General features: G+C 42.7%; 3 protein-coding genes across 4 annotated transcripts; all 3 read left to right on the forward strand.

Annotated features, from left to right (window-relative positions):
* Positions 1–2380: 2380 nt before the first annotated feature.
* DMRT1 (doublesex and mab-3 related transcription factor 1) lies at positions 2381–59684 on the forward strand. 2 transcript variants are annotated; one of them, XM_068177493.1, is made up of 5 exons: positions 2382–2715; positions 5767–5950; positions 26291–26574; positions 36040–36202; positions 58833–59684. In XM_068177493.1, the coding sequence occupies exons 1-5, from the start codon at positions 2431–2433 to the stop codon at positions 58973–58975; spliced, it is 1059 nt and encodes a 352-aa protein (XP_068033594.1). In that variant the 5' UTR covers positions 2382–2430; the 3' UTR covers positions 58976–59684. The 2 variants fall into 2 exon arrangements, with proteins under 2 accessions (XP_068033595.1, XP_068033594.1); XM_068177494.1 differs by lacking the exon at positions 36040–36202 and having other exon boundaries at positions 2381–2715.
* Positions 59685–64298: 4614 nt separating this feature from the next.
* DMRT3 (doublesex and mab-3 related transcription factor 3) lies at positions 64299–73623 on the forward strand. The gene is made up of 2 exons (XM_068177495.1): positions 64299–64829; positions 71595–73623. Exons 1-2 carry the CDS (start codon positions 64391–64393, stop codon positions 72557–72559), a joined length of 1404 nt encoding a protein of 467 aa, XP_068033596.1. The 5' UTR covers positions 64299–64390; the 3' UTR covers positions 72560–73623.
* A 21271-nt stretch (positions 73624–94894) lies between these two features.
* On the forward strand, positions 94895–99073 carry DMRT2 (doublesex and mab-3 related transcription factor 2). Its single transcript, XM_068176320.1, has 4 exons — positions 94895–95067; positions 95645–96007; positions 96082–96184; positions 97750–99073. Exons 2-4 carry the CDS (start codon positions 95663–95665, stop codon positions 98802–98804), a joined length of 1503 nt encoding a protein of 500 aa, XP_068032421.1. The 5' UTR covers positions 94895–95067; positions 95645–95662; the 3' UTR covers positions 98805–99073.
* The last annotated feature ends 45106 nt before the right edge of the window (positions 99074–144179 follow it).

Raw genomic sequence — 144179 nt, forward strand, 5'->3', positions numbered from 1 at the left:
ATTTTTAAATGATTGATCATGTAGTTGTATTCATCAGGCTTCTAGATATTTTAGTGATATTCACCCAGAACACAAAATACCAGATAAGTACTAACAACATCAATATTTTGTTCTGTATGGTACATTCTGTATTATGGATAATACAGATCTGTGCAGTTGGCCCAAAAAGCTGTAGTAGAAAATACTAATTATGTGAAGGAGTGACGAATTAATGTTCTTCTTGGAGCTGTTGCATTTTTTACATCCTGTATTTCATCTCTGAGGTTGGCTGTCCCACTTAGTTTCTAGTGAAAAGTCAGATATATAAGCACCTGGTGACTGCTATTATTTTTCTTTTGTCTGTTTTTGCCTGCTTTATGCACTGTCCTTCTCTTATCTTTTCTGCTTTTCCACCCCTGCTGTCATTTCTGATTTTCTTCTCCTACCTCTGTTGGGTTTTAGTTTATTTTGCCTTTCTTGGTCTTTTGATTTAGCCTCCTTTCATCTACTTTTTAATTTGCATTTTCAATTGGCTTAAGATAATTTGTAGGGGAGCACCTGAAAACATTCCTGTGTGTGTGCTCCACCATGCACTGAACTTCACAAACTGGATATTCAAGACTTGCTCCTAAACAAAATTTTGGAAACTGATCCATGCCCATATGACTTGAGAAGATATCAACTGGTTTCATTCAGGGAGGAGTTTTATATTTTGATATACAAAGCTAAGTATGCTTACGCTATTCACTTCCTTAAATATTAGTGATATGCACCACTACATGTAAAGGCAAATCCTAATTTTGTTCGTCTAAACATCATGTTCATCTTCTCCTGTCTTGTGGGAAAATGTGGAGATACTGACATCAGAAATGTCAATCCCAGAAAAGTGATGCAAGGGAAAAGTTTCAGTTTCTGTGAGCTGAATGATGGTCATACCAAGCCCACACAGCTTGCGCTCAACCTTCACTTGTGGACCATCTGACTGGTTGTGACTGGAGCTTAACAGGAGTGTTTGAATGAGGTATCTATCTGGAGGATGAAAAGTGCCATAAATCTCTCCGATGTTGTACCATGAAGGAACAATTTCTTCAAATGGAATTCATTAAAAGCTAATGCAAATCATCAAGCAGCAGGGATCTGGGGCTTTCTTCAGGTTAAGATAGGCACTCACTGTTTCCAGCATGGAGGCTCAGTCTGAGCAGAATTAGCTTGGAGTTAGCTGATCACAAAGAGAGAGATGCCTTTCTTGGCTTCTTCTAGCAGAAATAAATTTCTACCTACTGTAACTTACTGCCATCTGATATGCTGAGTCATGAAGCTGGGGTTATAGAAATCTTTATGCAATCTTTATAAATCAGCTTCACATAATCTCAGGTGCTTTCTGCTTCATCTCTGTTGAGTCACTCATTTGACAGCTGTCATTCATCTTAGATTGAGATGTAATTTAATAGTTTCATTTCAGCATGAAGATAGCGTCATTTAAAGTTGAGCCCAGAAAGATTTAAAGGTGTAACAGAGGAAATATTAATACTGTAAATAATATCTGTAGAGCTGCATGTGTTTATAAATCACATAGTGCCAAGTTGGAAGGGCGGCCTATGTAAAGAAGAAAAAAGCATCTTTGCTTGTCTTCTCCTGCAGAGTTCAGGCACACTGTCACCCACACCAGCTCCAGAGGTGATGGCTACCGAGTTATCACCATGCTCTCACTCGCCGTTATACTGCTGGTATCACTTGCCCACACAGATATTGATCAAGGTGTCTTTATACACACTGCACGATACGAGCACAAGGTAATGCATTCAGGGAGTCGCAGTCCAGCAAGACAGCAGCAGCCACACGACAGAGCAGCTGAGCCGCGGCAACTGGGGTGTTTTATTCGGGCGTCACACCTCTCCCTGGGCCCGGCCATGTTGATCGCCTGCCCAAACCTGACCTGGCCAACCCAGAGGACCAGTGGGCTTAAACATGGCCTCTCCGGATCGATTCCTCCTTGCTGTCGCAGACCTCGTCCATCACCACCATGGACACGGCCTGCGCTGGCCGCTGCGGGGTACGGAGGGTGGGCAGAGGCCGCAGGACGGCCGCGGAGCAGCCCCCGACCGGGGGCCTGGGTATCCTGTCGTGCGGAACCTGCGGGACCTGCCGCAGTACCTCCGGGCGTCGGGCCGCCCTGACCCCGCACCGTGCATCATACGGGCACCAGCCTGGACGGGACCCGCCTTTCCCGCCTCAGGCCGGCCTGGTGGGGGAGGGAGGAGCGCGAAGGGAAGGGTGGCCGCTCCCTCGGGGTAGCAAGGATTTCGCGGCCACGGACCCCCCGGAGCAGGAGTGGGGGAGGCGCGGCAGGAGGGGCGACGCCCGCCTGGTGCTGCCCGCCAAAACGCGCGGGGTGGCGGGACGGGGTGGAACGGCTTGGACTGTTCTCCTGGCTGTCCCCAGCCTGCCGCGATGCTCAGTGACACCGCGGCCTTCAGCAAGCCCCCGGACGTCGCGGGCTCAGGGGACGAGGCGAACAGCTTCGGGAAGGCGGCGGCCCCCATGGCCACCTCCCCGGCGGACAGGGGCGCCGCTGCAGCGGGGAAGAAGCAGCCGCGACTGCCCAAGTGTGCCCGCTGCCGCAACCACGGCTACTCCTCGCCGCTGAAGGGGCACAAGCGCTTCTGCATGTGGCGGGACTGCCAGTGCAACAAGTGCAGCCTAATCGCCGAGCGGCAGCGCGTCATGGCAGCGCAGGTGAGCTGTGCCGGAGCGGGGTGTTCTCCGCGCCCGGGGGCTCGGGCCCGTCGGGGCCAAGCAGCCGCGCCGGGATGCGGTGCGCTGCGAGACCGCAGCCGCGGGTAGCCTCGCCCCGGACAGGAGCCGGGAGTTACACCGCTGCCTTACTATGTTAGTGAAACTTCTCGCTGTATTTCTCAGAAGTTACTTAATTTTTTTTTCCATAAAAAATGGGAGATGCCTCAAAGGCGCGGAGGATTGCTGTCGGGGCGAGCGGCAGCGGTGAGCGGTCAGCTGCACCTGCCGGGCACGGCCGAGAGCCACTCCCCGGGCCAGGTACAGCCGGGCCCTGTGGACAGTTCCTGGGGGTCTGTAGAACCTGCATGGAGCGACCTAAGCTACCGTCAGTGGCCGTTTTCTTGCTTTTAATTAGAAAATTAATAATCTAGCCAACAAATTGCTTATCGAGAATATTCTGTACTGGTGGTTTCAGACTCGATGTAACTGCGTTTCCTTATGCTGGTGGCTTCAGTTGAGGCATTTCTAATTTGGGGGGGGGGGGGGGGTTTAACGGCGTTGTTCGAAATTTTGTATGTAGCAGTTCCTCACATAGCTGGGTAGGTGAGTCATCTTAAATCTCAACGAGGGCTCAGTATTCTGAGCGCTAAGAAAATAAACGGTGTCCAGGGTAGGAATAATGTTTTCGTTGGGTTGTCTCGCTGAAGTCACAATTCTGGCGGCGTAAATATAGGGCTCTGTTAACCGTTGTGATCTTTATCTTACAAACTTTACTAAGGGGGGTCCTGGGCGTGTACTGAAGCGGCTGCTGGAGTAGTTGAGCTCTGCGAGGGGCATTTTACGCCTTCATTAGTGCAAATTATCGCCTGCTAGCAAATTATTGACAAGGCTTTAGAGCTCCTGGTGCGAGTGAAGGTACATCATGATGATATGAGACCTACCCATCAGTTTGCAATTGCTGTCTGCTCAGAGCTTCGTGATCCCGGATAAAATGTGTGTCGGGCTGACAGGTTTTAAAAACCTAAGCAGCCCTAGATTAAATCCCTGCTTTTTAAAAAAATTTGTTATTCAGTGTAGGTCCTCAGAACGTCCTCAGAACTCAATGGGAGTAAGTTTTCGTTCATTTAAACAATTCCTCCTTGTTGGTAGTATGCCAGTACAGAAATTGTTGTTATGCCCAAGTTACATGTACTTTCTCTGCCTGGTGTGAACCTTGAAAAATAAATGTGAATCGCTTTGCTGTCTGCTTCGGGGAAGGGAATACAAAGTGAAGTGTTCCCCGTGCAAAGTGTCCCCATTGGCACGGATTCCTTTGCTGCTCAGCTGCTTCTGTCAGGCAGTGGGTGCGTCCTGCTAGCAGGCTCCGGTGATGGTCCTCCTGGGGGTATTCTCTTCCCTGCCTAGTATTTGAAAGTAGCTTTGAAAGCCTCCGTAGCTAAACCTTATCTGTGTAGGAGTTACACATTTAAAGTCTGTCTTTCCCCCTTTTGATATATTTCTGCAGTAAGTCCCTTGATGCTGGTGGAATTTTACAGGTCAAGGTTATTGGCTTGTGAAGTCGAAGTTACAGTGGTGTTTGCAGGTCTGTACCCTCTGTACAGGATGTTTCTTATTGCAAGGGCTAATACTAACTAACAGAATTATAAATCTGTGTTAGGAAAAAGTGTAGCTGTTGAGCATGAAAATGTAGGGAAGTCCTCTCCCAGATACCCAGGAGAATTTCCAGCAAGAAACGCCCATGATCCTAGTCTGTAAACTGGAGGAGATTTCCAAGGTTTAAGAAAAGATGCAAATCAGTCACCTCACAAGTAGCAGGGTAGGTAGCTGTAGCAGTGCCATATATACTCCCCAGACAAAAATGGCATGGGTGGACAGATGTGTTAAATTGATCTCCTAGTTCAGATGAGGCCAAAGGGGCTGTCTGCAAGCAGTGAATATGGTTTGTTTGCACCCATGTCCAGACTGTGTAAGTGCCTATTGGCTTGACCAGTGCCAGTTAGGCTTTGCAACATTGTCAGTATTGGGAATGAAATGGGAAGCTCCAGCTTCTCCAGACTTGCCCAGCTCTCTTCAATGTGTGTGATGCTGTCTGAGATGCTTGCAGGATGGTACCCTACATGTGCCATGCTTCTTCCGTAATGGTTCTCTCTGTACAGTTTACTGTGTGCTGAAGTTTCCTCGAAGGACAACATTTCCAGCAAAGAGCCAGCAAGGAACTTAGCAGTCCTGGATAGAGCAGCAGATCACAGGTACAAGCCCTCATGCAAAGCTGCTTTATATTGATAAGAGGCACAGCAGAACCTTGCAAGTAGACTAACTTCTTAACCCCAGCAGCTGTTGTATAAACAGAGAGGAAGGTAGTGACTACAGTTTCTACAGTGTGCTTGTCCCACGAGCAGCTGTGCAGGTGGAGTTTAGTCAGCTGTAACATGTGTTCATCTGGCCTCAGTGGAGGAAGATGCGTATGTCACCAGCATTTCATAGGCTTGTTCATATGTACTTGGACACAAAAAGTGGTTCGTTTTTGCTTTATATACTTCTCTGCCCATTGGCTGGATTATGTGAAGGGCCTAGAGAGTAAGCCAGAAGAGGAGTGGCTGAGAGATTTGGCTTTGTTAAGCCTGGAGAAAAGGGGGCTCAGGAGGGACCTTCTGCAGCTGCCTGAAAGGAGGTTGTGGGTCGACCTCTTCTTCCAGGCAGCCAGTAGTGACAGGGTAAGAGGAAATCGGCTTAAGCTGGGCCAGGGGACGTTCAGGTTGACATCAGAAGAGTAGAAAGAATTGTCAAGTACTGAAATTAGGAACTATCCCTGGAAGTATTCAAGAAACAACTGGATCTGACAGTTACTGTTGTAGTTTAGCTGACATTTAGTGGTGTTTGGCTGAAAACTGGTCTTGGAGGTCTTTTCCAGCCTTAGTGATTCTATGATCAGCACTACTCTCTAGTACAAACAGTGAAAAACCAGCTTTGAATCTGAGTTGTTCATTGCTGCCAGTACAGATTGTGCTCAAAATCACAGAGCATACCTTATGTCTTGTCTTTTGTTCCTAGGTTGCCCTAAGAAGACAGCAAGCTCAGGAAGAGGAACTGGGAATCAGCCACCCAGTACCCCTGCCCAGTGTCCCTGAGGTGGTTGTTAAGAAGAACAGTGGTGGCAGCTCTTGCCTCTTAGTGGAAAGTAGCAGCCCAGTGCACTCGACAAGTACAGCCGTGACAGCAGCTAGTACACCACCAGGTAAAGTGATGGGAGAGCAGTGCTCACAGCTGAGGGTGATGGCCAGCACTGCTTATGCCTGCTGTTGACACCTGTTCCGCTCTTTGCAGTGACAGGATTATGGAGAGTCCTCTCCCCAGCAACATTATACTTTCGTACAATGTAAATGTAAAGTTAGTAATTTACATTTTGTACAATGTAATGTAAAGTTAGTGGAAGGGAAGGATCCAGTATCAGTCTTTAATATTTTATTTGATTATTTCTACTTGAAAATCAAAATTTCTTTTACACAGACTTGTTTTGTAATAAAACTCGATAGGGTGTGTGATTGCAAGTAGAGAATTATGGGAAGCTTTTGTCCTTTGTCCCAAAACATGTACTCCTGCTACAGTCATAGTAAGTGGGTGTTGGCTGCCTTAGTAGCTTCTTCAAAATTCAAGTTTCCAGAACGGTACAGAAGCCAAGTACATAGGTAGTGTTATTGACCCCAGCAGCAGTGATCTGCCAGCCTTACAAAACTCAATGTAGTGGCACATTGGTTCTGTGTAGCATGGTGTGATGAGCTATGAAAGAGTGACGTAGTCCTGTTTTACTACTATTACTGTATTGCATTTAACACTTGCAAAACAAAATTAAAAAAAAAACAAGAAGAAACGGTATTTTTCTGTTTATTCAGTGAAAGCAGGGCTAAGCAAAGATGGGATTTGAATATGCTAGGCAAATGAAGACTTGAGGCAAAATGTTTTTTCCTATGCAAATTGCTTTTTCCATTTTCTAACTATACCTGACAGATACAGTGATTGAACATACCAAAGAAAGAAGAAGGGAGCTGGTATAATTGATTTCTTATGTATAGACAGAAAAAAGCAAACAAATACAGATAAAAGGAAAAGGAAGTTTCATTCATTTTTAATAATTTATGCACATGCCAGTAATACAGGTGAATATACTTGCCAGATAGAAAGGTGATTCTAAAGTGAGCAATGCCTTGCATTAATTAATAAAAGGACAATGCATTTGTGTGTCTGTCAAGTGACACTACTTTGTGTTGCAGGCCATTAAAAGTATATCAGATGGATTTGTTGGATCTAGGGCAGACAGGCAGTTTCAGACCATTGTAGAGGATTTTTGTTGGGAAGCTTTTAAAAGAACTGCTTAATAAAGCAATAAATAGCTTTTTATTGGCTTTTTTTGTTTTCATTATGTTAGTGTCACCTTTGAATTGATGCAGTTACTCCTTTCATATTTGCATTATTGCATGCTTTGCCTATAGACATGGAAAAAGCTGGCTAAAGATTAAAGTAGTATATTCAGTAATATATCGAGATTGTGTGCAACTCAGGGAAACAAGAAGATCCTTGCTTGTACAGAAAGGCTGAAGAATGAAATAATTTTACTGTTGACAAACCTGGCATAAACTTTGATCTTAATGTTTTTAAAATGACAATATTTAATTTATTAATCCCATTTTAATAACTACTAGTTAATTTCATTAAATTATGGTCATTTAATGAAAAGCATTGACCAAACAGGCTTAAGGCAATTCACATGCTTGAAAAAGTACTTCAAATCATAAAAATGCCTAGTTTTAAAGTATTTTGAACTGTTCAACTATTTTCAGTCAGAGCAGTAGTCTTTCTTACAATGGAATTTGAGCAATTTAAATACATTGTTTCTCAAGCATTTTACTAAATAACTAACTGTTATTATTTGTGTCCATATAAATAACTGTTTGTGAGTGATAACATTTGAAATACACAGCTTCATCTCCAGAAAGAAGATGTGATTCAAGTCAAGAATCAAGACAGCGTCAACCTTGTTCACCAGAAATGGAAGCATCTGTGAATGAATAGGAAATCAGGTTCATCGTTTTGCTTTTGGGCACCAGAAAAGTAACAATAGACATTTTGCTTAGCTCAGAGGTGACTACACTGTATAAATAAAGTTATGTCCCTAATAGTTTTGGTAGGTTCGTTTGCTGAAAGCAGTTTAAGTACTCATGGGATTTAACTTTATATGTCTGCTGGCTCTGAAGCTGAAGAAGGTGCTGTACATTTCTCCAGACACTGTATAAATAAAGTTATGTCCCTAATAGTTTTGGTAGGTTCGTTTGCTGAAAGCAGTTTAAGTACTCATGGGATTTAACTTTATATGTCTGCTGGCTCTGAAGCTGAAGAAGGTGCTGTACATTTCTCCAGATCTGTAGGGTAGCTTTTTCAGGTGTCTGAGTAAAGGCTTTGGTGAGGAATATAGCCAAAATAAGCCCATGCTTTTCTTTTTAGCATTTAACAATCTTTTTTTTTCAGATGAAAAATTGCCATGTGGCATAAGTTCTGGCTTTAGATATTGGGTTGTTTCAGGACCAGGTACTTGATGGATTCTTGTATTGCTGTTTTATGATTTTATTACTACCCTAAACTGCAAGCAAAATGAGAGACTCCATCGGACCAAGTGTCTTTGTCTCAGGTTAGTAGGCTGACGTGCTGATTTTTCAAGAACTTACAGTAATTACTAAAGGAAGCAGGGGAAAGTGAAACCCTTCATGTCAAGGGGAGTCAACAGTTACCTGCAAGCCCCAGGGTAAGCAGTGGCTTCTGGGAGTACAGTGTGTCCTGTATGATTCACATTAGATTGAGCAAGAGATGATTTTGAACAGTGGTAATTCTATTCCTCCTCTCAGGTTTTTGGCTTATGAGGGCAGTTCTTCTTTTGGACTCCCGTCACATGGAGTGATGTGTGAAGGAGTCACACAAATCAGACATAGTGCAAGAGAGCGAGTCATTGCTTGCTGTATCCACTTTATTAGCAGATCAGAAATAGTATGACACCTGGATACCAGAGGCAGTTTTTCAGTTCGCATTGTGACACGCTGTTTTGGAAAAGGGAAAAAATTAATTTTCATGGTCATAGCATAGGTGTTTGAACATTAACCATGTCAAGCATGTTTACTTTGGATGGAGTGTACGTTCCCACTCAAAAGCAGGCTGGGAATTTGCAGGGTAGTTGGAAGGGAGCAGACCATGGTCTCAGGGCATTAGTAGAGTGTCTTACAGACTGAATTTGTTGTTCTTGTGCAGTTCCCCTTAAAAAGTTGTAGATTGCTGAAAGAAAAGGTCATTTAATTGTACAGAGCAGCAAAAGTCATTATCCCAGGGCATTTGACATAATTGTCCTCCCTTCTGTAGGATAGGTAGATCTTGTTAGGTTAACAGATCTGCAAAATATAGGAAAGATTATGGTGAAGCATGTAGAATGTGTTTTCTCAGACATTATAATTTTATAACATCTGTGTTCTTCACCGATTTTTGTCAATTTAGGGCCTCTGCCATTTTGATATTTAGCAGTCATGAGGGTCAGAGCGAGGAGGCAGATGAGGTCACTAAACACCTTAGAGTTTACTGAAAAAAAGAAAGCTGCTCATACTGAATGAAGGAGAATGCATTTCACCTTTGCTTCATTATATTTGATCCTTGTCACAGACTAAGGGTCACGTTTGGCATTTGGCCAGTGGAGTGGCTGCAAGATACATCACCAGATGACTGGAAGGTGCTAGATAGCACCCCTTCTTTCTGCTGTTTTGCGCTCTTGTTGGCCCAGTTTAGAAGTGTCCAGTATAGATGGGACTATTGTGTGATGTAAATGCCAGCTCCTGGTCCTGTGCTCTCTTGCAGTTGTTTCCCTGTTGTATGTGCAATGACAGCAGTGTTGAGGTGCCTTTCTAGTATCAGTGGTTGACAAACCTCATTTTCAACAATTGTAAATAGTAAGCTTGTATTTGTTATTTCCCTTTGTTACATTTATTATGTTTGACAGAAACAAAATAGTAATTTTTTTTCTCTTAAGTAGCTGCTATCTTCACTCTGAAACTCTTTGACAAATAGAAAGGGTTTTATCTACTCATAAACACAAACCATAGTGGGGTCGTCAGTAATAGAATGCCTAATGTATGATGGTACTGAGATCCCTTTGAACTTGCAGTGCCTTAGCTGTCTGCAAAAACCCTACCATGCCTTCTTTACTCTTCCTTTACTTTCTTGATCACTATTGTGATTTCAAAAATTGATGCTAGATCTTGCAGCTGTTGTGCTGCATAGGTGATGAGTTTAAAAAACCTAACTGTTATAATGGAAAAATATCATAGCCTGGTTTAAAAAAGTGAAAATTTTCTTTTTGAAATAAAGCTCTTTAACAGTATTTATAGTATAGTGTCATGCGCTGTCAAAATTTCAGTTTCATCAAAGAAGCCTCATTTTAGTCAACTGATCATGTGGAAGCTGCTGTGGCCATTTCAACTGTGAGAGTGCTTGGGGTTTGAAACAGGTTAGCCAGAGAGGCTCTGGAGTCTCCATGTTTGGGCAGGCTCAGAACTTGGCTGGATGGTGTATAAGCAGCATGATCCAACTGGGAAGCTGGCTCTGGTTTGAGTAAAGTTTGAGCCAGATGATGTCCAAAGATCCTTTCCAAACTAGACTGTCGCCCTGATTTCTTAGGATTTTCTAAAGCCTTCTGAATTTACATTCTTGTAGAGAACTTTCTCAAGCAACTTTCTGTAAGCAAGCTATTGTTTTGCATTCTTTCATAGAGGCGGAGAAATTTGATAGACTGGTAGTTTGTCCAGTGTCGTTGGAGAGGTGGCACGTTCACCTTCCAATCCACTGGCACCTTTTGAGAACTATAAATGATTGGAGTCAGAAAAAATAAATTAGTCTCTTCATGGTGACCAAAACTGTGGTGCATCGTTTTTCCTTGTGTCCTCTGGTGACACTAGACTGTGTGAATCTCTGAAATTTCTACTTGCTTGCATTGACATTAGGTCAACATACTTAAATTTGAAGTTCAGTCAGCCTCAATACTGATAAGCATTTGCAAGCCTGTGAAAGAAATCTTAACTCTTTTGACCTAGTAATACTCTATGGTAGATTTTTTTTTAAACAAAGAATTAGCATTCTGGGGATTGACAGGTGGTGGAGGGGTTCAGGTGGCAGCAGCTTCAACAAGGCTGTCAGTAAGAAGGCAGCAATAGCTGCTTTGCCTGCCTGTGCCAGGACTAACATAATGGCTGCATGCCCTCGGAGATCTTGGTGGGTCTGCAGTGGTTATCGGTCCATCCTCCTGCTCTTTGCTTTTCTCTTGGTCTCCTAACTATTTTCTAAGGATGTTTTTCTCCTGCATGGCTGCTTCCTAACCAGTTTTAGTTGCTGGCTGCCTTCTGGTCCTGCCAACCTCCTTCCATTGCTTCCTGGTGCTTTCCCCTGGCTTTTCCCAGAGTCAACAAATCTCTCTTAAAAAGTAAGGAGTACAGTTAAACATGACCTGTCTTTGACCTGGATTGTAACAGCAAGCAAAGAGAGAAGTTTTGTGTCTTTCCCCAGTGAATAACTAATCCATCATCATGATGATGAATCATCTAGTTTTCTCCTGTTCATTGCAGTTAAGATGAGAGAAAAAGAATCACATATGCATGTGTCTCTTGTAAGAATTTGTGGATTTCTTACTCCTCTTGGATTGACGTGATTTCCACAGCACAAGTTAGATACTGTTTTGGGAAGTAGTTGCTGGAAGTGGTCTTCTGCCTGTATAGTAGTTTTCTTAGTTACTAAATCTCTTTCAAGCTGGACTAAGTAAATATTACAGGAGCTTTGAACAATCTTCCCTTGATTTAGGATAAAATTTATCCTGAATAGTCTTTTTTAATCCTGGACTGATACATGTATGCGATGAACAAAGCACTTCACAGTGTAGTGGCCATGGTTTTGTAATTTTCAATTCCTATCAAAATAATGTGTTTCGCTCAGACTTAAGTAAGAAGGAGTTGGTTGTGAAACAAGACAGGGTGGACATTTCAGCTTCTCTCTGCTGCTTTGGATTCACTGTACTTCAGAAAATGGTAGAGGCGTTCTGAGCATCTCATTATAAAAGGACATAGATAAATCTGAAAGGATAGAGGGAAGGCTGACAAAAATGATGTATTGCTTGTAGAAAAGGAGACTAAGGGTGGATATAAACAGTCTATAAATATTTGAGAGGTAATAATATGGAGGAGGAGGAGGGATTATTTACAGTGCTTGAGACAGCATAACAAGGAGCAACGGCTTGAAACTAAAAAAGGCAAAATTAAATTGGACACTAGACACTTTTTTCCTAACGAGTAGTGCAATTAGCAATGGAGTGACCTGCATAAGGACAAGGGGGTAAGTGAAGCGTAATCAGGAGAGGTGTTTAAGAGTGTGTTAGATTATGATCTTAAGTGATTAATATGGGGGTAAACTCTGATCAATGTGCAGGTTAAAGCAGATGACGGAAATCTCCTACAGCTATGTCATCTCTTATACAATTCATTGCCTCTAGCCATTGTTTGACTCTTTTAAATAAATCATAATGTTACAGGGTTCTGCATCCCTGATTAGATGTTTCCAGTCAATTCTCCAGTTCTCTTGCAAAGCTTGCAGTTTTCCTGCTCCTCTTTTCAAGCAATATTCATCACTGTAGCTTTGCATGCACGCATGTGTATAGGTGCCTGTGTTTTAACTGAGCTAATGTTTGAGGTGCTGTACATATCCATTCACTGGCCCTGACTCTTGTCAAAAGACTGGTATTTCTGTTGCATTGGTGAAACCAAAGTAGAACTAACAGCAGTTCTCTAAGTGTCTGAATTAAGAAGTTTTTATTTTTCCTGTCAGACCTTCAGTCCTGTGTGATGCTTCACCGGAAGTGTAAAAACAAATAGAATTATAAACAGATTTGGAAAATCCTCAGAGAAGATTGCTTTTCTTTTTCTGTGCAAGTGGTATTCCGAACGTTGTCTAGGGCTGTCTTCACCAGAGGCAGGGGTTGGGGAGAAGTTTCTGCAGTGCGCCGAGGAAGCAAGGGTGCCAGGGACCCGTCATGACCTACCCCAAATCCCTTACTTTGAGAGAGAAAGGCTGCTCAACCCTGAGATGAAGGTAAAGCACAGGAAGCTCAGCAGTTACTTCTATCCTTCTTTCACATTTCGGAAGAGATTTTTTTTTTCTCCCAAAAGGATTTGGGGATTTAGAATTTTTTTGGGGTTTGGTTTTGGTTTTTTTTTTTTTTTTTCATTTTCAAAATACTTCAACATAGGGCTTTTTGTGTTTTCAGCATCTTGCTGTCAAAATTTTTTCACACCACACCACATGAGGTTTCCAGACATAAATCTATGGTTAAAGCAAGATAGCTGCCGAATGGAGTTTTGGATGTGTTGGACAGACTTTGCTGTGTACAGTGTCCCAGCACCAGATTTTCTTCCCACCTAAGGTAACAGGGCTGGTCAGCACATCTGATTGTTCTTTTTGCCTTGGAAGCTCTTCCTCTGTAACACTGCCATTTGCATATGTGCATTCAGATTTAGAGAGTTATCTGTGCCAGATTGGCTTTCCATTTGTTACTATGAACACTGAGATAAGGAATGGAGCAGAAGCAGAAAATGTACTAGGAATTTCTAAGAATTTACTGTCCGTGGGCACATTATTCACTATCTGCAGCTAACCTCTTGTTCCTTTCTGTGTCCTTGAAGCAGTTATTATAACTTCTCTGAATGTGTGGGGCTCTTTGTTCTAAAGAAGAGATATAAGTGAGGAGTGAAGGAGTACTGCACGCTTCCCTAACTGAGCACTGATTTGATTTCTTGCTTCTCCTTTTGTTTCACATGCTTTATTATACCTCGAAGACTGCTTTCATTTGCTTAATTTATCAAATAACTTCCTATTTCAGCCTGTTCCAGCATTTTCCATTTAGAGTAGATTTGTCACTAAATAACATGAGAACTAAAATGTAGTTTTGAAGGTTTCTTTTGTAGGGATGCTTTTTCATATGCTTCTTCTCATTCTTCTGTTTTATTGAACTTTACTAAACTTTCTTCTGAGTTTGAGTACCTACTAGTCTTAATCAGGGTTGTGAACAGCTCCTTTACTTAAATAACAAAACACTGTTCATGCACATGTCCTGTATTTTCCTGAAGAGTTTGCAGAGAGTTAGTTAAATACTGACTGTTAGTTAAATACTGACTTCCTTTGCAGTAAGAGTGGATGTCTGATTTTTTTGTTTTTTAATTTCTGTCTCCAGTCTTTATTCATACTATTTTATTGCTTACAGGATAAGCCACTGTTTGGTCATTTGGATGTCAATAGTAATGGACAAAATTAAACCTCAGCAGATGCTAAGACACTGTAGTTCCAATCACTCTGCATTTGTCAGTTATGCATGAAAACCATTCATTAGTGATCAATTTACATTTGCATTGAAGCCAGTTTTGTGAGTGCAAATGTTGTTGCACCCATGCAACACTGGCAGTCATGCACAGAAGTTATGCATGTCTGTGATTCTTGTTCTCTTGCTCAGGTCTGCAGGATGTCTGCAGTGTTTTTTCACTACTCCTGCTTTTAGTTTTTGCATCACATATTAGGTAGAGTTAAAAAGCCCTCCTGTTATTTCCAGTTGGTCTGTTGTAGAAACTTTTGGGTTTCTGTCATGATAATAGCTTATAACCAAGCATGGGCTCCAGCTAATTCCAACCATCGTCCTACTCCCTTTATTATTTTTAGTGTGAGTCATAGTGATTTTAACGTAGTCATATTTCCTCCAAGGTCTCTTATCTCAGACACTTGCGAATCTTCCCCTCCCTTCTAATGTTTTCTTTGATCTCTCATTAATGACTTAAATCCCTTTAGATTTTATCCACACGGAGTTTCTTTCTCCTCCTCTGAATTTGCTTCTTTGCCCCTGCAGGTGTCTGGGCTGTTTTCCATTGCTGTTCAGAAACCTGTTTTTCTTTCCTAATTTCCTATAATTTTTAATCCTCTGTTTTTTTTTTTTTAATTGTGGTTTTACTTTTGTCTCCATTACTCACTTTAGTATTATGTTGGATTTGGTAGCATGAACACAAAGAGTTAACTATTTTTAAATTTCCTTCTCAAATCAGATATCTCAAGATATCTCTGAATAATAGCATGTATACATAGATATGCACACACAGTAGTCATACTCCCAGCTTTTATAATGAGGATTGAAAATGCTCCTTGTTTCTCGTGCCCTTAATTTTCTGAAGCACCGATTCTATTGGTCCTTATCCCATTAGTTGTCACACATGCTGATTACTTCAGATTCGTAAATAATCCTGTTGTTCCAATTCAGTGTGAACAAACATATGCTGGAGCATTAAAATAGTGCCTACCACCTTCACGGAGCCAAAGCCATATTCAAAGATTCTGAATATATTTTCTTTACCAAAGCCATTCATATTTTTATCCACTTAGGATTTTAATATGATCACTATAGCTGTGTTATAATGACCAAAAGTGCAAGAAAAGAAAGAACAAGCATTACCCCCCAGCTCCCAAAAAAGATCGACTACTCTGCTATAGTCAGTGACAGAGACATTGAAAGTTGAATTTGCTGCCATAGATATCATATTGAAGGCCTGGAGCTTAAATTAATTGTGGAAATAAAATACTATTTTCTGTAGGTTTTATTTCTACTGCTGTATTAGGAGGATTGTTAAGTGGCATGCTAAATGTTTGCAGCAGATCATTTTTATTAAGTGTACACTAAATGTGAACAAAATGGTTCTTCGCTAGTTCTACTGAAATCAGGCATATTTCAGCTTCTGTCAGCTGGATCTGGACTGGGGCTCTGTGTGGGACTGAGAAACTTACTATGCTAGGCTGCAGTCTTCTGGATGAAATTGCTCTCTCCTTGGTTATTTTTTTTAATTTGCATAAATCGCATTTTCTTTTAAAAAAATACAGGTTTGTGTGAAGATTAAAATTAACCAAAAATCTTGAAATCTAAAGGGTTTTTGAATTGTATTTGAAACACACATGCAGAGTTAGCAAAAACTTCACCCATTATGGAATAATAACTCTACATATGGAAGATGGGAAGAAATGCTCAGTAATTTTTTTCTGATCCTTGCTTTGCAAAAAGACTTGTAGTATTATAGCTGTATATGGAGATGGTGACATTCCAGTTCCAACAGGAACTGAAATCAGCAGGACTGACTACTCATATGCAATATTAGGAAAAAAAAACAACAACTTGGCTGAGGATATAGGAACTCTGCCTTACTGGAAATACTTCAGAACTGTCTGGACAGAGTCCTGTGCAATGTCTTGTAGGATGACCCTGCTTGAGCAGGGTGGGTGGGCCATCCCTGCCATCCCTTCCAACCTGACCCACTCTGTGATTTCCAGTAAATCTTTTAACACTGAGGAAGTTCCTAAATCTTGAAAGAAAGATGATGTCATACCAGTGTTTCAAGAAAAGTGAGTGTGGTAGGGTCCGTGGCTGCAAATCTATCAGCTTGACATCACTTTTTTGAAAATAGTGGAACAATCCACAGCAAAATGAAATATGTAAGAAGGGGAGAAATTATGCACACAACATGAATTAACAGAAGTTTATGGGTAAAGATTCTGTCGAGTTGGTAATCTTATATCATTACAAAATTGTTTGGTGAAGTGACATACTTATGCAATCCAAATCCTGCAAGGCATTTGATTTTTGTATTCCCTAGCATCTTGATTAGAAACCTGAACTGACAGAAAATCAGTATTGTATGTGTTACGTGGTTTTAAGGAAAATGATCCTATTTGTTTGTAGGTCTGAGTGGGGAATTTTAACACTGTAGTGTTTCTGGAGGCGTCTCACAGGGACGTGCTCTTCGCTGTAATCATCCCACTGGTATCTTGGAAGGAAATCTGGCATCATCACAGGTTGTGCTGGTATGTGATGGAAAGGTACATGTACTGGCAAGCACTGCAGAAGACAAAAGTGCACTGCAGGGAGGCTTGGTTAGATGATAGTCACATGCAAGCAAAAGCTGTTTTAACCCATACCAGAAATGAAAAATGAAGAAGTCCATCCCAAAGAAACACTGTTGCTGCAGTGATCCTGGGGGATACTGTGGTGAATGTTAGTGGTTCCTGGAAAGAGGATGAACTGGCACAGTCCTAGGCATGTAAGTGGTTGGGGAGGCTGGTGAGGTGGCCATGGAACTAGTGCTAGTGGGACTCCTGCCCTAGGAGCATGGTGCATACCAGAAAGTGGGCTCAAAATGAATATTGGAAGGGAGGGCATCACTGAACCAAAACCAGTGGAAGGTTAGGAAAGGGGACAAGGGAAGTAGATCTGTTTCCTGTTCATACTGTTCCCTAGGTTTCTCTTTGTAGCTAGTGGTGGGGATATAGCAATGGTCTGGACCCACACACCTGGACTTTAACTTGGAAGAGCTCAGGCAAGAGACAAAGGAATGACTAAAAGATAGAGAACATGTACTGGAGTGAAAGTCAGCAGTTATTTTACACTTTAGTGATCTCCCTAGATAACCTTTATTTGATGTCCAGCATGATTATTCTGGTTGCTTATGCATTTGCCAGACTATGCCAGCTCCAGTTAAAGTTTGGTGGTGTGAACAGCAACAGCATTGAGGATACAAAATCCTGTGAATTCACCATAAGGCTCAAGAAGGCTTATAGCAAATAACATTAGTTCTGAGGTCTCACAGCTTTCCCTGAAATGTGTGTCTCCTTTGCCTAATGTCTATCCTAGAGTGCTTTTTCTGGCAAGTTTTGTTCTTGTTACAGTCTGTTGTCCCACTTAGAACTGGTTTAGCCCTTCAGAAGTAGAACTAGGTAAATGCCATTTTGCTCAAAGACCACTCTGGAGTTATTCCTGAAGGGGAGAAAAAAATAATACTGATTCCTTCCACGTTAAATTGAGTTCTTGCAGTCAAGTAGCCCTTAAGAAGCATGCCCTGTACCCATACACATTGCTGCCATTATGCCAGCTTCTCACTAATACTGCCGGCTGAACTCAACAGTCCAGCAGCTGCACCTAGAAAGGAATTTTACATGACACCCATAGTTTTCAGACCCACTGCAGGAAAGCTGCAATGACTGGTTGTTTTGTCTTGCTGTGGTGGGAGGAGGTGGAAAGCAAATGGTAGGAGTTGGCAGGTGATAAGGCATAGTTGTGATAAAGAGGTGGAATAGATTGGTCCTTGTACACTTCAGTTCCAGGGAAGAGGCCAGAAGCCTACAAGAGGCTCAGAATTGGTACACCACACACTTTGGGATTTGTTTATTTGTTTGTTTTAAATGTGCATTCCTGCTTTGAGGAGAATTATGTATATTTCTGGTTAGGGATGGAGAGGTACTGTGGTGTCAGTAAGATGTTTTGGCTATGCTATATATTCCTAACCTGGAGACACAACTGCTTTTAGCCCTCATGTCTGATATGGCTGGTACTTGATATTTTTTTGTCTCTAACAGGTATTAGAGCACAGCTCTATACCCAGGGCAGTCTGGGAAGATAATCTGAACAAAAAGGAAAAAGAACCACCAGATTTCATTTTTGAGCTCAACATAGGGCCATAACATTGGCAATTGATGGAGGGAGGAAGAGGCAGAGTTTTCTGAAAAGCTTTCCAGTCAAAATAATTGGGAGTGCTTACAGATACAGCTTTCAATAGGAGAATGAGAGTAAAAGAGTCCGTACATCTCGGAAACCAGGTTCCAGGACAGGAATACAAGCACGATCTCCCCTCCTGCTCTGCCGACCCTGCTTGTTGCCTGTGTTTGCTGGCTCCTATTGGTTGCAGAGTGGTCTCCACCTTCCCACTGCCTGAGAGGCAGCACAGAGTGAATGCCCAGAGATCTGTAAACTGTGTAGAAACACAGAGATGGGTTTTATCTTCACAGCAGTGGCTTGAATTCAGGGATACTTTGACTTCTTTTACTCCAGGAGTCCAGGGTCTCCTGGTTCAGTCTTCTTTCTTTTAAAGGGAGAAGGCTTTCACTAACAGATTTGAAAGGCATGGTTCTGCGTACCTTGTGCTACAGCAATTCATACTGTTCACTTTTAGTCCAAAGTAATTACCTGATCCTTGATGTTTCCTTCTATTTGTCAGGATGTTAGAAAAGGGTCTCAGATTTTCTGATTCCTGGGAAGTTTGTTTATTTAACTACACAGTTCAAAAGCACCAAAACCTCTTTTTTGTACTACAATTTCCTAAGTCATAATTTCATCAATATGTCTTTGCAGATAGGGATATGAGTTGAGAGTTTTGTACATACATGCACCTAAAAGAGAGGTTTTAAGATAAAGCACTCTCTGGAGTATATTGATAAACAGGGAACTAAGGGGAAGACAAAAGTCAAGATAACAGAGCATTATCTCTCCTGTTTTCTTGAGTGCCCCACTTCTCTGTCACCTCCAGTTCTAGTGCCCTTAGGAAGAAGAGGGGTGTAGTACATGGACTTGTAGCGCAGTGAAGCTCTTAGCTGAAGCAGGTAGTGCTAGGTTGCTGATCACTGCCTGGTCCTTTTCTGGGAGCTTTGAGAGTAATGAAGACAAAATCTTGGTTCTTTGCACCTTCACATTAGTATCCATAAAGAACAATCCATGTGAAAGTCATACTGTACCAAATCTGTCTGTCAGGAACCTGTACTGCATTAAACCAAAGCTGTGAATGGTGGGGGGGGTGAGGTGGTTTGTATTCTGCATAGTGAAGGAGCAGTAAATGGACTTCTGTGAAAGAGCGGGGATCAGCAGGTTACAAAGCTGTGAAAACAAGATGAAATAGATTCTGCTAAGATTGAGGAGAAAGACAAAAGGTGGCACTGGAGAAGAGAACAGCTGGGATCATCTTCAGAGCTTGATGTTCCAGTTTAGCTGCTTGTTGCTGTCATGATTCCTAAATTCCCACTGAGAGACTCTAGCCTTTTCCCATTCCCTTCCTTCTGTTGCTGGAGGGGTTTCCTTTCCTTTTCTTTCTTGATCTAAAGCAGGGAGTGGGAATGGGGAAGGTGTTCTTGTGTAATAATTTTGTATGGTATCACTATTCAAGGTACAAAAAATAAATTACACGGTACATGCTTAGACAATTTACTGCTGGCTTTTGTATATGCTGTGACAAGTGCTCAAAAGGTCAAAAAAGCTTCCTTAACAAATTTGATAAGATAATGCAGTGAGCTGTAACATCATGAAGTCCTGGGGGCCATAGACCAGAATAGAAGAAATAATTATGCATGGTAATGGGTAATTACAGATAATGGCCTTTTTTGGGGGTGACAGAAAATTACACAGCCCCACAGCCTTGCCTGAAATGAACATTGTCTAGCACATTAACTTTATATCAAGCTAAAAATTCAATGCTGGAACCAAAGATAATCCACAACTTCTAATGGGAAGACAACAGAAATATTCCTATCAAAGACAGAGCATGCGTGTGGGTTTTGTTTCTTGGGAGGCAGCGTTTCTCAGCAGAAAGTAATAGTGCCAGCTTTCTTTGACATCTGAAATAGCTCTGTCATGATTGTCTGGTGGGAGAAACACATTGTACCAGAGTTTCTGATTATGGTGCTAGGGAGTGATTTCACACTGGCCTTGTTCAAGGCTACTGTCCAGCCTCAAGATACGAATTGAACTAAACTAATGCATTGCAAGACTTAATATTGCTAAACCAGCTAATAGGAGTGTGTCAGTGCTTTATGTACTGAGCAAAGGGAAATTAACAGATACAAGATTCTTTTGAGGTTTGAAGGCAGGTGTTTCCTGACTGAATAATTTTTTGTGTGTGTTCTAATGGTGTAGCTGTCCCTGCTATAGAGGCTGGGTTGCAGGAAGAATTTAAACTTGTGAAAACAGTCACTCTAAATTGAAAACTGCAGGAAATGTAAACTTACCAGTAGTTGAGCTTGGTTACTGGGCAGTGCTTACCTGCTCATTGAGCCACTGTGTTACTTGAGTAGTCACAGTTCAGTATTTCAAACAGCAGAGCTATGTATGTGCAGAGTGTCTGTAGGCATAGCAGAAATAAAAACCATGAACCACTGGTTTATATAAGAACACATTCCAGTAAATGGGGGCAGTGAAACTCTCATAATTGCCACAATGCATGTACAAATCCCTTTTCTGAAATGCCCAATCAGAAGGAGACTGATCCGGTCTAACACCACACAACTAAATTGAACCATACTATGGCATGCTCCCAGACATGGAAACGTGGCTCTGCTATCCTGATTCATAAAACAGTTACTGGTGTGCATCTGTTACAAATAAGATGACTAATAATCTCCCCCAGATTTCTGTGTGGTCCAGTAACCATTCCCAGTAGACACTTTGGTGCTACCACCCTCTTTTACATGCTAAGAAAGTCTAATAGTATGGACTCCATGTCATTTGACCTCATATCAAAGGCTTACCCACACATACTTAAATTACCGTTGCCAGCACATAATAAGATAAAAAACTGGCCCTTAACAATACCAGTAGGAATAGAAAATACTCCATGCTTTTATGCAGCCTTCAAATTTCAGTGGTTCTGCTTCTCAGTATATAACCTTAAAAACACATTTGCATCTGTAAAAAAGAGATGATGATGGAAATTCCTGTAAATTACCTGGCCTTTCTCCTTTCTTCTCCCAAATGATCTATAGACTGGCCTTTGCGTTGATTTTGCCATGCATATCCGTAATTTGTGTAAATCACCATAGCTTTATTGAAGTAAATGGTCTGAGACTGGTTTACATTACCTAAGGACCAGACCAGTGTTTTTTACTGTGCTCTGCTAAGCAAAGGCAGGGGCCCATCATAGGTTACTGAATGTAAAAGACATATATATGTAACTGACCCCTAGTACTCACCTTCTTTAAAAGAAAATACCAGACACCCTGAAATGAATTACTGGTTAACTACTATTAATATGCCATAGAGTCAGAGAGTCGTCTACAATACTGAAAGATCAATACCAGTATTTATTGTGCATCATATTGATCTTCTATGAAAGAGTGGGCCATATTTCATACTGTGTACATAGTGCAAAAAAAGTAGCATCAGTTCTCTTTGGGACTTGGTGAAGACATAGAAAAGAACTTAGAGATCCAAGCTGCACGAAGAGGTACTGTTGTCTTTGCTGCAAAAGTTTTGCTCATGGATGGAGAGCCTGTGATGGCCCTACATAGTAGACTTGGTGTTCCAAAATCTGAATGAGAATTTAAACCGCTTTCTTTTATCGTTACTGTTATTCTAATTTCTGTACCTCTTTGTACAGGCTCATTTTTGATCATGTTGTATTTGCAACTTCCAAAATATTAAATTTTTGTGTAATAGAGCTTAATTCCTCTCAAAAATTATACCCTGATATTCAGGTGTTGTAATGCTGCAAATTCTAAGGCAGGGGAGGACCCTGTTCTTGCTGGGAGTGACATTCACCTGTATTGAACTTGGAAGAAAGAAAGAAATCAGCTGAAAGCTGCTTTCTTAACCTTGGTGTTCTCTACTTGCTGGCAGAAAACAGTCACAGGCTGACAGCCTCCCTTGAGGAGAACACTTACCAGGTTGAGTTGCTGGAGGCATGGCTGTAGGAGGGTTCAGCCAGTAGGTAGGAGTCCACCCCTACAGGTGTGGGCCAAGGACCAACCAGAGGAACCCCAGCTAGATAGTTACAGATGTTGATTCCTGAAAATCTGTCCTTCCACATTTAGAAGCATGGTGTCTTGTGGGATTTAGGGAAAAGTAACTCTTCTGGCTGTATTTCCTGTGGTGTCACAGGAGTCCTAGTTCTTCAAGCAGCTGGATGTGTCTTTCCCTTCATTTGAGCTTTTGCCTCTCCCATTGCTCCTATTTTTGTTGTTAATCTGCTAGGGCACATCTCTGTGGTGTGGCCCTGCAGCTCTGAATGGTTGTGTGCTGGAGATGTTACAAGGACCATGAATTTCATAACTCTGGGTTTTTAAGGGAAAAATGCCCCAGGTTGCTGGTTCTTGGGGTTTTATGCATATGGGTGCCTGAGTGGCTGAATGAGCCAGCTCTGCAGACCAGCTTTGGAGATAGTAGCTGATGGTAGTGTAAAGACTTGGAGCATGGAGCAACAGCCGAAAGAAAGCAGAGAGCACTTCTGGTGGGTTTGTAACAGCCCTGAACTCTGAACTACTGGTGGGTGTTGTGCAGCTACATAAAGGAAAATGTGGGAAAAGTCAAACCTTTTGCACTGCTGGTGCCAAATGATGGTACCCCAAACCACAGATAGAAGATAGAAAGAGAAAAGAAGGATCAAAAAGCTTTTTTTTTTTTCTCCTTCTTAATGCTGCAGAATACTGCCAGTGCTGCTCTTCAGGAGGGAGCTGTAGCACTAACAGCTGCTGGAATGTCACAGAAGCATCAGGAATATCAGGAATGGTTGTGATTTGGTGGATGGCTATAGGTAGGTTTCTGTTCTAGCCTAGCCTATCTTGTCCCATGTTAGGAAGTGTGGTGCATAAGACCTTTCCAAAAGTTAAAACAAAACATGTTACTTTCTCCCCCTCTTACTTTTAGCTGCTGGCACCCAGTGTGACTGATCTCTCCTGTGTATTAGAGAGTAAGAATCACAGAATCATACAGATTGGAAAAGACTTGTTAAGATCATTGAGTCCAGCCTTCAACCCATCACCACCTTGTCAGCTTGACCATAGCACTTAGTGCCACATCCAGTCATTCCTTGACACCCTTCAGGAATGGTGATTCTACCACCTCTCTGGGCAGCCTATCTCAATGCTTAACAACCCTTTCCATAAAGTTCTTTCTGTTGTCCAGCCTGAACCTTCATTGGCACAGCTTGAGGCTGTCTCCTGTCATTCTGCCACTTTGTACCTGGGAGAAGAGTACAAACCCCACCTGGCTACAACCTACTTTCAGACAGTTGCAGAGAGCAGTGTGGTCCCCTGAGCTGAGCCTCCTTTACTCCAGCCTAAACAACTCCAGTTACTCCTCATAGGACAGGTGTTCCAGAACCTTCCCCTGCTCCATTGCCCTTCTCTGGACATGCTCCAGCACCTCAGTGTCTTTCTTGGAGTGAGGGGGCCCAGCTGAATACAGTACTCAAGGTGTGGCCTCACCAGTGCTGAGTACAGGGGGCAATCCATGCCCTGCTCCTGCTGGCCACACTGTTGCTGGTACAGGCCAGGATGCCATTGGCCTTCTTGGCCACCTGGGCACTGCTGGCTCATGTTCAGCTGCTGTCACCAGCACCCCCAGGGCCTTGTCCTGTGGGCAGCTTTGCAGCCACTCTGCCCCAGCCTGTGGCACTGCCTGGGGTTGTTGTGACCCAAGGGCAGGACCCGGCACTGGGCCTTGTTGAACCTCACACCATTGGCCTCAGCCCATGATCCAGCCTGTCCAGATCCCTCTGCAGAGCCTTCCTGCCCTCCAGCAGATCAGCACTCCTGCCTGACTCTGTGTTGTCTGTGAATTGACTGAGGATAATCTTGATCCCCTCATCCAGATCATGTAGGTGTAGAGAGACCTCATCTTCCTGGTGCTAGTATTTTTAATGGGGAGTAGTTGCCCTTCTAATGATGCACTGTAAATTGAAAGACTCTGCAGAGATTTCAGAAAAAAATTGGGCATTTGTGCAGGATAATATAGCCTTGTGAGAAGTTCAGCAGGTGACTGCCTTGCATGGCTCTGTCATGTGAAATCTGTATCCCAGCAAGGAATGTGTTGGAGGATTTTACTTTTGGCTTCTATTTTGCAACATTTAAAGCAGAGCAATTGGAATGCAGATTTATTTGAGAGGTAAATATAGGGAGGGGAGTCAAGCTTGTGCTGTGTCTGTGGTCTAAGTTCTGATTTTATCAGATGCAGGCAAAAGGATGGATCTAAGAGTCTTGTCCAGAAGCAGAATAATAATTTAAAAAATTATAAAAATGAAAGTGCAGAAACTCTGAAAAGTCTTCTGTGGCATTACAGGCACTTCTGTTTTGTGTGCAAATTTGAGAAATATTCCAGATAAACAAGGCCAGCTCACATGGTTCTGCAGAAAAATCAGGTGCAGGAGGCATAAAACAGTCTTTGCTAATAAATAGTTCACTGATGTCAGCGGAATGGCAGCAAGAAGTGAATGGGGCACTGTGTAATTTAGTGACCTGGATGGAGATGATCCATGATTGCAGAAAGCTTTCATTATAGCTGAAGAAGTGAAACACAATTGCATAGTAAATAGCAGTAATGGGTAAAACTGATTATTTGATCTAATATGCAGCTAGTGCACAGGACTGTGGATGTTGTTACCGTGACTCTGAGAGGCTGGTATGCCACCATATTCCTTCCACAGGTAAGTAACCAAGATGCAGGTACACCAAGAGCAAGATCCAGAACAAACTAGGCCTGTCCAAAATGTCTCTTAGGGCTGTTATTTCCTATGTGCTTGTTGCCCATGATGCTTCATGTCCATACCAGTAGCTCTTGGGAGCTCATGCATAGGCTTTAAACCACATTGTTTTCTTCTCTACAAAATAGTTGGACAGCCTCATGGGGAGAAGAGTTCCTTACAGAGAACTGGTACAAGGCAGGGTCACAGACATACAAACTAGAGCCAGAGCTACAGTTATGGAGAGATGTGGATGTTTGATTTTTTTTTCCATTGTAAATGTATATATAAGATTGTGGCAGCTTTTTGTTCTGTCTGGCTTGGCAATGTAACCGATGCCACGTATGAGAGAGAGCTTGAGTGTGCAACAGTACCAACAAGCACCTTCTATTTTTCATGCTTGCAAATATTGCAAGGCCCTGGTTGACAGTGGAGTGGAAAATAATGGCTTCTCGTTGTCTGAGAAGCATCACCATCTTAGGGAATGACAGGGAGGCAGACCTTGCCTGTGGGGAGTGCAGCCAGCTAACCTGTTATCTGGAGGCAGTCCAGAGTGGATGCAGCAAGTCACAAGCAGTACCTTTCTCCTTCTCCTCTTTTGCTAGTGGTGGGGGAGCTTGTTCTGCTCTGCAATTCTCTAGGTATGGGAGCTAAATTTGGATAAGAAGGCTCAGCAAGGATTGAGGACCATAGGTAGTGTATGGGTTTCTGGGACACCTTGGCTGTTCCTGTGGTATTTTGCCCACTGCAGCTTCTCTTGCCTTGTGGCTGTTTGCCCTTTCTAGAGGCATGTTCAGAAGGTGTCCTCTCATCTTCAAGACACTGGCTGGGAGGAATCATTCTGTAGCTGGAGCCTTTCTGGTTCTAGAGAGTTACAAGAGATTTGGCACACTGTTACAGGTTAAAAAGTAGTAGGAGACTGCAAAGTTAGGCAATGTAAATCATTATCTCCATCAGCTGATACTGACTGAGGATTCAGAGCATTGTCTTAACCTGCAGTTGGTTTTGTCTGCTGTTTTGCAGTCTGTGGTGTGTGTAGGTGGCACTCTTGGACTGTGAGTAGTTATTAGTCCATTTGAGTTTCCACTGAACTCTCAGCCATGTTTAGCTTTCAGCTCCTACTCCTTCTTATTTACCACTCTCTGTCCAGCCTTTGGTAGGAGTAGTAGCTCATTAGAAGGTGAAAGATAATGGTCTTTTTTTCTCTTTTCCAGAGGGACGGATGCTCATTCAGGACATCCCTTCCATCCCCAGCAGAGGGCACTTGGAGAGCACGTCTGAGTTGGTTGTGGACTCTGCCTACTACAGCAGTTTTTACCAGCCGTCTCTGTATCCTTGTTATAACAACCTGTACAACTACTCCCAGTACCAGATGGCAGTGGCCAGTGAGCCTTCCTCAAGTGAGACAGGGGGTACAGTTGTAGGGTCGGCCATGAAGAACAGCCTTCGAAGTCTCCCAGCGACATACATGCCAAGCCAGTCAGGAAAACAGTGGCAGGTATGATCTCCTCTTTGCTGGTTTCATGCAAATGCCAGGACCCATTTTAAGAAAGTTAGACAAAATGGGTGGTTGCAGTGCAGCGTAACAAAAGTAATTACATAGTTGGACAGTGATAATGGTATAGATAAATTGCCACAAGCGCAAAGGGCACTGACTCGATTTTATCTGCTGTATTATGTGGCAGTAAATTATGAATTGTTTTCCAGAAAAAAGAGTCCAACTCAATTGCCCAACATAACATCCCGAGAGCCTAAGGTATAATTTCTGGGAGGCATTGTTCTTCAGAAGCATGGGTTTTTTTCCATGTTTCACATCCAAGGTGCCGAGGTGACCTGGGAGACCATGCTGTTGTGCAGCGGTTTGGTTGCAGTCAGTTGAATGTGACGTGGCATATTCCTAGCTGTGTGTTCTAGCAATTGCAGCTCCAGAGCTTGTGATTTTTACTCATGTAGTTCAGTTTACAGGCAGTACCTGAGAGGTTCAGACCAGAGCTTTGTGTATTTCGTTAGGATATAAAGCAAATCAAGCCCTCTCACTCTAGGACTTGATAATTGTAGCCTCCAACTCAGTATCAGTCAGAAACTGGAAAAAGGGAAAATCTGCCAAGATGGGGAATTCTTGGCAAAGTGGAAACATTTCAGTGACTCTAGGACTGTTTGGTTCTGGACTGCAGAGATGCTTTTTCTGTCTGAGACTGAACTGGTAAAGCTGTACCCTCTGTGTCGGTATATGCCTGTGTTCTTTGTGTAAGGACAGGAGAGGGCAGACTTCTTCTGCAGAGCATCATGACAGGGCAGGCTGCTTCTGCAAAGGCTGTGTTGTGAAACCACTCAACAATGATATGTCCACCAAAACCTCTTTGTGTAAGTGAACAGATAGGTCATCCTGTTTGCTGACAGGGAGTTTCTCTAGCCAGGTCTCTGGCACAGGGACCAGCTCTGAAAGGGTGTTTTAGTTTCTGATACCAAGGAGCAGAAACTAATGCCAGGGTGCTTACAGTTACTGTGGGATTTATCACTATTCCACACCCCTTTTTCTGCCATGAGTACTGCTCTATGGGATAAAAAGCTATCTCACTTCCTTCTGCTGTGCAAGCTCATGCTGTGAGAGCTTTCTTCTCTCAATGTGTTGATACATGAAGGTATACCTTTCCAGTTGATGGCATCCTGTCCAGCTGATGAATTCAATCACCAGGCCAAGGGGAAAATTAGTCAAGATGAGGTACAGGATTTTGTGCATGGTAATGGGGTGAGGTGCCAGGTGCTTTTTCAGCCCTTTCCTTTTGGTTGATTGGGTTAGCCTGGTATAGCAGAATACTTCAGATAGAAGGTTACTTCTCAAGCATCTGGAGCATTTAGCTTGCTGATGCATGGAGACACCATTACAACACAAACAAAGGGTTGGCAACACTGGGCTTGTGAAAATAATGCTCTAGCAGGCTGCTAGTCCCACACTTCACCTAGCACATAGTGTGTTTAAACATGTTAAATCTTGGAATGAAGATGTGGTGTCCTCATGGCCTGTTGTCATGTACTGTAATTTATATAGAAAGACTTGGTTTCAAGAGTCTGTGTCTCACTTGTGAGATCTCCTGTTGCTTGTGGAATCTTTGACACCTCTTAAAGAAATAAAAACAACTCTGTTGTTTCTGTAATTCTTTTCTTCAGGCCCTGCAGAAGCTAACTTCTGCTTAAGTGCCATTCAAATTAGTGAGATCTTGAAGAGGTAAGTAAGGAAAAAACATCATGATTGTTGTCCAAAATGAGAGTTTTACTTCCACCAGCAGGCTCAAAGCTGTGGATGTCTCTTGTGGGATATACCACATTATTCCATTCCCCTTTATGGGAATTTAATTATCTACCACATCTAAGATTTTAATTTCTCCAGTGTTGTCGCTGGTGTTTTGATTGGATGTCCAAGCAGAGAGAATAAATGTGCTGCTTTTTGCCTGCAGAATTTGCCCAGCTTCTAAATGTCCTGAAACCAGGTCAACTTCTCCTCTTCAGCAGGGCAGGGTGTAGTTCAAAGTCAATGATTCGTAACTTAGAAGCTGTTTCTCAGACTGATCTGCAAGAAGGATAGTTATTGCTGGAAGAGTTCTGAGTCATAGGGTTTGCATACTCTTATAACAGCGTAAGATTGCACAAATAATCATAAAAAGTTTTTGTGAGAGGCTAGAAAACATTTGATGGCAGTGGGTGCAGTAATCCTGAAGTTGTAAAACCTTGTGTGGCACTGAAGATGGTTTATTGTAAGGGGAATTAGGTCTCAGTTGCTGCACATGGTTATACCTTGATTCTGCACACATGGGTTACCAGCAAGGGAAGATCACAGAAACAGCGATAAATGGAAGATGAATAACTAATGAGCTCTTCTGTCAAGCACAGTAAAGAATTACAGGAGAGTTTCATTCAAAGCATGACCCTCAAAGAGGAATCAAACCTTGCTTACACTCAGGAGGTTTTGCTGGCAAACCTGTGCATGCTTATCCCCCTCAGAGGAAACACGTAGCTGTTACCTACACACTGACTTCTGCTGGGCTGCTTGTACTGACTGAATTTATTTTTTACATGTATAGGCTTTCTTAAACCAGAGTCCAGTAGAAGTGCATCTTCTTTTCTAACTTGTATAGCTGTTAACTGTTTTGATCAAAGTTTTTGATCTTTGTTTCTTTGCCAGAATCATAGCTGGGCAGTGCCTGCTGTAGCCAAATTAGGGCAGCTTGCTAAGGTGTGAGCTCACAGGAGGGTTTATTTTATGGTAGAAGTCACTACTGTGCTCACTGAAAGGTATTCTAGTTTAAGCTGGGTAGACAAGACACCTGGCTTTTCCAGGCTCACTTGGTGAAGGCTCACAGATCCTAGATAAACTTCAACCACACAGAGAGAATTGCATATTTAACTTCTGGACACAGACAAGGCCTTGAGCAGCCCAGCTGTCTGCTGTTTCAGAATTTAGGGAGCAAGAGAGAACAGCCAGGGAGGAAACATGTGAGTGTGTGTGGGATGAGATGAGGATTAATGCATCATTGAGCATTGGCAAATAAACTGAATCACTGAATCTTTAATGTAGATTAATGTCAGATTTCATTAGTCTTTGTTCTTTGCAAAGGCTGGCATGCTCGAGTGGATTCATAAAGGTGCAAATATTTTATGTATTTCTCTGTAGGTTTTCCACATCTCTGTACAGTCACACCAGAAGTTGTATCCATCATGATTTGATAAGCATAATGAAGATTATTGTTTTGGTTGAGGCTCCTTTGGTCAACCTGCTGCTCCTTCCAGCTCTAAGGCAACTAATCATATATGTGTGATGTTTCACCTGAGGAAGAGACAAGCTTAGGTTGGTAGGAAATGTAGCAGATTTGATGGTTACTGTACCTCTCCTTTCCCTCCAGTCTGGTGTGGGCATTTGGAGTCTCCCTAGAAGCTCTTGTAATTGCTTATTACAATGGGAATTTGTGTGCATTCCATCCAATTAATAGTAAAATCAGTTTGCCAACATACTGCATGTCAGAGTGGGTTGGTGTACTTGGAAGTTGGTGCTTCTAAAACTGGTTTCACTGCAGTGGGAGAATATGGGGTGATTGCAGCCTTTTCTATCACAGCAAAAGTAAAGCCTTGTTGGACATGTCTGAATCTAATCAGACCTGATTTTCAAAGCTGACAAACCGCTGGCATGTGATCCACAGCACAAGTCTAATCTGGACTCATTGTGAGTCAGCATCATCCCCCCAAAATGTTAAAACTTCTGGTTCATTCAGCTAAACCATTAAAATTGGCAAGATGCAGAATGTGCCCCCACACCTCTGGACCAGTGGCTGCTGTTTCTTTGGTATTCTGGTAACTCCAGGGATCCTGCTCCTGGGAGAGGTTAAGTCTGGTTTGGACATTTTGGACACATTTCAGAACTTCATCTTCCCTTCCCTTCCCTTCCCTTCCCTTCCCTTCCCTTCCCTTCCCTTCCCTTCCCTTCCCTTCCCTTCCCTTCCCTTCCCTTCCCTTCCCTTCCCTTCCCTTCCCTTCCCTTCCCTTCCCTTCCCTTCCCTTCACTTCCCTTCCCTTCACTTCCCTTTCCCCTCCCCCATCCCCGTCCTGTTTGGTTCCATTCTCTTCCATTCTTGGCAAACTAGTATTCTCACTTTCAGAACCTCAACTTCTTTGTTCTTCCCTTACACCAGTTTAAAGCAAAAATAACTTGTAAGAAACCAAGAAATTTTTACTTACTTTGTAATGTGGGATTTACATTTACCATCTGTAAAGTATTTAGTATTGCTCGTGTAGGAAACTGTTTTTTAAGGATTTCTTAGAAGTACCAAACTTGGAAAAATTCTCTTTTACTAAATCCAGAAGAATATGGCTGTGACAGGACAGCTAGGAGGTTGAAGAATAGCCACTTGCTGGTAAAAAAAAGATATCTCTTTTCAACTTCTTCCACCTGCTTCTGTTTCTGGCCCAGTTTTTCCTCCAAAAAGCCTGTCTCTCTTTTAAAAGTTGCAGTCTTCCTCTCCAGAAATCAGTGTAAAATGTGTGCATGTGTTTGTAAATATATACACACTGTGCAAGTCACCCAAGACAGTCCCAGTTTTATGTGTAAGCAGTGAATTATATACTGTATTCATACCATACCCTTCACACTACAGATTTATGCTAAAAGTATCCTAATGTTTCTGACAGCTCATGTGTGACATGAATGCAATCCATATTTCTTGGAGGAGCTAATCTAAGTGGTTTATTTTCCAATACTGCTGATAGGGCTATATCTCTAGGTGTCACTGCAGTTGAGATTCTGATGGTAACATATTATTTATGGGTCACTGCCCTTGTCTAAAAGAATAGGTTGGAACAGAATAGCAAAGGTTAATTAAGTTTGTCTATCAAGAAGGGACAGATATAGATGTGTCTTGTATTTTCTATGTTAGAATCAAAGTAAGTCAAGGCAGGGTATCATAGACTAATTTTTTCTTTTTTTCTGAAAAACATGCTTAGCTGGTTTTAGGAATGAAACACCTTGGGCAGTATGAGTGCAACAGTAGTTGTGAGGGGTCAGCACATGAGCAGTAATATTGCAAGGTGGGAGAGTAGCAGCAAACCTGGTTTATAACTGCAGAAACTGAGGCAGGTACATGTTAAATAACTTGCCACAGTCACACAGATGACAGAGGGGAGATTACTGATGCCTGAATTTCCATTTCATTGCCCAGTGGCTGACTTCTTGCCCATGCCAAAAGCCAACCTGTGAATTCTGTTGTTTGCAAGCAATGACACAAATGCAATTTTATGCCCACTAAAATTGACTTTAAGATCAAGACAGAAGGAGGAGTCTGTGTTAAGCTTTCAAGTTTCTCTGGTGTTTCCATAATTACTGAGTTTGGTAAGTTTGTTGCTGAGACTTGGGTGAAATAAAAGGATGGAATCCTGGGTAAAGTGAGTTGGCCAAGGTCATGTGGAACACCAGTGGCAGAGCTGAAGGATTGCACTTTGATCTCCTGCTTATAAATTTTTGCAGCTCTTGTCATCCATGACCTCCTCCTGTTTGTCTTTCTTGGAAACAAACCCCATAGTTGAGATCAGCTGCAAAGTGTGAAGATAACACTGGCAGGCTCACAAAGAGATTGTGTCTGGCAGCTTCTGCAAATAAAAGAATTACACAGGTGATGTTTTGGGTAAACAAATATCTTGGAAGGGCGGAATCATTCTCTAACCTCTGAGGCTAAAGAGGTGAGTAACCACTTGGTGCTTGCTTTGACACCTTCCTGTTTCTGGTTTGGGCACCTTCTCTTCTCAGCTCTTTTTCCATGAAGAAGATATGTAGAGGTTATGCAGATGCTGCCAGAAGCTTGGGAAGAGGCACTGGGCTTTATGTGCTCTTCCACCAGCTGTTGAGAAAGGCTTTTTACAGGAATGGTCTGATGCAAGGTCATTTTCCTCATATTTTCCCTGGATTTTGGTATGTATGCTGTCACTGTTGGACATAGCTGGAGGGCTGCACTGACAATTTTGCTCAGTGATGAACAAGTCCTGTTTCTGACTTAACTGTGCAAGGGCAAACTGTAGCTGCTTCTCAGTTCCTCACAGTGGCTTTTCGATGTACAGGGAAAAAAATTCCAATGCACTCGTGGCCTTCCAATCAGGCCATATTTATTTGTTCATGAATTGTAAGCATCTCAATATTGCATCTTTTAAAACACTACTGAGTGTGTGCTGTGTTGTACAATTTAGGGGAACCTGTAAATGTTGCATAGGCCAACTGCTGCTCTGATGATATGTGTCTCCCACTAAAGTCTGTGAGGTACTTGGTAAATCCTGCAGCTGGAGCAGAGCACAAGCACTGTGTGGCTGGAAGGGAAGCAACTTAGGAGTTCAGAATGCCCTCTGCAAAGACTAATGTATGCCTTTGCCTTCTATAGCTCTTGCTCACCTATGCCTTGTTCTTTTGGCAAGTAGCCTGCAGTGATACAAACCAGAGTGGTTTGTGGGACTGTTCCAGCTCATGCCTGTCTCAGCTTTGTTGTAGGGGTGGAAGGGGCAAGGGAGGCAGGAGACACCAGAAGGCCAGGCATTACCTTTGTGTGATCCATGCATGACCCCAGCATTCCTTCTGGACAGACCTAGCACAGGATCCCAAACCTGGTACCTGACTGTAGCATTTGGAAAGATGAACTGCCCAAGGTTGAAAATAATCTGAATATTCCAGGGCCTCCCCAAGGCTGTCTTGATCTCCCTTTTTGGCACCCAAAAAGCTGCAAGGGTTCCACAGAACTGCAGGAGTTAATACAGACCAAATGTCCCTTCTCATGAGGTAGTGGTCTCCTAAGCCCCCTTTCTAATGCAGTGCTAAGGTCAAAAATTATTACAACTGGTTGGTTTTTTATTGTTACTGTAAAATAGGATTGCTAAGCACTATAAATAGGAAACATTATGGTTCAGATTTACTGTGGTGTAGATTCTAAATAGTTTAATGAAAGAAAACCAAAAGCTTTTGGATTTTCTTCAGTGGTTAATACACAGCATATTCTTTGCAGAGCCAAGCCTCTGGCTGTCGGTCGAACTGTGGTTCATAGACTTGGTGTGGGTAATAAGATTATAAAACATGTCTCTTGCTAGCCAGCTACCACACACTTATAATAATAGTAGTAATAATTCATTGCATCTAGGGATTTTAGGTGAATTGTTTTTTAAGAAATGGAGAAAACTCCATTTTAAACCTAAACCTAAACCCTGTTCCAACCTATTCTAAAAATATCCTTGAAAAGAGGTGGGTCACTGCATCCACTCTACAGGGAGGGGAAATGTGCGCATGATTGAGTTAGTGCCCGGGAGTGATCCCTCCATTTTGCTACAGCTGAAATAATTTGTCTCCTGCAGGCAGCCTTTTCTTGGTTGTACGTGTGCACACATGGCCTTGCACAAGGGAGAAGTGGAGATGTGAGGTCTCTGGATCCTGCCCTGCTCCACCAAGGGAAGGAAATCTATGTGCAACACAGCAGGCAGAGAGCAACAGTTGGCTATCTTTTTTTTTTTCCGGTACTTCCAGAGCTGTTGAGCTTTGCAGATGTGCAGATTCAAAATGTCCTTTGGACTGTGATTTTGGGCAGTTTGTATTGCACAGAGGCAACGTTTTGTTGGGGGAGTCTTGTTTCCAAAAAGGAGGGTGCCCTTTGTCGGAAGAGGAGAAACAATGTCAGCGGTTGAGTTCAGACTTCCACAGGATGACTCATTAAATTTTTGAAGAGCAATTTACTATTTACTCTGGATGAAACTTCAGTGTGCATTGAACTTTTTCTGCATGTGAAGGTAGAAAAACAAAAAAAGTATTGCTTTAATTTATAGGAGAGAAACTCTTAACTTTCACAGGCTAAAAGCAAGTCCCTATATAGATGTGCAAGTATACACAACTATGTTGCTGTCAGAAATCAGGCAGAAGTGCACTTTGCTTCCTCTGAACAGCCACCATTCTCTCTCTGTGCACCTAATCTCACTGAAAACATGCCTCAGAGAGCACCAACAGGATTTTATGTGGCTTGGGCCACATTATATGCAGCTAGGCATATGAAAATGAATATGGAATTCTTAAAGGGAATTCCCCTTGGAAAACAAGGGGTGACTGCATTGTGGAGTGATTCTGGGAGGTGCTGGTGGCTCCTACTGCCAGGACCAGACCCTGTAGGTGTACTGGCGTGGACCAGCCATGTGGGACAGCAGGTGCATGCCCAGCCTCCCCTGCTCCCTGGCTCTGATGAGCTTTGCAGCCTGGGAAGAGGTGAGGGGTGCGGCTCCAGGGACCCAAGGGAGCCACAATGGAGCGGGCAGAGCGGAGGTGAGACCTAGCTGAAAAGGTTGTCAGGCATGTCTGCTTGCAGACATTGTGTAATGGCATAGCTGGATGTGAATTATTGTTGGCACTGCTACTATCATAACTGGTACAGAACTGACAGTTTGTCTCTGCCCAGAAGCTTTCCATCTTTCAGTCATTCACTTCCCAGCATACTTAGAGAAACCAGTGAGTCTTATCTTTCCTGTTGAGATGGTTTAATCTTGTTTTGGCAGCATTTTTTGGAGCACAGAGGCCATGTTGCATTGTAGGGCTTTGTAACAAATAATAGTAAGTTGTTAGTTCTTTCATAAAACACAAATTTAAGAAAGCATTACCACTCCTTTGAGGAGATAAGTTTGGATGATATCAGGGCATTGGAGTAGAATAAACTTTGATTTGTGAGTGTTGCCACCTTGTTGCAATCCGTGGAAGGGAAAAGGGATATCCGATTGATGTGCTGACATAGCAGACCTGCTGGCTGGTGTCCAGTTGTGGCTTCACTACCAGCTTCTTGTGTAGTCTAAACACAACTTGCTTTTTTTCAGTAACTCAGGAAAATATTTTTCCTATCTTATGGTATTGTAAGAAAAACAGTGTGCTTGTGTTTCGGTGTGTCACTGCTCAACACCATGGAGCATATCCTGTGAGAGTCAGTCGATAGGACTGTCCTCCTTAGTCACCCAGTAGGTCCCTGGCAGAGCAGTTACCAGCAGTCTGACATGGGTTAGTCTTTGGGGAGGTGTAGAAGCTGGATGGACACTTCACCCTGACACTGGCCAGGTGTATACACTTGAATGTGCCACAAGCTGGGGACTTGGCAGGAAGCTGCTTGCAGTGAAGGATACTTGTTTGTGTGCCAGATGCATCTCCATCCTCAGTAAGGTAAAACAGCCATAGGTGTGCTGCTGCTGCTGCTGCTGCTGCTGCTGCTGGGTCACATCTCACATCATACCACCTGTAGCTGGTCTATGTGGGCAGACTGTGAAACCACCAACTCAAAAACCCAAGGCCAGAATTTTACTTCCCATGCACCCACTGTGACCTCCTTCAAAGTCATGGAGGGGTGGGGGGGAGGGTAGCAGGGTGCCCCCATGACACTGGGGCTTTGCTTTCACAAGCTGCTGTTGCATTTCTCTCTCCTGACAGGTGAAGGGCATGGAGAGACACCACGCCGTCAGCTCCCAGTACCGCATGTGTTCCTACTACCCACCAGCTTCCTACCTGGGACAGGGGGTTGGCACTCCCGTGTGCCTCCCCCACATCCTGACCTCTGAGGACAGCCCCTCCTCCTCAGAGTCAAAAGCAAGAGGTGAGTGCACCCACTGGGGTGTGTGGCACCAGCTGGCCTTGGACCTGCACACAGGAGGTGTGTGTTGCTGCTGGGAAGGAAGCTAAGCAGCATCAGGCAGCTGTTCTAAAGATAGTGGCTGACTTCTGGAATGCTTGTAATGTGGTGGCAAAGTAAAGCTGATGATGTACAGTCATGCAGTCTTGCACTTTAGAAGCCTCATTGTTCAGGAGTCCAATCAGTTGTATTTTCTGCACTTACGTATGTCTCTTAAGTTGTACAGCACTTGAGGTGCTGTCTTTGGTGCTTATCACCTGGCTCCCTCACAGGAGAAAATAACAATCTTTGCTCCAACCTCAGAATTACCTTTCTTCTCAGAAATGCTGTGATATTTTTCACAGGCCTCCCACTGAGCCTTTGCCATCCTTTCTGAGCCACATGTGGGAACTACTTCTAGATCCCAACCATATAATGAAGCCCTTTGCAGACTTGCTTCTTCTTTTTTTTTTTTTTCAAACTCATCATACCATGTTACTTAATTTAAAACTACTGCATATAAATCTTTCTTTTCAGATTGTGTTTCAGGCTCTCCTAAGGATTACTGTAATCTGCAGTAATTTCCAGCACTGGTGAATTTACCCTGTGCTTTTGACAGTGTTTCTCGTGCTTCCTTGTTCCCTTTCTCCTGTAGCAGACAGTTGCTAACACAGATGTTAACATGGCTCTGCTGGAGTAATCCAACTCCACTGAACTGCCTCTCCATCACTGAATCAGGTCAGTAACTGATGCTGGAGAAATAAGAGAAACAGAGAACAAAATCTTGACACTCTCCAGCATTCAAAGGTATCCTGAGCCAAGATAATAACCTTTACATGCATTTTATTTCTCTCTATCACCTAGTGAACTTGGCAACTTAATTTTGTATGGTCTGCGGGAAGTATTTTTTTTCATTCACTTTACACCTGCCAAGTTTTAGTCGGTTGTTTTTGTTTCATTTTTTTATTTCACTGAGTCATAGCACTGATAACAGCATCCATCCTTATTTGCTTCTCTTACCTTCTACATTGAAATTAGTCTTCTCTTTCTGTCTGGTGGAGGATGTATGTTGTGTAAGTTCCATAATTGTTCTCAGTCATCTCTTTCTGTGGCTGAAGTTCTGGTGTCTGTTTCAGTTGTGTCCAGTAGTTCTGTCATGACAGAACCTTAAGGATTCAAGTGATGTTTTGGAAGGTGAAGAGTGTATAAAGTCATACCTGTAGCTTGTATAAGTCAGCAGTGAGCCCTTGTATTCACTAACTTCAGAATCATTTCTGTTGAGGAGGTAGCTGTTCTTTCATAGTGGCTGTTTCTCAAAGTCTTCCAACTAATTGTGGCATGTTAGATAGATGAAGAAACAACATATGGTGTGATGAAACCGTAGACTTTTCCTCCTTCTCCAGTAGTTTTAAATGGCTTAGCGAAATCAGTGATCCTTGGTTCATTTTCCTTCTCTTTTCTTCAACTATATTTTATTCCCTCTTTTTTAACCACCACTGAACAGTGACGTATTCCTTTCTGCCCATTGGTTGGAGAAGCAGTTGGTTTTATGCTCAACTGCAGTTGACACTTTTTCTTGCATCCATCACTACTAACTCACTAAGAGGTCTTACCAGCCAAGTCTTTTTAAAAATAGACAAAACACCTTATACCCTTTGTTCCCAAATGCACTTCAGTAATTTTTCATCACTCTAGAAAAAATTATACATAATGTTCTACTGATTTTTAAACTGCATAAATACTGTATTTTCAATAATCCCTGACTGCTTCTCCAGACACTATTCCACACAGATATTGTTCCCTAAGTTGCACCATCAATCAGAAACAGACAAGCAGTGAGATGTAATTTACTCAGATCAAACAGCATTTTCCAGACTTTGAAGAAGTGTTTTTCCATAGCAGGGAGCTAGTGGGTGAAAGAGGCACCAATGTTTTTGGAAGAAATTTGAACCCGTGAGGAGGATCATAGCCAACAGGCTTCTTAGAAGCATCTTCTTTTTTCTTAGGCATATTCTTGGAGGAGATGTTTTTACTTTTTCTGTCCACAGACAAAAGAATATCCTCAGGAAATACATGATTTACTCTTCCGTGACATGTTTCTTCTGGTGCTTTTCACAGACCTGAGAGGGTTAGAAGTTTGTTGCCTCTTTATTGTCACCTGTGTGAGTGCTGGGTGGATCCTGTGTATTTAAGAGTGTGTGTCATTTCCTCAAAGTATTGACTGTACATGTTGCAGTTACTGTCTCCTACAGAAGATACATTCTTAATTATTTCTCTGTTAATTGTTGGGCTGAGCTTTCTATCCACTGCCTGACCCCTTTGTTATGAAGCCTAAGTGACATGTTTCTGAGGGTTAGTGGTTGCTACTTTCTGAAGACAACTCTAGTGCATTTTCAAAAAAAAACAAATCATACTTTATTCATTCCTTTTGTACATTTGAAGTGGCAATCATGCTCAGAGTCTTCCTTTCTTTTTTAAAAATATGTTTTGATGGATTTTAGATCCAGAAGCGAACATTAGGATAATTTAATTTAATTTGTTATATAATGTAGTCTGTAAAACTTCAACTAAACTCCTGCAGCAAATCAGTGACTATATTTTTAAGACCAGTGTGAAGACTTAAGTATTGCTAACCCAGAAATTCTACAGAAGGGTAACAGTGTGCTTAGAAGAGCTGTAGGTCAAAATAAAAAACTGATGTTTAAGCCACATTTTCAAAACATCCAAAATGTGCATCTTTAGCAAAAATGACTGTTAAATTCCCAGGCAAGAATATGCAGTGGTCTTACTACACACACATACAGTCTACTACCTGCACTTCAGCTGCAGCTTCAGCATTATAGAGGCTTTGCCAGTTCTTGTGTTGTCGTGGTATTTGAGTAAGACCATTAAGTAATTTTGTTCTGGTAAGTTAACTGCCTGCATAGACCAGTTACAGTAAAAGGGATGAGAAATTAACTAGCTACACTGTCTTTCTTTCAATGAAGTGAAGATCTCTGGAAGCTTCTAGCATTTGTACAGGACTATTGTGGCATGTTACGGTGTCTTGCATATAGTAATGAGCTGATGTTTTCTGAGTGGTAAAATACCATCACTCAACCTCCTTGCAATCTGAAGTGTGTCCAAGTAAAATGTTTTGCTTCCAGCTAAGCACAGCTGCTGCCGTTTCAGCAGAAACTGGGAAAAATGAGAGAAGTTGGTAAACCAGTGACAAACAGCAAAAGGATATTTTTACAGGGCTTTCTTTGGTCATCAAGTTTTAAGTTTCAGGCAGTAATTTCTAGGTGGGAGGGAAATTTTATACTCAGTACTGCAAAGTATTTCCTTCTCCTTTTTTTTGCAAAAGCAGTGGGAGGAAAGTACATATGAAAAGATTGTCAAATCTTGTGCATACAAAAAGTATAGTTTTGGAAGGCAAGTTGAGAAGTGGGGAACTGAGAGTGGAACGCAACAAGGTATTTCATCTCCAAAAGCCAAATATTTTGTTCCCATTATTCCTGTGGGACAGCTGCATGTTTTTTGTTTTGTTTTGGTTTGGGTTTTTTTGTTTGGTTTTTTTGGTTGTTTTGTTTTGTTTTTTAAATGAAGTTTCTTAGGTTTGGCACACAACCCAAAATAGTCTAACTCCTTACATTGATTTTCAGTAAGCCTCTCCAGGATTTGTGAAATAACCTGCACAAAACCTTGGTTTGAGAGATCAAGAAAGCACGTGCAAGGCATGTGCCTCACTCTGGGTCCTGTTTACAGTGCATGAAAATGCAGCATTTGTGTATCTGTATGAAAGAGTTTACCAGATTTGAGAAAGTGGCAGAAAAATTTAACATTCAAATAGAATGATGCAAAGGAAAAACATCCCTGTATCTGCAGACACTTCAGATTTTAGAGTAGTTACCTGGTCTTAAAGTTGGCATGGAGTGAAACCTCCTCTATGTCGTCATTGTGTGAAATGTTGAGATAATTACACCATATGTCTGGCTATGATGAAAAAAATGTCTTGCATTTAAATTTTTTTTCTGGCTGCTGGACAGTTTTGAATTTTTTATTTTCCTGTCTTAAGTGTCATGAGTGTTGGAAATACAAGGAATGAATCACTGGAGCAGTGCTGTGTTTGCAGCTTAAACATTAAGCAGGAGTCTGAAAATTCTCCTAAAGGCATGTAAGAAAAGGTTATATTTTGATGCAAAAAACTCAGCAATTTTGTGTAAATAAGCAAACATCATTTTATGAAGAAGAACATTTCTGGTGTCAGGTTTTCTGTGTCAGCATAACTGGTTCCAGCACTAAAACTTTTTCACAGTCCTTTCTAGATTTCATGTAGCAGGTATGCCCAGTTTTACAGCTGTGGAAATGAAAGTGACACAGACTTTTCCAGAATCTCCATTTAGAGACTCAGCCTTGCTTCTGTGCTTGGATGCTGTATCAACAACAGTACTGAGCCATGGGAGAAGCCCAGCCATGGGAGAAACTGGAGCAGCTCTGTAAAGAGCCTCTTTCAGTAGTTCCGCAAGGAAGGGCATGTTGGAAGCCATCTCCCTGCTTAAGATAAAAAGTTTCACTTCGACAAAAGCATTTCTGGAATGCAAGGAATGCTATGTGCCCCAGAAACATGCTTGAGAGATGGAAAGATTGGGTGTTTTCTTCCCATCTGGGTTTTTGTGTGCCAAAACTTTTTGCGGTTTCCTATATATCTTAATTTTGCATGAATATATGTAACACTTCAGAGCCACAGGTGGCACCTGGCTGTAAGTTCAGAGAGGTCAAGAAGTCCTGGTAAGCAAAAGGTCCCTGAGACCATTTCCCTGAATCTGAACTGCTTTCTGCAAGCATTGAATGTACAAAGATGGAACTGCAAACATAGCAGGCTGGTTTGCTATGGCTGAGAAATTACCCCAAAGAACAGCAAAAAACCCTTGCCTCTGTCTGCTCTTAATTTGCAGCCAGCTGAGGAGATGCACTGACAAAGCTATACTAATAAAGTGCTAAAGTGCTTAGGAACTGGGAAACAACTACAGCAAATAGCCCAAATTATCTTTTGTCAGTCAGCTAGCCACAGTCTGTGTAAGCTGAAGAGTAGCTATTCAGGCCCAGGCAGTCCAGGTGTTGTCAGGTGTGAAACATACTTCTTCTTCTCCTTTTCTGTGCACCTCTTTGGAGAGCATCACCAGAAATCATCTCGAGTTTGGAAGAGTTTCAGCAGCAGAGTGTTGGGGGAGGATAAAATTTTGCACCCAGAAATTCATCAAGATTTAGCTTGTGTGTTATGTATGTGTGTCTATCTGTGCATCTTTTGCTTAAAAAGTGACCTCTACTCAAGAATATCTGTCCTTAATGATGAAGGAGCAAGCAGTGTTTGCTGAAAATTCAAGACTCTAGTTTCCACTATCATTTTACATCAAACTCTTAGCAATAGATTTTGAGATAACAACAAAGAAGAGGAAGGGGGTAAGGATCTAAATCTGTAGATTTTCAACAGTTTGTTCGAGTGGGTCACTTGAATTTGGGGCAGCTGTTTATTTTTTTGTGCATTCTCATTTCTGCTTCTTATACTCCTCAATGGCTATGCTGCATGCAGCTTCCCCTTGGTACTGATTACATTGACAGTGAGCAGATTTTGTATTATATTTCTGCATGCTTTAGTTATGTTGCATGCATATTGCAATATTTATTAGATCTCTTCAGGCAAATGACTTTTTAGCATATCATTTTCATTAAAAATGGGAATTTTGTGTGTAGCTGAACAGACAGTTGTTGAGCATGGCCTTTTTTATCTTTTAAAGTAAATGGGTTGCTAACCCTTATTCATGGTGGTATTAATCATACTTGATAATTTCAATAGTTGTAATGGCAGCTGTCAAAATATATTTGATAATGTGAGGCATATTCAGTATTAAGCTCATTTTTCTGTGTATGGAAGTATTTTTGTAAATTACTAGTCTGTGTTATAAATGAGGTTGCATTAGTGAAGATTTGAGCAACATTAAAATAGGTTTATAAGGTCTGGCGGGAATTCCTAGAAATAAAGTAATACAAGCATTTTTTTTTCATTCTTCTTTAATTTGGTCCTGATTAAAAGACTCAATTTAGTAGTTTCTTCTCTAAATGCAGCATTTATATTATGCTCACTCAAAAGCACACAGCAGCTTTGCATTGGATGACTGCAGAATTACATGCTTGTTTCATGACTTTCTCTGATTCACAGGTTTTGCTGATTCATGTCAGAGCAACTGACAAACCTTTGCTGTTTGATCTGGGAGCAGCCACTGGTCCTGCCTCCAGAGTAGTAGAAAAAACCTGTATTTTTGAAGGCTTTTTAACCTGTTTTTGTGGAAACATAGGTATTTGTGGACTGAGGCCTTAGCATCCCCTAGCAGGAATTTTAAGCTCTTGTGGAAACTGTGTGGGAGTGCCTTCGTTTTTCATCACCCTAACAAGAGAGAGTGGGACAGCCTGAACCCTCAGCAGTTGCCAGTGGCACCCCATCCCCCCACACCTGCAAAACCACATGCACATGCATAGTTGTCAGAGAAACTGAGTTGGTCTTCATTGGATATATTTGTCCATTGTTTAGTATTTTGTGTGGGTCAGAGAATGCAGTGTTTTTGAAATTGAAGCCTGCATTTGTTATGAGTTTCAGGCTCTGAGTTGGTAAAACAAGGGTTTGAAGAAAGTCCTTATATTCTGAAGAAACTTCAATCAGTGGTACACTTGGCCCAGGCATGTGCCAGATCCAGAGCATTACATTTATGTGTACTGCCAAAATCTCTACTTTTTCAGTTTCCTTCTATGAAAAAGAAGTGTCCAGTCAATCCCGGTTGGGTTAGCCTGCTGAGCAGGCGGCAGTGAGCCAGCAGTGAGAGTGGTGCCGTCCTGGTAGCCCTGGATCCTGCACAGTGTGTCAGCATCTCTCTGTGCACCTGCCAGGGTGCTGTCATGGAATACATAATGGCTCTGTTAGCTTTCCTTGGGACACCTTCCCTCTTCTGCTTCACATTCTCTTAGGAGAGGCAGGTTTCTCAGTGCCTTCCGCAGTTACGATCATTTTAGAGCCATGTGTTGAGAGACCGGTGGCTTATACCCACTGCACCCCTGGACTTAACTTTCTGCATGTATAAGCTGCTCTTTATGTCAGATGGTGGATGTTACTATAGCTGATGAGGCTGTGTGGGATTTTTCTTCATGCTTTAAAGGATGTTGGGTCCGTCACTGAAAAAAATCAACAGTCAGTTGAGCTGCTTTCTTTTACAGCTAGTATGGCTTTGATGCTCTAAATTTATTACCTCTGGATGCAGAATTTTTCCTACTGCCACAGAAATTGGTAGTAATCAACTGTCATACTTTTCCATAAAGTGATAGAACAAATGAAAACCTCTTGTCAGGACAGTAGTGATTATCTAGGCATGATTTGTAATTATAACAGTGATACTGCTCCCCTCTTCACTTTGCTTTAATGTGCAGTTGCATCCCTGTAACCTTGCATCCTTGGTTAAGAGAAGAGAGAACTCCGTATTTAGCTATAATCTTTTCAGTGTGGGAGAGCCTCTCTAGTCCACCTTGCAGTTCATGCCAGTTTTGCAGCTCAGGTTAGAATCTCCATCTGAGCTAGTTCTTCTGCAGCTTCTTCTGCTTCTAAAGTAACCCTGTGCAGATCATGAGAGACTCTATCAGAAGAAATGTTTGTTACTGAGCTCTAAAGGAAAAGGGAAAAAAAATTACTAAGGCTCTGTAGTGCCGACTGGCCTTGCATCTTGCAGGGAGCTGAACTGTGACTCTTTGCAAGTGGTTGTTGCAATCCACGGTGCTGCTTCCTGAATGATCTCAGGGAAAACGAAAGGTTGCATTTGTTCCCGTTGCCATGCTTGCATGCTATGAGTAGTTTTCTGTCTTTTCCTTTCCCCGTCATTTCCGACAGAGGAGAAGTAGCTTTCCTACAAGCAGTGGGCAAAGTTGCTGGGGGATGTTGGAGCACTATGTGTGACTGTACAGGATAACAGGGAATCATCACATGGGAGCAGGACCAGACAGCCTGTTTATAAATATACATATATATATTGCATGTGTAAATAATACTGATGAATGTTCCCTGCACTTGATGCATGTAATCCTGTGGGGCAGGGTAGGGGACAGATACCAAGGCTACTTAACGGGCTTTCTTAATTTGGCAACCATCAGTGTGCCTACTCATCAGACGTTTTTAATTCTATGATTCAGTGTAGCCAATGAGTTTATTTCCAGTGCTCCTCACAGGCATAGCTCAGGCCAAGTACAAGTTGAATAACCTTCAGGAAAGCTGTGCTGTCCTTCTGTCGGCCGCTGTCTTTGAAAATTGCCTGCAGAGTTAGTGAGCAGGAACAGTTAAGATTTACAAACAATGATGAAGCTTGTCATGCATCTTTCACCATTCATCATCTGGGTGCCGTGGCTGGGCGGTGAAGTGTTCTTCATAAAAACCAGCTCAGTGTGAAATACACCTCGCAGCAATGTTTACTGCTCTGAAACTCGTCAGCAGCCCTTTATAGTAAATCCAGATTGCGATGTGACATTACAGTATATCATTGCAGAGCGCACTGGGGTTTACACTAGGAATGAGTGCAGTTCACACCAGATGAGATGTCGAAATTGAGTTATGTAGGAATTTGGCTGTTATATGGGGATAGCTTTTGTTTTCTGAGGACTGAAAGTTAGCTTTATATATATAATATATATAATCTACACATACCTGCACTTGTGTGTGGGTGCCTAGATCGATATACATGAATATGTAGATACACATACGCTATGCACACATTCCTTATACAAAAACTGCATGCACTCACAGATTTCTCTGACAAGACCCTGTCTTATGTTTATGCTGTTTCTTGCTAAGTATTTCAGTATTTAGTTAAAGTGCTGCATTTTAGTGTTACCTCTCCAGTGAAGTAGCCATTTCTTTTCAAAAAATTTTTTTTCAGAGTTTTCTCTTTACAGTAGAGAAGATGCAGTTGGCTGGTAACCACTGAACAGAGCTGAAGAAGTTTGGGTTTCATGGGATTTTTATTTGCGAATGTCTCCTAGAGCTTGGAAGGTGAAGCTTTGGGCAGAAGATTTGGGGAAAACTTGGGCAAAAGCTTTAAAATACAAAAACTAGAGAAGTTACTGTACACCTGGCTGTGTGCTGGGATTGGTCATGTTCTCCTTGCTTGTGTTAGTCCTTTCAATTGCAGTGTGGACATAAGGTCATTGAGAATAGGGTAAAATAGTAGGTGCCTTTGTCTAATTATGTAAGTGGGAAGTCAGTGCAAAATACAACCAAGACACTTTATGTATCAGTAAATTGAGACTGAGTCTTTGGAGATAAATGTGCTGTCTTGGGCAGCTGGTGGTCTGAGAAACACCTCTGGAGTTAAGCAGTAATAGCTGTATAGAGTGGAAAGCATGCTGTGCTGGTTGGCCTACAGACAAGAATAATAACTCGCTTCAGTAAAAGTTAGGTGCTTTGATGGTAGTTAACTGATTAAAAAGAAAGAAAATACTTGAGACAGACAGTGAAGTTTTTAAATGCTTCCTGTTATTTTGTGTGGTTTTATTTCAGTGCTGTTCTGCAAAGCCTGTGAATTAAGTTACATATCACTGTCTTCAGTGGTGTGACTGCTTTATCTTCTGAGGTTGAAACGAAGATGTCATTTTCTGGAATCTTAACTGAAGTCTTATTGTTTTATTATTGCCTGACTTTTCAACCAGAGGGGGAGATATATTTGAAATACTGTTGTATTTAATTTTAGATTTCTGCGACCTGTGCTCAGGTATTAAATATAGTTCAGAAGTGGAAAAAGAAGTGGAACTGCAGTTGTTACTACCAGACAGGAGAGATAACTGCACTTAATTTTTCCTCCTCACCTGCTTTCCTACACTTGTTCCTACACTTCTCACAAGTTCCTACACTTGTTTTTGTTTTAAGCGCTAATACTGCAGTGAATCTGTACTTCTGTAGCTCAGAACAGTTTTCACAAATGTGTTTGTTAGTTCTAATTTTATTTTGTTGATTTGTTACATTTATCTGAAAAAGCCTGTGAAATTGATTTTCTGGTCTGCTACAGCCAAAATAAAGGTAAACCGTCAGATTCACCAATCATGTAAGTATGAAGGCTTCCAGGTTTACCAGTAGCATTCTAGTCTTATTTGTATTCATAATTAGCTTAATGATACAGTATTAATCCCACCTACTTCTTTACCAGAGGCTTTAACAAATCTGGTGAGCTTTGTTAGGGAGGAGGGAGTGTAGAGGATGGGCAGGAGGTGACAGCAGTGGTGGTAAAAGTGTTAAGTATTATTTATGAAGGTTTTTTTTTTACTCCTTTTATTTTGAGAGGGGAAAGTTTGGACACCATTACTTTTGTGGCTTGAATTAGTGGGATAGATAGTAAAGCTGTCACTTATATCAGAGTGGTTTCAGGCAGCACAGTGTTGAATATAAAATCAAAGGGATGTATTTCTTCACAACCTTGACTGCTTTCTGTATCCACTCAATTTCTAGTAACTTTTACTAAGCTGCAGCCTTCAGATATTAGTAAGTGGTGTCTTGTCATAGGGATACTGTAATGGCCTCGAGAAGCTTGAGGTCTGTATGGATATGTACTCAGAACACTTCTGTAGAACTTGTAATTTAATTTCCCATTCTGCCAGGTGATTCCTTGCTCTTGCACTGTCCATTTACATAGACCAAAGAGATCTCCATGACTTAGGGTAGGAATTAGGAAAAATATTCTAGGTGCCACATCATCAGTATTTACTGCTGTGTTAGCATCCAGTTGTTGCTGTCCAGACATCTCCAAATTCCAGTTAAATGGGTATGTGTGGGCCAGGACTAGGAGAAAAAAAATGCTATTTTGTAGACCAGGTCAAGTCACTTAATTGTATATTATTTTCTCACACAAAGGTCTCGTGGTGGCAATGACCTTTTATTATGGTGACCCTGCAAAAAGCCAAAGCAGATGTTATCTGTAGAGCACTGTAAAAATAGTCCAAGAGAAATGGCTCAGAATAGGGGAAAAAAAACTGCGCCACAAATTAGCTAACAGTACATTGGATGATTATAATGACTACCTTATAGCATCCAAGAATTGTCAATCATACCTTAATGTTTATAGAAGTGAGAAGTCAATGTGTAGTTGTTTAATTTGACATGACTCTCAGTCTGAGAAAGTGTAATCGCTGGAGGGGACAGTTAAGTAGCTGTGCTCTGTGTCAGCCTGTCTCGCTCCGACTACTGCACTAAACGCTTTCCTGATGAGCGATAGATTTGTTTAAATACCAGGATAATTGCTAGTTACAGCATCCAACACTCTTAATGCCTTGTACTACATCTGTATTGGCTCTTGCCTGAGGCTGTTTGAGGTTTCTTCAGGGAACAAGGCATGTACCTTCAATTAGATTTTTCTCCTTTGGGTTTTGAAGGGTAATTGTTGCAGACATAAATAGGCTATAATATATTACATTTCATTTCTTCCAAACTTGTTGAAGTAGATCAGACATGCCAGTGTTACAGCTGCTTTCTGCTTGTGACATTTTTGTAGTCTGCAGTACTGAAAACACACAAAGAACAAGACAAAATGTTTCTTCACCGGAAAAATGGAAAAATACCAGACTTGTAATACTATACTGGTGCAAAGCCAGTGAACTTGTTTCGCTTGCAAAAAAGTATTTGCTTCCCTTCGCTGCTTCCACACGTGTAAATTATGATCATATATAAATATTAATGCTGATTGTGAATAATCAGAATAGGAGAGACTCAGCTCAACTCTCTGTAATTAAAAGAGTGTCTGCATTTTACCTTTTTAGTGGCTGTTGGTGTTCTGAGGAGAAGACTGAAGTGACCTGGTGGTTTCTGCTAGGGTGGTTGTCCACTGATTGCCTTTTGCTGAACACATTCCTGTTTTGTCACAGCACACACACAGTGGAGCAGCAGCAGCAAATGCCAGCAGCTCCCTACCCTTCCCTACAGTGTGCCCTCACCTCTGCTACTAAAGGTTCTGCACTTGGTACCCACAGGCTGATGGAAGAAAAGCTGAAGGCCTCTGTGTGTGGAGGGATTGGGGGGAACATTTATTTTTGAAATACACTTTTCTTTAAAGTCTTACAAAATCTTGATATTGGTTTTGAATTATGTTGGGAATTGAAGATTTAATTTGTGGGGATTCACTTTACTAAGCGATGAGGAAAAAATGGGAGCCGGGTTATACAGAATATTCACTGTAGTTCATAGTGAAATAAACCAAACCATTTTAATTTAGTTTCTTCTTTAACATTGGCAATTACATATTTGCATTTATTCCATGCTTTCTCATAATTTTACAGTGCCAGTTTCAAAGCTCTGTGCTTAATGTTTATGTCACAGTATTTGTTAAATCAATTAGATTTCTCAAGCTGAAGATTTGTCGGAGGTCTAAATCTATGCTGTGTGTAGGTTAGTTATTTATTACAAGCATAGCATTAATCATGTATTAGACTGCTGAAAATAAAAGAATGTTCCTAGTCCAGTTGGCCAGTAGTTTTGTTTCCTTTCTGGGCATAAAAGGAAAAGAAAAATCAATGAGAGCTCACGCCCATTTGTTTATAAATAATTTTGCCTTTCGAGCTCTGTTTCCGAGCAATTGCAATAACTGCAAGGAGGGTTCTTTTTTCCCACCCTGGAACAACTGTTTACACTGCTTTAGTGACTGTTTTTTATTGGCTATTGAGTTTATGAAACACATTTTGATAAATTTCAGTTTTAAGGCAGATTTGAGATATCTGTGTATCCATAACTATATTATAAATTTTTCTGATTACTTTCAATCAAGACTTCACTCATGTTAGTTGCTGTTTCCTCCCTTGGATAAATATGAACTTGTAGTTCATAAAGCTGTCTCTACCAGCACATCTTACCTCAGTGCTTCCCTGAATCACAAGTGTTTTCAGGATCTTTAATTTTGTAGATTGAGTCTCTTAATTCTTCCAAAGGCATAAACACTGCACACAGATTTGTGCAAACAGAGTCTACATTGGAGTGAAATAACACTGGCTTGTTAAGCGGTGTCTGGTGTATTCCTGTTAGTTCCCTGGGACTACCTGAAATGAATATGCAACTGCCTAATTGTAGTGAAAAAGGCTTACAAGAGGGTTGGTCTGTAATTGGAAAATAACTGCCCCTTCTCAGCTGTGGAGCTGACCTCTGTAACTGTGACTCTAAACTTTCCAACTTGGACCATTTCATCTCTTTTACTTTCTGCCTTCAGCTGCTGTGTGTGTATGGACTAGAACTGCCTTCCCTATCTTTCAAGAGAGGGAAAAACCCCTGCTTTGACCCTGAACAGCACCAAGTACAGAGATACTGTGTCATGCAAGATCCTTGCAGCCTATGCTCTTGACTCCCTTCACCACCCTATGTCCGTGGTTGGTTGCAGCAGGGCTGTATGATGCAGGAGAGGATGAGCTCCAGTTTTCACTTACCTTCATCCTGCCTTGCCATCAGAGTGTCGAACCACCTTCTTACTGACCAGAGTTGCATTCTGCACTATTGAAATTAACAGAGATGGAGTGTTGGAGTGATTTCCTTGGAGGTGGGCAGTCTTTGACACAGCCACCAGGGTCTGGATTGGGTCCAGAGACCTGTCTTAAAATTTTCTCTACAACAGATGACAACAATAAAATTCTGAATTTCTGTTTATCTGTTTAACTATTTTAGAACTTTCCTGCCGCTATCACTATCTGGACTTCAGAGAGTGCTAGGCAAGGGCAGGGAAGTGCAAGTTGAAACTTGTTGGGTAGACTTGCTGCCATTCCAAAGTTAGTAAGGAAAGATGGCACAAGAGGACCTAATACCCTTGAAGGAAGGTAACACAACCAAGGCTTTTGGGCCCTACTGGCAGGCTCTACAGCATGTAGACTGTAACCAGTGTGATCTCAGAGGAGTTTCAGTCCTTCCTAGCAAGGCTGCTGCTGTCAGGATCTGGAAGAAGATGCTGGCTACTGGTGGGTTGACCTTCCCACTAGATGGGCATCACCAGGTGGGCTGTAGGCCATCACTGGGCCTGGGGAGGTAAACAGATGCTGCAACAGCAGCATCATTAGACACAGCCCATGCTCTCTAGCTGATGGCACACACTCAGCATTACTTGTATTGTGTTCATGGAAATGAATATAAATACAACACAGCGGATCTGTCTTAAGCCTAATGTTGTGTGAAACTTCATTTAACTTACTTGACTACCTCAAAATGTTTTGTGTTCTGTTGTTGTCCCTAGTTACTCAAGTATTGTGACTTACTGCAGCAAGGTTCCTAAACTTTGGGGGAAATAAATCTCACTTTAAAACAAGTAGCAACATTTTTACTCCACATATACCCATCTTGTGCTGTTTATTTCATCAGTACTCGTTGAACCATTTTACTGTAGATCTGCTGAACTTGCATCCAGATTAAAGTTAATATGAAAAATGGTAATGCCATGGTAATACTAAGTCACTTTAAAGCCTTCTGGGCTTTTAAAATTGCAGATTCACTTAAATAGTAAGATGTAAGTGGTAAGGCTTTTTCTTTGTTTCCTCTTACTCAATTTCGGGCACAGTCAAAGTTGAATATAGTGTTGCTCATGCTGAAGTCCATGACAAACCTCCTATTCCTTTTGCAGCTGTGGTACAAGTTGCAGATCTTTGTCTTCTCCCTTTGCAGCAGAGACAGTTGAATTATAAGAGAATTTTAAAAGTAAATGAACCTATTTACAAGTTGAAAATATATTGTATTTACCATAACAGATCACTTGCATTGGACCTAATATTTTTGACAGATTGTTTAGTAACCTCTTGACTTCCAAAAGCTTGCAAGTTATGTCCAAAAACATTTTAAACTGTATAATACATCACTGTTGTACTGAGACAGTGCTCCACACAGGAGAGGCATATGGGATGCTAAGTCCTGCCTTGCTACTATACCCAGTAGTGGGACAGTCTAGGGATTTGCAAGACTTTGGCCCCCACAGCACAGCAATTTTGTGCAAAACCAGTCCTGGCAGGGTAAAATGCGCAAAATAGAAACTTAGGCCTGCGCACCAGCAGCTGGTAAGATAGTTATATATTTCTCATGAGAAATGATTGATATGTTTATATTTTAATCTTGTTGTTAGAATTTGATTACTATAGGAGTAAGAAAAACAATCCAAAGAGTGGATTTGAAGTTCGTTTTTTTCTCAGTGCTGCCTGTCTTTTGTCAGTCTTCTAACACACCAGGGAAATGTTTTTTTGATGGGGAATCAGTCTCCAGTGTTGTGTGTGGAATAGAGAGGTAGTATCTGACTTCCAGGAATAGAGAAATTGAAGGTCCCAGTTTTGTCACAGTCTTGTTACATGATGAAGCAAATTACTTCATTCCTCTGAGATTCCCTGCTGCTCCTCAGTTAGTGACAGATGTCCAAATACCCCCTATATTTCACAGCCCCTTTTTAAATCTTCCTTTGCTGGAAATCAGTGCCACCTCCTATGTTTCTGTGTCTGTTCTCTAATCTTGAATCTTTGAATGGTTTGTTGGTGGTCTGGTTTCTGTTTTTCAAAAATTCCTGTTTGACTCTGATGCAAAGTACAGCAGTGCAAATCATTGGGTTCTCTGGTGGACCATGAATATCTGAGAGAAGTAAGGATCTCCAAAAGTAGGTCTGCTGGTCAAGAGTTACAGCCTGAAGGGGAAGCATGTGCATCTCTGCAGTGCTGGCAATTCAACACCTATTCTTCATTATTATTCCCCATGTAGCTGTGCAACTGTGTGCCCAGTACAACACAGGGGATTAAAAAAAGGACTGGAAAAGGCTAGGGAGGGAAAAGGGAGATAACTTTTTGCATTAAATCATGACACCTTTCTTTGTAGTGCTACTACCAGGTTGAAAATCAGTCAAGTTTGTGACTTCATCCCAGCTCTTTTGTGGCTGAGGTTCTCATGCTTTATGTGTAATCATACAGAATGTTTTCACTTATAGATGACTCAAAAACAATCTACAGAAATGCCTGTTTTACATTGTTACACAGCAGTGGGAGGTGCCTGCTTTATGTTGAGATGCTGGAGAACATATTGCTTCATGTCTTACAGCACAAAATCTTTCTGAAATTATTAAAATAATGCTTTCTTTTTGAGAGGACTAGCCATTAGGGTTCCTGGCAGTGGAATATAAACTGGGGAGGTTTCTGTCGAGGTGCACCTCGCTGGGACCTGACTCAGTAGAGTGAGTACTTGGGGTGAGTACATCCACAAGAGGCAAGTAACCATTCATGTCTGCCAAACAGAGAGAGTTTCTATCAGCTGAATTCTGCATGTTGCCTTTCAGTCATTCAAAGCAAGGGTAGTCACCTTGCTTTGAATGACTGAAAAAATAACAAACTTCAGCACACCTGAAGTTTTCCTGAGGTTCTTCATCCTATGCCTTTCCTGGCCTGCTGCAGTGGCTTAATGACGTCAAGTTAGCCACAGAATGTAAAGCTGGTGATAAGAGAGAGCGTTGGTCCATCCATACTGCTCTGCTCCAGTTGGTTTTGCATGCAAGCATGAAGGGCAGTTGCTTTATAGAAGATTGGTATAGTTTGAAGCTATGTTTTGGAGTCTGAGTAAAAAGCCTAAGCTTCCCAAGTACCACTTTAGCATCCTGTTTGTCTAGCTGGTAGTGGGTGAGAAGTGGAAAGCTTTATTTGATTGTTTCACATACTACTGTAAGAGAATTTGAAACCAGAGGTGAGGGAGTCAACAGGAGAATATTTTCTCTGGCTTCTGGTTTCTAATTACATGAGTTATAGCCCTACCTTCTTAGTTGCTAAAACTGCAAGCATGAACTGGAAAAGAATTGAGATAATCCATGATAAAGCATACTGAATAAAGATCTCTATTCAGACATTTACCTTTTATGCTGAGTTCCTAATGCAAAAATTAATGCTATTTGAAAATACACAATAAATGTGTCCTACTGTGGACATCCAAGATAATCCTAATTATCTTAAATGTTAGTGACAAGAGTAGGTGTTTAAGAAGGGGAGAAGGGCAGTGCAGTGAAATACTACACCCATATTAAGAGAAATAGATGGATTGTACATTTGTTTCAAGATCCTTAGGCTTATTTTTATTTTTGCATCAAAAAGCAGCTCTGTTTGTTGCTCTTGTAACTTCTTTTCAGCAGGAAAATATCTACAGACATATATTTCTAGAACTGGACAAGTTTCCATTGTGTTAATAGTTTGCAAAGCAGAAAAGGATCATCACTCCTGTGTTCTTGCAAGTCAATTCGCTTTGTGGTCAGCACAGAAAAGTCCATTACAGATTGATCACAGGAACAGTCACAAGGACATTTCAGCAGGTCAAAGTAATATGTGGAGTTTATTTTTAAGGCAGACCCATAGATGAATTTTCTTTTTCCCCATGTAAACTGCTTGGTATCAGCCTCCTCATCTTATGCACTGGTGCACCTCATACTACTGCGAAGAAGTCTGCATTCACAGTATGTTGTTGTGACCAGCTGCAGCAAGCAGAAACCCTTGGCTTCAAGTGGGCTTCCAGGATTTATCCCCTGGTCTAGATCTGTGGTGAGGCCCAGTGGACGGAGGAGAAGGACAGTCAATACAGAAATGCATAGCACATTTATGCACTTGTGGATCTTGGCAGGAATTTTCAGTAGGAACCATTTCATCCTGGCAGTAGTCCTGAGCAAGAGAGATGTAATGAAGAAGATAGCAGTTTGGAGTTCTTTTTACTTTAGTTCATACAGAATAGAAACAAAAGAAATAAAATATATTGGGGATTCACAAAGTGCAAGTGTCCTTCAAGAACTTGCATTGCTGAAGCTTTACAAAATCAGAATCTTTGTGTTCAAAGAAAATTTTCAAAACATAGGTGATTCAAGTTCATCTCTTCTTGAAGTTTCTCTGTGGCCTAAGAGGAACCCATGGACCCATTGGCTCTTGACTGTTGGTGTCCTTGACTGTTGGTGCCCCTGCACAGGGCCAAATACCGGAACATGAGACTGAACACATTGCATGGCTGACTTATGATCAGTTTTTTCACCCTGGTGTAAGTCAATAGTCCTCCATCTTTTTAAATAGAGCGTTCATACAGGAATGGATCACATGAGTGGTATCACAGAGGCAGGTTTTCTTTTTGACTATTTGTTAGTTAACTCTGCTTAAGGAGTTGAACTTTTGTTCAAGAACATAGGGTTAAGTACTCCCAAAGGTGAGAGGCAGCTGTTACGAGAATGAACTTGACCTTCCTGCATGTGTTTACTTGGAGGCTGCATCTTACCCATCTTATTATCTGCAGCAAAGTCAGGACAGACCCTGACACTCTTGCTGCCATTCTGTTTTCTCTATAACAGGAAAATTGTGCTTTCTTCCATTCTCTTTTTTTTTTTTGTATATCTTCTCAGTTGCTGAGACAGCAGCTGAGGATTCTGATAGTTCTCTGGTTCCTAGTGGCTGATTTTGCAGCACTAATTGTTTTGGGGGTTTGTTTGGTTGATTTGGGGTTTTTGATCTAATGCTTTGTCAGGCAGTTACCATAGTGTTACCGTAGTTGCTGTAGCCTGGCAGTTCCTGTCCACCCTCATGCCAAAAACTTAGGCATTCTTTAGTGATGTTCCCATGCCATCAAACTGGCAATGGCATCTAGTTCTCTATCCTACATGTGTGGTGGCTGTGCTGACCCACAAGAGTGCACACCAGGAAGAAGTGAATGGCTCTTAGCAGTGTGTGGGCCTGACATGCTTGCTTACTCTCCTTTCCCTAAGAAAGGTGAAAGAGTTTTAAAATAGTAATAGTACCACAAATTAATTCTTATTTAGCGTTTGATCATTTTTTAAATGTATACTCAAGAAAATACATACTTTCCAAGCATGAATGTCCTTCTGATTTCTTGCATCACTGAAAGTGTATTAGTCTTTTCAGTCCACTGAATTTTTGGGATCACTCAAGTTAAAAGTCACTGCAGTTACCCGTGTCAGAAGACATAAGGTTATGTGTCTGTGGTTGGGATCCCTTCTCACTAGTTTTCCTGTGTGTTATTAGCTGAATTTTTTTCAGATTCATATGGCTCAAAAGTATTCAGGTGCTTTCCGAAGGGTAAAAGTTAATTAGATTAGGGAATAGTCTCTAAAAACTGTCATAGACCCAATTCTGGTACTGTTATTTACACAGATAAGGGCTGTGTAACAACTGTGGGAGGATCAGCCACAAGCCCCAAACAGATGAAACTCATATACTTAAGTCAAAAAGAACATGGGTTTTGTTTCTTTGAACTTGGAATTTCTACATTTTATTGCTATATGATTAAAACACTGGAACAGAATGGCTTATTTCCTTTTTGCTGCCTTTTTATAGCTACGAGTTCCAATCTGAGTATCTTGTACTTTTTATCAGCATTGCATCTACTCCACCTTGCTTGACTTCAGTGACTGTTGACTGCAGTGGAGTTCTGCTCAATAAAGCAGTCCAGGTCTGAATACAGAAGTAACAGTCTTACCTGGTCGAGGTAGATCTTGGTAGGGCCAGATTGTTTTTAAAACTTTTGTGACTCTTACTACATACACTTAGCATATTCAGAGAGCAGGGTATATAGCCCAGATTGTCTAATAGGCAAAACTTTGATTAATTTGGAAGTCAGTGGGAAAACTAGTGGAGTTTCACTTATCCAGGAGACAAAGGAGCCACCACTTGAGATGCTAAGAAACAGATTTGGTTGTCTGTCTACCAAAAAAAGTTGTCTTCTGTGTCATTCCACAGGTCTATAACTAAATTAACATAGAGTTGCTCAAAAAGTAGACCACAAAAACAAAGTGGCACTTTTGCTGTGGTAGGGTTTTAACTCGGTACTGTAGCATGTTGAATCTACTGGATTCTTAGTGTTTGGAAAATTAAAAAAAAAAAAAAAAAAAAAAAAAAAACAAAAAAAAAAAAAAACACACAACTCCAAAAGCACCAAAAGAAATCCAACACTTTCTGAAACTTTGTTGCAGAGATTTATAGATCTCAGTATTTAAAAGTGGGCCTTTACATCACTTCAGGCACTTGCATGCTTAGAAGTATTAACAAATCATTTAAAATAAATAAAACTTTTGTCCATTGGCTACTTTGGATTAAACACAAACTTATCCCCTTTTAACCTCAGTCACTTCCCTCATACTTTTGTCCTAGAGTCTAGGAACACACAAAATCCTTATAGCATGTCCTAATCCTTCACACACCTTGGGCTTTGCTAAATCAGAGCAGAATGAGGTTCTGAGATTTGGAGAGCTGAACCCTTGAGCCAGCCAGCCCTGTTGAAGTGATGCCAGCTGCAGTACAATATAATGCAAGGCACCTTATGGAGAAGGAGATGATTCCTGGTGCTAGACCTGGCCATATCCTACCAAAGCTGCAATTGTTGATAGGCACAACCTAAAGCTGTGAATTACCATTGAGCAGCTAGTCTGTAGGACACATCAGAAGAGGTGATAATTCTGCATTTTCTGTTGGTTATTTCCCCTTAAACATTGGCATGTGGACCTACAGAGCATCTCTGCTCTGTCATTACATAATAGTCAAAGCATGAACCACCCTAACAACATACTCACCTGAAATAGTGTACGGTGTGTGTTTCAGATCATGAGAGTGTGGTGCAGATGGGGCCATACAAGTGAGTATGTTTGTGCAGCAGAACAGAGTTTCGCTCTTGGAAACCATAAGGATCATTTCTGATTCTCCAACACTCTGGTTTCAGGATTGGTGGGCTGGAAAAAGTAAAAATCTAAACAGTTGTTCCCAGCTGCAGGTTACGTAAGTGCAGTTCCAGCCATCTCTAAGTGCAAAGCAGTGCACTGGTTATTTTACTCCAGGAGACGTTGGAGACCTCCTGTTCGGCAGTTCTGTGCATTTGACCACATAGCAAAGGAATACATGATGCTGCAGACAAGACTCTTCTTTCTGTGTCATTAAAACAATTAGCTGCATTTGCAGAATATATAAAAACTGCTGGAAGTTGCCTTGACTACCTTGTCACTCCCTCATGTCTAAGCACTGTATTCTTTTCTTTATATTTTAGCTGGGAAAAAATGTAATACAGGGTTAATATCCCATTCCCTGGAGTTAAAAAATTTATGTCAGCTCTAAAAGGCAATAATAGGCTCTGCTTTGGCAGAGTGATGTTAGAGCCTTAGTCATCCCTTATATGCATCAAAGGAGACACTTGCATTAAATCAAGGAGTCAGGTTCTGCAATATCAAAAATGGTAAAAACTCCCTAAAATGAATGGAAATAGCTATTTTGTCTGCTCATGGGTTAAGTAGGTGAAAATGGTGTGTGTGATGCCAACTTCTTACTGTCTTTTTCATCTCTTGGTAACCAATGTTGTGTTAAAAACAGGACAAATTTGGAAGCTGAGCTGCAAATGGGAGTTACAGTAGAAACACAGGATACTGCAGAAATGGAATTATGGTGTTTTTTTAAGAGCATATTTCTAATTTTTCCATGCGTAGTGGGCTAAACCCAGTTGGTGCAGTTTACTTTCCTTGAATCCTGTTGAATTTGACAGGCTATCAAAGTCAAGCTTGACTTCATCTTTTTCATTGAACTTCAGGACTACTGTAAGTCCCCAGTCTGAAAGCACCCAGGGCTCACGTGTGGAGGAGCAGCTCACTTAGGCACAGCAGTGTGATTTCAGGACAGAGTTTAAGCCTCAACTGCATATTCCTTGTTTTTGTGCAGTTGTACTAGACTCATCATGCTTCTAAGAAACAAGCAATGGCTATAAACAATATTCTCTTTTAAAAGACCACAGACTGGTAATACTTTCCACTGAGCAGTAAAATCCAGAATGTAGAATTGATGATAAAGGTGTTAGGGGCTCATGAAGCTCCTGCTTCGATTTAGTTTCCCTCCAACTGCCTCAACTACCGATGCATTTTGCTAATTACATCATAGATTTTCCTATTGATGAACAGAATCTGAATTAACACGGGAAGCACTAATGTTACCCTTTCACTATTATTGTTGTACAAGAAGCCGTGGCAGATGCTGGCAGTTAGCTACACAAACATTAGTATTAACGATTGGCCATTTGGAACTGGTGACAAACTGCCGGCTGCTGGAATCCTGAGCCTGAAACCAATCAGGAAGTTAATGAGGAGAGAAATTACCACTGCAGCTTCCCCTTAATTATATTCATGGTAGGCAGGAAGGGAGTTTTGGGGGTGGATCTCAACTCGTATAAGGTTAAGAAGGTCAGAGACCCTTTTACTTGGTTTTTGTATCTACTGCAAATTGCAATGTTGCAACCGTTCCTAGCACTGCATTAGTTTTAAATTTCATAATATTTGGCCTCAGCCTTGGGCTGCTCAAGGCAGGGCCTTAGGTCTGTAGGCAGGTAGCTTCCTTGTGGGTGGAGGGATACAGCCCTGAGACCTGAAGTTGTTTTCTTCCCATCGTTTCTCCCGCTGTTGACCTTGGCGGGAGGAGGGAGACCAGCACCTCAGCATGCCCGAGCGAACAAGTTACCCCTCTTCCCGGAGAGGGGAGATCTGTGTGAGTCTTCTCTGGTCAGGGCCAGGGGGTGTCTCAGGCACGGTGTTTTTTTTTTTTTTTTTCCCTCTGTTCCCCTCACTCGCAGTGTTTTCGCCGCCCAGCAGCCAGGACTCCGGCCTGGGGTGCCTGTCGAGCAGCAGCGAGAGCACCAAGGGGGACCTGGAGTGCGAGACCCCCGCGCAGCCCGGCAACTTCGCGATGAGCCCCGTCCAGGAGGGCGGCGAGTAGCCGCGGCGCGGCAGCCCTCGCCCGGGGCAGGGTGGTACAGCAGCAGCGTTCTCGGTTTGCTTGTTCTGTTTGGGGGTTGCGGGGGACGGGCGGGGGGTGTTTGGTTTCTTCTTCCCAGGTGCGGGGCAGGACGCCAGCTTCCCCGGGGGCCGCCGTGGGGCCTCCCCGCCGCCGCCGCCAGGGTTGGCTGACGCATCCTGCCGCCGAGAAGGCAGCGCGATGCCTCCGCCGCCTGTCTCAGGGGCGGGGGTGCCGCCGTCGGGGCAGAGGCGGAGAAAGCGTCGCCGAAATGCGGGCAGGGGCTCCGAGTAGCGGGAGCCAAGATAACCGGGAGTCCTGTGCCGGTCCCTCCCCGTGCAGGGGCCCGTAACTCATCTGTGGGAAACATCATCGTGTTATGTCTTCCTGACGGTTCCTTTACAGGCTAACGCTGCTGCTTGGTCTGGGAGTTTTCTTCTCTTGTCGACAAATTAACATATTTTGCATATTACAGTTGAGTGCCTTGCTTTAGATTGCAGTCTAAACTGCAAGTAAGTAAGTCCCTTACGAGTTGCCATGAGTTTTGGCGTTTGTTATTTTATTAAAAATGAGCTACGGTGTTCTTTCCTCGTGCTACCAAAGCCAATCTGAAATGAAACTAGTCTAGAAAAATTCATAGTTCTCTGTAGTTGCAGCTGTACCTGAAATAAAAATGTTATTGATGACTGAATTTTCTTGTGTGTATATTTGGTGAGCTGTATTAAAACAGAAAAAAAAAAAAGAAATTACTTGTATTTTCTTCGCTCTCTGCTTTGAAAACATCTATTTGATTTCACCCCCATCTGTTGTAATCAATAACCTGACCATCTTGTTTTTTATTAAATGCACTTACTCTTAATTTCATCCACCAGTGGTTTTAGAGAGAATAATGTGGAGTTACCTATATAGGTTTGACATTATAAATCACTTCTTGAGGCTGAATCGTATAGCGGTATCGATTGATCCTGATATATCACAGAAATTTACTGTCACTTCTGTTTTCAATTAAAGATACAATCAGTCAGATAATGACTTAATTGGATTTTACAGAAGATTGAGTTTTATTGCCCAGTGCTTTACGAGTTTAGTTAAGGAAGATCATTTTATCACACTTGTCAGCCTGGTCCCGCGGCTCCGTGCCCTTCTGCCGCTGCCACAACCGTGTCGGCGGCGCGGCTCCCCGGAGGGCACGGCAAGGCGGGGCCCGGACGGAGGCGGATGCTCGATTCCACCCCTGCTCTCTCAGTCCTCAGGCCTTGCTGAAATACAGCTTCTTAATTCCGGGAGAACGTTTCACGGCTCCCTTCCCCTCTCCCCTTCCCCGGGCGCAAAGCATCCTGAGGGGTGTATCGCCGGGCGGGGACATGCCTGCCCCGGGCGGTGCTTCCGGCCCGTTCTTGGTGCGGAGAGGCTCAGTTCCCGTGCCCGGCGCGCCCTCCGGGAGCGAGGGGCCGCCTCGCTGTCCCGGGGGAGCTGGCCGCGGCAGGCAGGATGGCCTGGCCCGGGCGGCGCTGGGGTTGCAATGCCCCTCGGAGAAACTTGTGCTGCTGGCGACCTGGGCCTGTTTCTGGTTGCCCGGCTGAGGGGGGAGCCGCCCTGGGGACAAACGAAGTGGGATTTGCCCCACTGTGGCGCACGGGGGACGGGGAGTGGGAAGGGAAAAAAGCCGTGCTCTTTATATAGACCAGTGTGGGACCTGGTTGGTGACAAGGGCGTTGAGAGTAAGTTATGGGGGGAACAAACAGTATCCTTCAGAAGACTGGGGCAATCCTGCCTGGAGCACCAAGTTTTGGGGAGTAATTCACATTCAGCACTGAGTGAACTTCGGTGGAAAAGATCGCCGATGAAGGACGGCCGAGGAGCTCACGCCCCACCCCACCAAGAGTGGGAAGATGCGGGATGATATGGGAAAGCCTGGGCCCCCTCCTGTGGGAAGGCAGTGGCTGTAGCTGAGAGCGCCGGCCCTAGGTGGATGCTGGGCCTGGTCGCTGCCCTGTGGCAGGACGTGGCCTCGCGGGGAGCGGCTGCGCGCCGCTGGCATTTCTCCCTGGCCTGTCCGTGGGTGCTCTCTATTTGCACGGCCTGGGACGTTCTGCCCTTTGATCTCTGGGACTCCTCCGAGCAGAGCTGACGGGGTTGCTGCATGGAGCACGGAGACTTTTCACGGGCTTTTTGGAGTTAGGGGCGGTTTGGGGTTTGGTTGGATTTTGTTTGTTTTATCTGTGGCTGTAGTTGGTTTCTTTGTTGCTACTGTTTTGTTCATGTTCCCTTTTTTGTTTGGGGGTTTTGTGGTTGGGGGTGTTGTTTTGTTTTTTATTTTGCTTTTCCACTGCACCGCAAGTCGCCCTCTTCCCAAGTATCTCTAGCTGGTTGGTGAGCAGTGACCTTTATTAATGCTACTCCTCTCAAAAAGCGCGTTCCTTGCCCCTCGCCAGGCAGCTTTGACTGCTAGTTTGCGTGACCCTGTGCGGAATTCGCATTTTCCTCGAAGTCTTCCATGAAAGTTTCGCCCCGCTCTAGCGTGGCGCCCCACCATGCAGCCCAGCAGAGCTGGCATTTTGCTCCTCTACTTCTTAACTGTGTGCCCTCACAGACGGTCAGAGACACTCAGAGTCACTCTCAGAGCGGGAAATCATGCCTAATTTATTCCTGTCTTCTCCCTGTAACGTCGGTAATGCCTTAAAGCAGTTCGGGCGAGGCGAACTAATCCTGTCGTTCGCACTCGCTCAAGTGGTCACCAGCATCCCGGGAACGCCCCCTCCCCAAAAGCTTACTTTAGAGCAGTGCAAGCACTAGCGAACACTCCCTTCGGCCCGATCCCCTCCTCCGCCCGTAGTACGCGGGGAACGGCGGGGCACCCCGGCGCAGCAGATACTGCGGCTGCCCGTGTCCGCCCGGCAGAGATGCGGCTCACGGGGAGTTCCAGCGCCTGAGCGGTAGCGCCGAGTCCTCCGGGTGGCTCTACATCGAAAAGTCGCGAAATGCCAGCGGATTCGGGCCGGTTTCCAGCCTGTTCCCCGCCCTGCCTGGTCGGCAGGGGTTCTTTAGCCCTTTGGCTGAGCCGGTCTTTTCCGCTAAATGTTATTTGCAGCATACGTTTCGCACATTCATTCTCTTTCGGTCTATTATTCTGGGCGCTAACTGCTAACACCTCATTGTCACCTTGAAATTTCCTCTGCTATTTTGCAATTAAAAGCTTAATAGCCCTGGAAACGGAGTTCAAGTCGCGCAGTTTACCATCGCCACTTCGTCTGAAAAGCTTTCTGCTGGGATCTCATTATGTGCTTGAATAAACCTTTTCGACGAGCAGAAATGGGAACCGGGGTTGTCAGGTGTTGGGTTACAATGGACTTTCAGCCAGGGGACGTTTTGCTAACATAAATACGAATCTGGCCCAATGGGTAGATGTTCTCAAATACTAGGACATGGAAACCATTCTCATCAAATAGGAGAAAAGGATTACAGTATTATATCAAACGGGTATTTCAGCCTAAACGCCCGATGTGCAGCCAAGCGAGAGAGGTGTCCCCGGTCCTCCGCCAACCTACCGCCGCGCTGGGCACCTCGGCTCGGGATCTGGCAGCTGCCCGGCCGGCTGCGGTGGCGGAGGCGCCCCGCAGGACCCTCTCCAGCTAGTGGGGAAATAGGGTTTTCCACCATCATCACCGCCCTCCCAGGCAGTTGCACCCCGTTTCTTCGTTTAGGGGGAACGGATTTCCAAGGGTGGATGCGCATCATCTTACATAGTTTTGTGATAATTGAAAGGGTGGTCCACTTCTTTCTTTTTCTCCCCTCGATGAGGACTCCCGAGTGCGCAAGAGACCCCGCAGGGGAGGCCAGTTGCGAGCTGCAGGGTTCAGTGCATGCACTCTGGCAGCAAAAAAAATTATGTTCTATTAGCACTGACAGAAAATGCACTGTTCCCTGCATCTGATCCGACTCACCTCCCTGGCTCGGTGCGATATACAGATGGAGTGCTCATCCTCTCCACACCCCGCGCACAGCCTGGGGGAGAGAGATCACGCTGAATCACTCTTCCTCTAGAAGTAGAAAAGTAACAAGGAAAGAGCCTAGTAATGACATACCACGCAAATAACTTCGTAGCGTACACTGTGCCTTTTACTCTCTCCGGCGAAATACTTCCCGAGTTTTAAACCTGCTTTCGTTACTACGTAGCCTCACTAAAACCTTTATTTCGTGTAGCGGAATAGGTGGAGAGATGTCTGGGAAGAGCAGGGGAGATCTTGAGGCAAAGAAATGGGTTCAGATCCAAGCAGCAGCCCCTGCCCACCCGCGGACGCTATGCCGGCGGCAGACGGACGCTTGCAGTACATTTGTTTCCCCCCAGCCAAAATGCATACAACTTTTTTTGGTTTTTCCACATTTGGATTCAAGGTTCTCGCTGCCACACGGGAAATACCCGTGTTTCAGCAAGAAACCCCTCTGCGTACGGAAACGCAGAACATTACAAGTCCTCCGCATGAGACATTATCATTTCACGTTCCTTTCTATAGCCACCGTTTGCATTTGGGTAGCTGTCTTGCCACGGGATGCAGGAAAGGCAGTGGATCCCATGGGGGCAGGTGCCTACCGCGGCTCTCCATCTCTGCAGAGCGATCCCGCGGGGACGCGGCCGCAGCCAGATTCCGCCCAGCTGTCGTGGGCAGCTCCTGCTTTCTGACAGCTCCTGCTCCGAGCATCTCTTTGCAACTGCAAAATTTGGGCAAAACTTTGACAAAACTTTGACCTCGACTCCTTGCCACTACCTCGCGAGCTGGGCCACAGGCGGTAGCAGCCATACACCGTGCCGCCAAACCCAGTGGGCTTTCGAGGCGAGGCCGACGCAGAGCCCGGAGAAACCTCCTAGACCTCCTAAACCTCATCTCTCAGCCCTGGGTGCCTTCGGGGCGTGAGTCGTGAGGAGGCAGGGCGTGGGTGGCAACAGCCGGGGTCCCGCTCAGGGACGAACCCGTTCGGCACGACACGGGCATCGCCGCCGCCCCGACGGCGGGGCAGAGACCCCCCCGCCGCCGCTTCCCTCCCTTCTTCCCTCCTTCCCTCTCCTCCTCTGTCTTTCTCTCCCTCCATTCCCCTGTCGGCGCCGGGGAAGGAGGGTGGCGGTGGGGGCGGGCGTGGTGCGGGGGCGGTCTAAGGGGCTCTGGGCTCAGCGGGGCGGCGCGGGCAGCGGCAGTTGTCGCTCCGGCCGGCGGCAGCGCTCTGGCCGCCGGTGCCACTGCGGCGGGCGGTGCCTCTCCCCGCCGGCCTGGGGTTGGAGTCGCGCCCCCGTTAGAGCCCGCGGGCAGAGCCGCCCGCCTCCTCTCCTCCGTCGCCCCGGCCTCCGCCCGCCCTCGCTGAGGCCTTCTCCACCCCGGAGCTGACCGGGCTCCTCCCGCGGGCATGAACGGCTATGGCTCCCCGTACCTCTACATGGGCGGCCCGGTGTCGCAGCCACCGCGGGCTCCGCTGCAGCGGACACCGAAGTGCGCCCGGTGCCGCAACCACGGCGTGCTGTCCTGGCTGAAGGGCCACAAGCGCTATTGCCGCTTCAAGGACTGCACCTGCGAGAAGTGCATCCTCATCATCGAGAGGCAGCGGGTGATGGCCGCGCAGGTGGCGCTCCGCCGGCAGCAGGCCAACGAAAGCCTGGAGAGCCTCCTCCCGGACTCCCTGCGCTCCCTCCCCGGGCCGCCCGGCAACACGGAGCCCCCCACGCCGCCGGCGGGGCCGTCGCCCTGCGCCGCGCCGCCGCGGACCCCCGCCGAGCTGGCCGCCGCCGCCGCACTTCGCTGGGCCGCCGAGCCGCCTCCCGCGCTCCCGGGGCCGCTCCCCAAGGCAGGTGAGGCCGGGCCGGGCATCGCGGCACCGGGGCAGGAGGGAGAGGGAGGGCTGGGATCCCGGCTGTCCGTTCTGGGGGATGGGGCCGGAACGAGTAAAGGCGAAGGTTTTCCCTTTCACCCGACGGGCTCCGTGGGAAGGGAATGGAGAGGAATTCCGTCGGGTACACTTTATCGCTCTTAAAACGCATGGAGCTGCAAAGTGACCGGCCCGCTTCCCAGCCAGAATCGCGTCCACCGAGACAAGCAGAGGAGACCCGCGAACGTCGCGGCTGCCAATTGTCTGCCCGACGTGCCGCTTCCGGGCCCGTCCCTCAGGTCGGCCGGGAACGGGCCGCATCCCGCGTGGATCACAGCGGCATGTCTCTCTGCTTCTCCCGGTCCCGCTCCGGGCTTCTCGCACGCCGGGCATCGGGACCTCGTCCAGGACAAGACCTGCCACAGAGAGCCTCGGACCAAAAGCGGCGCCAGGAGCAGGGAGGCTTCTGCGAAGCTATGACGACCGGGGAAAGCGGAGTGGTGGCAGGGGATGAGCGGGGCAATCCAGTCCTCCTGCGCAGGCCTGTCCCTTCGGGTCGCGTCCGGGGCGGCTTATGAGAGGTCGGGGGTGCCGAAACCACCGCCTGCAATGGGCACCTTTTGAGCGCGACCTGTCGGTAATACACATTTCTGGAGGCAAAACTAACACTCCGAACCGCAGTCGCGTTCCGTCCACTGTCTGAGCGGGAGCTGACAGTCTTTCACAATAGGGATGTTCGGCAGGCAGGCCGCTGCCAGCCCAGCGCGCTTCGCTGACAAGTTGTGACAAAATTTTACGCGGTGCCCCGGGACGAGAGTGGCGACCCCTTTGCTGCCGCCGCGCGGGCCCATGTGCACCATGGAGCCAGTCCGGTCACGGAGGCGTCCACCAGGGCCCCAGCATGGGGCCCTGCTCCTCCAGCACCCGAGCGGACACACACTGGGCCCGAGGCGGCGGCACGGATGAGTCTGACACTCTGGCGAGGATGTCGGTGGTTTGGGACCCGCTTCCTATTTTCCGGCACCTTGGCACCACCTGCCTGCCCTCCGGCAGCCCCCTCCTCCACATCTCGGCCCAGTTCCGCCGGCCTCTCCCCAGGGCCGGGCATGGGGGGTCTTTCCCCAAATTTCCCACTGGTCGTAGCTTTCCGCTGGCGCGGACGCCCTCCGCTCTCCACACACACGGCGGCGCCTTGGCCGGGGCCTCCTCCCTGCGTGGAGGTAGCGGGGCATAAGGCCGAGGACATGGGGAGAGAAGGGGAAAAACCCGCCTTGCTTCTTCGAGAAAATGAAAGTTCCCATCCGCCAGCATGATATAAATTTGTTGGATAGGAACAATATTAACTTGCACGCTTAACTTTCCTTCACCCTGATGTATGAACTTCCTGGTTTAAAAGATTACAGTAATCACGGGAGGAGAGTGTAAATCGAATCTGATAGCAATAACTTTTGGGGAAGGTCAGGCTCAAGTGAAATGTTACCAAGCAACAGGCATTTTGTTTGCAAAATACAATCAAAGTGTATTGATGAGAAATTTTTCCTTGCCAACCAGTCAGCACTTTCTGATAATAGCTTTACGGAGTGAAAAAACAACCAACCAACCAACAAAACATAATGTAGATCTCCATAAATCAAGGCCATCGGCGCTGTGCCTGTGCCTGTCTCCGTCCCCGCCTGCGGTGAGGCCGAGCCCAGGGGACCGGGATACCCCAGGACAACCGGGGAGCCTTTCTGATCACACAGACCTCACCCACATGGTCCCGGTCCCTGATTGTCACAGACGGTTTTTTTCCCCCCATATTTTATGAACATGAGAATGCATGAGAGCAAAGTGGAAAATGGTGTCCTTAGAGGTTCCTGCTGTCACCTTTCACCAGACACTGTTTATTTCACCACATGACTTATTTCGAATTATCCTGCATGCTCTGAGCGGCAGGGTTTTCTCTTTCCTCTCCTTCCATTAACTGTATTAAAATCGCCGTAAAAACGGAGGATAAACCTCTTGTCCACCCGGTTTCTAAAACACACACATAACCCCTTCCTCCTCGAGGACGTTATTCTCGTGAAAAGTTTTTTCACTGCCGAAGGGATATTTCCTAATATATGGTAAAATCAGATCCGTTTGCTTTTATTCCACTACAATCAACCATTTTGGTGGGACAGTTGCGAAGTTCTGAAAGTACCCTTTTTGCATCTGCCTCTGCTAACCTGTAATGATTCCACCTCCTGTTATTGTGCTCATGAACTTTACTTGCCCACAGGAGTGTGTGTTACATTTGTCTTAGTAGTCGTTATCAAGACTTGTAAACAATATAATGCTATATTCGTCATTTGATATTTTCAGAGCCAGCTTCTTAATGCAGTGCAGCTGTCTCTGTGTTAGTTTGAGAATAGTGATTACTCTCCTACAGAGTATTTTGATCTTCGAATATAGGGAAGAAAGTCTGAAGTGAAAGTAATTAAAACCAAAACCTAAACAAAGCCTCAACAACCAAAATCAAGCTAAGAAACACCCCATTCTTCGAAACAGACAGCAAAAGTAAAATCAAACCCAAAGCAAACAAAAAAGATCCCACTGAAAACATAGCCTTAGCTTTATGTGCAGTTATGCTAGTTTTGGTATCAGCCTTTCCTAATAATACGACTAAGGAAAACAGCAGGTACTTTTGAGATACAAGAAAATCTGTGTTGAGAAAAGAGCTGTTCTAGCAATCAAAGAACAAGATTTTTTAACAGAGACTCAGCAGTGGGAATATCGAAGAAACAAATTTGGTTCCAAAATATTAGACCAAGTTTTCCAGACAAGTTATTAACTTGAGAACAGCTTTTTCCTCTCATCTGTTTTACTTTTTTTTGGCCTCTTTACAACATTTGACTCATGATTATTAAGGTATAGATAGTCAAGAAGAATTGGGGTACATATTGTGCTGAATTCATATTGTATTTTACTGTAAATGCATGTACGGTTCTCCCACTGTTCTGTTTCATGTGTATCTGTATTTGCACTGCATACCGGATCTGGGTCGGTATGTCTCCCTGCATGCATAGGAAAATAGTTTCCTTAGTTTTCCCAGGAATCACAAACAGGATACTTAAATGCAGGCAATTTGAAATAGAAGGTGTTGGGGAGAAAAAAACCCCAACACACACACACACACACACACACGTAACAAAACAACCTCCCCCTAAAAACCAAAACATAAAAATCCAACCCCAGAGCCACACAAAGAAACAACCCTCCCAAAACCAAAAACCAAACACCCTCCACCACCCAAAAAAAAAAAAAAAAAAAAAAAAAAAAGGCAAACCAACCAAACACCACCACCACCAGAAATACAGCAAAAAAAAAAAAAAAAAAAACCCTCAGAGCTCACACAGGACAAAATATAACACCCAAACCTCCACAAAGGAAAAAAAAAATCTGAGGACGAGCTTACGAGCTTTCTTTCTTGAAGCTGAGAATATAGTCATGTAAAACTTACGAATTATGAAAAGAAAAAACGCTTTGGTGAATAGCAGTAAGTTGTACGTTCTAAATACAAAATTATTTTTGTACCTGAAAATACAAACATTTGTAATTAACACATGCATATAATATTCCTACAATTCAGTGTCCACATAGTGACATTTACAATATATCTTTACAATTTTTTTATTGGATAATGGCTATTTTGCATCTTCAAAAATTTTTGTTTATTTGACGATTACTATTTTTGGGGCAATTTTAAACGAACGAGAATCCCAGTCGCGGTGGTTCCCATGAAGAGCTGGGGACAGTCCCCGGAGCACATCTGAGCCTTCCCGAGCCCTCGGCTTAGCAGTAAAGGGGTGTTTAAAGCAGTTAAAACACAGCCTAACAGAGAGGGAAGCCCCGAGGGCTGGTAGGTGAGCGGCCAGCTGCCTTGCGACAGGCGGGCCCCGGGGTGTGACACCCACGCAGCACCGCCGCAGCACCGCCCCAGCCCGGGCATGGAGCTGCCTGACACCGGCAGACAGAAATGCTCTCAAAAAGACAGAGGGAAAAATACAGCAGCCGCCATGCTCAGTGGTAGCCAGCAGAGGGTAATTCTCTGTGTGTTAATAGCACCACTTCGATTTAAAATCAACGAAATCTCGTTTTACGGGTCTGTCCCTGCGAGTATAGTGAGATGCGTTGCTATGACTTGTGCTGTATGAGGAGACTACCCCTGCACAGAAGCTAAGAGCCAGCATCTGTGTGGTCTCCTGATAATAAAGAGGCAAAATTCAGTGCGACAAGTTTTCAGAATTTGATGAAAATTTTTTAGGCAAGCCTCATAAGGATATTTTTAAGGGTACAGAAAATGAAGCAAATCTGAAATATCTTGAAAACAACATTTTATAAGGATAAGGGAATATATTTGAGATACCTTACCTGATTTGAGTGCGTTTGTTTGCTTGCTGTTTTTTTTTTTTTAAATAAACACATATTTTCTCCACAGTGGTACTTGCTCTCATCCCATAAAGATACACTGTAAACATGAGCATGAGGTAATTCTGAAATATGTTCTTCTTGCTTTCACTCCATTTGGTAATATTAGTCACCGAAGCACAATTTATATGAAAATTAGGGCTATCATCTTCCTTAAACAGCCTCTCTAACTCTGTTAAGATAGGGACAAGGTAGTTGGATGTTCTTAGACTGCCCACTAAGCCTTGAATGTCCATTCACCAAGATTTGTAATAAATGCATAGTGAAGGGATTAAAAGGGAAAGGTAGTGTGAATCTCATGTTTTCTCAATAATGGATGAGCTATGCCAATATCTTAGCACCTCCTCAAAAGGATGCACGTGCCAGTTTGCTATCAGCAAGCAATTCCTGCATTCTGCTTTGGCTGCTAAAGCAAGATTGATGCACTGAATTTGTGAGAAAGAGGAAATTGTACATGGCCTTCTCACTAATGCAGAGTTACTGCTTCTGTGTTTGCACTCTATAGGCAGCATAACCAGTGTAAAAACCAGTTCTGAAAATGGGTTATCCTGCTGAAAGGAGTGAGGTCTTTGCAAGAGCATCTGTATTCCTCAGCTACACACTTATCTTCCACAGCCCAAATTAGCAGCATCCCATATCTCAGTGGAATAGCCCATCGTTTCTGCCAGGTACAGCTACCCTCATGACAACAACCTGCCTTTGCCATGCTCACACTGTCAGGCTGTGCTCTGCCAGGATCTCTTCTTTATTTGTAGCTCCCACTGTGCTGAGCATAGTGGCTTCTCACTCAGCCCAGGCTTGCTCAGACCCTGACTTCTTTCTCTTTAGTGGATAAATTCCATTAATAGTCTTTTTTTCATGCTGATCTGTTAAATGTTAAACTTAGCCCACTAACTGATGAGAAGATGCCCTGCCTGTTCCTGCAGTGAGAGGAAGGTAGAAGATGGTGAGCAATGAGGCTCAGGTGCTTGCACACCTCTAAATGGTTCCATCTCAGTTGGGCAGGTGGCATCATCAGCACATTTTAGGAGCCTTTGCTTGCTTCTTACAGTTACTTTATTTCGTTTGATTGTTTGACAGGGTCTTGGAAAATGAGGCAAACAGTTGTATTGGTTTTTGCAGATAGTCCTTCCCATTTGTGCCTTCAAAAGCTCTACCCTGTGTGGTTAAAGCAGACTGTCAGCTGCAGCTTGGACAGCAATCCTCTCTACATGCATTGATGCTTCCCAAGAATGTAAACATTGTGCTTAATAAGGAAAGCCAGCAGACCTGTGTTCTTGGGAAATAACAATGAACAATCTCAAGCAAGTATATTGATCCTCTTTTGCATAAGCAAGCATCCTTCCTTTCTTCTTGCCAACAAGCAGTCTTATTTCAAAAGGTTCCTTAGTCTGGTCAGGCATTACCAAAGAGTTTTGAGCGTCCATCTGGAGACAGCATGACCAGTGGACCTGTTTTCAGCTCTCATCCTTAGTTTGGTACACAGAAAGCAAGTTACCTGGAACAATTGCTAAGAGAGGTTGTGACGTCCTCATCCTTGGAATTATTTAAAACTCAGCTAAGCAGGGACATGAGCAACCTGCTCTTTGTTTAAGGCTGCTCACATTTTGAAGAGGATTTTGGACCAAATGCCTTCCAGATGTCTTTTCTAAACCAGACTTTTCTAGAACACATGTTTGGATGGGACAAGGCATCAGACATATTTAAGGGTTTAGAGGAAAAGCTGCAATTCTTGCTGTGGGAGAAGCTGATTTCTGTGGGAGGAACCAGTTTCTTCAGAACTGGAATGCATTTATTTATTTGAAGACTTTTTAAACCTTCAACCCGTAGTCATAATGGAGTGGTTCCACTAATGCTGTTGGAGCTGCAGAGGAATTTTCATCTCCTAAATGCCCTCTTCAGCTCACAGACAATGAAATGGTGCTAGTGAGGAATTATGATGTGAAAGTTCTGAAGTTCCTCTGAGAAATCTTGCAGTTGGGTGGTGTGTTGCTGCCTTGTAACCAGCGAGAAAGGATAGATACAGCACTTTTGATGCAGCAGAAAAATGATCAAGCTTCTTTGCTTGCACATGAGAGAATGAGACAGAGTATGGCTAGATCAGGTCACATTATCCTTTTGCAGTTTTATTCTCCTGGCATGTTGCAAAGATACCTTAATTTTTGCAGGATCTCTGAGAAAAAGCACTTTTCCCCCGTTAGAGTCCTGGTCTGTTCACTTTAATAAGAAAGCATCCTCAAATCCCTGTAAAAGCTTTTGGCCTCAGTTTTCTGTTAATTTCTCTGACTTCTCTTTGCAGACATGAATGAGGAGCGGTTGGGTGATGCAAGTGGAGCAGACAGTGCCGACACCTACAGTGACAAAGACACAGACCAAAGGAGTTCCCCGGACATGACTAAAGCCAAAAGTTGTTTCAACCCTGAAAGCCCTGAAATTGTTTCAGTGGATGAGGTCGGTTTTGCAGTTCAGAAAAATGGTGGGGGCACAGAGAACCGTCCAGACAGCCCCAAGTACCACCCAGAGCAGAACCATCTCCTGATAGAAGGTCCGTCTGGGACAGTTTCTTTACCATTCAGTTTGAAAGCAAACAGACCCCCACTTGAAGTCTTGAAAAAGATTTTTCCTAACCAAAAGCCAGCTGTGCTAGAGTTGATCCTGAAGGGGTGTGGCGGTGACCTGGTGAGTGCTGTAGAGGTTCTTCTGTCCAGTCGGTCTTCAGTGGCTAGTGGAGAGAGAAGTCCTGCAGAATCGGATGGTCTTGTTTTGCCTTCCAATGGGCATATTTTTGAACACACACTGAGTTCCTACCCTATTTCATCTTCCAAGTGGTCTGTGGGCTCGGCATTTAGGGTTCCCGACACTCTGAGGTTCTCTGCTGATTCCAGTAATGTTGTGCCAAATCCTCTAGCTGTACCTTTGCAGCACCCTTTCCCTCAGCCACCACGCTACCCACTGATGCTGAGGAACACTTTGGCAAGAAACCAGTCCAGCCCGTTCCTGCCCAACGACGTCACTCTGTGGAACACCATGACATTGCAGCAGCAGTACCAGCTACGGTCCCAGTACGTCAGTCCTTTCTCTAGCAACTCAGCCACTGTTTTCCGAAGCTCACCTGTCCTTCCTTCCCGCTCGTCAGAAGATCCTAGGATTTCAATTCCCGATGATGGATGTCCAATTGTGTCTAAGCAACCAATTTACACAGAAGATGAATATGAGGACAGGTCTGATTCTTCAGACTCAAGAATACTCAACACATCTTCTTAGACTGACATTTGACATGTGACAGCTAAGCGATACTCACAGTGCAGCTGAACAACTGGCCCCTAAGAGGAGGGACATGTACTCTACAAAACTCTTGCAATTGTATTAAAAAGTTGCTTGGTATTGTACTATAGCAATAAAGACATAACTTATTTAATTTCTTGCACTTCACTGGATAATGCCAAATAGCAATACTCTGGCTTTAGTGCTGAGTGTGTGTTGCAAAGGAAGACTTTATGGCTACCAGTTATGGGACTCTAGAAGACTCATAATGGAAACAGAAGCCCAAGGTCTACTTTGTTCCTTAACTCAGAAAAATGGGGATGTTAAACTAGAATACTTGAATGCTGTTTTATAATTGAGAACTCCTCAGGACATAAGAAATCAAGCAAACATAGTTCAAATGCAAATAGACTAAAACAAGGACCTTATAATCTTATGCCAGTGATCATCCTTGCAGTGAAAGAAAAGGCAGAAGAAAGAAATACACACATGCAACTAACATGAGCTGCTTCTGTGCCGGTTGAGCTTGGACACTTTTCAGAGAAATATTATTAAGAGTTATTCTTTTCCCATGGCTAGGTCGAAATGTGTAATGTCAGTGTAAAACCAATTACAGCTGTGAATTGCATGAAGTGTATTGTGAAATGAACACCAGATTAAGCATTGTCAGGTTAATGTAGCATGCTAAGGACTCTAGAAAAATAAACTAAGATGATGATCTTGGTTTATGTCATTTATACTGGGCAAATAACATTCTGAAGATAGAGAGCTGATTAGTTCTCAGCTGGGGTTAAAATGTCCAGCTCCAGCAGCTGCAGTCAGGGGAAACCTCTTTTTCCAAGTCTGGGTTTTGCTTCCCTGACTTGTAACTTGCAACTGAGATTAGGCAAAAGCTGTCATCAGGGAAGCTGATGTCTCTTGTATTTGTACTGCAGATATTTCCAAGCTCAGCTGAGTAAAGCAGAGCTTGCTACAATCACAGAAAGCAGAAAACAAAAGGCTCTCCCAATGCTTCAGAAGCATCTTTTTTCCTATTCTGTAGAAGTAGAAAAAAAAAAAGGAAATAGGATGCAATTGTGGGCATTTCTTTAAAATAGATTTTAGGCAAATGGCAACTCCCCTTTTCCCCTAGGAAAGTAATGGTTTGAACAGTTTATTGCATGATTGCATGCATTGATTACACTGCATATCTTATGTGTGTCTGAGTAACATTAGGAATTGCTTCTGACGAGGAATGCCTCTAAGTTTAATGTCCACTTAGAAGTTTGTTAAGCTCTTAGTGTCATTTTTTCAACTGTTCACAAGTGACTATGTATGCTTGACAATTGACTTTTACAAAACACACTTCTGAATGCAGATGAAATGACTATTCGGTCTTTCAGGTCTGGGGATTAGTCCCACACCTCAAAAAAATGGTGAGGCCACCCTGAAGTTGGACTCTGAAGCAGATGGGCTTTAAAACTGTTATATAACTGCATCAGGCATGTTATCTGGTGTCATTGTAGATATGAATGCCTGTGTTCTCTTTTGGCATTTCATGTTCTGTGAGTCTTGTGCACATGATGAATCTTTCATTTTATAAAGGTACTGAATACGCACAAAAAGGAGAATAAAATAATGACTTTATTTTCCTTCGGGGATAAATTGACTGAAAGATACTTTATCTTGCATAAATTTCCAGCCTGTTCAGAAAAGCATTTTATTGGTTATGCTACAAAGACATAAAAGCAGGGGAAGGGAGGAAAAAAAAAATTCCCTTATGGAAATGTAAATGTGCAAGCATTTTGAGTTTTCCTAAATGCAGGATTTCAGTTGTGTACTGACAGATTTGCCTGCATTCACATGGCATGTGGAAACAAATTCATCTTACAGCCACCCCAGAGAGAAAAGTAATATGTAAAATAGATCTTGCAAACAGAAAGGCAGGTGGCAGTGAAATGCTGTGCTCTGACACATTTCTGAGAAATTGTCAAAGGCTAGATAAGAGCGGATAGGCCCTGGAGCTCCAGTTTTGAGCAGATTTCCTTCCTGCAGAAATTTTAGGCATCTCCTGTACTTAAATGAAATCTCAGTGGAGGGTTTTTGTTTGTTTTACTTGTTTGTGTGCTTGTTTTGCTACAGATGTTGAATCATCTTCAGCAGAAAGACAGAACTGTGATATGTGCAAAAGCTCATACCCTCTATGGTCTGTGGGTTTTCAAAGAACTGAATCCTGGCATCTTGGCACTGGGACATCTTTCAAAGAAAGATGACCCTTGGCTAACATGGAATGAACTCCTATCACACTTGTGGTGAAAAATGTAAATTTGGTGGTATGATTTTTAAAATTCTATCTCTTTTGACAAGCTGTTTTCTGAAAAAAGAAACAAGTTAAAATAATCCTGGTTTCTCATGTTATAAAATACTCTTGACTCCATTGACAAATACATTTTCTTTTCTTAAATAAAGCAAATATATCTTTGTTCAAAATAAGAAATGCAAATTTTCATGCTGAACAGTAATTTTTGTTTGACCACACAACATTTTAGTTATCCAGAAGATTTTTTTTTTTAAATACATATTTACCTGCAATGATACCTTTGAGAAATAGCTTTGTTCATCCAGTTGTATTGTCCAGGCTGGCACTACAAGCAGATAAATTTTTTAAGGATCCCTTGGCATATTGGCAGGAATCTTTTTCTGGCCAGAAAATGCTGGGACCTGTTCCTCAGACCTTTGCTGTGCTGGTGGGGGTTGCCCACGCAATCCCAGCCTCCCAGCAAGGGCAACCGCGGGGAGAAGGAGCCTCGTTTCTGCTGGAGCCCCATTTGCCGCATCTAGTCCGGGCCCGCAGTGGCCTCCCCAGAGTTGGCGGTCCCCAGCCTGGCTCCGGCGGTGCTTTCCCCGAGGGCGGTGACAGCCGTGCCACCGCAGCTGACGGCAGCGGTACTGGTCCTGAGCCTGCGGAGCGCCCGCGTCGGAGCAGCATCCTGGGATTCTCACCGCTCCGCGGCCCGTCAGCGCCTAAAACTTCCATTTTCCCTGCTCCATCTTGTGGCAAACAAGGGCATCTCCTCGTCGGAGCAAGTACTTCATGCTGAGGAGAAGACATCGGGATGAGGAGGGTTGAAGCTGGAAGCATTGATGCCCAGAAACACCCTGAGGGAGAAAAAAAAATAAAAAATTCAAGCACCAAGAAGGATGCCTTGAGCCTGGTGAGGTCTCTATAGGATCTCAGAGTCCAACGGGTTGTTGGAGGTTTTTTTTTTAGGGTTTTTTTGAAGTCTTTTTTTTTTGGGTACTAGTGCAGCTGTGGCTTTCTTGGAGCAAGAGACATTCAGCACCGAACTACAGCTCCTGCTCCTGTCTGAGCAGCCCCTCAGGAGCCTCTTATGGGTGCGCCAGGACTTCTTTTTCTCTGGTCAGAGAGGTGATTTCACTGTCAGCTCTATGGGAAATACCACAGAAAGCTCCCTCTGCTCACAGCTCTCTGCTTGTCCAGGTCTGAGGCCCACCAGACACCAGTGCAGTGGGCTCTGCAGAGGTGGCAGCTACCCCAGAGGCACATAACCAAATCCCCACTAGCTGACCTCTAGCTGTGACAAGGTGGTTAAGGCCAACGATGATGTAAACAATAACAATAACAATTTCTCCCTCAAAGGATTGCCATGGAGAGCCCTAGTGTGATGCTCACATTCTCCAGTATCTCTCATACCTGTAGGTAAGGGAATAGTCAGAGGGACAGCAGGGGTAAACACAGCACAATGGGGATGTCCTACACCAAACTATCCCTTGCCTTGTCCTTGCTGTTGTTGTGCTGCTTTCCTGGGGGTCCCTGACTTGTCCCTCTTGTGGGTCTGAAGGGCCACCTCTGCAATATTTGTTGTATGCTTGGTGAACAGGCTCACCTCACATTTGTGCTGACATCTTTGAAAAATGACTCTGATTCTCTCAGTATACTGTTTCAGTGATTCATTCTTTATGTGCATTTACTCAGCAGACACGAGTGGGGAAATAAGATTTATGCTAAATTTATATGTTAATTTTAATATTGAAGCTATTCTGTATTTGAAGAATAAGATCAATTCTTCAATTTCATTTCTTACGTGATATTGCATATTGTCATTACTGGAAAATAAAATTATTTCTGAATGCATACTATCTAAACTTCAATTTTAGTAGACATTTAAATTTGACTCATCATTCTTCTCCCTTCCCTATAAAAACTAACTAAATACAATATCTACCATTCTCACACTAGTCTGCCACTGGAAGATAACAAAGACAAGACTTTTTACTCTAAATGATGTTTCGTTAATGTGCTCCCTGCAACATTTCTGCACTGTCACAGATTTCATGCATGACTCAGTGTTGCATGCATGCTACAAGAGGAATCTTGGTTAACGGTTGTGCTCCTCACCAAAGATTAATTTCATTAATTTCCACATTAGCAGACGTGCTTGAGAGCCATGGCCACAGCTATTCACTAAACATGCCTGTACAGAGGCCAAATCCTAACCTTAAGTGGAGAATCCAACCCTTAAATCACTACCAGATCATGTCGAGGATGGATACAGAGAATCATATGTACAGAAAGATATGGCCTCTACAGAGGGAGATATACTTTAAAGAGGTCTCCTGCCAGAGACAATGCTCTCCTGAAGCTGCAACAGAAAGAAAGAAAGTATTTCCAACGCTTTAGGAGCATGGTTTGCTACTTTATCTCTTTGCAAGCTGTGCAGGAGATTAAGCTGAGAGACAGGAGAAACCTTTGCAAGGTTACATCCTTGCTCTGCCCTACACCCCGAGGAAGAATTTTCCCACCCTGTGAGAAAAGATTACTCTACAAGGATTTAATTGTTTTTATATGAAAATTTGCAAAGAGTTTAAGTGTTCTGTAAGTAAGAGAATAGAACATAGGTGTTTACCAGATCATGCATGGTAAAATTCACTTTCTGATTTTTTCTCTGTGAGAGAGAGTCTATAACTTTTCAATGGCTGACTGGTGACTGCCTTCAGCAAGAATTCTCCTGAAAACCTCAGGATTATTCTTAGATATTCCTGAGCAAACTGTCACAAAATGGCTGAAAGTTGTGAGACCTAAGGTAAACACTGTTTGGGTTCTTTTTTCCTCCCTCTCCTGAGTTTACGGACTTTATACATTCCATCTTTCTCCTCTGTAACACCTAGATAAAACCAGAAATCTTGTGACAAAATTGTGCTAATTGCCTTCACCCCCCCCAACCCTCAAGAGTCAGAGAATACATGAATCAGCAAAAGGCTGAGGAAAAGTGAGAAAGCAGAATTCAAGACACAACAAAAGCTATTAATTCTTCCAGGATTTGTGTGGCTCAGGGAGGTGCTCAGGCTCAAAAGAAGCTGGTCTCCCCCTCTCTCTGGGAAGGGTGAGCATACCCTGGCACTTAGGCCATCAGTATGATCTCATCTTGGGGGCTGCAGCCCCTCAGGAGTGGGCACGCATCAAGTGGAAGGAGGAAGGCAGTGAGTAGTGTGGCAGCAGTATGACCATGAAGGTGCTTGTGGTAACTGATAGAACCTTTCCTGCTTTGTTGCATGCGAAGCAGGAAAAGCTCAAACCCAGTTTTGGAAACATCTTTCTTTGCACCCTAGTCCCTCAGCACATTGCTGACATTCCTTCTTGCCATGGTGAGTATAAACTGGGAAGAGAGAGAGAGATAAATTCACCATACACAGAAAAACATAAAGGAGACATTGAAATACTCAGAAATATTTCTGTGCTATTTGTCAAATCTAGATTTTTTATCACTTTATCACTTATAAAAGCCAAATGACTCATGTGACAAGGGATGCAGAAGCAATCCTCACAGGCCATTGTACCTGAGGGAGAGCTGTGGTAAAAATTTAAGTTTCTCTGTCTCTGCATATTAATATCTCTACTCACTAGGAACAGGTTCCTGAAGGGTGCTTGCAGCTGTTCACATTGCACAGCTAACGACTTTCCTGGGAACCAAAATCAGTTGGTTCTCACCTTGAACAAGCCTTTTTCTCTAGTAAAGTAAGGATGGTATGGCTACATATTCTATGTGTGAAAAAACAACACGTTCTCAAGAGAAACATTCCTAAATTACAGAAAATTATTCTACATGGCTCCATCCTTACTCCAAACCCTCTTCAGGATTTAACTCAACTCACAGCTCAGTTATTACATTTTAGACCATTTGACTTAGTCACTAGTAGAGCTATGGTCAGCTATGTGTAAGTTATGAATTTTCTACCTTGCTCTTTCTCCTGTATTTTCTTTATTTCTAATGATCTGCAGAGATATAAACAAAAGGAACATTTGGCCACGTGTATTTTTCCTTTTTTTTATCTCCATTACCAAATAATCGATTTTCAGGAAAAGGATGGAATGAGGGAGAAGTTAATTTATTTTCAAAATTTTTTCAAAAATTTTACAAAGCGGTAACTTTTCTAAGGCTCTAAAGGGAAGAGACCATTAGTTTAACATCCCCACACATATCTCCTTTGGCAATTCTCAGCTATGCTGGTGAGAGCACAGTACAGGCAACAATCACTACAGCCCTTGCACACAAGTGGGAATTGGGCTGGGTTTGGGGTTGATTTGCAGAACTTTGAAACACATGAGGAGGGAGGGAGGGTGAGGGGAGGGAAGGAAAGGATAATTTCTGATCTTCAATAGCATCTGGGGAGTGGGTTTTTCCCAGGCCCAAGCCTCAGCCATCTGAGTTTATGCTCACATTGCTGTTGCCTTGAAAAGGGAACAGAGTGATCTATACCAGAGCTAGGGGATAAAAGGAGCTGGTCTCCCTGTGCTGTGCTCAAGCCTCCCTCTTCTCCCAGAAAGTTCACTGCATGAGGTTTTATCAGACTTGCATATAAAAAGCTATGACCAATTCCCAGGTGAATGGCTTATTTTCTGACTTAGAAAAACTCAAGCAAACACCCTGCTTGTTGAATTTTTTTTGCATTCATATATTTCCTGATTTGGTCATCACTGCTCTCTGTTGTTTTAATAGTTTACAATTTTTTTCTTCTATTCTCTTGTTCTGGCAGTAGGAGAAGTAACTGTGGTAGTGGATGTGGTGAGATGCAGTACAATCAACACCATCCTGCTTGTAGTGGCTATTCTTTGACCTCTCAGCTTCTTTGCAGCACCATTCCTCCAGTGTTTTTGCACACTTTCCGAGGCCTGAAAATTCAGGTGGGCTAGTTACTGTGACCTGGTTTTATTTACCTGCAGAGGATTAAAATTGCTGCCTGAAAGAACTCAAATTGCTTTTTTTTTATTTCACCAATACCCTAAATAATCACTGGTGGTGAAGAACTGGTGACTGCAGTCATTCAGCCCACAGTTATCTTCTCGTCCTTTCCACTGGGAAGGTACAAGTTCAGGCAAAAATGTGAACTGCGTGTACAAGATATTTGAGAGCTCCTCGGGAAATAGGTTGTATTTTTCCCTTCCAAATGTCTAGAATTTCAACTGTGTTTGAATTCATCCCTGAGCTGAGATTAGAGGTGGAAAAAGTCAGTTGCAAATGTCTGTAACATACACTACTCAGACCACATAACATATATTATTAAAACAAATACCTAAAGTAAATGCAGTCGAGCACTACGTGACCGGGACATCAAAAGCATGGCCTTGTCTTCACATAAAATAGGGCGGTCTGGCTGCATTTCAGCCAAATAGTGGGTGGATTTGTAAGGGCTGCGGCGCGGTTATCAGTTTGGGACGAGAAGAGAAGAGGGCCCGGCTGAGCCCCAGCCCTCCTGCCCTAGCCGATGGCCCCACCTAGTGACAGCGCGGGCACAGCGCCGACCCCGCCGGCAGCCCCCGCGGGCGCGCCGGCCGCAGCGGCGCCGCGGCGTGTCACCTTGTGGCCGCGTGGCTTTGTAGCCGCATGACGTTGTGGCTGGGCGAGGCTATGGCCGGATGATGTTACAGTGGGGACGGACGGGTCTGTCTCTCCCTAATTCTGCGTGGCTCTGGCAGCTTGGCCAGGGCTCGGTTTGCCGTCTGCTTTGAGGTCGGCTCAGTTCCCATATGCCTATCATGCGTATGCATGCACACAGCTTCTCTCTGAAGTCCTCTCTCCCAAAAAGTCAGCAGTGTCAAAGGTATCATCCTATTATTCTATTTGGCTGTGGAAGTGAGCCCAACAAATAAAGAAGGAATGCTTCAGGAAGCCTGTTGTGGTTCAACCCCACAGTCAATTAAGAGCATGTAGACACTTGCTCAGTTGCTAGACCCCAGATAGGAGGGAGAATGGGATAAAAAAGGGAACCTTAAACATTGAGATAAGAACAGTTCAAAATTCAAACTAAACTAAACTAAACTAAACTACTATCACTGCTAACAATGACGATAAAAACAATAATAACGCTTGTAATGGAAAGTGCAGAGGGAGAGAGAAATAAAACCAAAGAGAAAAAGTAATGCAGGGTACAGTTGCTCACCACCCACTAACCAATACCCAACCTGTCCCCCAGCAGCAATCAGCTCCTCTTGGATCACTACCCCCCATTTATATACCGAACGTGAAATTGTTCTGTAGTACAGAGTATCCCCTTGGACAGTTTTGGTCACCTGCCCTAGCTATGCTCCCTCCCATATTCTTGTGTCCCTGCTCACTGGCAGAGCATATGAATCTGAAAAGTCCCTCACTTAACACTAAGCACTTCTGAGCAATGACGAAAACATCAGTATGTTATCATTATTCTCCTACTAAGTCCAAACCAGAGCACTGTACCAGCTCCTGAGTAGAAAATTAACCCTATCCCAGCTGAAACTAAAACAAAGCCATATGACAAACCTTTGGTTCATGTAGTGTATCAGCATTTCTAGGTATTTAATATTTCCTTTTTCTTTTATCATTCTAGAGACTTATTCTTTTCCTCACTATGTAACTAAAATGTTACATTTTTCTCGCTACTAGGCAGTTAAAACATGTCAGTGGGATAAAGTTAGTGTCTGGTCAGCCCAGAGATGTCTGGCAATGTCAATATATATGTGGATGATGTGTATGCCCTTTCAACCAAGGTTGTCGGTGCTGGACCATTAGCTGCTAGCTGCATTTTGATATGAAGATGTAAACCAGTTAACTTTGTCTTGGGCATCTCAAACCTCTTTTTTGCTACTTATTATCTTGATCTTTCTTGGTTATAGTTCATACTAGATTATTTCAGTGTGCTGTATCAGAATATGAACTGTAAGTCTGCCTGGAAAGTAGGACTAATGCCAGATGCAGAAGTTTATTTCACGTTCTCAAATGAAAAACATTTTATAGTCAAAACAAAGTGCCTGTGGTAATGCCTTGTGTATCTACTGTAAGCAAGATTTACCTAGGCTATCTTTCTTTTCATGCCAAACAGTCCCTATTATGCCCTTTCTGTGAAGTAGTCCTCCTGATAGGCTTGAATTTCATCACCTTTACCTTAAAAAAATCCTAACTGCCTTAGTATTTGACAATACTAAGGTCTCAATTCTGAATGAGGGATAGGTCGTGTGGGTTTGATTTGCTGTATTTTCACTGTCTCTGTGTCTGGAATAAATGTAGGGATTGGCCTGTCAGGAGGCAGGGAGCTGCAGGTCACCAATATTTCTTCTACATCTATCTCCAGCTAAGCTCTCCATCTCAACAGCATAGGAATTTTCCATTGCCACTACTTTTCTGCTAATTCTTATTGTAACTTCAGGTGCTGGGAAAAAAAAAAAGATCCTGCCAGTTCAGTAGTATTCCTACAGTACGAGAAGAATATGCATTGGGATATTTTCCTTGTATTGACACAATTACTATCATGTAATTTAACAAATCTTTAGTGTTGGGAGAGATGACAATAATGTTAAGTAGTTTTCACCTTATTTGCTCTGGGTCTTGTGCTTTATGCTTAGGAAACAAGCAGTACACAGACACAGTGCCTCACTGCCTTTGTAAATTTCTTTTTGTGTGGATGCTCAGGCCATAAGTGTTTTGTGAGACAGTTTCTTTGGAAAAGCTGGTTAACTGTCTCCAATATGCAAGATTTTAAGATTTTGCAAAGTAGCTAGTTGTGTAAATAAATTTATTTTCTAAACTCATGTTTGGCTCCTTCTCAGTAGAGTCAGCTAGTGCGCTTTTTTTTTTTTTTTTTTTTTTTTTTTTTTTTTTTTTTTTTTTTTTTTTTGCATAGCAATATCTTGGTCTGGTTTGCTTTGAATTTGACTAGGATGTTCATTTTACTTGATGACTGCTTTGCTTTATGTTTGCATCATTCTGACATCTTTGGCTGACCCAGAGACCCATCAAAGGAATATTTAATGAAAAAACATTTCATTACAGTGAAGTGAGTTCACTATGTAGCACTTTTCAATGGTGCACAAAAAATGAAGACTAAACCAAGAATAGTAATACCTTGGATGTGGCCTCAAGTGAATTTCCTTATGGACTTCACTGCTGAGTGTGGTGCTTTCTGATTTTCCCATTAACAATAGCATTTTTGGAGCACATCATGTTTCTAGTTCAGTAGTGATATTGAGCTAATGTACAACACAGAGTAAAGTTTATATTACCAAAATTCATTCCTTGAGATGAGTGTCAGTAGGTTAATATCATTGTAGGGATTTTGTGGAGAACTCCAGTGTAAATTGTTTTACCATAAGAATATTTTCTCTAAATTCTCCTTCATGCTGCCTAAAGTATCTGTGTTCACATAAAACAAATCCCCTTACCTGTGAGTAAAGTACTTTCCTCATAAAATGTGGCCTGTTCTCAGACTGTCTTTCCTGTGCCCTGATTTCTGACTCTCTGTGACTTCCCTATAATAAAGCTGTTGCTTTATAGCGCTCAAGGTATACCCCAAAAGGATAGTGCTGTGTTTATGACTGAGCGTGGTTTGCACTGGTAAAAGTCCTGATTCTTTGTCATGGGCAACTGAAAATAAAACACTGGAAAACATAATAAACAGATGTTCTTCTTGCCACAGCCATTCTGAAGTGCTGCAGTATTTATACCCCAGAACTGTCCCTTTCTTCATATGATCAAGGCTCTTGTTTTATTAGAGATGTGCCAAGCCATAAAGCCCATTTCAGCCTCTTCAGCTGTGTCTGTTGCCTTTACATGTGAGAAGCAGGAAATTACTACAGAGCACAACATCCTGCAAAGGATTATAATTGGATTTGCCTGCTTGTGTTTTCACATTGCTCAGAGGCTGCTGTAAAGTTTTAGGATTGCAGTGTGCAAGGTTTGATGCAGAATGCAACTTACTAAGTTTGCACTCCTATTATTACAGAGCTGAAGGATCAACTGTAAGAACAGCTTTGCCTGAGAGCATGCTGAGAGAGGTGATCGTCATACTCCTGATTTTGATCATTCTTATGCACTACAAGGTGGCAAAGTTATCTCAGTGCTCACGTGCCTTGCCACATGGTGATCTGGCTTCTCTGTAACAATAACAAATTGGTCATTTATACCAGCACATCTGGCTTGTCCTGGGTGTGTTATTTATTGCTCAGATGCTGACACGGTCTGACAGCTGAGTGGCAGACAAGCTGTGATGACATACTGTATACTGTAGGATGTGACACAGATCTGAAAAATACCTCTTTAGATGCTGTTGGTTTTTGATTATTTGAATTGCCTCTTAGCTTTGTAGTTGTTGACACTGCTAGCACTCATTTTATTCACCAAAAAAAAAAAAAAATCACAGGAGTCCTTAGAGTATGGTTGCACCAAAAACTGGTTAAAAAATATATTGAATATGGTTTTGCATCCACCATGATACAGGGTGGCTAACTTTAGCTTTCAAGTTTAAGTAACTTTCCTTTTTGACTGCCAGTATGGCAAGATCACCAAGGCCATGCCAATTTCACATGATAATTGTAAGTGTGCTGGCCTCACTAGGCCACGTATTCAAACCTATAGACAACTGAACATAGGATAAAGTGGCTTTGTCTATAGATAAAAATATATGTCTGGGAAGATGCAAACAAATCCATTTCATGGGTGTGAATATTTAACTTTGTCACATTACACAGACATAACTCACTATAAAATCATGGTCTGTAGAGTGAAAATAGTTCAATGACAATCTGGAAGTGATTTTGACACTCCTTTTCTGATTGCAATCAACCACACTTCTGAGTTTGCAACACATGCTTTAACATACAAAGCTAACTCAGCTCATAACAACTACAATTACTACTGTTTGAAGGCTTGGCTGCACAAGTTATTGGTTTCTAGCTACTGTCAGCCATGCTGAAAGACCAACGAGAAATAGCAGGTCAGCTTCAGTTCCATTACTCTACCATAGCCCACTCTGCTAATTATTAAATGCTATCCACTCTAACTGGGATGATGAAGGATAATCCCATGCATATATTCAGAGCACAAAGTTGTTTTAGGACATTTGCCAAAATCAGCACTACAGAATGGCTACAGAATTGGTGGCTACTGACTGATTTGCTAAAAGGTAAAGATGTCTTTTTTTTTTTTTTTTGGTTTATGTTGTCATACTTGCAGATTTCTGTGGTGGAATTTTTAATATTAATGGTAAGAAAACAAGTATTAGCCTGCCAGTCCTGGTTTGAGGTGAGAGAGATTGGGATGGGGAATAGAGCCACGTGCAAGGAAGACAGCTGTTCCTGATACTCCAGAGGTTGACAGGTAAGGAGAAAGAAAGACTGCACAACAAGAGGAGATAGAATGGCTGTTGTCTTTTAGAGGTACCAATGCTTCTTTGGAAGAATTAAGTCGGACAAGTGACCTTCTCCCATACTACTGAAGGATAGGAAACTTCACAGAATTTTTCCAGTGAGGCACATCATCATGGACCAGAGCTGAGAGTTTTATGTTATTTGGTGCATGGAAGGGTCATTTTGCTGGATTTGGATACGGAAAAATTGTATTCAGCATCTCTTGCTACTATTTCTCCTTGACTCCTTAGGAAGGTCTGAAGCTCTTTTGGAATTTTGTTCCCTCCATGCTGATTTGCACCTCCAGATTACAGAGAGGAAATTTCTCCCGCTGGCTGGTATATTGGTATGGTAGCATTTCTTGGGGAGAGAGGGCTGTTGTGGCCAGAGGAAGGTAACAACCCTGTCTATTCATCTGATTTCTCTTCTGCTGAGCAATTGCACTGAGAGATGTGTCTTACACACCTCTCACCATCTCCCAGCTCTTTTCTCCATGGCTTTTCTTCTCTATCAGATAAGCAGTGGAGAAAAAAACCTCTGCTTGTCCAGGCTGGTGTTTCTCCATCTGTCACTTCCTTGGGAGATGTTTCAGAGAAAGTTTTGATGTGGGATTCCCAGGGTGACCCCGGACAGGGCTGGTGTACTGTCCTGCAGAACCTGAATCTTGGGTGGGTGTTCCCCACAGCCCCTATCAGGAATGAATTAGAGTGTTTCATTCTTGTAAGTGATACTTTTTTGAGTAAACATCCCTGGGTTCCTGTGATGTGTAACTAACGGAGTGCTAAACTCTCAGGGCTGGTTTAAGACTCAGAAAGTACATGTGTTGCCAATCCATCATGTTCCTAATACTAATTAACATAGCAGGGACACAATAAAGCCCCAGAACCTGCACACATTACCCAGCTCACATTACCACTCTATAACAGTCCCTCTATTGACCTAACAAAAGTACACATTGGAAAAATGAGATGTGGTCTCTTCTGACTCAGCTAGACTTATTAAGCCAAAGAAGAGAGCTCTCAACAGAGTTCTCAAATAGTGTACAATGAGTTTGCTACCTTTGCTAGTATCTGTGTGTGTTACCTGTTGCTAGGCAGGCAGCCCTAACAGAGGCAGAACAGCTACTGACTTGTAGAGTGATGTCTGTGTGTTGGGGGGCACATTCTGCTCCTGCACAAATGATCTTATTTGTTGATTTGCATACTTTTTTTTTTTTTTTTTTTTTTTTTTTTTTTTTTGCGGTTAAGTTGAAATGAAAAGCTTATTGTAAACCTTTACTAATATGATTGTCCCAGGCTTAAAGTAGTTCCTCAGAAGAAAAGGCTGGAAAAAGAATGATAGAAATTTAATTATAATTCATTCTTGAGTATATGAACATTTATTTTTAGGTCCTAGGAATTTTTTTTCTTGTACTGAAAGACAGTGGCATCTCTGCAATTCCCTGCAATATGCTCCTTTTAAAGTATGGTAATTCCACTGATTTTAAAGATGCATGATGTATAGCCAAAGATAATCTGGAAAGAATCTGGACAACAAGAGATTATCACATTTATGTTGCAGTTGGCCCTAAGTGGATGTAGTATGGCTTTGTGGAAGCCATGGTCGAGCTGCTGTTTACTTCCACAATTTCATGGATTTTATGGTGCTTCTCTCTGAACTCTACTGAGTTCACTCCTAGCACTTGAAGCTTAGGTGTTATGTCCTGCTGTTGCACATCATTTGGTGTGCTGATTATAAATAGCATTAGTTTGATCATTTTGGCATGAAAATCTGGTATGGTGTTGGAGTGATGCCAAGTTTTGCAGGTAAGTACACTGCAACAAATGACTCGGGCCTTGGGTACCTCCTCCTGTGTTCTTCTTGGTAAAAATTTTAGATGATTAATTTTTTCCCTGAACTAGTTATTTCTGAGTATCTTGCTATCATAAATGTATTTAAAAGGGTTTTCTCATCACTATTTAGAAGAGGGAGCTAGTAACTTATAGCTATATATCCTCTCCCAGTTGTGTGTCATCCAAGTCTCTAGTACGTGGTTAAACCAGATGGGTTCAACTGAATGGACATTCTGTCTGACATGCTAGTGTTTCTGTGCTGCAGACTGCTACAGGATGGAAATTGTTCCCTACAGACTAGGAAAGTGTCCCTAAGGGAAAATATCCCTTGTGTGGAAGTCACAGAGGAGATGGAGATGTGCAGAACAAAGACAGCAAGGCAGTTCAGCCCCAGCTCTGTGGTACAGCAGCTCCTCCCACCTCCTTTATGAGCTGAATAGTCAAAGAAGACCCAGAAATAAATTCTTGAAGCCCAGAGTTTTGTGGATCATACTGCCAGTGAACTGCAGTGCAGGCAGAATCTCTGATCAGCACGTTGTCTTCTCTTTTAAGGAAAAATTAATTGAATATGGACCTTACCCAATTTCCTTGGCAGCTGGCACAGAAGGTTTTCTACTGACATCAGCAGAGCTGGTTGAAGACCTTTACTCCTAGAACTGGTTAATTTTATGCACTGAATGATGTGACACTTTGCATAATTGATATGATCTTGGATGTCCAGAGACCATTAATTACCTAAGTGTCACAGATATTAAATCATGAAGTAGATGACATTGTCCTCTCTATGTCATATGATCTTAGTGCACTTTGTGGGATAGTCTCTTTTATTATTGCCAGTAATCATAAGTGCTGAAAAATACCATAAGTAAAATAGCATTTTAAAGTACAATGCATCCAATGTTCTTAATATATATATACACATCTGCAATATGTTAGACTCATGACCATTTAATCTCAAGGATTTCAATGGGGTGTCTGTATGGAAAGAAGGGAAAAGTTTGATCCTAGAATACACTATGGCCGCACCTTTCGGGAACACTTTATGCCTTGGATTTTCACCTAGATTTGTGTTTATTATCATAAACACATCATTTATTAAATATATTTTTATAATAAATTCCATGCTATCAATGGTCTGTCTATTGTATGAATAATTTCATCACTACTTGCTTTCTCTTTGATGATTTCAGAAAAACTGGGCATCCACATAATTCTGACATGTGGGCATGTTTTGAGCCACAGTGATAAATGCCTGGTAAGGTGCTCTCTGCCTAGGGACATGATCAGGATCTATTCCAATAATCAAATTAAAGCCTGTCAACGAGCAGGTTCCGTTATGAGAATAAATAGGTTGAAGAAGTTACAGGTCCTGTATTCCTCTTCCTGTATATAAATCAGAACAAGAATGGATACTTCAGTTCATCTCGCTTCTGCCACGGGACAAATGCACAAGATCAGGAAGATGTACCTCTGCCTGGTAAGAGTGTGTGTAAAACCACTTCTTAGCCACTGCAACCAAGAGGGCACCAATAGCAGGGCAAGAGGAGCAGCAAATGAGATTGCCCTAAATGTCCCTTAGCAGATAGGTGTTGTGTCCAGCTAGGGCACCAGGTTCTCCTGTCATGGTGATACTACCCCTTCAGAAGCTGATGTTGGTGTCAGGCCTCCATTTGTATTGCTTCTGGGAAGAGCCAGAGTGTTGCAGACAGGTAAAACTTTACAAAAGGATAGCTTTGTAAAATCACGGCTCACTCCTGTTACTTTGGCTAAGTAGAAAAGGCTGCTGGGAGTGACTCAGCTGTCTTAGAGATAGAAAAACAAGTTATATAACCATTGTGTGTTCACATCATTGTGTGTGGTGGTTGGTTGGATGATGTTTGTTGTATTTTAGAAGTATGTAACTGATAAAAACCTAACTGCTTAAAAAGGCCTGGTTTTGCAATAAAGTGCTCTCTTTTGCACCCGCCTGGGGACTCTGTGTCTCTCTGCTTCCTCGCACCAGAGGTCCCAATGATGGCAGCTGAGATAAAGGATGGAATGAGTCATATTCATCCCCTCTCTAAAATACTTAGTATGAATGTTGTAGAGACCAAGTGTGGCATACTGAAAATTTGTGCCAGTCTGTTTGGGGTACTTAAAACACCTCCAGTGAAAGGGTTCTATTTACAGAGTCCTAAAGATGCACATTTCTATTGCTGTCCTCTGTATGCTTACTGATTCTCTCAGATTCTCCCCTTGCTTTTGCCTCAAATAGCTAAACAGATGTGCAGAAGTACTAGCCAAAGAATTAGAAAATAAAAAAAATAATTTTTAAAGGGCTCTGATTTTATTTGTAAAGTAGCAGAAATCTCTTCTACCTCAAACATCACCTTAAATCTTGTGGGAGGGGACTCGGCATCCAAAAATACTTTCTTTTAATTATGAGAGGAATTTGAGACACATCAGCATCATGTTTGCTGTACTGACAGTACATCTCTTGCTGTTTTCCCAACTGATGTCCAAGAATCACGGAAGTGAGAGTTCTCAGTACCTCCCTGTATCCATGTGCCAGATAGACTCAGCTCCTTGATTGTGGAGTTACAGCACAAGCTTGTTTGATTTTCAGGGTTTGTTCTTATAAAGATAGATTGTAAAATAATTCTGAGAGCTTTGGTGGAAATGTCACAGGTGATGGTGTAGCCCATTGTGTTTTCTGTCAATTTTCAGAGAGCCCAATTGTCTTGCATTCACTCTGCCATGCTGTGAATGCTGAGATTCACATCCTCTCCGTCTACCACCTCGGGCATTTGTATATTCCATAGTGGATCCACACTGAGACAGACTCTGATACTTGTATTAGCATGGTACAATAGCCCAATCTAGAAATGGTTCTACAAGCTTTCTTGCTAATTGGAGTGTAATAGGCGTGGCCTGGATACCCAGATGGATCATTTGGCCTGAGTCTGGCTGGCTGGCTGGCTTGTTTTAACTGATATATTGCCAGATTTTGATGCTGTTTTTCATGCTGACCGCTACCTCAGGTCATCCTAATAATTTCAGTAAGGCTGCTCAGAGACTCCAATGCTACAATCTGGCTAGATGGAGTTATATGATGGAATATTTACTGCTAAGCACAGCATAGCCTACCTAACTTCTTTGATTTAGCAGGTGTCTTATTGGCATTTAAAATATTTTGCATACAATTATATTGCATCCTGAAGAAAGAAAAACAAAACAAAACACCACAAACCAGTTTATTAGTAAAACTTTTTGCTGTTCTGCTAAAATATGGCAATCAAAAATACAGTTTATGTTACAGAGACTTGACATTTAGTTTCCAGGACTGTAAAATAAAACCCCAACCTCTACACTTTCTGCATCTGGTTGACATTTGAATAAAACTGCCAGAGTGCAAACAAATTTTGAGAAAACATCTCCAGCAAACTTTGCATTGACTCTAAAAATATTCTTGGCTAAGTTACTTTTTAAGGCCATGTGTTGAAAAAAGAAGAAACCCTGAAACTTCACTAGGATTTATTGCAACAAGAGATTTGCCAAACTGCTTAAGACATTTGGGAAGATTGTAGTGAAGTATATTAGTTGCTGACTTGACAATTTGCTGTGCTCACCGCTTGCATAGTGGATTCTTGATATTCATGCTGAGAGCTGATCCAACTTTGTAGTACATTTTAGCAAGAGACCTGCCAAATGTCTACTAGCCTGTTAAATGCTGGCAAACCAAAGGTCAACCTTGTTTATGAGCCACAGCAAAGCTGCTATGAATGGCACACAAACACTCCTCATGCCTTTTTTTTCTTTTTTAAATTCAAAATTTTAGCACAGAATTGGATGGGGATGTGTTTGAACTAGTTTTGACTTGAAGTCTATCTAGGTCTGCCCTCATATCCCCTGGCCACGAATCTGGAGGCTGCAGAAAAGACAGTTCTATTTTACTGAAATGTGTTTCTTCTTGCATCAACAAATGACAGCCAGGACTGTGTGGTCCTGTTTTCAGAGGCTAAATTGTGCCCCCTTGGTACATCCCCAATGAGCAGGCAGAGTCTCCAACCATTGAGGGCTAAATTGCTCTTCTCTTATAGTTTATTCCTCTCCCTTCATGGGAGCTCATCCCTTCAGCTGCCAGGGTGAGAAGGATTGTAAATGGAAAACTCTGTGGTACCCCATGCTGAATCCAAAGCTGTCTATGTCCATGTGAATCCTTCCGTTGAAGACTCTGGACTGACTGCCAGACTTTCACTAGCTGTGTCAGAAGTGGCAGTTCTGCTCTGTTCACCTGAACTGCTTTTTATATCATTCCAGTTTAGTAGGACAGAAGATTATCCTGGTACGATAAGCAAGTCTTCCTATAAAGAGGCTAACCCTTGCCCTCCTTGCCAAAGCAAACAAAGGCAAACAAACAGTGGTATTACTGTCATGTTCAATAAAATTTTCTTCCATATCATGCTATAGAGAATACATTACCTCAACATTTCTTACCTTCTTATAATATGTATTTATTATATTTATTTGAATGGCATATAAGAATAACAGAGAATCCATCCTCTGACTCTGTACCTACACATCTGTTAGGCAGAAATTAAATGGTAGTTTAAAACAAAACAAAAAACCCACGAAGCCCCAGAGAACCCATATCCAAACTGAAAAGCGTGCTTATTTAAAAAGTTCAATCAGTTAAACTTATTTAAAACATACAATCAGTTTAGAAAGGTCTATGTCATTAATAAAAATCTTACCCAGGTTTATTTTAGTGCTAGGGTTTACTTAAGTGCTATTTACAAGAGACAGATGGAGTCTTATATACATATATATAAAATCCGCATTTTAATGAAAAAAGAAACCTGTAAAAGAAATGGTGGCTTGTACCGATTAGATAACACGGGAAAATGTGATATCTTCGTGGTTTTTTTTTTTTTTTTTTTAATCTTTTCCCCTATCCCCTATTCCCCTATGTACTCCCCTACTACAGTTGAGATCACCCGCGAAGTGTCAGCATCTTCGCTGTAGCAAATACATGGTAACGCGCGAGAAGAACCGCTTCTGTCCGGGCCCGATCCTGGTCTGGACCAGGGAGCGGCCTGCACAGGCACGGCGGGAGCCCCGCCCTAGCACCGGGACCTGGAGAGGCCAGAGAAGGGGCCGAGGGGCGGAGCGCGGGCAAGGGCAATTTGTTTCAGATTAAACGGTAACATCTCTGACCTAACAAGCGGCTGCGATCGCCTGCGTTTGTCATTGCAACTGCCCTCGACGGCGCGGAGAGAGGGTAGGATCAAAGCATTCCTCCGGAGAAACTGCGCCCGGAGTTGCCGTTTGGTTAGCCTGCCCTAACCTCGCTAATAAATCTCCCCGGGGGAAGGGAGGGCTGGGGAGGCCAGGCGCGGGGGACTGCGGCACTTGCCCCTGCACCTGCCCGCAGAGACATGATGCAAAGCAGGACGGAGCGCTGGGCGCTCCGGGGCCGATTGCCTTCGGGAGAGGCGAGCGTGCTCCTCAGGAAGGGCGCTGCCGCAAGAAGTATAGCCCCCGCCGCCGCCTGCGAGGCTTGCGGACCCATCCCCGGCCCTCGTTAGGGTCTGGCACAGCCCCACCTCGCCTTGGGCAGCGCAGCTCCGGGGGGAACCCCGACGGCAACGCACGGGGAGCGGATAGGCAAGGGCGAGGGTGCGCGGCGGAGGCTCTGGTGGAGTCCCGGAGCACCTCAGCACCCTGGCCGCGGGTCTCGACCCCGGACCCCGCAGGCACCAGGGCTGACGCAACGGCGGGGAGTTGTGCTGGAAAGGCTGTGCGGGGCAGGTATATGCACAGCTGCACATCGCGGGCTTCAAAGGCTCCCCTGCGTGGAAATCGGCACCTTTCCCAGCACGGCACGGCGCCGCATCTGCCCATGTCAGCTCACAGCGGGCATGGCTGACACCATGAACCAAAGAGGAGGACTGAGTAGGAGAGGCAGTGCCTTAGATCACTTTCCGCCTTCTCCCGCGGGTACGTCCCGCCGGAGGACGGCACTGACACCTCTTCTTCCAGACGGGAGAGAGAGGAGTGGCTGGAGGGGAGCTCAAAAGCGCTGCGGAGCCGAGCGCAAACAACAGGAGCAGAAGAAAGTTATACAAACACGCTTTAAAATCGTGGCTGGGTTTCACAGCTCCCCGTGGATAAAGTAAACAGGAGGCGAACTGTTTTGTAATTTACTCCAGCGGACCGCAGAATCGTACTTTGTAATTTGGTATCGGTTTACAGACAAAGAAGACTTCTGTTTCCTAACCTAGCAGGTCCTTTGTCATGCTTGTGCCTTTTAAGAAGGACCCCAAGGGGGAAAGTGGAATTCCTTGGGTATTTGCCTTTTAGTCATGCCTGCAAGTCAAACAGTAGCCGGGCTTTCTTTTGAGATGAATAATACCTGCCGTCGGGGGATGCGCTTCCTTCTCCCCGCTCTCCCGACGATGCCGCCCGGGGAGGACAAACCTCCCCGGGAACAAACCCTCCCTCCTTCCTCGCGGGTGCCCGCAGCCCACGGGGCGAAGCGGAGGGTTGGTGCCCTGTCTGTGCTGCAGCGGAGCTCGGAGCCTCGGGCGCCGGGCCCCCGCCGGCTCCCACAGCTGCCCGCCTGAGCTGCCCGCCTGCGCCACTCGCCCGGTGGCCTTTGTCCCGAAGGCCTGTAAGGGCAGGGTTTTTCCGTGCCGAACCAGTGGTCGGCAGCTGGTCCGTGTGCTTACCGTGAGTAGATGCCCGTGTTTATTATATACACGAATACTCTCAGTATTTATTACAAACACGCTCTTCTTAGGGAAAAAGCAAAATATCTCCCCTTTTTAGGAAACTAGTTTCGGCCATAGGTTCTGCATATAGTTAGATTTCGATCAGAACACATTAGTGGGAAACTAATGTTCTCCCACATGCCTTTAATATTTTTCTTTCTTGGCAAAATCAGGTTAAATTCACCAGTATTTCCCCTGCTCGGTGCTGAACGCGGCCGAGGTGTATTCTGTCCATTTCTGCCTCTTGGGGAAATCCTATTTTCACTGGCGCAAGCACGGAGCTCTAGCCTCTCCGTTTCTCGACTGAAATTTTGTGGGTCACAATTTCGATCGCTCTGTGACTGGGGAGACAAAGGACATTACCCAGCTCCCAAAGAGCAGCCTCTGTCAGGGAAGGGCAGGAATAAAGTTACTTAGGGGAAATAAAGTTACTTAGGGGAAAAACCTCCGTGGTCGGTGGAAAACGTTCCCTCTGAAGGAAGGGAATACTAGAAAATAGAGACATTGCCTAAATTCCCGAAGGGAAAGGATCCCGCCGCATTTTCAGACTCGGAAAAAAAGTCCATTACTACGCGTACTTTCCACTAGCGGGTCAAGCAACGGGAACGACCGCAAACGAAAAACGCGGTGGCTGAGGCTTTTAAACCCTCGGCCCCGGCCCGCTCCTCGGGTAGAGGGACGCCGCTCGCCTGCGGAGCGGGTTTCTTAGCTGTCACCATCACGAGCACTACCGTCTTTTCTCCCTCCCTTTCCTCTCCCACTCCTTTTGTCGCCCCGCAATGAAAGCTCACCAGCTCATCGCCCACTCCCGTTTCGCTCCGCGCCCGCCCGCACCCACGAGCGGCCGGCGGGCACCGGCGTCGGGGGCGGGGCTTCGGCCGCGCGGGCCAATCGGAGCGGCGGCTGCGGGGCGAGCGCCCAATGGGCGGCGCGGGCGGCGGCGGCGGGCGCTGATATCGCGGCGGGCGGCGGGGCAGGCTCAGCTCGGTGCCCTCCCTGGCGCCGGTGCGGCCAGCGCGCACCCACAGACCCGCACCGCACCGCACCGCACCGCACCGCACCGCACCGCACCGCACCGCACCGCACCGCACCGCACCGCACCGCACCGCCGCGCAGCCATCCCCCCGACGGCGCAGCGTCCCGGCTGTCGGGGAGCCTTAAGCCCCAGGTGCGGGGATCGGGAGTTTCTTGTCTCCTGCCTGTCTGGGGTACCGGCCCTTGCGAACTGCGAGGAGCTGAGGGGCTGCGTGCTTCCTGAACCACCTGCCTTTGGTAAGTGCAGTGTGCAGAAGCAAGGACAGAGAGATCCTGTGGGAGCTGGTGGGGGTCGGAAGATGTAACTTCCGCAGAGAGCTCTAGGAGCTCATACTACCTTTGGTTGCTGGAGCGGACAGCGGCGATGTGTGAAGTTTAGCTGGCCTCTGCCTGTATCCCAAGTTTGAACGCAGCTAGCAGGAGGGTTCTCAGGATCCTGTAATAAGCAGGACCCTGTTAAGACCGGACAGAGCCGCAGCGCTGCAGCGCGAGGCATTTCCCTGGGACGGGTCCTCCCGCATCCTTCGCTGCAGGAGACGCGCTCCTGCCTGCGGCGGGCTCTCAAGAGTTCCCCGCAAGCCGCGCTGGGAGGGAAGGAGGGGGAAGAGGGAGATGTCTGTCGTGGGCCTCGCGCGGGTCGTGCGCAAGAGACCCGAGTGGACGTTAAGGGGAGAAATGATATCCCAGGCGGGCTCTGCCGTGATTTCCCGACTGGGACGCATCTCGGCCGGGTGCAGGCGGGCACCTCGGAAGCCGGGCGTGCTCCGGCTGCCGTTCCGCCGCGAGGGCTGGAGGCCTGACCCCTCTCTTGCAGCTGTGCTACTGAGGAGCTATGGCTGAGGAACGCGCTGGCGCCGACTGGGAGATCGACGTGGAGAGCCTGGAAGGGGAGCCGGACGAGGCACCCGGCGCTCCGCGCGGCAGCACCGGCCCAGAGGAGGAAGAGGAGGAGGAAGGCGAGGAGGCGGCGGCGGCCCCGCGACGGGGCGAACCACGGAAGCTGAGCCGCACGCCCAAGTGCGCCCGGTGCCGCAACCACGGCGTGGTGTCGTGCCTGAAGGGACACAAGCGGTTCTGCCGCTGGCGCGACTGCCAGTGCGCCAACTGCCTGCTGGTGGTGGAGCGGCAACGCGTCATGGCCGCCCAGGTGGCGCTCCGACGGCAACAGGCCACCGAGGTGAGGGGGCACGGGACGGGACGGGACGGGACGGGCGGCCCTGGTCTGACGGCGCCATCCGATCGCTCTCTTAGGACAAGAAGGGGCTGACGGGGAAGCAGGCAAGTCTGGAGCGCAAAGTCGTCTACCAGAGGCACGTCCGAACGCCCAGCCTCTTGGCGAAGAGCATCCTGGAAGGTAAGAGCATCCCCTGCCTCTCCACGGCTTCCTTCAGCCCTGCAGCACGGCTGGCAGGGTGGAAACCCCGCTGTGCCCCAGAAAGACCCGCACCTCCCGTTCGAGGCGTGAAATGCAGCATTCTCTCCCAAAATAGGCGTTAAAGCGCACCCCGCTACCAGGGCCGGGCGACGGGGGCTACTGCCGTTAGAGGTTGGAATCGATGTAGCAGAATTACAGTTCCTTGCCCCCTCTGCCCAAAATAATGCCTGAAATGCTAGCAACGGTAGTTTGAAATTTGAGAGTTACTGTTACAAGCTGGCAGTCTTTTTACATGACTACCCAGCAGCGTTTTGCAGTGCAGGGTAATTTATTCACAGGGTACTTTATTATCTGGTATTTTAATCAGCAAAAGAGTAAACATTATTTTTTTCCTTTTATCTGAATGCCTAACACAGCAGTACCGTTTGCGACATTATCAATAATAAGATCTGCAAAATAAGGTGCTTAATTTTTTTCACTGTCGAAAATATTAACCGTAGAAGAATTATCTTTTAAAGATTGCTATTTTAGTGAAAGGGTGTATTTCTTCCCCCACACCCGTTTGGGACTGTGCACGTATTTATTCCTATGTTTGGTTTAATTACTTTCCAAACCATATCCCTATAAATCATTGTACTTCTCAATTCAATTTTTTTTCTGAAATAGAAAGCTCTTTTCTTTGTCTGTTCAAGCTCAATTAATATTTAGACCTTTTAGAAACCTCTAATTTACATCAACAGTTAATTTTTTTGAAAACTCTTCTGTATTCTTTCCTCTAATTTATCATAACTGTCGTTTTCTTTTCTCCTAGTTCTCCTTGGGATTTTCTACCATCTCTAGCAATGTGTACATAGTGATTCATCTTTAGAAAATAGAAAAGACACCAGCTGTAGATATAGGTATCTTCCTTGGAAAAGGGGAAACGTGTATGAGGGGAATGGGGGTGAAAATAGGTAAAATCCTGTTCTCCTGACTCATGTAAATACTTCCAATAATTCAATGGAATTACTTGTCTGGGTAGAGCAAACAGGATTGGATCCTGTTATATTAAATTAAGCCAGGTAGCTTGGTAATTGAATGCACTGGACACTGAATTTCTATGGTTTATTGAAGTTCTAGTTCATAAGAAATAAAATATTTGAACGCTTTCCATATGTGTTAAAAGTGAATGGTTATCTCTCTCCTTAAGCCTCATGATGGAATACCAATCATAATACACAGTAGGGCTTTGCTTTTTTTTTTTTTTTTTTTTTTTTTTCCTTCTCCCTCCTCAATCTGTTTGTCTGGAATTGCTTTTTTAAAAGCTACTAATCAGCTAGCTTTGATGGATACTAAGCATGTCAAAAAAGAAGGGCTTGCTCATCTGCACTGAGGAACTGAATGTGCCTGATCACTAAGCCTCTGTGTCATGGTGACTTCTGTAGGAGCTGATGGTGACCAGGGTCTGTGGCAACAGCACAGTGCTTGGTGGGACTGGCTCATGAAGCTGTTTTACAAACACAACTTTAAGTGGCTTAATTCCTAATGCTGCTTTGTTGTTTTAGGTTACCGTCCTATTCCAACAGACTCTTACCTGGGAGGCAACTCACCCTTGCCACCTCCTGTAAGTGACAGGATGAGAAAGAGACGGGCTTTTGCTGATAAGGAGTTGGAGAACATTATGCTAGAGAGAGAGTATAAAGAGAGAGATATGATGGAAGCTACACAAGCAGCTGCCCTTTTTCTCCCTAACCGTATGGCGCGTGGAGCTGAATACAATTCGTATAAAACCACCTTCAACACTACTCAAGCTGATAATCCAAACAAGGAATTTTCCAATTTTTTACCAACCTGCCTTGACCTAACGATGCAGTATTCAGGACCTAGCAACATGGAACTAATTTCTTCAAATGTCAGTGTAGCTACTACCTACAGGCAGTATCCCCTGTCTTCTAGGTTTTTAGTGTGGCCAAAATGTGGCTCCATTAGTGATGCTCTCCTCTACCAGCAATGCCTGTTAAATGCTACTGCTGTCCAAGCTCTCAAATCTGGGACAGGTTGCGATGCCAGGGTCTCACAAAGTCAGGACTGTCCAAACACTGAGCACATTATGCCTCCAAAACTGGAAAATTCATTTGTTCTGACTCAAACACGAGACATTCATCAGTCACGTAATGAAATACTGTGTCTTCATCAGGAAGCTCGTGAGAAGTCAGCTTTCTCTCCTCCAAAAAGGACTTTCTCCCAATTTTCTGATAAGGGTTCTCTGTCTCCTCAGGAACAGGCATTAAGCAGGATCAGCAAAAACAGCACCAAGCCCCCTCCACCGCTCAAGTACAGTGCTTTTCAGTCACTGTTCCATCAGACATTTCCTGACACTCCAACAGCAGAATTAAGAATGTCATTTGTGAAGGAGACTTTTGAAGATGCTTCTAAGAAATACAGGGAGTGTGCTCTTAAAGAGAATCAAAAATACAAATTTACTGTAGACAAATCTGCAAAAGACTCCTTTGGGGCCAAACAAGCCACAACAAAACTTTCAACAACTGAGCCACTGTCATTTTCAGTTGAATCCATCCTTAAACGACCTTCTTCTACTGTTACTAATGTGTCTGAATGAATGAACTTTACCTTTAGAGTAGAGAAGTTTTCTAAGCTTTGCTTTCTGCAGAATTGCTCCTGCCTGCAATTTTAAAAGATTTTTAAAGAGGAATTTCTGCAGTAAATGGTAATGCTTTCTTTTATTTCAAAATGATGTACATAAATATGCATGTTTTCTGAAAAAAAAATTTAATTTTTTAAAATTGAAACTGCATGTACAGACTGTAAAGTGTTTTTATTTTAAGCAACCCTTCAAACCATTCAATAAAATGAGTTTACTTACAAGCATAGACTGATCTCTGTCGTGTCTCTAGCATCTTGCAGGCAAGTATGCCCTACTTTCAAAATACACTTTTTCTTTTATCTGCCATTATAAATGTACTTACTACTTAAGTTGCTGGGGTAAGCAGTCATTTCTCCTTTGAACCTCCAGCAACTATGAGAAGAGGTAACAACAGTTCATGTAGGCTAGTGTGAATTCACAAGACCTCTTATTTATGTAAGTGAGGTTTGGATCAGATTCTGTATGCCTTTCTTATTCTGAAGGAGGAGTGCAGGCTAGCACAAAAGACTAGTCTATTCCACACCTCTCTATAAAACTTCAGTTACTAAAGTGGGAGAGTTACTAGATTTTTGGGGTTTTGAGGGGAATGGCTTCAGGGAGCTTTTGATAAAAAGTCAGCATTTTTTGTAGTTCAGTTTCTGAATAAAGGTCTGCTTCTTAGAATCAGTTTTTATATTTTTTAATGTTCAATTCACTTCAACTTTCTACCCCCTTGAATACTTCCCTTCTGAGAACAGTTCACTTTTGATCAGCAAAAGCCTGAGATTCTTGTTTTTTGTAGTTAAAATGTAATTGTAATTTGTAATTGAAATTACCCTCAGGCTGTAAAAATGATGCACAGAATCATTACTGCTAACGAGAAATCAAATAATGGCCTCTCAGTTTTTTAATCCTGTGTCTGTGTGTAGGGGTAGAAAAAAAAGATAGAAATAAAGGAGAATATCCAACAGATATTATCTGAGAACTGAAATTGCCTCAGGGTTGTGGGAAAAGGCTTTGCTAGATCTCATTTTGACAGAGGTTGAATCCTTCTAAATTGGTGACTTTGTAAGTTTTTTCCCTATATGTTGCTGCCAGCACATCTAGCTAGTGTTAACAGGCAATCAGTTAGTTACTTCCCCTCCTTAGCGTTTTAATCCTGCACACAGTCCTCATCCAATTGAAAGGAGTTGATGTTTGTTCTTAATTTTCATGGTTTTCTAGGGACAATTTCTGCTTGGTATTTGTGAGCAGAATGTAATTTTTTCTAATTTTATTACACTCTCTGCACAGGTTAAATGCTTGTTTTGCCTGTGAATTCCAGATTCTGTAACTGAGTAATCTCTCTAAGTGTTTAGTGTTACTGTTGGGAGTGGCATTGCAGAACACCAGGACCCTTTTTGTGTGCTGGAGGAATCATCTGTCCGGAGTGCTTTTCTAAGCCAGTTTGTTAAAGCAACAGACAGGTTAGAGAAAACACATTTTACATAATGTGTAAATTTTTACATAGCACATCTTACAAAGCTCATAAAAACTTTGTCAGGAATGTAAAAGAAGTTGTAATTTAAAAGAATCTTGGGCACTGGATAAAGTTTCATTTTTCAAATAATTCATACCAACATTTTCTTAGTGAAAAATAGGTTTAAAATACAGTGAGATGCTTTTAATTTTTTCAAAGCCTGTCCTTTATCCAGTTGCCATTAGAGGGAGTTTTAACTTGCTTGAGCTGAATCTGCTCGTGAATCTGTTTAGCAGTCAGACCAAGTTAAGCAGCTTTTACCTGCAATAAATGGAGAGATATTCCTCATAATTCATATTTGTTTGCTTTCACCACTGTTTCCTTCTTTGGCTTTGTTGAACATTAAATGTTAGAAAGGAGTTTTACTTAAGTAAGACTTCCTTTGTTTTGAAAAATATGATTAGTTTTGGTTTTTGAGCTGCTGGTATAAACTAGGATCACAGATGAAAGAAAGTTCAACAATCTATATACTGAACCAATATCAGATACTGGAATTAGTCCCATGTAAATATTTTTTCTGCATGGCAGTATGTGCATCTAACATTGTTCAGTTTTACATCTCAAATATTTTTCCAGGCAATCACTTGTCTTTATTCATCTCCTAATAAAAAAGGCAAGAAAACCAAAGCCCTCTGACAGACTGGTACCTCTTGACCCTTTTAAGAAAAAATTGAACTGAAAAAATTCAAACCCTGAACATATATCAAGAATTTGTATTTATAAGTATATATTAGTACTTGTGTATACACATACATCATGGTTTAACCCCAGCTGGCAAGTATGCACCATGCAGCTGCTCACTCTCTCCCCCACTCTCTCCACAGTGGAGAGAAGAATCAGAAAAAAAAACTTTAAAACTTGGGTTGAGATAAGAACAGTTTAATAGTTGAAACAAAATAAAATGTAATAACAGTAACAACACCATCTACTATTCTGTAATAGCTGTAATGTCATAGCAATGAAAAGGAGAGAGACAGAAGAATAAAACTGAAGAGGGACAAGTGATGCAGAATACAATTGCTTACCACCCACTGACTGATACCCAGTCCATCCCCCAGCAAAAATCAGCCACTGGGCATGACACTCTGTGATGTGGAATGGCCCTTTGGCAGTTTGGGTCAATTGCCCAGGCCATGAGCCCTCACAGGTTCTGGTGTGACTGCTCAGTGCCAGAGCATAAGACACTGAAAAGTCCTTGACTTTGGGGAAGAACTACTGGGCAAAAACTCAAACATTTGTGTGTTATCAACATTATTCTCATACTAAAATCAAAACAGAGCACTGTACGAGCTACTGAAAAGAAAATTAACTCTATCCTCCACACCAACCCGGGACAACATGCTGTTTTATATATATATATATATATATATATATATATATATATATATATATATATATATATATATGTTCCAGACTTTTTACTCAAATCCCAGTCATCAGGAGATGAGTGACATTTCTACTACTTTTTGAAAAAATTGAGATAAGACTTGGACAAATTGCTTTGATAACAAACAAGTGTCACTGGAACCAGCATTTCTTACAGTCACTTGTTCATGTCTTGCTACAGTTCCATTACATCACCCTGTACTTAGTTTCCTTTTCTTTCTTAGACCCTGAGCCCTACTTCTCATTCATCTTCAAAGCTTGTTGCATCCCTAAGTTTTTTTCCCTTTCCTTTATTAAAAGTGTGTATAAAGTCTATTACTCATGGGGAGGACGATTAGAAGCTTGAGCAAGATAGCATATACTTAGCATGTGATTTTCCTCACACAGTTTTACAGTGGTTGTATAGCACTCTTTAAGCCATAAGCTTCTCTAGAGCAGAAGCAGCCAAGTGTCTACATTGCTGATGCATCTGTGCAAATTCATGGAAAAGAGGAGAAGGCATTGCTCTGAAATTATCTAGCATTTACTGCAAGCCACTGTCTTGCTGGCAGTTAAGTCAGCTGGTAAAATATCTTACGGTCCCCTATACTCTCTGCTTCTTCAATACAATTTCTGTGACATTTTTGGGTGTGTGGATGCCTGTATCTCCTGTACAGTGCAACTGGTTTGAGTACATGATTCACATTTGAGCTGTAGTTATGGATGTCAGGTTGCATTTTTCTTCTTATGCCCTTCTGGCTTCTACTTCACATCTTTTTTCATGTGATGGTAGAACATACCTCTTGGGAAGTTCCATTTTTGGGGTTTGGACAGGAGGCCAAGAACCTCTGCTGGCTGTGGAGCACAAAAGAGCTGTGGAAAGTACAATTATTCACTAGGTCTGCAAAATAGCATGCCTGGGTGATGGCATAATCAGACAACCAACTACTTGTTGGAAGTATGGGCACTCTATATGCATTCTGAGACAAAAATTTTTATATGTGCGTAGAGGTGTATAAATGAAGACAACTAGAGGAATTCAGATTTCATAGCACCCCAGGCAGTACCTGACTTATTGCTTGGCCTTACTCCCCCAGCCCAGGGGAAAGCTGCCTTTTTCTGCCCTGGCATCTTTTGTATAAGAGTAATCATTGAACACTCAGTTCTGGAGCTTGACTCCAAATTTTTGAAGTGGACTCCTGAAAGTGGATGGCAGTACCTTTCCTTGGCAAGGAAAGTACTTAGCCTCAGTGTTGGTGGTGCAGATGTTAGGCTGCCCTGGGGAGGTAAAGGCAAAGCAACAACTTTCTGTAGTGCTTGGGCAGGAGTGGGTTCACTGGGAGAAGTAGATTATTGAGAGCTGCTGCACTGACAGTGCTTGTCCCTCATGAAAACTGAGCACAGGAAAATTGCAATAGGGGCTGTGGAAGGTGGGGGGAGAGTCCCTGCTCAATAGATTGGGTTGCCAGCTTTGTCTCAGGTATTGGCTTTACAGAGGTGACTGCACAAGCACTAATATCTTAACAAAGTCTGTCTTAAAATTGTCCATTGTTCTGGATGTCTTTGAAGCTGCAAGATGAGATGCTGGGCTTGAGAAAGATACAGTCAAGATAACTGGATAACCAGAAACAAGTCACTCAGCTGGTGTCAAAATTCAAAAACTTGTGAAATCACCAGATGGAATGTCTTTGCATTCTGGCCTGAGAATAAAATAGCCCTGTGCTGTCTGCTTGTCCTTCTACTATGACAAAGACCTCTCCAAATTTTGCAGTCTGAGCTCCTCATCTCTTTGTGGTCATAAAAGCAAGTCACTTTTTGGCCAACTGTGAAGGAACAAGTCCTAGTATAGTTAACAGTTCTGGAGCTTGAACATTAAACAGATGCCAGCTGTTATTGTTCTGGAATTTGATGCTGCCTCAATTTCTTTATTTTTTGTGTAAAACAGGGAGGTATGTTCTCATTTTAATTTGACAGCTTGTTTGCATGACCAAGGCTTTCAGTTTCTGTAACAAACACTTTTTATTCAGCTGACCTTGATGTGAAAGCTGGCACCAGGAGCCATTGCCCATGAGGTATGAGATTCCCACTATGTCACTGAGTTTCTTCTCTGAATTTCTGCTAGTTTAACAGAATAAAGTACACATAATGCCTCCTTTAACTCAGATAGTAGTGATCAGCTATTTTCTGTTTGCTTGCATTGAAACCTGGACAAACCACATCATATGCAAGAAGGGCTGCTGGGGAAGCATGTGGAAACCAGTGTCAGGAATGTCACTGTGACTGGAGAGACAGGAACTAGTTGGTGTTTTATGGGAGGAAGCATCTTGCTTTATTGGGATCCATCCCCATATGGGCCACCAATTGTTGGCATCAGTGCTTGGCACCAATCGACAGTCGATGGGAACTGTCACTGTCAGTTTATCATCCTCCTGTAAGACTTTCATACCTTCTCTCCATGAGTTCTCATGGGCAGCTCTTCACAACGCTGACTCCTTTTCTCTCTCTTCCGCACAGCCAGCTGACTTCTACCTGTCCCTGTCACGACCGCCTGACCCTTTCTGTCCCTAGCAGCACATACAAACCCCTACTGTCCCTAACATGAATGCCTGACCCTTTCTTTCCCTAGCAGCACATACTAACCCTTACTGTCCCTGTTACAAACACCTGACCCTTTCTGTCCCTAGCAGCACATACTAACCCTTACTGTCCCTGTTACAAACACCTGACCCTTTCTGTCCCTAGCAGCACATACTAACCCTTACTGTCCCTGTTACAAACACCTGACCCTTTCTGTCCCTAGCATGACCACCTGACCCTTGCTCCTGGCAGCACCACAGCTAACTGACTCCAACTCTTCTCTCAATTAGCTAATCCACTCTTTTGTAACACCCATCCTTATTGGACACAGCTGTGACCTATTAAAGGTAAAGCTCTTCCTACTCTTTGGTAATTACAGCTGCAACTCCTCAGGGGTGAGATTGCCTTCAGCACTATCTCTAATCTCCTACAGTCCATCCTCCCAGATTTCTTAAACAGAACTTCCACAGTAACCAATAGGGGAAAAAAAAAAAAAAAAGAGTTGTTCCTCATTTTCAGTTATGTTGAGATATGATGTTGGAAGAATTGGAATAATGAAAAATTACATTGGAAAAGGGCAATGGCCCTTCTCCCATTTTTATAAATAATAATTTCCACCCCAAAAAAAGCAAAAAACTGCCTAGGCAAGCCTACAGATATATCTACCAACAGGAGCCCAGCAAAGTATGCACTTATCCATGAAAGATGGACTCTAGAAATAATTTCAGAAGATATGCAAAGGTTTTAGGAATGCTACATTTTACGGTCACAGTGTCTGGCTGACAGCCTTTGCATCTATACCCTACTGCATTTAGTCAAATCTGGGCTTAAACTAGTTACTAGATTTTTCACTCATTCTTTGCCTGTTCAGTTGAACAGGAAACAGGTATGTTGAGCTACTACCATCTGTGATATATTCTCTGTACTAATGTCTCAAGAGCTAATAGCAGCACCAATTACACCCTTCCTGATTTTCATCTATCTGTAGAACCTCCTCCATGAGGTGGCCATTGCCAGTCTTCACTTTTTAATGTCAGACTGAAGACGTGGGTGAACTGTTCACCTTCAGAGATGGTTCGCTACTGGATTGTGAAAATCACACTGGAGTTCATCTTCTGTGGGAAGATGCTGTAAGTAGTCAGAGAAGCATTGGAATATAGATTCAGAAAGACCAAAAGTATGTATACAGAGAGAAAAACCCAAATCTTAGTGTAATCTATGTATTGGTAGATCCAACTCCTTTCAGGAAATTTTACAACCTGCAGCAAAATATATTAGTGGAGGGCAGAAAAAAAATCTTCAGAAGATCTTAGTGTCTTGGAGATGACAAATGTACAAGAAACAGTCTTACACTTCAACCCATGTGCAAAAACATGTTTTATTTAATCTTTCATTTAATTTAGAAGTTTTATTTACACTTATTATAATTTCAACTGTCCTTATCCTGTAAAGGAGTGTTACTTCCTCTAGTATATCCGCAATCACATTTAGTAGCTAGAACTTAGTGCTGTGTGATAGAACTGCAGTGTAGAATTGTGGTGGCACTGAGTCTGGATGGCAGCTCTGGAGGCCAGTGCCACTCCTGCCCTCAGCAGGTTGCTCAGTGCTCCATTCATATTGGGTTAAAGCCACCTTTAAGGATGGAGGCTCCAAAACTTCCCTAGGCTGCCTGTTCCAGTGTTTGAGCACCTGCACAGGAAAAAAAGATATTTTTGTTTAGGTGGAATTTCCAGTATTCCCGTGCGTGCCTGTTGTCTTTATTTCTGTCCTGGATACCACTATGAGATCCGTCTTCTTTTCTCCCACTAGATATATACACAGTGATAAGGTCCCCTGAGTCTTCTCTTCTTCAGGTTAGAAAGGCCCAGTTCTCTCATCCTTTCCTGATATCAGAGATACCCCAGTGCCTTAAAAATCTTCAAGGCACCTTTGCTGAACTCACTCCAATATGTTCTTTTGTACTGATGAATCCAGCACTGGACACAGTAATCCAGATGTGTCTCACAGGGCTGAGTAGAGAGGAGGGATCAGTTCCTTTCATGAGCTGGCAACACTGCCAAATACAGACCATGATGCTCTTGGACATGCTTGCCAAACAGCACACTGCTGCCCTCTGGTCAACTCAGCGTCCACCAGGACACCATGACTCACGGCATGACATGAAGAACTTGCATTTCCCAGTACTTGTGTAATTTTCACTGGAATTAAATTAATTCCTCTTAAATGAATGCATACTATACTATATTCATGATGTGCACTGATTCTTGCAAGAGCAAGAAGAAATTACTTCCTGTGACTTTAATACTTCAAGGTCTGAAAAGAAAGTAAGAAAAGGAATAGTTGTGAAATTCTGAAAACATATAATCAATCATACTGCACACCTAAGCAAACCTGAGTGGTTTAAAGGGATGCTAAAACTTCATCTCAGGCTCAAGATGAGGGTAGTTGTGTTAGAGCACAACTAAAAAGCTTTATGCTAGGGAGTTTCTTCAGCTTCAAACACAAGGTCCATACCATCTCTTACTGCACCTTTCTGTAGTACTCTTTTATAAATGGATGGAGAAAACAGGAGTCATAATTTAAAGTAATTTCCATTCTCACTCTGGCATACTGGTCTAGGATTTGAATTTGGGAAGGCAGTGCTTCATATTGAAATTGCTTAGCCGTCTGTCTACCTCTAGGATGTGCACAGAGAGATATGATAGCTTGGTCTCTTTGGAAACTGTCTCTGTGTGGTATGAAGGTACAGGGGAAAAGAAGATCAAGACTGACAAGAGGGGCTGATGGGTGTGTCCTGCCAGACTTCTTCCTGGCCTTTGAGAAAGTGGGAAACGGCAATAGGATCCTGCTGGTGGTCCACCATCCACACACTTCCCATAGTTCATGCCCCAGCTGGGCAGGGAGAGAACAGACACAACCTGAGCGCCAGCCTGGCTGCAGGGGAATGGCCAGCTGCTGCCACAGCCAGTGGCAGCCAGTTTTGGAGCCTGCTGATGGAGATTTTTCTGTCAGAAAGCTTTAGTTTTTTCAGACATCCCTCCATGCAAAACCACTTGCTTACAAAGCTTCTGTGTCCTGCATGAGCAGCAAATTTGAACTAACAACTTGCAGATGTAGCAGTGAGGGAGCCTGCTCTGCTGGGTATGAAGGCTTTAGTCAGAGGTTCTGCAACACAAAGAAGTGGGAGGAAAAAGGTTTTTGTGATAAAACTCTTCTTCAGTTAAATTAAATTACCTGGTCAGGATTAGAGGCGAGTGGCTCAGGGATTTTGAACTAATAACAAGAGAGTAAAGCCATGGAGCAGTGAGCACTACTATTGGTAATGATTTAATCTCAAAGCCATAATGGTGTAGCTAACCATAAAGGGGTTTGTATCTAACAGAGGGTATGAGCCAGAGGTTATGCTGAGTGCATGATCTTCTGTAATTTATGGCAACTGGTAACAAATCCAGGCTTACAGAAAGGAAAGCATACATAGGTTAACAACTGGATCCTTGTAGCAGTGTCTTAATTTGGCTTCTGATGTTACTCCCAAGCAGCGGGACAGAGCAACTCCGAGCTGTCTCCTTTGTGGGAGCACAATGGGAAGGGGAAGGGAGTACCTCTGCAGTGAAGTAATAACAGACAGCTAATCTTCGCACTCCATCATTTTTCACTGCTCACTGCACAACAACTCACACTTCAGCACTAAAGCACACAATTGGTTGATATGTCTTAATACCATTCCAGCAGACATGAAAGAAGTGGAACATTGGCATGTGTTTTCTCAGCTGTGTTGCTTCAAGTTTTCCTCAGCACTTACTTTGACATCTGCAAATGCAAATCAAGCCTTTCTGCAAGACATACCTTGAATCTAAGGTCCCAACAGAAGGTTGGGAGCTGGATTCTCCTTTCTTTGAGCTGAATTATTTGAGCTGGATTATCCGTAAAACCACTAAAAAAGTAGGGCTTCCTCCCACCATTTTTCCTCCTGGCATGGAGACATCTGTGTGGTGTATCTTCTTTACCCAACATACTATATCAGTGAAACTTGTTGAATTTGCTGTCCTTGAGAATGCTGCTGTCTGCAAATGAACTGACATAGTTTCCAGAGCAAAATAAAGTAGATGTGAAAAATTTCGGGAAACTGTGTTAAAATCACATTTGTTCTCATGTGCTTTCCTGTCATCCTCTCCCATGCAGTTAATCTTAGCTACTTTCCTAAACTCCTTCCCTTCATGCCACACATGATATTTCCTTCTGTCTAGGACATTTGAGTGACTCCTCCAACAAAAATGTTTGGTTCCTTACTTCCCTTTACAAGTGGCAGCAGTTGAGTATCAGCATTACTTGCTCTTAGGAGTGGGCTCTTGTGCTACAAAACAGCCTTCTCCAGAGTGACTTGTAAAGGCTTTCTACAAAGCAACCAGACCAGCATGCTTGTGTGGAAGCTGCACAACAAACAAGGAATAATAACATATCTACTTCAGCTGCAAAATACCACGTGTGGATGAAGATAATCCCTTCATTAGTTTCTGAACACAGTCTCACTTGAGAGTATCATAAAACCATATGATGTCCCTGAATGCTGGATTTTTCATTTGGGAATATGAAGAAACTGAAAAATGTGTAAAATGAAAATCACATGCAGTGCAAAGCAGGCCCATAATGCTGGAAGTTGGTAACATCTGAAAGTGAGTAGTAAAACTGACACATAAAGATGTGCTCTGAGCCAATTTACAGCAAAGGGTAAAAGATCATACTGCATTTGAGTCAGAACAGGGTAGGTACTACTCCCTAGTGACTCTACATCCAAAGAGTCTCTTGTGTACTGATTATACCAGAAAATGTATGGAATACATTACAATTTTACATGTTCCTCTGACATGCTATTTCAGAAAACACCATGAGAGTGGGGTAAAATGTAGAGCTCAGTCTTTCAATCTGTGGTCATAACCATCCCAATTTCCATTGCTGAAAAAGACGAGGCAGAGATGTTCATTTCCACACAACCACTTGTTAGGAGACATAGTATTCTGACAGAATGAAGGTTTTCAACAGAAGCATTTTTAAGCTTTTCTGAAACATTCTGCTTTTTGGTGCTTGTTTGGACCTAACAGCTGAGTCCAGAAGGCAGGTCTCCAAAATGCTTGGTGCATTCTGCATGGGGCATTCTGCAGTTGCTTATCATGCTTGCTTAATTTGAAGTGGTTATCTTGAAACTGTTGTGTCCTTGGTTTGCTCAGGAGCTTCCAAATGTGGTTTAACTCTTCAAAGCAAAACAACCAAAAAAACCAAAAATCCCAAAAACACAAACAATCAAAAAACCCAAAAAACCTCAGTCATATATCTGATATTTTATTAAGCAACTGATCTGATTAATTCCTCCCTACAGTTATTCTACACCATTCTCTCCTTGCTGTTGTTTTATATGGAGGAAATGTGTGCTTGTGTTAAGCAAATACAACTGCAGTGTGTGGGAGATTAAAACCACGAGGCAAAAAGCTGAGGCACATGCAGAAGCTTGGATTTGAAGTTCAGAGAAAATGAAGTCCATCTGCTGTGCCATCCACAGCATCTTACTGCTAAAAATGTCTATGAAAACAAGGTACAGTGAATAAAGAGACTGATGGTTTGACTAAAAGAAAGGCTGAAAATCCTATGTTCAGCAAATCCAGGTGACAGTACCTGCATGTAAAACAAAGTCATCTTGACTTCTACCAAGTCATTGCTACAGAATATTGATATTGGAAATATCCATTTGTTAAATTCTTCTAGATTTTAAATTGCTGAACAAGATGTATCACTGATATGGAAACTATCATAATTTCCAGCTCTGTTTGGCAGCTTCTCACTTTGACAGGGAGTCTGTGACTAGTTAGACTTACTGAGAAGTAAATACAGGCCATCTGCTCCTAAGAAAAGGGCAGAGCTGGCAATGCCTTCCTTTGGTCTCTGCCAGCTGAAGAGTTCCATTTCATGGACCTGAAAGGATCTAGTATGATAATGCATGACACCATCAAGGTGTGCTGAATTTTCTTAAGAAAAACTTTTCTCAAGAGAAAGGTTGCATCCTAGAGAGACACCCAGGGTCAACATCTTGTGATCTATTGCTAGTCATTCCAAATCTGTGTAGATTGTGTAAAACCTGGCTTAGACAACAAGGAGATGGCTTCCATATTTCAGCCTGGTTTTCACAGACTGCAGGACAACATCCCATACAAGCAGGATTCCTGTCTATACTTCAGACAACTCCATGGTGAGTTTGTGGCTGGTCCTTTGGCTTTTTGCTATGGGGAGTTTGGAATAAAAGGCAAGAGTTTCCAGAGGGTCTGAAGTGACCTGAGCGCTCAGTTCAGTTCCCACCAAAGCTGCTGGTGAAATTTTTCTTTCCAACCCTCACCTGAAAGGTGGCAGAAGAACACTCCATAAACAAGGACAATTTGATGGTGTAATGCTCTGGTGTCAGGAGCCTCGGTGTCAGGATCCTTGGCTTTATCCAAGGCCTAGTAAATGCACTGACTTCTGTGTGTGGAGAGGAAAGGATGAGTCAGCGTCTGCTTGCCAGACATCAGCCTGATGGCTACTTCTTCCTGCTGGGAAGAAGCACATGCAGACTAATATATTCTTAAAAATGAGCATCCTCACCTCTACCTACAGATCACTGTACTGACAAAGTGATGCAAGACCCTCACAGTTCCCCCAGGACATATAGAGATTTCCAGAGCACTGATATTTGCCCCAGGCAGAGGCAGCGTGGTGCACTGTGTCCTGCCTAACAGGAGACACTTCCCTGTGGGATGTGCTTTGGGAAAGCTTGTTCACCTCTTTGGTCTCTCCTCTACAGTGTCTTGCCGAGGGTAGAGACACCATGTTAAGATTGATGGACTTCACTGAAAAACACTGTATGTCCTTTTTTGCTCTGATAACTCAAAGAACTTCATAAGGACAGTAGGAACTTCCATCCCATGAGGAGACTCTTTAGCAGTTTGAGGAGATATCAGGGACTTTGGGTGGCTGGCTGGGACAGGATAAAGCAAACTGTAGTACAGTCTGGAACAGATCCCTTATGGTTGTTCTCAACTGGCATCAGGAACACCTACCCAGAGGCTTCAGTGAGGTGTGGAGGTGGGTCTCACAGTCTGCACAGCACCACACCTGGGGGCAGAGCCACATCCAGACCCCCAACATTTCAACTCTCTCATTTCACTGCTAATCCACACACTCTGTGGCAAATTAACCTTAACTAAATGCAATAAAAGCAAGTTTCCACATGCTGTAATCACTAGACTTGTTTCCTCTCAAAAGGGACATGTACATAAAAAAAGTGAAGGACAAACCAGGGATAAGAAATGAGCCATGTAAAATTAAAAGAGCATGTGGCTGCTAACACCAAAATCCTCACCATTTATTGCATGATGCTTCGTGCCTTCAAATGCTTTGCAGAGTTAGCAGAGTCCAGCCATGCCCCGATAAGAAGCGTGGCTTGGAGCTGACTGGAATGTGTGCAGTGCTCAGTGAAATTTCTTCAGGACTCACCTTGAAAGCAATAAACTGAATAGTGAACCCTGAATGAACTTTGACTGAAGTGTTTACTTCAGTGCAATCAAGTGACTGGAATAATAATAATGATAATAATAATCTTTAGTGTTGCAATATAATTGCAATGAAAGCTAACTAGATACTCTCAAAGCTTCTTGGAAGGACTTCCTTATAATTTACACCCCATATCTGAAATATAGATCCTGATACACTTGTACCATACATCTGTTCTCCTGACTTTTTAACCATAGAGTGCTAGTTTATTACTGAGCTTAAGGATAAAAGAAGCAAAAAATGAAAGTAAAAAAAGGTTTCCTCTCCACTAAGTACATTCAGATGTCAGCCTCCAAGAGCCCTATACAATGTTTCATTCCCAGATTGTTTTACCTTCCCACTTTTGAGGCAATGTTGTTATCAAATAGGTTTAATCACAAAAGGTTTGGGTTTTAAAATGAAGAAATATTATTTGAAGATATTATCAATAAAGTAAATTAAAATTAGCTGCAGTGTATCAGCATGTCATAACTTCCAAAAGGACAGATTTGTGAAATAACTGTTATGAGTCTTCCATCAATCCTTGCTTTGGTGAAAGTTTTCAAGAATGTCCAGGTTGGAGCAGGGAAGTCCAGCAGCAATTCATGATACACATGAACATACACCTGCTCCAAAGAAATATTGCTACGGTCAGTCGTTGTCTAGAGGGAAGTGTAGCTGACCACTGGACAGCATTTAGAATTTGTGCCATCTCACAGGCTGAAAGAGAATAAACTTTTCAAGAGCTCCCAAGAAAACAATTTACATTTCCATATCTAGCTTTGGCAAGGATCATTGCTAGCCACATGCAGGGGCTTCCCACTTTTACATTCTTACTCTAGAAAGTGTTCAAATATACCATTTGCCTGTACCCACAAAAGATACACACTACACAAGAGCACATGAGTATGTATGTCTTTTCAAGCAATTCTTCAGTGGAAGTGGTAATGTTAACCTTCCTCTGATGGCTTAGTTTAGCCAAAAGAGCATTTCGGCTAAATCCAACCTCCTTCTACCAGTTTCGGACACAGGCAGGATTTTAATGACTTTTGCATTTTTACACCACCTTGCAATTCCTTCTGATTCTGTAGGCAGTCTGGAACCACAGCATTTGACTTCTGTGGAGAACTTGAACATCTCAGCAGAAGTCTTACGGTCTCATGGAAGACTTAGTGTGATAACAGGAAGGATGTATAGATGCTTAAGTTTAAAACTAATTTGAAAAGCCTAGATATTGATTTGTGAACTCCTTTTTAGTATACAGAGCATGATCTTTTTGCTCTCAGCTCCCTACTCACTTTCCTGAATGTCTTTTCTCCTAGGATACAGAAATTTGCTGAAGCCACTTTCTTTTCTACAGCCTCCTACATTTCTTGGAAGAGTCTGACAAGACAAATCCCTCTTCCATGCTCCACTTTGTGTAGCTGGAGTAGCCTTAACAAAAAAAGATAAACTTTGAAGGCTCTTTATTACAGAGCTACATTCAGAAATAGGTTGGTTGCTCAAAACATGGTAACAACCAAAGTATAGTGATGGGCCTACAGACTGCTAAACTGTCTTGTGCCCAGAAATATTTTAGAGAGTGCAACAGATTGCCTTCTGGGTGAAAGACTTGGAGGTGTTTAAAAGCACTTCTAGGAAAGCTGTATGCACACATGCTCTATCAAGGCATGAAGGGTACCCTCATTCTTCCCTGTTTGAGCTGGCCAGCGGTAAAAGAGTAGCAAAAAATCAGTCTAAAAAGATTAGAGAGTCACAAATGAAGTGTCTGTGCTAGGAATTTAACTTCTTGATGCCTGTTAACACAAGTATCAGGCTGTGGGCTATGATTGCTTGCTTCATTTCTCCCACGGTACATGCAAACTGTGCTTTAAGGGTGCCACAGCATGTGACTAGATAGCTATAGGGAGACAAAATTAAAAAGGTCTGAAGTGTGGCAAAACCTTAAGTTAAGCTGAAGGAATAACATAGCTAGGAGAGCACCCCTGCTGTTTGTACCCTTTTACTGCCTAGATAAGGAGTTATATGTAAACTCCTCATGGCCTCTCCTTTGACATGTTCCTGATCCTGAAAGGATCTTCTGTATGTTGTCAGAGACTATCTAAGCCTGCTGCTTCCCTCTCCAACCTGAAATATTCACAGGTTCCTTGCCAGGGGCACACACCTTTGCATGTTCCTCTACTTGAAGCAAAAAATTTAGTGGTTCTCTTTAGGGTGATCACAACAAACTAGACAAAAGAACTGACATATAGATTGTAGTAATTTGGGCTTGTAGTTGCCACCTGTGGACATGGCCCTGGGAGCTAATAAATGCGGCTGGGCTGATGAGTCTCTGGCTCTTCTATGTTCTGCAGGAAGTCAGCAGCAGAGCAGGATCTGTCTCTCAGGTACTCCCCCTGCATGTGTATACCCTCCCCCTGCCCAGTGCTCACATTGCCTTGGCTGACAGAACAGGGAAATACTAAGCTGCCCAAGATGCAAAGTGCAACTCTGACCTCTCAGGCAAACTTGAAACCTGTGTGTTCTGCACAACACAAGGCTAATGCTTCTGGTCAGTGGAAAAGAGGAAGGAGCACAACCACCTTCCCAAGAGCTGTCTTTCCTGACAGCTTAGATGTGCTTGAGGAATTGCTATGACAGCAGTTGATGAGCAAGAATTTCTTGCTGATGAGCACTTTCTTTGCTAGAGCATGGTTGAGGCACCAAATATTCATTGCTACTACCCTAAAATTTCTATCCCCTTTCTAGTTCTGCAGCTACTCATTCCTCAGATGTGCCCACCCTCCAACACTGCCTTCCAGTTATCCTCGGGCACATTTGGTCGCATCCATATATTTCATGCATCAAGTGCCTTCATCACAGACATCTTAAAACCATCTTTTATGAGGGTTCCTAGTGATGCCTTTTCCTAGCCTTAAAAAATTGCGAGCCAGACATGGTTAAGGGATAAAGGGGTTTTACCTCAGTTTTTAATAAGGATCCTTATGGTGGAATGCACCACAATGCACCCCCACGATAGATGGCGTATACAATCTATAGACCTCACAAATTAGCATATCTAACAGGGGTGCCCCAATGGGAGGCCTGGATGAATGGCATGATATTCCCCCATCCATGCAATTCCCCCCTGGATGGGCTGAATCTCTAGTCTACAGGATATGTTCTAGAGAGGACCTTGGTTTCCCAAGACAACATAGAGTTTTCCAGCCTCCTACCACGAGGCCTTTAGGATGTTTGGTCTCCTGGCCTAACAGAATACTATGCTAAGTTATCAGACTTAAGGAATTACAAGCATGCATGCTAAGAATACTGAGGATATAGAGAAGTTAGATAAAAGATATATTTTTAAAAAAAATGCAAAAAATCATCTTGGCATCACTAGTGCTTCTATGCTGGACCAAAAGATGCCCCTCTACATCCACCTGTATGCTGTCTATAGGCTGCTTGACTAATACTTTCCCTAGCAAGGGTATTATTTTTATTTCCCTCTGTGATGTATGCACTTGGCATCCTTTAGATGCAAACCCTTTTTGAAGTCTGAGACTAAGAATGGACCTAGTAATACCTATGTTCCATCAGCAGTTTAGAATGTAAGGGGTCCACTCTGAATTTCATGACTCAGTGGAAGGGTCTCCATAACCCTTTTGTGTCTCTGGTGTAAATAATTCTAAATTTATTCTAGTTCAATGTGCCCTTCTATCTTTCATCCATGTAGTGAGTAATAGAATGGATCTTGCCATCAAACTTTGGGAAGCCACATTTTAAAAAAATTATATTAAAACCATTTTTGCTAATACCTCTGACAATGATTCTAAAAGTGACCTAACCTACTCCTTTGCAACACTCTAGGTGATGTATTTACCTACTCAAAGGCTGATTCTACCTCTTCTCAACTCTGCAAGTTGTGCTCAGCTGAGCTGCAACTGAGCCTTTAGCCCACTAAAAAGCCTGTCTTATTTCCCTGACATACACTTCCTTCTATTTGGCAGTATTACTCTAGTTCAAGTTTGATAATGTATATCTTTTATAACTAAGGCTGTAGGACTTAAGTTGATTCTACTATCATACTACTGTGAGCTTTTCATGCTAGGTGTGAGTGAACCTCCTATATATCACAAGTAATCTGACTTTAGCAAACAGAGTGCTTTCATGCAAATGGGCACGGGTTGTGCGAATACATGAAGGCATGACTTGCAGGCTGGCACTGCTAGCTCTGCATCTGTTTCTTGTGTTCTTGCCCAGAGAATTTGCCCTTACCCTTTACAGCTGCTTTTGTGAACCAGGAGGTCCCATGCTGAACAGACTGTCCTGTACGAGCACTGCAGACACATTCCCAGTCTGATGGCATCCACACGGCTGCTTAAAACTCATGTTTTATGCAGAGGCACAGTAATTACATATAAAGCCAGCTTACAGCCCACATCCCCTTCTCTATAGAGGCATATTCTCATGGTGATTAAGACCACAATCAGCTTTGCTTGTTGCTATAATAAAGCTCAGATTTGGGAACAGAAGGGCTGCTTCCCTCTGCCTATAACTGAGAGCCGAAAGCACAGCTGTCTGAATCCTATGATGATCTTTGGCCAGTTTTTTTCTTCTTTTGCCATCCAATATAACTGCATTATGAATAATGATGCCGTGATGCTTGAGGGGACACAGATAGGAAAGACAATATGTAACTGCAAATGAAGTCACTGTTTACTGTGCACAAATACAAACACTGAAAAAATGGATGACTTTTCTTTCAAGTTTAAGTAGTTTGTTTAGGTGATGATTCACCCTGAGGATCACTGCTTTCTCTCCATCCGCTCACCATTTGTGCGTTCATAAAACAGCAAACCACTAATTCTCAGCAACCGTGGAGAGGCAGAATAGTGGTTTCCTCTCTTACATTATTTTTGAAGACACCATTCAAATCTGGATTTTTTTTTTTCCCTAAGTTCATGTATTCTCAGTCTTACATCAGTTGTGAATTAGGGCTGACTCCTTACTACCCTTGCAATTCAAATCAGAGAATCGGGTCAGTTTTGCGGCAGCTCCCGGGTGTTTGGGATGGATGTGACCAGGCTGCAGTGCAGCTCCCGGAGCCTCTGTCCTCGCTGCCCTCCTCCGCTGGCCGCAGAGAGATACTGCCTGCATCCATTCTCTGACCCCCTGCTTACGCCTTCCTGAAGCAACCACCAGCCGCCTGCCGCATCCCTGCTTTTCCCAATGCCCACTAGATGACGCCTCTGATTTTAACAGGACCTCGTTAACCATAGGAGTGGAAGATTTCATAGCTTCACTCTTAATATTCCACATTCTACGTCTGTCCGTGTGTACATGTGTGTGTGTGTGCATGTGTGAGTGACCGAGTGTGTGTGTGATGCAAAGAAGACTCGGTCTGTGTTTTCAAGGACTCTGAGGGGACAGAGACATATTTTGCATTTCACAACCTGTCGCTTCCTGCCTTGTGGAATAGCAGTGGCAAAGAGATACTGTTAAATAACCGGCTACAAGTATAATACGGTGGACACATGCAACCTGAGACCAAACTCAAAAAGAACATTAAAAAGACAGCAACAACATCAGTAAACAGGTACATTACAGGCACTCTGTCTTGTAGTGTATAGCTTGTCTACATATACAGGAATAAAGGAAATGAACAATGGAGGTCTCAGTCTCCAAAGTCCTTTAACTGCTGATATGCCTCAGAAATGCCTGCAGCAAAGCTAAGTCAGTGCCCTAGTTAAAGAATAGCAAGGGACACTCCTTTTCACTTACCTGCCTTTTAGCATAAATGTAGTTGAGTCTATAAAATCAAGACAGAATTTTATTTTAAAGTTACACAAAGCAGTTAAGACTAATGTTAAATACAGGCCACAAAATAGATTGACTAGTCATTGTTACTAGTTACAACAAGTTTATTTATTTAAATTATCTTGATTGGTTTATAACAGGCAATTACAACTTCTTCCTCTAGGAGCAGGTGCTCCTGCTTCCTTTCGCTGTTTCTATTCTGCAAGTGACATTGTAAATGTGGGTGGGGAAAATTAAAAGTTTTATACAGCAACATGTTCCTGTGCTTGGACAATACAGCCTTCAGATTACCAGGGGCTGAGGGTGAAACCCTGTCATTAGAAACTCAAAGTGTGTGCTGGTTATGGGAGGACTCTGCAGTGAGAAGCACAGCAGAAATGGAGTGCAGCTGTTTTCTCTGACAGACCTGGGCCTGTCCCTGCAGCGCTTCAAAAAGGACAGACAGAGAGGAAAGGTAGGTTCTAATCAGGAGGGAGTAAGTGATCATGAAGCTAGAAATAACAAACAGTCACATATACCATCATGTCAAAGACATTTTCTGAAAGCTATTTCTTTCCAATATATTAGGAGAAACAGAAACTGTTTACAGGTTGACTTCCATGGCTTTTCTTTTTTAACTCTGGGATTCTTGAGACTGCCAAGTGATTCCTGCCCTGTTTTCATTGTCAATCCTCCTGAGAACTTCAGAAATGTCAGTTAGCACCACTGTTATCCAGTAGTTGAAGGAGCAACAGTGCCCATTTTTCATTACCTAGATGTCTTTTCTTTTTCATATGTGTGAACCATACTAAAAATGCCTAGAAAGTTTTATATTAACCCAATTTCACCCTCTGTGCCACAAGCAGGCAAATTGCCCCACATCTCTTCAAATGGCAAAAGTGTTCAGGACTTCCTTATGCAATAGGAAGAAGTAAGAATGGGCATATGTCCAATATTTTTTCCCATCCAAAAAATGCAACCAAGCAGCTCAGGTCACCACATCACTTCTTACCTTCTGAGTATTGTAAAACATCACAATACCCTTACATTCACACTGTAGGCAGGCTCTGACTTGTGAGTCCTCAGATCTGTCTGAAAAACTTCACTTCTAAACAGTGCTATATACCTTTCTCTGCAAAAAGGCCTCAGTGATTCCAGGGATTCATAAAGGGAGGGAGATGTCTAGACTGTGGCCCAAATTGCTTTTCTTTCCCTTCAGTTGGGTAGAAAATGGCCAGAAATGAATGTGATGTATTAACATCCACTCCTTTTGCTCACTGTCCTGGAGCATGACATGGGCAAAGTAACATTCCAGTCTGCCATTGTTAAAACATGCTGTCTAGTATATTGCTTGACACAGCTTGCTTTCTTTGGTTAAACAAGACCTACAAGCAAGATCCCTAGACATGGTTTTCCCCATAATTAATTTTTTTACATTCTTCTGCAATAGCATTTGAAGTATTTTTGCCTCTGGCCAAAGAGACAAGTTGAATTTCTTGCTCTCAAGGTGGTATCTAAAATATAGCTGGATAGTAATAGACCTGTTTTAAAAGCTTGAATTCAGTCCTGCAACAGAGGAAGCAAGTTGCACAGACTTTCTTTAGCTTCCAGTTCAGGGCCTAACCACCCTGTGGCCTTGTGCAGCCCACGGGTGATGTGGAGAAGCATTCCTTTGCTTGCCAGGCATGAGATATTTGGGTGCTGAGTTGGGTTTGAGGTGAATCAGGAGATGAATAGCACCTCTGCTTTGGGCCAGTTATTTGTCTTCTCATTAACAAGCATGAGCAAGCCTGAGCACAAAAACCTGGTAAGGTTGCTGCACATAGGCCCAAGGTAGTGCATAAATTCTCTTACAGAAAGCTCTTTGTGAGGCTGTGGTGTGACTCCAGAGTTGTTTTGCTGCAGAAAATGTTTTTTTGTTAAACCAGACTTCTCTGAAAGAATAATCAGATCCAAGATGAAAGGACAATGAGTTATCATCATCATTTCTGTGGCAAGTTAGAAAAAACTTGGAAAAAATTTCTGCTGTGGAGTGGCATGAAAGTGACTTATTCTTTGTCTTCCTCCTTTCTGGGGCAGTCACACTTTTACTGACATGCTTGGTGGTTTAAATTTCCACAAATAACATGCTGTTGCTCTTCAGCAGGCCTGTTCACAGCACACAAGGCTGGTAAATCCCAAATGTCTAACACTAATCAGTAAATTTGAGAGCCCATCATGGAAGCACTGATTAGGAGACCTTGTACTTGGATGTTCCTCAGACCATCTTCCAGATCATATCCATGAAACCTCTCCCAGAAGCTTGATGCTCTTTTACCAATTTCACTGCATTAATGTCCATTCTCTCATCGAACTTAGAGAGAAAAATAGGAGGAATGCTCTTCAATCTTGTTGAGTATGTTCTTACATGCTTAAGCTCTTTGAAATCAACAGAAGCAGTCATATGAAAAAGTTGCTCAGCACAGGTAAGGAACACAGGATAAGGGAAATGAGTTGTATATCTGCTGCCTTTTGTAGTGCCATTCAATCAGAAGGCATTTAAAGAGGCTCTAAAAACATTAGTTTGGTCAGAAATGTCAAACATGCCCTCTACAATACTTTTAAACAAATGCTATTTGTAAGAGAAGTGTAAAAGCTACCCTCTAATGCACAGCAACCTGGATGGGGCAGAACCCTCCCACATTTGTTGCAAAGAACTTCTCTGTCTCTTTTTTTGCTCATTATCAAGCCGCAAGACTCTACCTGTGCTTCACAAAGAGGAACTTTTGTAGTGTTTACACAGGTGGGCTAGGCAAGGGGGTGTGAAGGCTTTTGGCAGCTGTGCAAAAGGCTGATGTGAAACTATGAGAACATGAACATTTCTAGGGTTGAATTATTTAAAACACACCTTTTTGAAAGTGCAGTAAATGGAATTCCATGCTTGCAGAAGATAAATATAATGCTAACACAACAGATCAGAGACTGCAGTCTGGTATTCATTGCCTGAACACAAGTCAGAGTGGCTCTTTAAACCTTCCCACAGCATCTGCAGCCACCGAACCTCCACCATCGTCTGGAAGGATTACTTGTGGAGGGTGAGAGCTTAGCTCATTTCCTCTGCCCTTGCAGGCCTTGGTCTTTCTGAGGCTGCTGCTTATGTGATAGCCTGAACAGCTGGTGTGTAATGGGAATATTCTTGAGGAATTCAAATTGGGAACTTAGATACGAAGGGGCTTCCTCCCCTGCAGGAATTATTAGAGTTGCAGTGGTAAGAACAGAATTTTGGGGGTCCTCTCTGAAAAGAGAAAGGAGAAGTGCAACATGGAGGGAGGGAGGGAGGGAAGTGTGGCACCTTATGGCCACCTTGAGTCTCCCGGGCTGCAGTGCTGGTGGGCCAAGGTGAGCAGCAGCAGAGGCCCTGTTATGGTGGCTCAGTGGAGCAAAAGTGAAGGCAAGCTGCATGCAAAGCTGGGCAAGAGGCTGTGCTTGGTGAGCCTTCCTATCTTCCAGGATCAGGGGTGAGCACAGAAAGATTATAATCACCATCACTCCTATTCAAGGCATTTTCGAGTTTATTGAGTAATTCATGCATAAAGGAAAAACACAGGGAAGGAGGCAGATAGAGAAAACATTGACCAGGGAAGAATTGGCTGAAATGGAGATTTGTTTCTCAGAATGCAGAGCTAAATTCATGGACTGTATTCCTAGAGTTGCAGGTCCACAGCAGCATTTCATGGTTGTTCTACTTATATCCTTCTTTGGCACAGATAGACACTCAGTGAGCAGTAGCTATCCTGGTGAGACCCAGCAATGATGCTGTCTGTGCTTTGTACAGTAAGAGTTTCTCTGAGGTAACTCAGGATGTTTATAATGAAAAAATTGGCATCTAATGGAATACAGATAACTGTTCAGAACTACATACAGCCTGGGGGCAGCTCCACCAAAGCTTGCAAGGGCTCTGGAGAGAGATGCTTTTCTTGTCTGCCATAGTTTTGGGTCCCTGTTATTTCAGTGCCTGAGGATCAGTCCCAGGGATTGAGGGAACAGCATCCCTTCTCCCTGTTCTGTGGTGAGCCATAATGCCATTTGTCAGCCTCAGCTGCCCATCCATGGGTTGGACATGTTCTTTTCTCTACAAGATGTGATCATCACTGAGCTCCCTGGTTGAAGCAAACATGCTGAGAAAGGAAGTCTAATTGAGCCAGCCAAAGCCAGCCAGTCTAATTGAGCCAACCTGAGAATGATCAATCTCAGGGTCCCAACGCAGGACTGTGTATTTCCTGGCCCTCAATTCTGTGTTCCAGCTACAGAGATGCATTTCTGACATGGTTAGTCATTGAGTATCATTAACATCACTTCAAGAAGAAAATGTTGAATGGCAGCAACTAGACTTCATCACACCTTCCCCCACACCCCTTACCTTTGTTTCTCCTTTCCTGTACATGTTTAAGCTCAGATTCACAAAAAACTTCCAAATCTCCTCTTCCTGAATTCCCCCAAGCTGTTGTAGTGCAGCACATACTTCTGAGGAAGGATGCTGAAGTGTTTTAGCTCATGACTAGCATGAAAAAATTTACTATCCATGCAGAGCTTCCTGAGACAATAACCTAGTTTTTGGCCAGTCCCTCCCAGCATTGTTCAGCCTCTGAGATGGGTGGGCAAGGGAGTGGGAATCTCCTGTTGTACCCTGGTGCCTGCACCCCTGCCAGCAGGGAAGCTCACAGCTGGGGACCAGGGCCAGGCTCGCCTCGGCTGTCCCCTCTGTGGTGTTTGCCATAGGCACTTGTTAACCATGTTTGGGCTGCTTAGCGTCAGGGCCTTTATTGTGCCAGTTCTGCTTTCTTTACAGGCTGTGCTACTTAAGCTAACAAAAAGTTTGTAAAGGAATAGGATATGAAACACATAAATAAAAGTATCAGGTATCCTTAAAACATGTGTGGATTAAGCTGGTGAAAAGGTGAAATTTCTCTTCCCTGTGAGTTAATGTCTGTTTTTCTTGGAAACTGTACTTTGAGGGCTGCCCCCCCCTTTGCTAAAGTGATAAAAGATACGTTTTCTTATCTGACTGCAATGACATTTTAAAAGGCTCCCTTTGTTGTTTCTAAACCTCCATGTCAACAGTTATACCTCTTATACAATTTTCTTAATATTTACTTAATAAAACTCTACATTGTGTTGATATAAAACTAGACAGCATACTTTTAACTTCTCAGTACTTTTGTTGGATGAAAATCTTTACAATGCCAGACTAATCTTTCAGAACTGACAGCATATTGGCGTGGCATAACAATTTAAATCCATGTTGGAATATGTTTATCCGTCACCTGGCATTATGATACTTTTTTTTTTACTTCTGATTTCTAGATGCTGTAACTTTTGTTTCAAGCTGAGTGTTCTTAAAGGTCAGGTGTCTCACTTCTGACTCTTTGTTACAAAAAGGTTTTGAAACTGTTTATTCAGGGATATCAGGAAAGCGTTTCTCAAAAGGAATAAGAAAAACCCTTTGGACATAACTTTTATTTTTCTAGCCTTTGTTAGGTAATTCCTCTGTTAATAATTTACTTGTAAATTTGAACAGAAAAAGTTTATTCTATGACCATAAGGATGAAAAATTCAATTGTTACTTACTAGTAAATACAAAAGGAACCCCTTTTTCAGGAAAAGAATCAATAGGATTAAGTGTATTTTTGGGTGAAAGGGAGGGAGACATCCTAATATGGGAAGAGAAACTAAATTAAAATTCCTCCAAAACCCTTTTTTTGTTAGCAGTAACTATCAGCAGAAATAGTCTGCAATTCTGCAAAACTATACCTGAGAATCTCCACCCTGATAGTGAGACACACTTCCTGCATTTATTAGAAGACAACAAACACATGACCTGCTTTGTTTCATTTAAAACTTGTTTAGAAAATGCCACACTTCCTGCTCTTCTGAGGCCATGTGAATATGCAGTTTGCTAATTGGATATACCCATCAGTTTAAAGCTCTTTGTTAGAATGGTAACAATGACCCACTGCCTGGCACCCCTTGTAATGAGCAGTAGAGCGAATAAGCTGTGGTCAAAAAGGACGAGAGGTTTGGCCTGTGTCTAAATGGAACAGAAGGAGCAATCATGAGTGATAATGAATGTTATATAGAAGATGCAGAAGGAAAAAACTGTGGGTTCCAGATTTCATTGCGGAGTTTAGCTCACTTTTGTGCTCTACTTCTCCTGTATTCTTACTCAGCTCCTGGAAAAAGAGCAGACATACTGAGATTCTGTTACTTTAGCTTATGACAGAGCAAAGGATTTTCCTTTTTCCTCTTTCTTCCCTATAAAGATTCAAGGTGCTGGGAAATAACTTGGGTACTAGTTTTAAAGAAGCAACCCAGCTAAAAATCATCACCAAGCAGAATTTTCCTCAGAAACTACAGATTCATGATCACACAGAGAAGAAAATGGGCTGAAATGTCTTAAAATAGAAAATATTATGTAGCTATCAACAAGGGTGAATACTGAAAGAAAAATTAAATGGAGAATACCATTATTCCTTTCCAATAGTATAAAGGAAAAAAGGGGGGAAACATAGCTATCCAGGAAAGAATTTCTTAGGTAAATTACCATGCTATGAGCTGCCTAAAGATGAAGTCAGTGTTATTAGGATTTGTTTTGACAATAGACAGTATGAACTTTACTCATCAATATAATAACAGAAAATCTGTGTGTGTCACTTTTGCTCACACATTTTCAGGGATAAATTCCTGCTGGAGCACTCTGCAGTATGAGTTCTGCTATCACTGTTGACTGAAAACAAACCAAAGAAAAGCTAAAATCCTGCTATTTGCAACCAGTCTGGAAAAACACTATAGGTTTGTGTGTTCAGTTAAAACCTACATGTGAACTGAACCACAGATAGAAAAACCCATCTGCATCTACCCCATACTTCCAAGTGGTAGTCCTTGACCTTGAGCTCTTTTAGTTGGGAAATGAACTTGGTACAGTTCAACAACTTTAATGCCTCAACAAGCAACATCCTTGCTTCTGCCTTAAGATATTCTAAGTACCCATCTTAGAAGTAGCCCAGGGAACTCAATTACAGAAATTTACATGAGCTGTGACTGTTTGATGAATGATATTTCAGAGGAAAATAAATTCTAGTCATGTGAACAGAAAAGAGGCAAATGTTGCTGTTTTCTCATTGTCATTGCTCCTGGAAAAGAGCAGGAACAAGTGTGTATACTCCGAGGAGGAAAACACCCAGAAAGGAAGGGAAAAGAGAACAGAGTGGACTTAATGTGATTTCAGGTCTTATTAAAAATGTCCTCTGGAAATAAACTGTTCCAAAGCAGCGATGTGCAAGCATCACAGCTTGAGAGTGGAAGGACCTCTCAGGTCACAGAGCCCACCTCCCTGAAAAATCACAGCCACAATTTAGGATGTATCAGATGTGCAGCCAGATGTTAATTAGCAGCGAATAGTTCTCTGCAGCCATACTAAGAAACCACTGCAGCCACTGTCTGTTGAACTTAACAGTGCTCACTGTTGCAAAAGCGTCCTGAACAACCTCAGCCTTCCTGACTTGTCAGCTTTTGCAGGGTATTTAACAGGTCATTCATTGCAGCAGTGGATTAGTGGAGGATGAAAAATGTATCTTTTCAGTTCTTCTCTCCCAGCAGCAAGCAGCTGATGCCATGGCATGTTAAACATGTTTATTCAAGCAAATTGTGTTCCTTTTACTTTTGCTGAATAAGTACAAGTTCCGCAACATGTTAATGTTGTTGGCATGCTGACTGCTGTGAAAGAAATGTGTATTGTTATTTGGGATTGAATGGCTGTTTAACACTGGTGAAAACAGAGAGCTGTGGAAAAGTTCTTAGAGGTAATGGATTTTCAGTAGCCATTCTTTAGTTCTCCTTTCTAGCTGCTCATGTTACACATTTACATTAGTGATCAGCAAAGTGACCACCCATCTAAAACCTTATTTAGGTGGGATCCTTCGAACGGCACACCCAGGTATGCTGTGATAGTTCAGTGGGAGCCTTGACATGCTGTAAAGATTATAATCACTCATCACCAAGGGGTTTTGAAGGTAGGAGGTTCTGTGACTTCTCTGCGTGTTGAACAAAGCAGGCTGTGGCTAATTCAGTGTTCTGGGCACAAGGCGGAAACAAACTCACTTCACCACTTGGACAGGCTGTAAAGCACAGGCTGTTCCAGGTCTGGCAAAGACATCTTTTTTGCTGTTCTCCTTTTACTTTTGCCTGGTTTGGGCAATGGTTGTGGTATCAGAGTGGTATAATAATGATTTTGATCCGAGGCCTTTGATTCATACCTTCCTCAAAATTTGCTCCAAAGTACATCTCAGAAAGAAAATGTGTTTTCTGCAAGTAGTTTTAATATGTTACAGACTATTAAAAAACTGTTAATTCCAAAATCTCAAGTAATTTGCACATGATTTCTTACAACCACTTTTATTCATTCACCCACTTCATGGTCAGTCTGTAATTCTCTTTATCATCAGTGACTTTGCAAAAGATTGCAGTTAACTCCATCTGTGGTGCCCATCATGTGTAGGCCACTGGAAATACACAATTTACAGTACCTTTCTGGTGCCTGCTGTCTATGTCAAGTTCATGGGGATCTCCTGGAAATTATCCTCAGATACACTGCATCAGTATAAAGAATCTGAGTGACGAGTTATTTGTGTATTGCTAATGTAAAATACAATAATTATTTTTGCAGTTTGGAAAATCTCTCTTGTGATATGTATTTTAATAGTTTTAATTGCATTTTATAGAAAGGAACAACTATAGTGGCAGGAAATTTGACGATAGCTCGTGTGATGGTGTGGACACTTGAATATTTTCTGCATCAGTAGTGCTGATGAAATATTGAGATGGTGGTGATGAGAGAGAGAACTATGCTCTTTACAGTCTGTTTTCACTGGGATTTCATGGCTTGCCCTTTCATTTTAAAATAGGAAGAAAAATCCCCACCAAGACTATGATTTTTCTGCTTATACTTGCTAATAAGAAGAGCCCTTGGTATTGAGGGAACTTTTCGTGCATGTGAAAATTTGGATTCTCATGTCCTCAATAAGAATGAAAACCACAAAGAAACTGCAGACCTGTACCCAGTATGAAATAAATGACATTTGTGGTAAAATCACAACCTTCAGTGGCATGATAGGGAAGACTATGTGCACCAATATTTTCAGGCATGACTGCATTAATGAGCTGCAATAATACATGCCTTGGAGCTTTTGCCAGGTAACTTGATTCCAGCCAGGACAAGGTCAATTTTTGCAGCAGCCCGGAAGAGTGTGGTTAGGACCCAGAGATTTTTCTATGCCACATCACATCATTGCCAAGGACAGTGGGAAGGGAGTCTCTTCCAAGGAAAAGGGTTTCCTTCCAGTCAAGTAAACATGATTGAATGAGATGGAGGGTGGTTTACTGGTTCCAAGCTAGAAGGAGCAGTTGCATAATGCTGATTCCAATCCAGAGGGAGAAGTTGAATAATGCCATTTCCAAGCTGTATCGAACAGTCGAGGTGGTGTGGCTGTGGTCAGGTCAAGCTCTGCAACAAGCAGATGAATCACTCTCTCTTTTGTACACTTTGTTATGAATATTGTTGCTGTCAGTGTTTGTTTTCTCATCTCATTGCTGTTTCCAGTAAATTGTTCTTATCTAAACCCATGACCTTTACATATTGTACCTCCAGTTCTCCCCCATGGCCTTTACCTATTGTACCTCAAGTTCTCCTCTATCCCACTTGAGGAAGAGGGGCAGCAAGTGAGCAGCAGTATGCTTTGGAGACCACTAAATTGGGGAGTACCCTTTCTAAAACATGAACCAAGCTTTGCCTGAGCTGTGCTTATGGTGCTGAAAGACTCCTGACAGAAGGTGTGCAGGTTGGCTGACACCCTGGACTGACCCCAGAGCAAAGAAGAGGGAAAGGAAGGAAGAACAAGGAACTGTGTGGCTTTGACAGCAGGAGCTGTGACAACTTGCCAGGCATGCTCCAGACAGGTCATCCTTTCAGCTCCAAAACATGGGCAAAAATTGGACAGCATGCAGTAGCAGCAGTGAGGAGCTCCAATTCTTGTCAGAGAGTTTTCTGATCAGAAAGAAAAGCAAATGGCCTCTTGAAGGAAATTAATTTCTTTCCTAACTTGTCACCTCTTCAGACTCCCAGATCTTCCATGTAAGATCTCTGAAAGCAGAATAAGTGGCAACACAGATTATGCTAATGAAACCCAAATTGCATCCCTAAGCAGAGATTTCAGTCCCTGAAGGGAGAAGTCCCAGCATCTTCATGGAGTCCACAGTAAAACCTCACAGTGTGTACTGGCTCTGGAGGCACACAGGTGTAATAAGGAAGGGCATTGGCATTAACTACTGAGATAAAATTCTGCTGTTTAAGTAGGTTGCCCATTATTATTTTAATTTTGGTTGATTTCTAATTTCTCCATAGCTTGAAAGAACCCAGGTTTCTTTTCTAATCTTTTAGGCAGATGCCCTTTTGCTCTGCCCAAACACTTCATTTTGCAAGAAAAAGAAGGCCTGATCAAACTTGCCTTGGTAGATGTCTGACTCACTTCTGTTGGGCTCTTTCCAGTTTGGCAAAAGGCACACTATAGACATGAAAAGAGCTGGTGAGGTGTTTAATATGAGAGACAATCCCCTTGAAGGACAACAAGGTGTGAGAAGGAATCTGAGTGTTTAAGGAAAACCAGAGTATCACTGAAAGTGATACTTTTATGCTGAATTTCTTTTAAAATTAATTAGTTGGGTAACTCTTTTTGTTGTAACTATTTAAATATTTGAATTCTTCAAGGCTTTTTGGTGTTCTGACATGGTGAAGGAACAATAGAGAAGAGGAAATAACATTAGCAAATGTTTTTCTCAGACTTTGATGCTGTGACAGAAAAGCTCATAAATGATCTACAGTCCATTGAACCATTTCCAATACTACTTGTAACTTTTAATGACTATGAAGTGTATTCCATTGGCTTCAAAATGAAAATTGCTGAATAGAAAATTCTTTGATTTGGAAGGGAAAGAAAGTCATAATTCCACAGGGAGTCTCAATAAACTGAAAAGAGACAATAGAGAGGGAAGATTGTACAACTACTTGTATAGCTGAATGTATATTATTTTTCTCAGATGTATTGACTTTGTTTCCAGTCTGGAATGGCTTACCTTTTAATACATTAGTATAATAAATGTACAAATTTTTATCTTCATTAAAGATGTCTTTCCATATAAAGTGTCTCAAAAAAAAAAAAAAAGGAGTATTTAGTATTTTATTATTCCATCTTAATACTTGACAGTTATTGCTTAGAAGTAGCATTCAGATAAATAAACAATATATTACATGTAGAGTCTCTATGGAAGAGAAAATGGTTAAAGTCCATACTGAGAAAGACTCTTCTGATGACAAGTGATTAAGTCATTCCATCTAAAAGACTTCTTGGCCTTGGCTCTGGACATGATAGCATAAAAAACCAGTCCATATGTTGAGAACTTTTTCCCACTCTACTCTTGCACTGAAGCAGAACCTTGTCAACATAGGAGTTTGCATCATTGCATCATTAGCAGGAGTGTTTAATTTCCTGAAACGTAGCAGAAGAGAGTGGTGTCAAAGGGAGAGCAAGGGATGAGTGGTGAAGGCAAGGCATGGCTTTTATGGGAGTTGCTGAAACAAATGCAAGCAAGAAAGAGACAGCTTGCATATTCAGTGTACAGAACCATGTGTTTTTGTCACCTGGTGGTCATGTATCTTTATTTATCATTTGAGATCAAATTGTATTTAGCATGTCAACGAGAGTGTATGGATGCAGGTTCTACTTGATAGTGAGTTTTCTGCCCTTGTTTTGTTTCCTTTACAGAACAAGAAAAAAAAATGCTGCTCTCAAAAGACACTTTCCACTATCCAGTATAATATGTGGTAGTGAAAATCTGTACTAATACTCATAATATCTTTCTGTAGTGTCTCGCTCAAGGCTGACATTTTTTGCTTGCATAAATTCCCATCACTCTTTTAAAGGAAGAACCTTTTACCCCTCTGACCTTAGAACTAGCCTTTAAAACAGCTCCTCAGCCATTGTTAGTGCTGCTCTATTTTTCTGCTAGGTCTGATCTTAATTTTCAATATTTCACTTGTGTGTGACTATTCAAGGGTATGATACAAGCAGAACTCAAAGAAGTTACCACCCATCAGCTGAGACCCTGCAGTCTCCATGGACATGTTCCTAGTTTGCCCCCTTTGCAATCTAATTGGACATAACCTGCACTGCCTCCATTGCTTCTTACTCGTGATGTGATGTTCCACCTCAGGCAGTATCTCCCTGATATCCTTCAACTCCTTTGATCTCATCTAGTAATATGTCAAGGTGATCCAGAAAGCAAGCACTTTCCATGCTTTTCTCATTGATTTCTCCCCTTTTCCATTTGGGTGCACAGAGTTACTGTTTCAAACTGTAATTGCTAAGGTGCTCTTGTGAAACAGGTAGGCACAACCATGTGTCAAATGTACCAGCTAGGTAAGTCAATGACAGACCTGTCACAGTGGTAAACATTGTACCTGGGCAAAGAGTGTGAAAAAACCCTTCAACAACAAGGTATTCCACTGCTAAATTCTTTGGCTTTATCCATGCCAAATTTGTTTCTTTCTATATGATTTTTTTTTCTCCCTAGGGATATTCTACTCATCAAATTTTATTGCCATACACGTAGGTGTGGAGAAAACTGTACATGTAAATATCCACTGAGACTGAATTTTCAATGGGTAGAAGTATTTATGTGAGTTGTAGGTGCTGGATCATTCAATTCCTAAGTGTCAGATCCTCAGGAGTGTTTGCCTGGTGCCTTGTATGTTTCAAGGGAAGGCAATGTTTATGAAAGCAGCTCAGAGTCAGTCTTTTAGCTCCTTGGTACTTTGACTAGCGCATGCCAATCTCATTCTGAAGAGCAAAAGGATTGTCAGGCTACTAGACCTGCAAGTCAACCTATATCTCAAATTGTTTCTGTTCTAGCCAAATCAAAAGGATAAGAAAAGGCATGAGAGAACTCCTTGAGCTTGTGGCAACTCCTAGTATTCAGCTGTGCCACTTGAAAGTATTTATTCTGTGGTATGTGCTTTTCTCCCTGGAAGCTTGTCAAGTGGCAAAGTGGGGTCTCTGCTTTCTACTGTAAGTATTTATTGGTTGATAAAATTAAACCTTGTCACTCACCTTCTAGAACATTATTATAATAAACAGTTTTTCCAAAACAGAATTTTGATGGTAAGCTACTTTATTCAACAGCTAAAAAAACCCAAAAAACCCGGGTTTAAAAGCTTGTGATTTTGCTTTAAAAATATGTAAGTATAAGAGACCTTCAAAAACATTTAAGTAAAACCTAATGCAATAAAGCAACTATATGTAGCTTTATTTGAAAAATTAATTGCTCTTTTTTCCTTTGAAACCATTGCCTAGTCCTCTTCCAAGACCCATGTTTTGTGATGTAAAGATGCCATATTGCTTTGTGCATAAAAGTCCCTGATACTGTAGCTAACATGTAGGGTATTGGCTTGGACTTGCTCTGCCATAATTGATTTACTACCTTGGGTGAGAAACCACATGGAACAGCCTCTAAGCATAATTATTACCAATTGCACCTGCACTCCTCAAAGCAAATGCTACCAAAATCTCAATTCAGCATAATTCTACTCTCTGTGGTACCTGAAAAGAATAAATCACTGAAGGACTCCATGGAAAGAATTTTATTTCTTACAGGAAATCAACATTTTGCATAAACTGCTCCACAGTTCAGGGAAATATTGGAGCCAAGAAATTAAAGATCCCAAGTGAGGTGGTGGGCTTGAGCTATGCTATCTGATTTGTCTCACTGTGGTCACACCTCGGTTGCTCAGAGGAGCCTTTGGAAGTGTAACAGGACCTTTCATTGTGGTGTAAAATCTATCATGTTCAAACACAGAAGATATATCAAAAGGTATTTTTCCCTCTATTTAAAAAACAAAATTATTTTAAGAAATGTTTTGAATTACAAGGCAACTAATTTTGTTTCGTAACCTAAATATGTATTATGTGCCTTTTGGGACAGTGGTAGTTACATTTTCTAAGAATGTTTTCCCAAATTGAAAATGTAGCTTATATTTGCTTACATTTAATTGCAAAATTCACTGTGCTGTTTTCTTAAATTTGTTTGAAAGTAAGTAAGGAGCACATACAGCAGTTAAATACTATTTGTTAAAGATGTCATTAAAAATTTTTGTTGAAATATGTCCTGGAGAAAAATCTTTCTAGTGAAACACAAATCTTCCTCAAAATACTTGTTATCTTGGAGAAATAAAGCATCATCTCCTCCTAAAATATATCTTTTTTTCTGAAATTTTGGTACCTGGACAAATATCTTTTTGAAAAATATGAAAATGTTGAAAAAAATCCAGGCAGATGTAATTTTTTTTTTTTTGAGTGGGGGGAGGGAGTTGAAGGGGGAGCAAGTATAAGGAAAAATAGAGTTTTATGAGCAGCTGTGTTTCTTACAGACCTATCATAATAAATCAGCACTTGTCAGTAATCAAAAAAGAAAAAAAAAATATATCAGGTATCAGACATATTTTAGTTTCAAGCTTCCATGGGATTTTTATAAGCAACAGCAAGCAAAAATATACCCAAAATGTATTAAAATACCTGAGGACCTTTCTTAAGGGAAAAATAAACCCTAACCTTCTCTTTCCATTTTGCTTTTTTCTCTTGGCTAAGGCAAGCTCACAAAAATGTTTGGCTGTCCTGGCTGCATCTTCAGGTAGTGTGCATGAATCCAGGGCTCCTCAGGCCAGGGAGAGCACTCGGGATGTTTTAATGGAAATTCAGGGAGAAGCACAGAACTGAGGATGGACTTGGCTGGCTGGGGCTTGCCCAAGCCTGGCACAGTCCGTGTGCAGTGCTGTGCTCACCCAGCTCAGGAAGGCTGAGCTGAAGCACTCTGTATCTTCCTTGTTTTCCTTGCCTCTCTGGACACCTGCAACAGCTTTTACCTGCCTGTACAAATTGCAAGCCAGCTTCGTTTTCTAGGGTGTTTCACCTGCATTTTGCTGCCGACAATTGTCTACATGCCAGTAAAGCGGCCTGGATATGTTGTTCCAAATTTTCAGCTGAATATTGCCATATGGTTCAATTTTCACTCAGAAAATGATGTTTATCCTTCAGAGTTCTTCTGACATCTTATAGCATTCTTCTGAGCCGCTACAACATATCTGCTGACATCTTCAGCACACAGGTGGCTTCACATAATAAAAATATGTTTAAATTAAGGATAGCTTCTCCAGCAGAAAATGTGGTATAAAAACCTCCAGCTTAAATAATGCAATAGCTCTTTCTTAGGTAGACACAAAAAGAGGGAACATATTTAACCTGAGGTTAATTTTAATTATATCAGTTAAGAGAAAAAATTAATTATTCTTCTGAAATCCATCTTAATCTCTTCTAATTTGCAGGTGGTATCCTGTTGTTGTTGTTGTGGGTTTTTTGTGTTTTTATTTGTTTTGTTTTTGTTTTGTTTTGTGTAAGGTTTAGAAAGAAGGTGAATAGAAAATCAGTCATTCCAAGATCCAGTTTTGTATGTGAGTGTCCTTCATTGACATTGAAAGCCTGGGCAATGTCTGACAGTGCTTGACATAGTGAAGTCCATGTTTTTTTGTATGTTTTGTTCTATATTTTGTTGTACTGGCTGCATGAGGCTGACTTGATCTGCTACAGAGAAGAAATCCAGGTTTGCTTCATACTTTCAAGCACTTTCAAGCAGGTACCTGACAATCTGTTGATTCTAATCCAAGGTCCTAGAAGTTGTTTTGCTGGAGTGTTTACATAGCATAGAAAGGAATGTGACTAAAGTTATTACATTTTTGGATCTGAGTGGCAATTTGTATGCACTTGGTGCATTGTCTTCCCTCTTGTCTCTTGTTCCTCAATGTGTATATGACTTAATGAGCCAAGACACACTCTCTTGTGATAATCATAGAATCATGGAATGGCTTGGACTGCAAGGGATCTTAAAGAGATCCACCCCCTCTGCCCCCCACCAAGGCAAGAACATCTTTCACTTGACCAGGTTGTTCAGAACCCCGTACAGAAAAAAAATATCGTCAAGAATTGCTGCAGGAAAACCATTCAGCAGCCTAGCACTGTGTTTTTCTTCCTCAATTAATCCTTGTCAGTTGTAATACCAGATTGCCATCCTTGTGAACTAACCACTGTAGGGCCCGGTTGCCAGTGGCCTGTTGCACAGCCCAGGAGAAAAACCACCAAAATAATTTCCCATGAACTTTAGCTGAACCTAGTAAAATATAGGCCACTCTGCATGCTGCAATATATGAATGTGACCTCCATTTATCTTCCATAATATCAATATTTTATGTGGTTTAAGGCATTCATTGCTTCCTTTTGCTGTCAAGGAAATGAAGGAAATACGTTTCAGTAGCACTTTACAGAATATACTTACCTTCAGTCATTGCTGTAAATATGCAGTAACCATATTTTCCCTGTGCAAAATAAATCAGAATGTTTTGCCAGTTAGCTCACTCAAGTCTCAGCCGAAGTTATGACTGGTGTCAGTTTTTCCCTTGTTAGTAAACTTCTTTGCTACATCACATTTTTAATGCATTTGACTATATTAAAATTATAGTTAATGATGTACTGGAATAAAATCAAGGTCTGCTGAGAATAATTTTTCATGTTTTGTTTAGAACAGCATTGGCTACCATAAATAATAGTGGGATTTGTAGAGTGCCCCACCTTTACAGTATCTAAAGTCCTGAACAGAGTAATGAATGCAGGATTAGAGGTGCCAATCGTTGGCATATAATGACAAAGTAAAAAAACTGAACATGATCGTGTGGGACCTAGGGAGAAGAAGAAGAAAAATAATAAGGAAGGCCACAGAACCAGCATGTGGGAAATAGCTTAAAAGTCAAGCACATCTGGAAGGGCAGTCTTTAAGAGTGTAAAGGAGTGAAAAAAGACCAAAGAAAGGTATGAGCATGCCAAGAAGTCTGTTGCAGTAGAAGGAAGACTACAGGTCTCAAGCACTGCAGATGTATGTAGACACAAGTATACTCACTCACATGTTCTGGGGATTACGCCAGACCTTTGGTCTCAATTTTCTGGGATGATGCTGAGAAACAAGTCACTAAAGTATCAAGGCCTCATTAGGACTACTTAGCAAATATATAGCTTTTAGTGGTGTCTGCGACTTTCAAAGCTAGGTTGATGCCAAGGGCAAACACTAACACCCCTGGCTAGCTGCTCTTGAGGTTGCTTGCCTGCTGTTGACCCTTTACGTCCCCCAGAGATTCAGAGGTTCCTTGCAAACTTGGGTCTTGGGAAGATCTCTGGATTCAGGTCTCTGACTGATGTGGACGATGCCAATGCACAGCCTTATTCAGACTCCTGGCTTAGCAGTTACCAGTGCACTGCATCCATGCAAAAAATGTATGAGAGCTCTCTCAGAGGCTGCTGGCTCAACACTTACTAGTGATTAAAACAGATCAAAATTGGAGGGAGTGTCTGGGAGCTCTGGTGCATGTGAGTGGCCTGGCAGTTGTCATGTGAGTGAATTGTGCTGGGATGGGACACGGTATATGTAAAGAAACTAATAGTACAGATGGCTGTGTACTTGAGCCGTAATAAAATGGGCTTATATAAATGAGGAGAGGTGTGAGAAGAATTGTGGAAAGGCAGTATCCTGCTGCCTCTTCTCACTCACTCTTCTCTTTCTCATGTATTCTACATCTCCACTGAAGTCTTTGCCATGTCAGCCAGCTGAATGTGACCATTTGGTAGTCTTCATAAGGCCTTTTTTCTTTTAGTTCCTACTCCTTCAGTTCACCTTTTTGACCTTTATCCCTTTTTTGAGTCTGTCATTATCCCTTTCTCCTTCTGAGAATACCATTTCCTTCTGAGAACACCTCCTCTCTTTCTCTTCTGCCTCTGTCACAGCTTTCTTTCAGCATGCTACTGTCACAAATCCTTTTCTCTATCTTTGCTTTTATTTTTCAACCACCAAAAAATGTCAGCTGTGCAATGCCTTGATGCTTCCCCAGCCTATCTGGCTCTGGGGGAGAGCCACATCAACTTTGCAAATGTGCAGAGTTTTCCTTGCACTGTTGTTCCCTCCTGTGATCCCCACAGGGATCAGTTCTCCCTCCGCTCATTCTGCCAGCCATTTTGCAGGAAGCCTGGGCAGGTGTCCCTAACCTGTTCTACTTTCTTGGCTCCTCTGCCATGGTGAGCACTGCTGTGTAGAAGTACAAAGCACATGGTGACTGTGACAGCTGTAGTGAGGGAGTGGCTGGAGAAAAAGCCAGGCAAGCACCCAGGTGAAAACCACTCCCTTATCACATTGCTGCAGTGAAACCTTGAACCAGAAAATACATGGTGAACTGGCTAATTTGAATGCAACTGGTTTAAGTGGGTTTAACTAAAAATACCCACTTAGCCTTGGCCACAATCCTTCATATTGTGTCTGTAGAGTTTATGGGAACACAAAGTTAATTGCTTATGTGTTTCCAGAACTTCTATGGTATTTAATTTAAGATAACACATGAGGAAGTGTGTTTGCAGTTGAACTTAAGTTCTTTTTTACCTCCTCAGTTTATAGTACACAAATGCTATTTTTACAACAAATTCTTCCTGGTCACTACACAGTAACTGACAGATCTGATGCAGACTGAACACAGAGGTTGTTCCTCCTGATGTCAGTCACTCTCCTAGCTGGCACACTTCTCTGATATCCTTGCTAGTTGGATAACTGTTCTAAGGAAAAGCAGGAGGCTGTATTGCTGAGGCTACTGGTTTGACATTGTTATCAGCAACACATAGTTGTGTATTAAGGAAAAGCATGGCCATAAGCAATTGAAACAGAGAGACTTAGGTGCTAGCGAATTTTGCAAAAACTGTGCAGAATGCTCTTTGATTTAAATACAATGAGTCTACAAAAGTGACAGCCTTGCTTCACTCTGAAGCTTCACAGCCCTCTCTGACCTAATAACATCAGTGTTGCTAAGACCATGGTATGATTTTGGTTTTTTTGAAAAGGTACCATATCAATGATGAAAGTGAATAGTCTGACAGCGTAGCTAACCTGTGCGGTGAAAAATAACTAATAACTAAATAACACTAGCTAACTTGGGCGTGAAAATAACCCCAACCAACCTCCCAAACTTGGAAACAGTGAAGAAAGAGAAGCAATATTTGTGGCTGATCTTGAAAAAAAGTAGATAAAATAAGATGACCTTAGGGCAATCTGATTATTTGCTGGAATCTTGTCCAAGACTGTTAGGATGTATGACTGCCTAGGAAAAGTGAAAAGGACCACCTTAGAGGTGGGGTATCCCAGAAAAGTTAATGCAAACCTTCTAATATGACCTAAGAATTACTTGTTTACACTTCTGTATGAGTAACACCTAAGATATCAGGCAATATGCATTAGCTATGCCTTTACCTGTGTTTCTTATCAAGAAAGTTTGGGGTTTTTTAATCCATAGGTTGCCCAGAGAGATGATGAAATCTCTGTCACTGGAGATACAACAAGCTTAGTAAGGCCAAGCAGTCTGACTTCACTTCAAAACTGACCCTGCTTTGAGCAGAGAATCAGATCACAAGCATTCAGGGTCCCATCCAATCTATACGATTCCATGTCTCTATATATTGGCCCTACCTACTTTCTGATGTAGGGTTTCAAGAATAAAAACAAACAAACATGCATATGAACAATTCCACATTAAAAATAGTATTGAGCTTTTCTTAGAATTATTTTTTAATGTGTTGAATTATTTATTTGTTTTAACTGTGGAAAATTTCAATGCACAGTTATGTCTGGCTTCTACCACATTGAAATTTTCTATTTAAAAAATATAAAGTATGAATTAGCAGGTTCAAAAATTATGTAAGAATTCATAACAGAGATTAAATACACATTGTTTATTAATTGTTGGTGTTGATTATCTGTTTTAAAGCAGATGCATGGTAATATAAAATTCTTCCCCTTTCCACTGGTGTATGAAGCAGAAAAGCAGCAGCTGAATTTACTGAGTTAGTACCTCTGTCCATGCAGTACCTTCAAAATCTGGAAGGAGTGTCTTTAGCCTGGAGAGAAAAAGGAGGCATTAGTTTTTTCATTGGTACAACCCCTAGAGCATACCTTGACAATTGCTTTCTTGCCCATTGGACAGAAGATATTGAATGCCAAGGAACCTTCTCACAGAGATCTGTAACAATGCTTAACTAGTTTACTGATAGGGATTGAAATTGATTCTTGCTTTTTCAGTCTCTGCTGTGAGTTTTCAAAAGGTAATACTGTTTTATTTTCTTCCTGTATGTATGATAAAGGAATCCATATGTCTCAGGTCCTGTGTTTTCCAACTTCCCTTGAACACAGTCCTTGAGGAATAGGTATCTGCTGTGTGAGGGAAAATTTAAAATGTCTTGAAACTCTTGAGGTAGTTGTTTGAATATTTCTCTTAACCTGTTCATCTGCAGTTGCCTCCTCTCCTTTGATATGCCTGACCAACAATAGTTTTCCGTAATGGTAATTAATCACTCTTTAAACACCAAGCTCCCTAAAATGGGACAGTTTAGTTTTAAAAATATCCTATACAAATCTTCAGTTCTGTCTCTTCTCTTTCGTCCATCACCCCCTTCTACAAGCTGGATCCAAATGATATTGCTTGGGATGGGTGTGGTTCTCATTACAGTCTTTTCACTCCTGGTTTCTCCATTTCCATGTCAAACTTATGAATATACCTATTTGCAGCCAGGGGGTATTATAAATCCCCCGTCCCAAGCAGAACCAGGAGGTAGCTCAGCTCTATTGTTTCAAAGGGAATTACAAAGCTCACATTAAGAGCATATATTAATCTTAAAGAGGTCAACGGCAAGTTGTGACTGCTGATGGTATTGGAAACAGCAGAAAAAATGCATTTCATGTTATGAAGAAGACAAACAGCAAGCATAATGCAAGTGAAGACAGATAACCTTTTCTTCACTGCAGTATCTATTACCTCTGGACAGACTACTTAGAAAACTTTAAATCTAACCTATGGTGTCATATTACCTTTAAAAGGAAAAATAAACTCTGGAAAGTAACGTAAAACAGTCTTTAATCAAAACTATTTTATCACAGTCAAACAACTCAAAGTGGTTAACAAAAGCTTTTCATTTCACTTAACGATGACATGCAGAAAGTACAGGTTTGTTCTTGGAAGGGTAGAGGGTAACTAACAAAATCCACAGGTGACAAAGGAAGTTTGTTAGACACAAACTGGGAATTGTTTTATGAACTGTTCCAAGCAGAACCTTAATCATCTGACTTATTGGTTAGCCCTAAGGACTCTGTTTTGCCCAAGCATATTTTCCGATACGTATTTAAAGTCAGAATTCTGTTTAACTTTTAACCTCAGCAAAAGCAATCTGTACTACAACTGTTCCATCAAGTTCCTGGAGAGATGTCAGGAGATTGGTTGCCCTCAGTGGGAACAGCATTCTACATTTTCTGCAATGTATAATAAAGAAAGAGAAGAAGCCAAGAATATGCAACATTCAGTCTTTAGTCGGTTTCCCACATAGTCTATCTTGTTAAGTATTTCCTCTGAAAAGAGTTTTCATATTACCACATATATTATCTTCTGCCTCTTCTTTCAGGAAGCTGTCCATCCTAACAGCTATTTACCACATTTATTTGAGATAGCAAAATTTGCTACAATATCCATGGCCTTCTAACTTTTTTAGCATTTTATTTGTGTTCCTTACATCTGATGTCATCAGTCAAATAATGCAAAATGTTCCAAAGACAAATTTCTTACTCCACACTTACCACTCCCTCCCCTTATTTATTAGTGAGTTAATTTATTTTCCCTGTATTTCCACCTTCTGTGCAGGAGGTATGGGTGGTGTAAGTGTTGTGAGGAAAGCAGGTTGTCATCACAAAGTGTTTTTTCTCCACCTGTGTTTTCATGACAGCCCATCCTAAAAGATTTTGGTTTCTTATCAGCTGGAGTTCTGCTGTGTGTGTTTCACAGTGGTACTCATCTCTCCATCCTACCTATTGATGGTTAGGATTTAGCACTCGGGATGGGGAATTAATTTGTAATGTCACATTAAGACTCAGTGATCCATCACTGTAGTACTGTGATTCAGAGGTAGCCCTGCAAAATTTGTTTGTAAAATGACTTCCAAGATTTACTTCTGGGAAGACTTCAGCTCATTTTCATAACCTTCTTTCACACAAAATCACAGAATCACTAGCTTGGAAGAGACCTTTAAGATCCTCGAGTCCAACCCATGACCTAACACCTCAACTAAATCATGGCATCGAGTGCCACATCCAATCTTTTTTTAAACACATCCAGGGATAGTGACCCCACCATCTCGCCAGGCAGACTATTCCAGAACTTTATCACTATTTCTAGAAAAGACATTTTCCTAATATCCAAACTATATTTCCCTTAGTGCAGCTTGAGACTGTGTCCTCTGGTTCAGTCAGTTGCTGCCTGGAGAAAGAGACCAACCCCCCCCGGCTACAGCCACCTTCCAGGGAGTTGTAGAGAGTGATAAGGTCACTTCTGAGTCTCCTTTTCTCCAGGCTAAACACCCCCAGCTCCCTCAGCCGTTCCTCAGAGGATTTGTGTTCCAAGCCCCTCACCAGCCTCGTTGCCTCCTCTGGACGCGCTCAAGCGTCTCAAAGTCCTTCCCAAACTGAGGGGCCAGAACTGGACACAGCACTCGAGGTGTGGCCTCACCAGTGCCAAGTACAGGAGAAGAATGACCTCCCTGGTCCTGCTGGCCACACTATTCCTGACACAGGCCAGGATGCCCTTGGCCTGCTTGGCCACCAGGGCACACTGCTGGCTCATGTCCAGTCGGCTGTCACCAGTACCCCCAGGTCCCTTTCTGCTTGGGCACTGTCCAGCCGCACTGTCCCCAGCCTATAACATTGCAGGGGGTTATTGTGGCCAAAATGCAGGACTCAGCACTTGGACTTATTAAACTTCATCCTATTTGACTCTGTCTGTCCATCCAACCGTTCAAGGTCTCTCTGCAGAACCCTCCTACCCTCCAACAGATCGACACATGATCCCAGCTTAGGGTCATCTGCAAATTTACTAATGAAAGACTCAATACCCTCATCCATTCTTTCGCTCTATGTATTTATTTGTCTCTGTCTGTGTCCTCGTTTTGGCCAGAAGAGAGTTAATTTTTCCACATTAGCTGTGAGGGGGTGGATCCTGGAGCTGGTCTGTCTACATCCTTATTCTATACCATACGCATCACTGGTGGGGAGGGGGGTTGGATGTGTGTGTGTTTGTGTGTGTAGAACTGAGGGATTCTCAATTTGGAGAAGAAGATGTGTGTGGTTTCTGGTTGTGAGCAAATGGGGTGGGCATAGAATCCATTCACCATTGTCCATTGGCTCAGACTGGTGATGCAAATCACTTTCTCCTTTGTACGCTGTTGTTATTACTAATGTTGCTGTTACTGTTTGGTTTTTTCATCTCATTGCTGTTTCCAATAAATTGTTCTTATCTCAACCTATAATGAAATAATTCACCTTTTGTGTCTCCCACTGGAGCAGTGAGAGTAATGCTTTGTGGTACTCTTTTCAATGGAAGTACTAAACTGAGGAACACTGTTACTAAATGGTGACAGTCTGATATTTCTTCTGAAATATTTTGGCCCTTAAATGTCTGCAGTGTGGTAGCACAAACTGTTCTCAGGTAAAAGACATCTTCCCTTGCTTTGGTTCCTGCACTGTTGAGTGGCTCCATGCTTTCTGTCTGTGACCAGTATAGGCTATTGTCACTGGCCAGCAGTCTGAATAACTATTCTGTGAAAAATATGCAATTTGTGATTGTAGAGATCACAATGCCTGTCAGACAATGCCTGTCATTGCTACTCTATATTCTCACTGTCTCCATCTATAGCTTAACTTATCTGTCTCCATGTTTTTGCTCACAGGTTCATTTTCAGTTTATGTGGAGAACCCATGGTTTTCCAGTTTGATGCATACTTGTGGAAGTATGAATATCATGAGTTAAGGGCTTTTATACAGAATGTTATGCTTATTTATCTTCTATGTAGGGATACTAACCTATATCCTCTTTTCCCTCTGCAGGTGTCCTATACTTGTGAACCAGACAAGGAATCCTCTAGTATCTGCCCATTCCAATAAAATGTAAAATGACAGAATTGCATATTTGCAAATCCTTGCCTCATACAAGTTGGTCAAAAGATTCTCACTAGCCCATCATTTACATCCTTTGTATTTTATTTATGTATTTCCTTCTGCAGAGTTACAGGGACCCATTTCCTTTGTGATTTCTACTGTTCTCAGCAGTGTTATTCTTGTGAATTAGGGGAGTGCCAGCTTAGTTTAGGCTCAGTAGTTTGATGTAAGTAATATAAACACTCTAGTCTGATCTAGAGTTCCTTGCTGCATATAGTCAAATATGCCGAACCACTATCCTTGGAACAGCTGTACCCTTTGATCTTCCTCCAGAAAAAGAGCTGGGTCCTGTGGAATTTGCTTGTTGCAGAAGTCAGTCATTTTTATACAATTTGGTAATGGACAGGCCTATAGTTTTGTTAGGCACTTGATTATAAATCTTGAAAATTAACCTCTTGAAAACAGCATTTTTTCTATGTTTAAAATATGTCCAGAGCTCTTCTAGGAAGTAATTGATTCTTATAGCTGGCTGCTGATGAAAGGTGCTGTTGTAGCATATGTTGTAGCCTGTGTACTTTATGGTTAAGATGCAGACTGCTCTGTTTTTGGATTTCACTTTTACTGAGGCACACGGTCATTTTGCAGCTGTTTTGGTGCAAGATGAAGAACGTGCAGCTGTTGAATACATTATATTTCATGTCCAAGAGCTGATGTGATTATGGTTTAAATGTTAGATTTTTTCCTTCAGTGTTCTCAGTTTTGAATTTCATGTATTAGCAATAATGAACCTGTTTCTAACTCCATGTCCAGTCCTAGGTGTAGACAAAGAGAAAGCAACCTCAGTGTATGGCATAGATTCTACTTCTTTGTCCCATGTACACTGTCCTTTGTAACCTTGAAAACGGTGTTTTGGGATTTCTGGCTATTACTATGCACATGTCTGATTGTAAGATTTTGAGGTGGTGTAATGATGACCAAAAATGATCCCAACCAAAAGAAACTCATAAACTATTGCAAAAGAGTCATTCATAGAAAAGTAAGTTTTCCAGGTCTCAACAAGCAGCACCAACCATCTTCACAATCTGAGCAAAAATGGGTTTGGTTACATCACCCTAGTTTCCAACAAACAGGTGTCAGTGTCCATGCAGAGTTAGCAGTAATTGGTGTGTCTGAGGCAGCCCCAGGAGGGCCAGGATTAAATACCCCCGCACAGAGTTATGGACTTCCCCCTGCAGGTGGTTCGGTAAGCTCCAGATGAAGGTCCAAGATAGGGCCAACACTAACAGAAAGGCACCATGTTTCCTGCTTTGAAAGTAGATGCTTTCTAGCACTGTTAATCCACTGTCAGGTGCTACACCTAAATTCGTAAGCCTAGTGAAGGGTCTTTTGGTGTTGGATATGTCGCATGCTTCACTCTATTTCTGACAACACTGTCATCAATAATCTTAAAAAAATCCATCAGATTTCTCAAGGCTGAAATTAAGTTCTGCTTACAAGTTTAAAAGATTAAAAAAAGTTATGCTGAATATTATTCTGTGCTGGGACAAAGGAATGAGTGTTTAAATACATTTTCTGTAATTCTTTAGGTTTTAATCAAAAAAATGTGATGATTTTTCTCATTAGGGAAGTCTACTCTTCAGCCTCCTGCTATCCAAACAGGATAGTTTTATGACAAAAATCAAACTAGACTGGGTTTCTTGTGACAGGTATTTATGCTACAGTTCAGAGATTATTGTTCCTTAGCCAAAGCTCACAATTTGCTTGCAAAGTTTTCTGAAGACTTAAATGCCAATGTTGCTACAATGACTCCTCAGGAGACCTTATTACCATCACAGACCACTCAGCTCAGATGCTCTTGCTGTTCACCCACAGAAGATTAACTCTTTCCACTGGGAGACAGTCAATGGATAACATATGGAATGATACTGCAACTCATGGCAGGATGCATTTTCCTACTGACTTTTCTGGGAACAGACATAGGACCTGAACCCAAAAGAAGGGCAAAAGTAGAGGCAACTGAACTAATTTAAAAGGCAGCTGACTAAAGTATTCTATACTGACCTATCAGAAAATGTCAATCAGATTTTGTCAATTGAGCTGCTGCCTGCTTCCGCTTCTGAAGAACTTTGCTTTCAACACACACCATAGACTGGATTGTTACCTGTTGCCAGATTTCAGCCAGTTCAGGGAAAACATGAAGCTGAATCAAGGACCTAGTTTTAATTCCCTAAATTATGTTTCTCAGTAGACAACCCTGATACTGCAGTCAGTGTCTGGGACTGATTTGAAATATGTCAGCCAAAGAGAACAGTCTGAAGTATCTCCTAAACTCACTCCTCTTATCATCTCATTGACATTAATGGAGGAACATG

Source organism: Anomalospiza imberbis, chromosome Z (genome assembly GCF_031753505.1).
Source record: "Anomalospiza imberbis isolate Cuckoo-Finch-1a 21T00152 chromosome Z, ASM3175350v1, whole genome shotgun sequence".
Taxonomy (NCBI): domain Eukaryota; kingdom Metazoa; phylum Chordata; class Aves; order Passeriformes; family Viduidae; genus Anomalospiza; species Anomalospiza imberbis.

What these genes read in the sequence shown, in the direction of transcription:
- DMRT1 (XM_068177493.1), top strand. Translation starts at nt 2,431, where the DNA reads ATGCTCAGTGACACCGCGGCCTTCAGCAAGCCCCCGGACGTCGCGGGC. An exon ending in AGCAGCTAGTACACCACCAG is followed by an intron (nt 5,951 to 26,290) that starts GTAAAGTGATGG and finishes TCTCTTTTCCAG; the next exon opens with AGGGACGGATGCTCATTCAG. An exon ending in AGTCAGGAAAACAGTGGCAG is followed by an intron (nt 26,575 to 36,039) that starts GTATGATCTCCT and finishes CTCTCCTGACAG; the next exon opens with GTGAAGGGCATGGAGAGACA.
- DMRT3 (XM_068177495.1), top strand. Translation starts at nt 64,391, where the DNA reads ATGAACGGCTATGGCTCCCCGTACCTCTACATGGGCGGCCCGGTGTCG. An exon ending in GGGGCCGCTCCCCAAGGCAG is followed by an intron (nt 64,830 to 71,594) that starts GTGAGGCCGGGC and finishes TTCTCTTTGCAG; the next exon opens with ACATGAATGAGGAGCGGTTG.
- DMRT2 (XM_068176320.1), top strand. Translation starts at nt 95,663, where the DNA reads ATGGCTGAGGAACGCGCTGGCGCCGACTGGGAGATCGACGTGGAGAGC. An exon ending in GACGGCAACAGGCCACCGAG is followed by an intron (nt 96,008 to 96,081) that starts GTGAGGGGGCAC and finishes TCGCTCTCTTAG; the next exon opens with GACAAGAAGGGGCTGACGGG. An exon ending in GGCGAAGAGCATCCTGGAAG is followed by an intron (nt 96,185 to 97,749) that starts GTAAGAGCATCC and finishes TTGTTGTTTTAG; the next exon opens with GTTACCGTCCTATTCCAACA.